Source organism: Arvicanthis niloticus, chromosome 12, assembly GCF_011762505.2.
Source record: "Arvicanthis niloticus isolate mArvNil1 chromosome 12, mArvNil1.pat.X, whole genome shotgun sequence".
Classification (NCBI taxonomy): Eukaryota; Metazoa; Chordata; class Mammalia; order Rodentia; family Muridae; genus Arvicanthis; species Arvicanthis niloticus.
In genome coordinates, this window is record NC_047669.1 from 30,868,312 (window position 1) to 31,012,490 (window position 144,179).

The window sequence follows — 144,179 nt, forward strand, 5'->3', positions numbered from 1 at the left end:
TTGACCATGTCTTGGACTTAATCTAAAGACCAGTGAGAACCACGGAGCAACACTGATAACTGATCTCAGCTGTTTCATGTGATTACAATGTATCTTATAGTCTATGACATTTAAATCAATATAATTTGGCTGAGTCACATAAAGCTGCTAATATGAAACAATCTTGGAACCAAAAAGTTCAATTTTACATGTAATACTCTAAAGGAAAAATGAGAAATTGGGTTATTTGCTGGGTATATGTACTACAGTTGTATTTTCAGTAAATCCAGAATGTTATTTATCCAACCACAGAGTAGTAGCAGAAGGTCAAAGCATGAGTAATTACAAGTCAAGGAAAAAGTGAGACTGCAATCTATCAGGTTTTCCTAGGGAGTATCAAACACACACACACACACACACACATACACACACGCACACGGACTTGAGAATGGTGGTAGTGGTGCCCCACACATGCCCAGCAATTGTTATATCACTCCCCTATAACTCTACTAGGCTAAACTATACAGTCATCCTTTGGACTGTTTTCCCCCTTCTTGTGTACTTGGGTGACCTGGGTGACCGATGATCTCTCATTTCCTTTTCCAAAGAAGATAATATTCCCTTCAGTTTAACTTCTGCTAAAACTGAAGGGAATACATGATTTCACAAAATGATGTGTACGATACTAAGTCAGGAATACTATGACTTCATAGCCAGCTTGATAAATGTTCAGTCATTTTTATACCAATCCCTTGATGCATCACAACAGTGTCCCTAACACTTCACAGGACTCCTGCAAATCCCAGGAATTTCATATTTTGAGAAACTGACAAATGTGGCTGACAAGGTGCATGGCTCTGTTCACATGAAACTTTTCTGCTTCAGTTTAGTGGTTTCTGACATTTTTTGAAAAATAAATTATAGTAATTGGGTTCCTCACTTTTCACAAAAAGGAACCTTAAGTCTTAGTTTATCTGGAAGTATTACAAAGCAAAATTTATGTGGTTACTAACCTATCAACCTGCATTTTAGTGTGGCTCAATTTTATCCTAGTTGGGGAGGAAAAAAAAATAGTGAGATATCCCTAAAGTAAAATTTTAAAGGTAATTTTTGAATTTTATTTTTATTTAATGTGCATTGGTATTTTGCTTGCATGAATGTCTGTGTGAGAGTGTCCGGATGCCTGAAACTGGAGTTATAAGCTTTCATATGGTGCTGGGAATTGAACTAGGGTTCCCTGGAAGAACAGCTACTGCACTTAACTACTAAGCTATCTTTCCAGCCCAGATTTCTTTTTTCTTTTATTTAAGAATATAAAAATTCTACTGTGTGTGCTGTGCTGGAATCTTCTACACTCTTTGAACCTTTTTGTTTTGCAAAATTTCTGCTGCAGAAATTTTGGTTGCATGGGCTGCTGTTCAGAGCTAATAGGACAAATGTTTGTATTGCCATAAAAACATCATGGATGTAAAGGCATCAAAGAACCCTAAATGAACAGCTTAAAAAACTGTGACTGTAGCTTTAAAAGCTCAGGTTGTAGGGATGGCTCTGGCGTGCATAAGAGCACATGCTCTGGGCTGGAGAGATGGCTCAGTGGTTTAAGAGCACTGGCTGCCCTTCCAGAGGTCCTGAGTTCAATTCCCAGCAACCACATGGTGGCTCACAACCACCTCATATAAAATCTGATGCCCCCCTCTGGTATGCAGGTGTATACAAATATACATTGAATAAATAAAACTTAAAAAAAAAAATAAGCACATTCTCCTTCATAGAATCTGAGTAGTTCAGTTTTCATCACACCCCATGGGTGGCTCACAACCTCCTCTAACTCCAGCTTCAGAGGAATCTGTTGCCTCTTTTGGCCTTCAAAGATATCCCCATACAGGAGGCATACACATATACACATGTACACACACACACTCCATACATTTAAAAGCTTAAAACTGAAAGAAGAAAAAATGAAAGTGTCACAGAACTTCTGTGTGTGTGTGTGATGTATGCTTGTGTGTATAAGTGTGTGCATGTGTGTGTACACGTGCACTTGTGTCAGCCTGTGGAGGCCAGAGGAGGACACGTGTCTATTCTATCACTTGCCTTTTTCCTTTGCGCCTGGGCCTCTCACTGAACCTGGAGCTAAGTTGGTAGCCAGCAAGCCGAGTAGTCTTCTTGTCTCTGACCTCTATAGCACCATGGTTATGGGCATGTACGTGGTCACACAGTTCTTTATCCGGGTGCTAAGGATTAGAGCTTACATCCTCATGCTTGTATAGCAAGCATTCTTACCCATGGACGCATCTCCCCTGCCACTCCTTTACCTTCTGAGGAAATACCTGCTCATTACTAACAAGTATATTTGCATATTCAAATGTACTCCAAACTGCGATTTCTAACTGCCACCATGAGTCTAACGAAGCACTTACCACATAAGGCAATGCAAATTCTTCACACATTTCTATGGCAATATTGTCTAAGTTGGTAATTCCGACAGCACTATCCACTAATAAAAATGTTCTCTTCAAACTGTAAGAACAGAAAGAACGTTAATGGCAATATAGGATATACTCATTCATCTGTCTCTCACTCTAGGAGCTTCATCCTGGAGTCTAACAGGACTCACTGCAGCTTACTGGACTTCAAAAACTAAGTTTCAAATACCAGTTTACTTCAATAAGAACATATTAAGCTGACTGAGACTTGACACAGATATAAATGAGATCCCCTCCTGTAAGACCTTAAAGTCTAATGGAAAAAGGAGACAAAAATCAAATTATTATCATTTTTTAAAAAAGATTTATTTTATTTATGAGTACACTGTAGCTGTCTTCAGACATACCAGAAGGGGGCATCAGATCCCATTACAGATGGCTCTGAGCCACCATGTGGTTGCTGGGAATTGAACTCAGGACCTCTGGAAGAACAGTCAGCGCTCCTAACCGCTGAGCCACATCTCCAGTCCAAATTATTGTAATTTTAAATATTAGTTTAATTTTGCATCATTTATATGTAAAGCTGTAAGAAATAAAATGCTTATATATAGATACACGCATATATATGTTTATATATACATATTTTTTTTTTCAAATTTGTGATCCTGAGTTCAAATCCAGAGCCTTTTAACAAGTTAGGCAAATGGTCTATTACTGAGCTACATCCTTAGTACTTTCTTTATGATTACTTTTTTACATTTCAGAAGCCTAACATTATTTTCCTCTAGACTGTGTGATTCTTGAAACATATTATTGCTTGGTTACATATGGAGACCAAAGAATATACATAACATTCTCAGAGTCTGTGATGACTGCGTAGACAGAGTTTACTGAATTTTATTTAAATCAATTAGCTAACAATTTTCATTTTCAAAATTAGCCAGCCAAGAGCTTGGTTTAAAAAAGAAATGGATGAACTAGCTGTTAAATACTCTCTATAGTTTCAGCTTGATAAAATAAATAAAGTTAAGACTTCCCTGAGGTAGGCAGAAGGTAAACAGGCAGTGTATACCCTGGTTCTCAATATTGTAGAGTTATATAAGGATAAAGTGCACCTACAAGTAAGTAGTATCTGAAGTATCTGTCATGTATAGAATCCCCTTGATTTTAAAAAGTGCTTTGGGGCTAAATGTATAACAACTTTAAGAAAAAAAATGTCCTTACTTATTTCGTTCTTTTAGATAAGCCTCTACCATGTCAACAAAGTCTTCAGGTGCTCTATAGCCATACCCTGGCATGTCCACCAATGTAAAATGTTTTCCAACTTTGAAAAAATTCATTTTCTTTGTGTGCCCCTGATAAAACAAATGAAAAAAAAAAGCTGACTTAAAAATATATCCTTTATTTCATGCCTAGAAATGTTCACCAGCATAAGTATTCAATCAACAAATACTTATTAAAAGTTGAAGTATATATTCTGAACTACTGTGGATACAAAGAGAAAAAAGGTGGAGAGAAGTGGCCACCAATAATTAAATCATAATGAAATCTTTTCAATTTTCAAAAAAAATAGGCTTAGCTTAAAAACTTTACATATTAGAAATACATGGACAAAATATTTTAGGACCTTTCCTGTTTTGCCGTCTATGAATATCACCCAGATTTCGGCTGTGTTTGCCGTTAGCCAACTCTCTGATGAACAATATATACAGAGGAATGACTTACAGTGCTGATCAAACATTCATCCTATCACAGATTCTTCTAACACCCAGATCTGAACGAAGTCTGACATTCATCATCTGCAGACCAGTGTTTTCAAAAACCAAGATGTTTTGCATGTCCAGTTTAGTATCCTCATAATTTTTAAAAGAATGTACAACCCCACTACTACAACAATGAAATTAAAATTGATGCAAAGATAATATGGCTACTTGCAATTTTGCATTCATGAAACACTTAGGAATCAGAAAAGGGAAGATAAACTAAAGTCAATTGTTTGAAAAGATACTATCAAAGGAGATGACTTTTTATAAATGATGACTAAGTTCTTGGTTAGCGTGTCTATCTGTTAGAAAGTGTTTTTAGAATTGTGTATTTGAGAATGAAAAGAATACACCTTCTCTACCATTCTCTTATACAAAAATGAAATTCATCCTATCTAGAATTCACCGTTTAGCTGGCTTATGTGGTAAGGAAGAAGAGGGGTGGAATGGAATCGCTAGTGATGAAGCCAGAGGCTCTACCACATCAAGCGGGGAGCAAAAAGCTAGCTTCAGAAAGGGCTTAAACTTTCATGGGATGAACCAGTGAGAATCACAGCTGGGGGAAGTGCTTTGTCTACACTCAGGTAAGTGGGGCCAGAGGTGAGTTTTGAGAAAGGGTTCTTTTAGGTACCAGTTGACTGCATCATTGAAAAGGAAGCTGCAGGAAGGAGAAGATAGCAGAAGGCCAGTAGAACAGTGTTATCTGTGAAGAAAGGCACAGTGTGGCCTTGGGTAAAAAGTACTCACATCTGGAATATACACAAAAATGTATGAGTGTAGGAACAGAGAAAATATACAAGATTATAGCAGACAAAGCAACTTAAACCCCCTTTGTCCTACAACCACTGTAGAACTAGACACTCATTATTATAGACAGAAGCAGAAAATAGCAATAAAATACTTAACTTAGCAACTAAGAAAAAATTTAGACAAAGGATGTTATCCTTTAGATATTGGCAAGACTATTAAAATCAATTCAGCTATACTCCTTTTTTTTTTTTCAGAAAATACACGGGCACTAATGACATCTTACCTTTTTAAAAAATCTTTTCTCTAGGAACTTAGCGATTATGATCTCCTGCACCTGCTAATACCTAGGTCTCATTTTATAAATTCAAGAGATATCCAGCATACCGGTTTTTTTGAGATCCTGACTTCTACATCAGGGGCCAGAGAAAATAAGGCTTTTATTAAAGAGGATTTTCCAACATTGCTTCGGCCTATGAAACACACCTAGAGGGAGGAAAGGAGAATGGAGTACTTAGTATTCTCGAAACTGAATAGTGGTTTATTTATTAAATGTACTTTCGGGGTTGGAAAGATGGCGCAATGGTTAGGTGCACTTGCTGCCAGAGGATTGGAGTTCAAGTTCCAGCCTACATGGCTGCTCACAACTGCCTGAAACTCCTGTTCCAGCGTGCTCTGACGTTCTCTTCTGGTCTCTGAAGGCATCAGACAAGCATGTGGTGCACAGAGATACAGGCAGGCAAAACACACATAAACTTAAATAAAAATAAAAAAGCACGGGCTGCTCTTCCAGAACCCCAGAGTTCGAGTCCCAGCACCCACGCTGCGGCTCACTGCGGTCCTCAACGGGCACCGCACACAAGTGGTGCATCCACACTGAGTGTTTTTTTTTTTCTTTTTTCTTTTTAAAAGCTTTCTCGTTGGGTGACAGGAAATGAGCACAGGCGGACTCATGCTCTCGCACGACAGTAGACAGGGCGGCCAACCTCACCTCCGGCTGCTGCAAACTCGGGGCGTGGTCTAGGCGGACCGCGGAGCTGAGGTACTCGATGCGGTTCCGGGCTGTGGCCGCGAAGATGCTCTCCGCCCTCCCAATGTCCTCAAAGCTCGGGTCGAAGAGTTTCCGTTCGATAAGGCCAGCCCTGGAGTCCGCGACGAGGTACTGCTCCAGTTCCCGCAGCGGGTACACTACCTTCGTTAGCTGTTTCTGTGGCAGCCTTAGCACGTCAGCGAAGGCAGGGGACGTGCTGTAAATCCGGGGCCAAGGTCCCAGTGCTGGCGCTATCTCAAGGAACCTTCCCATTCTATGCCTCAACTTAGCAGCTGCCATTTTTCTCTCCCAGAATCCTCGCGACTGGATTTTATTTGTAGGGTCTGGACAGCGCAAGAGAGTACGCTCACTGCCGCGGCGCCTGCTGGGAATTGTAGTTTTCTTGGGCCTTCTCGCCTGCTCAGATTCTCACCATCTCCAGACAGAAAGGGGAAAACCCACTGATTTTTTTTTTTTTTTTTTTTTAACACCTTGGCTTTACCAACTATGTATCAGATTTGTGTGTTCTGGTCTTCAGCGGTTTCCAGATGCGAAAAACCTACCTTGTCCTGTGATCTTTGAGTCTCAAGGGAAGGAGCCATAGTGACAAACTCTAGTGGATTCCAAGTCCGTTTTTTTGGTCTAGTTTCCGGTCGTTTTATCGCTGATTGACATTTATCATAGGTTCACATCACCGAGAAAAACACGTTTGCAAAATTAAATGAGCTGGTGAGAAATGTGGTTGGAATAGCAACTCGTTTTCAGAGAAGGGACTGTGTCTCTCTGGCAGGCACAGCATTGGTGCTGCAGTTGAGAACTGACAAAGATTCATAAACCAGAAATAGAGAGAATTGGGAACAACAGGAGGCCTTTGAAGCCGCAAAATGCACGACCGACCCCCCCCCCCCAACACAGCCACACCTTCAAATCCTACAAGGCTCCACCTTCCAATCTTTTCCAAACAGTTCCCCAAACTGGGGAGCAAGTATTCAAATATATGGGCTCATGTGGACCATTCTCATTCAAACCACTACAACCATTTAATCATTCCAGGCTCTGTCACTCCATTATTTTTTTAAAAAACACCTGCGTCTGCCAGACGCATAAACTTTAGAGTCAACATGTGCTGTGTTTTCCATAGACACTTGTGATCAAACTCTTCCCTAATCTCTAGTGTAGGCAGAAGATCAAAGATGAGACATGTATAACAGACCTACTAAGTGAAAGGGTAGAAAACTAGACTGGTGGGTTAAGAGAACTAACCCCCTTAGAGTTGCCACAGGAGTTATAAAGAGTGCAGATAATTGTGAAAATTCAGGAACATCACGCCAAAAGTCAGTATTGGAGAGGATCACATTTGGTAAATGAGATCTTGCAATAGGGTTTCAGTTACAGCTCTAAACCTGGCTGACATCATCTTGGTTCCTGGTGTTTTGTCACCATGAGGGAGATATTAGGATTCAGAATCTAGCTTCCGACATCAGAAGTTTGTCTGGGCTAAGAATGAGAGCAGGTTTAGCCCCATTGAGGAAACACAATATAAACTAGAAAGACATAGGGTGTATGCACAATGTAACAATGTCCAAAATGGAGTTCCTAATGTCTGTCCTTCCCTGTTTGTTGTGGTTGCATTCATTCCCATCACAGTAAATAACAACTGTACCCTTTCAGTGGGTCCAGTCAAATTTTCTAGACTTTCTTGAGGGCAAATCTTGATTTCTTTCTGTATATCCCACACTTAATCCGTTAGCCATCTTGCTTATTTAAATCTTCAACTCACCCTAAATTTATGACATATCCACTGTTAGTGAAAGGACTGAGTTAGCCAGAGCCAGGCTAATTCCATGACAGGCTGTAAACTGGCAGTTTGGGAGACTGTTTCTTTTGGGAAACTGTTTCTGTTTCCCAGAAATGAGAACCCAGATCTAGTAACCCGTGGTCATCCAACCACAGCTGCAGACAGGCAATCCAAGGATTCCTTACCACCCTGGAAAGTTCCCAGAGCCAACCAATCATAAAGGACTCATATTCCTGGAGATACAGCCAACAAATCAAGAAAAAAAAAGATAAAAGACACTCTCACCTTAACAGGCTGCAGAGCACACTGTGTAGAGCACACACTGGGGTCCCCATTCTTAAATGGGGAGACTCTTGCATGTTGAATTCTGCTGAATAAATGCTCTTTGCTGTTGCATATTATTTGAGTCTGGGGTATCATTCTTTGGCGATTTTCAGACCCTAACATTAACATCGTGTCCCCACTATCTCTAACCTAGATAATTTCTATAGCTTTCAATATCTTGTGTATCATTGCTTGTTAGTACTTTAGGTATATCCCCAACATGATAACAAACATGTTAAATTATCCTATTAAAATGTAAGTGAAAATCTCCAGCACTTTTTAGTCTCCAAGAATAGTCAAAGTTCTTCCACTAGTGCAAGAAGCATATGTACCCCTGCGTTGCTGCGTATGCTTGTTTGTACTGCTTCCTTCCAGATATTACATGCCTTGTTTCTTTACTAGCTGGATGGTTTGTGGTTATCCTTCAGAAAAAGTGGCTTTGATTTTTGAGAACTGAAGAAGTAGTTCACCACAGAGTTAACACATAAAAATTTTGTGTGAGGTAGGCAGGTATTACATACTTTGCATATAATCCTTAGAGGTATTTGCTTGTTTGGTTTGGTTTGCTCTTGAGACAGAGTCTATTGCACAGGTCAGACCGGCCTCAAATTTGTGATCATCCTGTCCCAGCCTTCTGAGTGATGGATGTACCACCACACCCACATTTAATGCTAAGATTTTTTACTAAGAGTCAAGTGACTGAACTGCTGTGACTACATTCTGCCAGGCTTGGCTGTTAAGGACAGGAAGAAGGTTGGCAGATCAGTGAAGAGATTTTTACTTTCTTACAGATCATCACAGTTAGTTTTCTATTGTTGTCTGTCTCTGAAATGACTGGCTGTTTGGTTCCAAGTGATCCTGAGCATGTAAATCCAGTGGGTATCAAGTTTAGGGATTCCATCTAATCCAAGAAGAAGGAAAGCACTGTAAGGCTGAGGCAGAAACACAGGATCATGTATATCAGAGTCCGTAAGTTCAGAACTCACAGAGATCAACTTTTTTTCTTTTCTTTTTATAGTATAGAATAGAGTTTATTCAGGACATGGGAAATAGGGAGGAGAGTTTAGAGGGTAGTAGAGATAGAGATAGAGATGAGAGAGAGAGAGAGAGAGAGAGAGAGAGAGAGAGAGAGAGAGGAAGTAGAGGTAGAGGTTGGCCATGAGCATGTGGAGAGAGGGGTGGAGGGGGAGGGGAATGGGGACAGAGGAGAGAAAGAGTGAGAGGACAGAGCTGGAGCAAGGGAGCAAGAAGGCAAGAGCAAGAGAGCACAGAGATCAACTCTTATCTAGTTTAGACATGACATACTTTGAATACCTGGATAGAAGTCAGGTTAGAGACACTGGGAAAACTTGCTTTTGGATATTGGGAAAGGTAATGGATTAGTATTCAATGTTTGTTTTTACAAAAGATCCTTTCTTATCTTCACTTTCCCCTTCTTTACAACAGTAATTACAATGTACTTGTGAAAACACTAAGCATGGTGCTGGTATACGGAATGGTAGCATTTGGGAGGTGGAGGGAGGAGGACTAGAACTTAGAGGCCATTTTTACCTTGAGACCAGCCTGGAATAAATAGAGCCTGTTTTAAAAACATTATTGAATGCTTTCTAGAAAAGGAGATGATTTGAGTACCAAGGATCACTTATGAAAAAGGCTTGGTCATATTAAAATTAAGATGGCTTGCATTGGGAAGGTAATAGTGGGGTTGAAGAGGGTATTATATGGGGAGTGACATGGAGAAACTCCCATACACAAATTACCTGAATAGTAATAACAACTGTCAGAATAAATTAAGTTTTAAATTTATCTTTATTTTTGCATGAGTGTGTGTGTGTGTGTGTGATGTACATATGGATCTCAGCAGAGATCAGAAGAGAGTATTGGGTCCTCTGGAATTGGAGTTATAGAAAATTGTGGATGTCTTAACTTGGGTGCTGAGAACCAAATCCAGGTTCTTTGGATGTCCAGCAAGTGCTCTTTAACCACTGGGCTCTCTCTCCAGGGCAATAAAATTTTCTTTACTTATATTTTAAATTCTTTGTGCTACTCTCCTATTAAACAATTATGTTAGCTATAGCTCCCATTGACACAGGTTTGTGACTCCAATACCTGCAACATGTTGCATGACTTACTACCTAACCTATTCAATGGGTACAGGTTATTATATGTGAGAGTCGCTATATTCTCATCTTGAAGAAATAACAGACTTATTTTCCATGACCGTCTTGGGTAGTTCATCAAATCATTGAATTTCATTTATATTTATCTATATGTATCTATTAACTTCATGTAGCTCAGTAATGTTTCTTTAGAGAATGTCTCCAAAGAATTGTGTGTTGTTTTTGTTGTTCTTTATTCTCTCTACGAAGTCTTTTTGAGCTTCCTTTAAGATGGTATCTGCCATGCTGACAAATTTCTCTAAAGAGATCTGGAGATTAAATATTAAACACTAGGTGTGTAGGAGGTGAGTTCTTAGAATGATTTGGGTTATGGAAAAAATAAAAATTAGTTTCCATCAAGATTTTTTTTTCAATCAATAGAGGACAAGGTGCTTTAGATAATATTTTCCCATTGTTAATTGTGTATATTCATTCTAATAGTCTTTGCTTTTGTATCAGTAAAAGGCGTGTGTGTGTGTGGTTGAAAAAAATTCCTGTTCCAAGTAATGAATTCCTTAACATTCTAAACTGTATTACACTTTAGGCAAAGGTTTTTTTGGTGGACAATCCTTGGCAATAGACTTCTGTAGAGGTTTGAATGAGAATGGCACCCACAGGCTCAGATATTTGAGTACTTGGTCCCCAGTTGGTGGAACTCTTTGGGAAGGATTAGGAGGTATGGCATTGTTGGAGGAGTGCCACAGTGGGTGGACTATGAGGTTTCAAAAGCCAATGCAATTCCCAGTTATCTTTCTGTGTCACACTATTGCTCCAATGCCATATCTGTCTGCCTGCTGCCATGCTGTCTGCCATGATGGCTATAGACTCCAACTTCTGAAATTGTAAGTCTGCAATACATTCTTTCTTCTCTAAGTCACTTTGGCCATGGTGTCTCATCACAACAACAGAAAAGTAATAGAATCTCTAAACCACATTTCATTGCTTTACTGATATGAACAGCACATTCTTTGACACACTGAAGAAACGGAGCAACATACCACAGGCAGATATACATGTTCCAGTTTTAAAGTCATTCACAGGTTTTTGTCAGGTATCTCTAAGCCTAGCCTCCACATTTGCTGATGTAATAGGAAGATTCACAAAACTCAGTATATAGTTGTCTTTGTGGCTAGATTGTGTCACAGTCAGAGGATGCAAATGAAAGGAACAGAGGCAGGTTGAAGCTTTGAGAAAGTAGGCTCAAGCTTCTCAGCATTCTCTCCCATAGCACAGGCTGCATTCACGTCTACCAGCAATGAATTATAATGTGCGATTGCTGAGCACATGGAGAGCTTGCAGCAGCCTGGGACTCTGGGGTTTGTACTTAGGGCTGGCCATGTATCTATCTTATAGTTGTGCAACTTACTATATTTTCTTAAGTTTCAGGTCCTCGGAAGATAATCAGGTATCCAGTATTACTATTGTTGTTGTCTTGTTTTTGAGATCATAGTATCACTATTTAATCCCAGTTGTCCTGGAACTCACTATGTAGACTATGTTGGCTTCAAACAGAGATCTACTTGTCTCTGCCTCCTAAATGTTAGGATTTAAGGCATGCACCACCACGCCCCACTCAGTATTGCTATAGTTTTTATCTTAGCGGCTCCCAAAAGACTCGGGTAAAAGACTTGGCCAGTCTCTTAAAAAGTCATACTATTGCTGTTAATTGGTTCCGAAAACTTTAAGAGGCAAAGTTTTGTGGGAAGTCTCTCAGAGGTTCTCAACCTGTGTGCCATGACCCCTTTAGGTCATAGGGGTCACCTAAGACCATCAGAAAACACAGATATTTATATTACAATTTATAACAGTAGCAAAATTGCAGTTATGAAGTAGTAATAAAATAATTTTATGGTTGGGGGTCAACACAACACGAGAAACTGTATTAAAGGGTTGTAGCAAATGGAAGGCTGAGAGCCACTGACCTAGATCACTGGGTATATAAACCCTCAGAAGGGATGTTGGAAGTTTAATCTCATCATCTCTCTCTTTAGTTTCCCATGAGGTGGGCAGTTTTTCCCCTACCAGCCCCTCCTGCCAGAGACATGCTGCCTCACCACAAGCTCAAACACAATAGGACTGACTGAAGGCTCCAAAACTATCACTTGCTGTGATTACAGAAAGATTTCTATAGTCCACACTGTACAGACAGAGCAAGTACAGAAAGCCACTTAAAGTGAGGGGCATGTTCTCCAGTCCAGCAATCAGAAGCAGTTCAGGGCCAGTCTTACAATAAACTGGCCTCCGGCTTCTGCCCAACTAGGTTGGCTTTGTTGGTCTTCCAGCATCCCTGTGGCCAGCTCTAGGGGCTTGGTGACAATGGAACCAACAAACATCTCCATGGTGAGCTTCAAGGGACCAATGACAACAGAATTTGTCATCACTAGCTGCCAGAGACAACAGACACAATCCTATTGTCGCCTCTCTCATGTCCTCCTGCGCATGCATCATAGCCCTTATACAAGGCCTCTTTTCTCCCACTCCCTTTCCCCTTCATCCACCCAGAGGCAGCCTCTGTGGCCCCTTACCCTCTGTGACCCCTTACCCTCTGTGACCCCTTACCCTCTGTGGCCCCTTACCCTCTGTGACCCCTTACCCCTCACTCTTAATAAATGTCCCATGGGAGACTTGTTGCATGATGTGATTTTGTTGGATGTCGCCGTTTAGTTCCATCACACTTCTTTCTACACACAGACCTAAAAGAAAAACATCGAGAAGTGAAAAGTGATAATTTTCTCATTTGTATTTATGCCATATATATTTACATATTATATGCTTATATTATAGGTTCTGCTTTAAATACAAACAATTTCTTTGGAAATGTTTGAGAAAAACTGGATAGACTTGCCCTATCATTTTAATAAAATGCATGAAATCCAGAATTCTACGTGTCTAGGAAATTCTGATCAAAGTCATTGTCTCAGGCTAGGGAGTGGTACAGTGGCAGAGTGCTTGCCTAACTAGTCAGATGGCCCCAGGTTCTGTTCTCACTCCCTCCCTGTTCCTGGCTCCCCCACACTCTATACAGCTCCTGTTTAGCAGATCCTTGGCTGATTATGTCTTAAGCTGGAATCGGATGCTGCTGGGTTACGGAGCATTCCCATTTCCTTTGACTTTCTTACCCTCTTCCATGAGCTGAACCATCAGTTACTAAAGGGAGAGAGGGAGGGAAGGAGTGAGGGAGGGAGGGGGAAATATGCTTACTCTAAAAGGCATAATGTGTGTGCTAGGGATGCTAGGGGATTTCCTGATAGTATGATAGCATATGCAACCACAAGGGTATGGGTTTCTTCATTTATTCTATCAACTCTTATACTAACCACTTTCAGAAACATTCTTACATGCACACCAATAACTAATATTTTTACTGTCATCTGGGCATCCCCAGCCCAGTCAAAGTGTCACGCAAAATCAGCCAACGCATACACAACAATCAGAGACAAGCTTAGGGAAGACCAGTAGTCAAGGTGACCGAAGTGAACACTTTATAGCATAATCTTTTTTTGAAGGCTCATGAATCACATGCTTTAGGATTCTTCCAAACATAGAGGAGCCATCAAGATATTACCCAGACATTTAATAGCAACATCTTTGATGTTTATCCTAAGACTTAGTCTTATAATAGATTTGCTTAAAAAATGAAAGTTATACATGATAAAAGGGGTGGGACATATTTAAACATTTTGAATTAACTTATTTGTTTATAGTGTGTGTTTGGCATGTGCATGTATGTTTGTACCTTGGCCCACATGTAGAGGTTCGAGGACACCTTTTGGGAGTCACTTCTTCTACCACAAGGGCTGAGGGGATCCAATTTAGGTTTGTAAGCATTAGCTAACAGCAAGCACCTTCAACCTCTGAGACATCTTGCAACCCAAAACAAATTTTATTTAACAAATTATCATTCTTATTTGTAACTTTAAAACACCTAGATACGTTATATGTGGGTATACATCTACAGTTTCACTAGAGTCTCGGGAGTATAAAGCCCAGGCCTGGTAAGGACAGAGAGATAATGAAGAGAATACCATAGAAGCATATACACGTTAGTATGTAAACACTATTACATACTAATTAGTGAGAGCCAATTACAATGACTCTTGGAAAAAGTTAACAGGTTACAGAGATAAGTTAGGTTCTGGGGTACTAGACTGGTTACCACAGAATGAGCTGTCATAAAATAAGTTCAGCTTTTTAAAACTCTTTCTTCTTTGTCTTTCTACCTTTCTGGCCAAAAGACCTGTCTCTCTAGCATGCTACGGGCTCTGAGGCTCTCCACAAAAGCTAAGCTCAGTGACAAGTTTTGGTGCTTGGGAACTGTGAGCTAAACCCATACTTCTTCTTCCAAAAGTATTTACCAAGGCACTCTATGCACCAGGAGATGCTAGTTTTAAGAAAGCGGTAATTTATAGAACCATAGAGGTTAGGTAATAAGGGACTGGGTGGGGGCTGACAGATCTCCCTAGAAAATGGAAATAGAATAGTTATGGATGGATGAGGGGGAGCTGGAATGGGAGGATTAAATGAGGAGCAGAGGGATGAAGGAGGAAGAAGAGGAGGGAATACTGGGAGAGACGGCTAAATTTAAGGGCTGTTTGTGGGGTAGTATAGAAACCTAATACAGCAGAAGTTTCTTAAAATATATACATGTATGAAAGTAAACTAAATGAAATTGCCAATAACAGGGGACAGAGCCCCAACTGGACAACTCTTGTCACCAAATGAAGTTTCAGTACCACGAACGGGTTACATTTAATTGAGTTGCTGGCCAAAGGGGCCCCATGGGAACTCCAAACAAAGATGTTGTCAAGACTATAGATTGCTCTCCACAAACTGACAGCAAGGGCCCACTGCTGAAGACAATATCCACACAACTCATCGAACATGGACGAGTTAAGTTAGTGCCTACGTACAGCCTATACCAGTACATGCTAGCATCTTTGGTACAGGGAGGCACTCTGCATTCTGCCAAAAGCACAGGAACATAAGCACCAAATCCAGCCATGAACTTTTTTTTTTAAATTTATTTTTATTGAATATTTTATTTACAGTTCAGATGCCATCCCCTTTCCCCATTTCCCCTCCATAGAAAACCCCTATCCCATACCCCCTTCTCCTTTTTGTTTTTATACAATTTTTAAAATGTTAACCAATGGCTTTATAAATTTGGTAATGCTCAATATCAATCAGAAGTGTAACCTAATACCCAACCTAGATATATCAACTATCTTTGACTGGTGGAGACATGTGAACATCTGCCTCCATGTCTGGCCCCCCTCTCTCTTTCTCTTTCATCACCTAGCTCCTCCTCTCCTTCACCTCCTCCTCTCCATACTCCTCCCACCTTAGCTCCTTCTACATATCACCCTTCCTGTTAAAATAAAACTTTTCTCTCAAAATACAGTTAGAGCATAACTATACCAATTTATGTCAGTATGGTGCAAGATAGACCTAATATCCAGTTCATCATTTTGTTGACTAAGCAGAACCTCTGTCATTTCTCCTAAATAAAAGACTTAGTTCTCAACCTGGCTTTTTTTTCTTGGTTTTAGAATGAATGGCAGCTGAAAACCATCCTCTCAAATCTTTTCTCTCAAAGTAAATAGCAAGGATTGGCTATGAGACTATAAGTTTTCAACCCCGTCAGAAATCCAGAATGACTTAATTAACTGAAATTATGGGAAGCACAAAGCATAGCTTCTAAAACATAGCCAATTTATAGAGACCAGTGAACACCTGGACAGTCCCTATACTACAGAACTTTGGAGCAACCGATCTTCAGCCTTCTGGCCCAGAATCATCTGACAGACCTAGTGATGCAGAATTATTAAGGGCTGATTACTCTGTCTTGGCAGATATAATTAGTCAACTATTCTGCAAGTGTGTTCTTTTCTGGACAGTAATTTGTCTGTAGATGGAAAGAGGCAATTCTTGTCTAGTGGCTGTCTCACCACAATTGGAATAACTCCAAAGATGCTCAATTTTTTCTTAGAATCCAAGACAGGAAGCTGTCAGGAGCAGACAGGTCTCTAATCAAAATGAACACTAATACAGAAATGTTTGTAACGTCAATTCTGTTGATTCCTGATGTTTTGAAAACCAACTATTTATGTAAGGCAATCTGGACTGTTGTCTGTTAACTCCTCTCAGCTATTTCTAAAGAAAATATAGAAAACACCCTAACAATAAACTCAAAGCCATGAATTTGCTACAGGCCCTTAACTCACAGTCTAACCATCTCAAATAAGTTAAAAAAAGTTAAAGAAGGACTGGGTCTATGTTGGGGGCCGACTTTTAGCAGAAAGCGGCTATCAGCTTTGCAGCTATTTTGAGCCATATACCCTGACATGAGACTTGAATCACAATAGCCTACAACAGCTGAGAACACTCCGATAATCTTGGTTTACATACCTTGAGATTAAAGGTGCTTGAGATTAAAGGTGTGTGACTTAGAAGTATAGAGATCAGAGTTAGAGACAAGACCTAAGGGCATGATTGAAGGTGTAACTTAGAGGCATGGCTTAGAAGTAAGACATATAAAATGCAGAGGCAGACAGTAGGATTCAGACATTAGGGAGACTATAGAAGACAACCAGACATCAGACTAGAGAGAGAGATTCATACACATCAGACATTAGGTAGAATCTGCCCTCACCCTCGCTCTTGCTGAAACCCGACCTGCAGACCGAAGCAGCAGCTTGGGCCGGGATACAGTGGCCGCCCAAACGTGGGTCGGCCCAGGCCTCAACATTTTGCCTGGGCTGCAACATTTATTTTGGCCGCCCCAACTTGGGGCTAGTGCGGTCCCCAACAGGTCTAAGCCTTGTATTCCTAAATGTGTTATACTGGCACAATGCTTATGATAGTAACAATATTCATCTTACTTTTATATTAATAAGAAGCTCATACCAATGAAAATCTTAAATTTGAAATCAAAGTAAATTTTATACCATTTAAGAAATTATAACTTCATCTTAATAACAATTATACATATTTCTACCAGTAGGTTATGGCTATGCAGTAAGTCCTAGCTAATCCTCCCTGTTCCAACAAAACCACTACTTTTCCCTAGAAAGACAGCCCAATATTAACCACCTCAGTCTCCAAGCCCAGGGAATAGGGGCACCAACTCTTCATTAACTTCTTCAAGCTGATTATGGGTGTTGAGATATTAGAAGAGGGGTTGGGGGAAGAGTAAATTGATAAGCCTCTGACACTGTGTCTTCACTGAATCCAGCTGGAATTCCAGGACATCAGAGGTTCAAGCAGGTCTGCTCAGCTTGCCTGATGAGTAGATATATGAAGGCTATCTATTCTGCAATATACAATTCTCAAAACAAATTTTAGTATCAAGATAATTGTTTGTTTGAATTCTGGAATCTAGTCTTCTGGTGGCCTGCCTCTATCATGTCTAATCCATGTAATTCTGGGAGTTTCTATGAGGGTGTACTCTCACCATCCTCCTATTTTCACCTTCCTGCTCTCAAATTCCCCAACATCAGGGAATCCAAACTTTCAGGCACCTAGGCCCTCCACTTCCACTGATGCCTAACCCCTTACCCCATTCCCCCCTCCAATTACTATGAGGGTGTGCTCCCACCATCCTCTCATTCCCGCCTCCCTGCTCTTGCAATTCCCCAACACTAGGGAATCCAAACTTTCAGGTACCAACAGCCACAAACTTTTTAATGTACAATTTATCCTGCTTGCAAGATATTCTGGGGCAATGATGGCACAAAGCTGTGGGAGTAGCCGACCAATATCAGATTTGACATAGGGCCCACTGCATGAGATGGGACACCAAGAAAACAGGGCTCTCTAAATCTCAATCAACATGATCGATGCACATTTGAATTAAAAGAGACAGAGCAGCATGCACGGGGCCTATATGGGGCCCTAGACTTGAAAAGAGAATGGACACAACTCCACTCCTAATCCAGAAGCTTTCTCCAATTGATAACCCTTTGCAAATGAAAATAGTTTTTTTTTTTTCCCAAGGGATTCTCACTGGGGAAACAAAGTACCCTTAAGGGTCGGGTAGGCTACATGTCCAGCAGTACATGGGCAATGGAAAATGAACTCAATGGCATTTCTTGGAGGTTCTTTGTCTCATGATGTTATCTCAAGACACTTCTTCCTTTCTTTGTTTTGAAAAAAAAGCATATTGTGGAGAGACTTTAGGATGTTGGACTAGAAGAGTCATTGAGTGGTAGGGGCTCAGTGGGATGGTCTGTAGGAGCTTGGAAGATAAGATTGTTGAGAGCAGTGCAGAAGATGGAAGCCTGGCTTGAGAAGTTTCAGAGGGAAGATAAAAGAGTCTTTTAGGGCCATTGCTATTTTGATTTAAGATTCTGTGGTTCTTGTTTGCTGGGGCTGATGAATCGGCTGTGATTAACAAGATACCAGAACTACTAAAGTGAAACTTTCAGATTACTGGAACAATTGATGCTTGTTAGCTGGAGCTAAGAAATTATGATGATTAATCCTGACTATTTACTTTGAGAGAAAAGATTTGAGTGGATGGTCGTCAGCTGACATTCATTCTAAAGCCAGGTTCAGAACTAAATGTTTCAGTTAGGATAGACGACAGAGGTGCTGGTTAGTCAACAAAAGGATGGACTGAGTATTAAGACTATCTTGTACCTCACTGGTACAAATTGGCATAATTATGCTCTAATTGTATTTTGAGAGAAAAGTTTCATTTTAACAGGAAGGGTGATATGTAGGAGGATCTAAGGTGGGAGGAGTACTGAGAGGAAGAGATGGAGTAAGAAGAGGAGGAGAAGGATAGGAGAAGCTAGGTGATGAAAGAGAGAAAGAGGGGGGAGACAGGGAGGCAGATATTCATGTATCTCCACCAGTCAAAGATAGTGGTTATATCTAAGTTGGGTACTGGGTTACACCTCTGATTGAACAATAACAAACTTATAAAGCCTATGATTAACATTTTTAAAAATGTATAAATGCAAAAAGGAAAAGGGGGCATGGGATAGGGGTTTTCTAAGAGGGGGGGATGGGGAAAGGGGATGGCATCTGAAGTGTAAATAAAATATCTAATAAAAAAAAACTTTAAACCTTAAAAAAAGAAATTACGGTGATTAAGAAAAGGCCAGCATCACTTAGGTAAAAATCTTCCAGAAAGTGTTTTTTGAGAGCACAAAGAAGCTGTGTTCCAGAGACAGTTTACCTTGTGTTGGCAGCTGGACTTGGCACTGTGTAAGAGTCACACAGATGGCACTGATTTTGAGGACATGAAGGGATCATGGAGACCAGCTGACGTTTGACATTCTGAGAGGCCAGGAGAGACCATTAGTGAAGATGCAGCCTCAGTGGCAGTTGAAGACCCAGGACTCAAGAGGTCATGCAGAGAAATTGATCCTATGAGATCCTATAAAGAGATCCTATGAGAAGCTATTTGTGAAAGTGCAGCCTGGTTGCAGCGGAAGACCCCAGCATTTTGGAGATGCCAGTATTATTGGATGACCACCAAAAACAGCAGTAGCAGTGGAGTGGAGGCAGCTAGATCTTAGAAGACAACCATGTTACAGAGGGCAGGGCTGGAGAAGTGACCCAAGCCTTTTGGAGGAGTTCAGAAGATTATGAATGGATTCCAAAAATTGGGCGGTTGGAGTTTGATTTTACTTTGACTTAATTGTGACAGTGCCCTGATTTTTTTCCCTCTTGAAGTAAGAAAATATTTTACCGAGACCCACAGTTAAGAGACTTGGAATTATAAAAGATTTTGGATATTTTAAAGGGCCTGAAATTTTAATATGTTTGAAATTGTAAAGACTATGGGACTTTAAAAGTTATTTAGATACTGGGGATGAATAAGAAAGAAAGGGTTGTGACTTTGTTTTGTGGTGTGTGTGTGTGTATGTGTGTGTGTGAAATTGATAAGGGTTCAGTTGTACTGGCTGGTTTTGTGTGTAAACTTGACACAAACTAGAGTCTCCACAGAGAAAGGAGCCTCCCTTAAGGAAACACCTCCATGAGATCAGGCTGTACAGCATTTTCTCAATTTGTGATCGGCGAGGAAGGGCCCAGCCCCTTTTGGTGGTGCCATCCCTGGGATAGTAGTCCTGGGTTCTATAAGAAGTCAGGCTGAGCAAGACAGGGGAAGGAAGCTAGTAAGCAACATTCCTCCCTGGCCTCCACATCAGCTCCTACTTCTGGATTCTAGCCCCGCTTGGGCTCCTGTTCTGACTTCCTCCAATGATAGATTATAAAGTATAAGCTAAATAAACCCTTTCCTCCCTAACTTGCTTTTGGTCATGGTGTTTCATCACAGCAATAGAAGCCCTAATTAAGACAAGGCCCTTTGTGTACACATCATGATTTCCAGTTTAGTGTTTCTATGGGATTCCTGAACATGTGAATGACTTGATCTCTGTTCTCTATCTGTTTCTTGTGCCTTTTCTTTGGCTATTTTTTTTTTTTTTTTTTTTTTTTTTGCTTATTTTGTTCTATTCCAGTATGGTAGTTTTGGTTTTGTCTTATTATATTATATTTTATTATTGTCCTTTAGAAGCCTGCTTGTGTTCTAATGAGAGACAGAAATGGGATGGATCTGGATGGAAGGGGAGTTGGGGAGGAATTGGGAGGAATAGATAGAAGGAAAATCATAATTATGATATATATTATGTGAGGAAAAATATCTTCAATAAAAGGGGAAGAAAACCCAGGCAGTGGTGGCACACGTCTTTAATCCCAGCACTTGGGAGGCAGAGGCAGGTGGATTTCTGAGTTTGAGGCCAGCCTAGTCTACAGAGTGAGTTCCAGGACAGCCAGGACTACACAGAGAAACCCTGTCTCAAAAACCAAAACAAACAAACAAACAAACAAAAAAAAAAAACCACCAAAAAACAAAAAACAAAAAAACCCCAAACCAAACCAAAAACAAAACAAACAAACAAAAAAAGGGGTGGAGGTGGGGAAGTAAAGCAAAAAGGAAAAGCAAAAAAGAAAGTGACTTTCCTGCCTCAACACAGCCTGAACAAGAGAGGGGGGAAAGCCTAGGAGGCCTCAACCGTAGACAGAGAATTTCAGGCCGCTGAGGAATTCTGAGTGTGGGAGAAATAGTCTTTTCTAAAGAAGAGCACACTAGTTGATTATCCAATACCAACTGGTCAGCCCTGAAAATCTACATACAAATATATTATACAGACTGAGAATTATATATATATATATATATATATATATATATATATATATATATATATAAAATGTGTGTGTACATATATATGTTTTATGTATGTTAAATATTTGTTATGTGTATACACATATACAATAATAAAGAGCAAGAGGCTATGGATTTGAAAGAGTGGCAGAGAGAATGGGCGAGGTTAGAGCACCAGTTCTTAACCTGTAGGTCATGACCTCTTTGGGGGTTGAATGTTCCTTTCACAACATCCCTAAGACCATTGACAACCATGGATATTTACATTATAATTCATAACTTTAGCAAAATTACAGTTATGAAGTAGCAAGAAAAAAGAATCCATGGTTGGCAGTTGCCCTGATTTGAGGAACTGTATTAAAAGGTTGCAACATTAGGAAGGTTGAGAACCACTGGGTTAGAGAGCAGAAAGGAAGGGGAGAATGATGTAATTATACTATACTCTCAAAAAAATAAAAGCAACATATAATAAAAGAGTGACTTCCATTTGAAGACGGCACAGCTGCTTGTGGTTCCTCTGCCACTGCTTCTGATGTTCTGAAGTTTCTAGGTCCACCATGGTTCTACCTCATTCTAGGTCCATTCTCACCAAAGTTGCTATCGCCTCCATCATGAGCTCAGTTACAAGTGTTCTGTTTACTCTCAGGAAAAAATGGGTAGAAGCAGGACATTAGTTCTCATGGGTTTAGTTGTATTACGTTCAGCCAAGTAAAATATAGCAACACTGGTTTGAAAAAGATCTTATCTACTTCCTTTTCTTGATAGGGAACATTTAAAACTCGAAACATTTGCCACGACCCTTACTTCTTCTTTTTGCAAAGCCTAGATAATCATAACAGTATTTTTAATTAAAACTCCCTTAGATACACTTTTGAATCATATTAAACCAGCCCAAAACTATTATCAATGCTATCCATTAAATTCAAAGTGAATTGAAGCATGCAATGAGGATCATTAGTAGAAAAACAGTCACAGAAATGAAACTTAGATGTTAATGTAACAAACTATTTTAAGGAAAAACATCTACATGTAGAACACCAGGCTTGTAAAACTCTAATATTTCATGTATGGAATGCCTTTATAGTTTGTTAATGTTAATACCCAATACAAATGACCAAAGCAGGTGCGTATCGGTAATAGACCACACTGGAGAAGCTTGTGCTGAAGCAGGGCAGCTGTGAAATGAAACGGATTCTTGAAGGTGTGCTATCTTTTCTTTGTTTTATTTAGCTGAAGTCTGCAAGTTAAATGGCACAGATTTTGTTTTTCAAAAACCATGCTTTTGAATGCAGAACTTTATCTCCATTTTCCTAATATAGCTCAAAGGAGATTGGATGAAACAGTCAAGTTCAAGGAATGTGCTAAAGAAGAAATGGAGGTGACTTGCTGTTGCATGATGTAAGGATGAGGGAAAGTAAGGAATCAAGGAAAGAGACTTCTGTGTGACGGCTGTGGTAGATCTGCCCTTCCAATGAAGAGAAGTAGAAATGTTGGACATCATGATAGTAATAAGATATGCTGGCAGGTAAGAGAGCTACGCAAGTAATGACAAATTCCCTGGGTAAAGTCTATAAGAATAAAGGAAGGAAAAGAAAGAAAGAAAGAAAGAAAGAAAGAAAGAAAGAAAGAAGAAAGGAGGAAAGAAAGAAGAGAGAGAAAGAAGAAAGAAAAGAAAAAAGAAAAAGAGAAAAAGAAAGAAAAAGAAAGAGAGAAAAGGAAGGAAGGAAGGAAAGAAAGAGAAAGAAAGAAAAACAAGCTTGACATGGTAACTTTTTACCTGGTGATGCTTGTTTAGTGATCTACAAGAGCTGATTGGAAAATTAACCATGTTTCCAGCAGCCCCTTGAATTTGGCAGAATAGGATTGGGTAGGGCTGAGTGGACGAAAAACCCTCTCCCTAAGCACAAGCTTCTCCAGTGTGGTCTATTGCCGATACGCACCTGCTTTGGTCATTTGTATTGGGTATTAACATTAACAAACTATAAAGGCATTCCATACATGAAATATTAGAGTTTTACAAGCCTGGTGTTCTACATGTAGATGTTTTTCCTTAAAATAGTTTGTTACATTAACATCTAAGTTTCATTTCTGTGACTGTTTTTCTACTAATGATCCTCATTGCATGCTTCAATTCACTTTGAATTGAACCCTAGACTTGATCTTGCTTTGAGTCATAGGATATCACCCTCTACTTTCAGCCATATCCCAGGAAGAAGATTCCTGGAAGAAGTACATGAAAATTATTTCCAGAAGATAAAAATCACACAGAGGCTTGAATTACCTCTAAATTTTCCACAAGAATGTCTACAAAACAGAAACAGTGCCAGATACTAGAGACAAAACTTTATTTATCTATTTATTTATTTATTTATTTATTTATTTATTTATTTATTTGACAGGGTTTCTTCATGTAGCCCTATCTTGGAACTTGCTCTGTAGACCAGGCTGGCCTTGAACTCACAGAGATCCACCTGCCTCTTCCTACTGAGTAATATTAAAGGCATGCACTATCATTCCTCAGCTTGACAAGATTTAAAAGAAAAAAAAAAGAACAAATAGACATTCTATACCAGAAAACAATTAAGTGACAGAATTGAAGGTTGAACTAAGGAATTTTGATGTTAGCAATGTTAGCAGTACAGTTTTAACGACCACTTCAAAAAAAGGGGGAAGCTCATGATTTTCTTAAGTTCTACATTTAACACATTGGATTCTAGCCATTTAAAACTGTCACTTATTCACTAAAAACATTATATTATTACAAAATACGGTATGATTAGCAATATATAGTTTGAAGACAACATTCTTAACCTACTGGGAGACTAAAACCACAATAGTTCCCTTGAATATTAATCATTCCCTTGAGAAATCTTGAGCCAATGAAATTCAAATGAATTGCAGGGAAATACCAGTTTTTGTGACTGCCGTGGTTTTCATGTTTTATATTATTTCACTAGAAGTCCACATGGAATTTATTTATTAATTGAATACTATCTAAGACATTTAAGATAATTTCCCTTGGAATATTCTGTTTCAACTTTTCTTTCTTAGTAATTTTTGGAGGTCAGATGATCATTGTCTGTTTGCCTTCAGAATGTTTTGCTAATCTTGTTAGTTTTTAGCTATGATATGTGACAGCAATTTTCTTCCTTTTTTTTTTTTCCGTTTGACTTCTGTATTTTTCTGGACTTCCCAATTGGCACCCATAAGTAAAAACTGCTTTAACTAGGAGATAATGCAGAATAATACCTCAAGATTGTATCTTCTTTCTTTTTAAAAAAAAATTATTTATTTATTCACTTCACATCCCCGTGTCACTCCCCACAGTACCTCCCCTCCCCCAACAGGCAGGCAACAGAATCAAGAACAGCCCCCACTCCAGTTGTTGGGGGACCTACATGAAAACCAAGCTGTACATCTGCTACATTTGTGTGTGGGGCTTTGGTCCATCCCATGATTGCTCTTCAGTTGGTGGTTTGGCCTTTTGGAGACCCCAAGTTCCAGCTTAGTTGACTCTCTTGGTCTTCCTGTGAAGTTCCTGTTCTATTTGGTTCCCTCAATCTTTTTCCCAACTCTTCTGCAAGACTCCCCAAGCTCCATCTAATGTTTGGCTGTGAATCTCTGAATTTGTTTCCATTGGTTACTGGTTGGATCTTCTCAGAGAATAGTTATGCTAGGCTTCTGTCTGCAAGCATAACAGAATATCATTAATAGTGTCAGGGACTGGTTCTTGCCTATGGGATGGGTCTCAAGTTGGGCCAGTCATTGGTTGGCCATTACTTCTGTCTTGCTTCCATCTTTGTCTCTGCACATTCAATATTGTATTTTCAATAAGATTTCTCATTTGTTTGGCTTCTGGGGGCACAAATATAGTTAGTAGCACTGAAATCATTGTTCCTGAGTCCAGAATGGGATCTGATTATTTTCCAGTATTTATCAACATGGCTGACACTGCAAGGTACCATGTTAGTCCTTTCAGTAAAGGGCTTTGCTATTTCAGTTTTAATGGTATTGCTCACAGTTTAGGCTTTTTTGTGAACTGTCTCACCCAAGTCTTCCTGTAGCCATGTCTTGTGATTGATGGGTGTGCAGCTTTAAAAGTGGTCATTCATGGCCAATAAAAGACATTCTAAAGGATGACTTATGCTCTGGAATTCTGTATGGGATTACCTGAGTCTTGCTTAGTGATTCTTGTCGATCTGTTCCACTATTTTCCTTTATTCTTTCATTACTACAAATGATGGCCTGCAGTTTCTCCTCACACGAAACTTCATCTCTGAGTTTCCTTTGCTTAGTACTCAACAAAGCAGTCTTCAGCTTTTCTAAAGAAGACACAAGGGGGTCTCTTACGTATCAATTTCTTTATATGGTTTGTACTACATCTGCCCAGCAACTCGGAAGATTCATTATTTCTCTTTTAAATGACACATCTTCTGGCCATGACAACCACACTATCCATTAAGTAATTATTTGTAATTTTTTGTTGTTTTTTTTTTTAAGACAAGTGTCAAGGCCTCTCTAGGTAGTCCTGGCTGTCTTGAGCTTGCTATGTAGATCAGGCTGGCTTCAGACTCATAGAGATCTACCTGCCTCTGCCTCCCAAATTCTGGGGATTAAAGACATGGACCACACCATGCCTGGCCCCGTAATTTAAAATAAATTCATAGACGATATTAATTAAGTGTGCAAGTGCTTAGTAGATTAGCATACATTGGGCTCAGAATCTCAAAGTGAAACAGTTAACAGAACTTAACAAATACAGGTTTGAAAGCATTTATATTGATTTCACAAACTTGTCTGCAGTGGGCAGCAGAGAGCAACATTAATATAAACTAGGCACATGGCTGGTTTATTAAAGAACCACACACAAAACAATAACAAAGACAATAACACAACTCAGCAAAACAGTAAGTGTGTGAAACTGAAAGAGAAATATAAATGGCAGATGACTACTCAGTGCAAGAGGTACTGAAGACCAGACAGAGCATTATGAAGGGGACAGAAAAGGACAGTCTAACTGGCCAGGGTCTAACTACAAATAAAGTTTCTTGGTCTCGTTCTTGCTTTTGTCATGTGTCACATGTGTGTCTTTGGAAATTTTAACAAGTTTTTTTTTCTTGTCTAAGAAAGGGAAAATGTAAAATGGGAATAATAAAGATCTTATTCTACACAGGGCTATGGAGAGAATTAAATAGAGAATACCTGGGAAGTGTTTAGTACTCCACTTTGGTTGTTAAGCATAGGGGCTTAGCAAGTGTTACTTACCATGAACGTGACCAGTAAGATCTAGAGCTGATTCTTAGCAACAAATAAAGCATCACTAAAGTTTCTTTATGTATGTGAAATACGCTACCACACTAATTAGGGCACATGCTGCTTGTTTGATATTATTCATACTTTGTTTTGATACATTCATGTCTATTTTTTGCATAGTTTGTAAATTTATGACAAATGGTTAGCTCTTATATGATATACATGTAAATATATTGTATATAAATGTACATATACATACACACAAATTATATATATGTATGAATATAAAATGAAGATAATTTTGATGCTGATAACAGTGTCAGTAGAAGTGAAAATTTTCAAGATAAATATCAGCATAATGCTAGGATGTGAAGGTAGACACATATAGTGCATCAGCTGCATTCTTTTTTTTGGGCTAGGGACTGAACATGCTGGGCAGACACTTGACACTGAACTACATCCTGGGCCCTTTGAGACTTAGGGATACCCCTGAGCAGAAGACATTCACTCGAATAGCATTTGAAGACAGATACATAATTTTTTAAGCAAACCAAAGGTACAAGTTTGTGGTTGTCATGGCTTAAAGGGGCTCTAACTAACTTGCTACACCTTTAGCTTTTGGCTGCCACACCACTGATGTCGGTCTATGCTACTCCATTCTGGTTTGTGTTTTCAAATCGACATCACACCATTTTGTGTTTTTTTTTTTTCTTTCTTCCACAAATTTCCCCATTCTTAACAGATAACAGTGAAAGGAGGGTTTGTGTTTCTTCTTGAGCAATTTCTTTCTCTTGATCTTTCTGTATTCCTTTGTCCTTTGTTTTCTGGGATTGGGTGCTAAAAAGTACACTCAGGAACAAACTAGGGCCTTGAGATTTTACAAGATGCACACATACCTCTTGTATAATGGTAATGTGCATTGTACATCTTCAGAGAGAATTGAAGTGGTGATAAACTTCTGGTGACTTAATGTTAAATGTGTGTTCTTAAGAAGAGAAGGTGGGGCTTGGGAAAGTTGGGGTGTGGGACTTGAGGGCAGAAGATGTGAAGGAGTAGAGAGAAAAAGTAGATTCTTTGCAAACCTACTTTGTGAATTCCATGGTGTGGAAGTTACTGAGTCAACTTTTACACAGTTGGTTAAAGACTGTGATTTGTTCTCAGATAAGCACAGAAGGAGAGTGTCTGTGAAAATCACTGCCTAAAAATCTCACGCTGGTTGGGTGGGGCTCTGGGGGTGAGAGCTGAGCCTGAAGAACTCAGCTGGGCCACTGGCAAGCATGAAATCTTTTGCTTTGTTCAGTCACTAGGTCTCCTCGACACTTTAGAAGGTCTCTGGAGCTTAGTTTTGATTTTATCATCAAGCAAGCATTAACACAAATGAAAGTAACTTAAAACAAATAAAAGTAATTTAAAAATTTTGAAGACTGTGAATGTGGCTTAGTTTATAATGTGCTTGCCGAGTATGCGGGAACCCATGGATTCATCCCCAGTACCACATAAACCAGCTGTGGTAGCACATACCATAGGATAATCTAAGTATTGGGGAGGTGAAGACAGGAGAATCAGTTCCCAGTTATCCATGGATACATGTGGATACACAGAAAGTTTGAGTCCATCCCATCTCAAAAATAAATAATGAAGAGAATAAAAAAAGGAAAAACAAAATTAAAGAATTTGTTCTCTCTCTCTCTCTCTCTCTCTCTCTCTCTCTCTCTCTCTCTCTCATGTGTGTATGTGTGCACGTACATGCCATTATATATATGTGATGATTGGCTATGTTATCTCACTCTACTTTGGTGTAGTTGCTTTGGATTGTAATCAGGTCTTCATGCGTGTGTGGCAAACACCTTTACCTACTAAACCATTCTGCTCCCCTGATCCACAAGAATATTTGATGACGCGGACAAAAGCTCATGTCGTTATAATATCAAGTAGAAAATAAAAAAAACCAATACAGGCACAGATAAGAATTAGCCGGTTTCATCGAGATTGCTTGGCAGAGAATTAAGCACTGTTCAGGTTGTCGTCAGAGCCTACAGTGTCAACAGCTTCTTGTGATGGAAAAACAGTGTTTCAATTTAAATGACATTTCTTCACTCTTTTTTTTTTTTTTGTAAGGCATCTAATGAATCATCAAACGGAAGAGAGGATTGCTACTGGTCACTCTTTGTCATAGCTCAGGTCTTCAAGTCTTTCTTACTCTCAAGGATCTTATGTCATTGTCGGAATCAGATTTACTCACTGAGGAAGGTTGAGAGGTGGAGGAGGGTAATATATAAATAGAGTTTAGTGTTTGGCAAGAGGGAAGATGGAATTGCTAACTTTGAAAGGAAATGCATGCTGTTTTTTTCTTTTTCCTGTTTGCAACATTTTCTTCCCCTTCCTGGAGCATTTTGCTCTGGGGTAGGAAATTTTTACCACAAAGGTTCTCTCTCTCTCTCTCTCTCTCTCTCTCTCTCTCTCTCTCTCTCTCTCTCTCTCTTCTTTCTTCCTCTCAACTGTAATCTAAGTATATATTAACTAGTAACATTACACAGAATTTTTCTGGAAAGTTAGACTCTCAGATGTGTGACAGCTCAAAGGTGGTTTTCGGTGATTACAACCACCTAACTCTTCGAAAGTCAGAAAGAATGGAAATTTAGTACTGAGCCTCCCACAGAGGTCTGTGACTGAACGTTCACTGCTGTGGCAAAAGGAACTCTGTGAATGTAATTAAATTAAGGATCTTCAGATGGATAGACAATGCTGATCACCTTCGCAGGACAAATTAATCACAAAGGACCTTGTAAGAGGAAGGCAGGAGAATCATCATTAGGCTATCAGCTATGTCCATGGAGCAAAGGCCAGAATGATGTCCACTGTCCAGAGAGCAGAGATATCTAAATGTTGGAAAAGGTTGTGTCTCCAGAAGAAACAAAGCCCTGGCCATGCCTTGATTTTAGCCTCATACAGTGCCGTTCAGACTTTTGACTCCCAGACAAAACTCTGGGAGTATTTGTATTGTATTAAGCCACTCATTTTGGGATTGTTAGGATAATAACAGAGAAAGTGGTATTCATCTGATGCTCCCAGCATTATGTATGGGCTTCCAGACTAAACAGTAATTTTAGCAGAACATTTTCAAGCAGAAATATTTATTCTATATTTAAAGAATGAGGAAGGCTGTATACATTTAAAAAAAATGGAGAACTTTCCAGAAGTTCATTGCGGTTAGGCAATTTACAAGCATGGGCTGAAAATCGATCAGTAACCCTCTTCAGTTTTGAATGGAGGTCTAGACACATCCATCTGTCTTGGGCATGTTCAGAGCCTTACTGTACAGTTTATCTGTGAGCAGCAGGAGAAGAGAAAGAACCAATGGGCTGAAAGTAACCCACTCAGTCAGCTTCCTCTGTCTTTGCTTCAGGGCTTTGCACAGGAAATCTATTGCTGTGTCGCGTCCCAGAGAAGTTTTCTTCTCTTCCAAGTTAGTCAGACTAAAGCAAGCCGAATGGAAGGAGAGGACAGAGAGGACAGGACTGCTCCCTGCTGATGGGTTAAGAGGTGCGCTACCACACAGAAGCCAACCCGAGAGCAGAGGGATCCTGGTCATGGTCACTGCTGCTCCCCTACCTGTGAGGAGAAAAAGTACTGAGTGAGCGGCAGAAAACCAGAAAACCGAAATGTTCTGCTTTTGGAGAACTTCTGACCTAGCAGTGCTCTTGATATGGGGGGTCTTTGCTGCTGGTGAGTCTGATTTTTTTTTTGGGGGGGGGGAGAATGACTAAGGGAGGAAAGACCTGTTCTGCAGCATTTAAGTCTTGTCCTTTTTTGCTGGGCAACGCAAGCCAATTTCTGTTGTAACTGAGATGAGGGGTCCTCCTGATATGGATTATCTCATCACCCCTATTTTCTGCTTTGTCTGATTTATTTTTGCTTCGAGTTCTATAATTTCCTTCACTGCCGCCCTCTCATCTCCCCTCCCCCTTTAGGACAAGGCAGAATAAACTAAACACATATTCACAGCAATGAAAATGACATGAGTTCTCTGTATCTTCTTGGAATAAAACAACCAACTATCATCTCTGATATCCCATCCCATAGGTCTCCTTTGCCAATTTGGGAATGTATCTTTTTTTTTTTTTTAATTTTTTTTTTTAATTTTCTAAATTTCCTGTTGCTTTCCGTGACTTTGGGTTTTATGCGTACAGTTACACTGGTGTATCTGTGATGTATGTTTGCCTTTATCTTGAAGATATGTGGGCTACAGGAGACACTTTCTGAATCAGGAGGTGCACTCCTCATTGTCTGCAGTTTGGTAGGAGTTCAATAGAATTTGGGGCTACTGTGGTGGTTGTCCTGATTTCACTGTAGAAGGTTGGTGGGAGTTGGTGTAGGAGGCTTTTTCGTGTTTCGCTTTTAGTAGCTGCAGCAGCTGCAAGGGGAACAACACGCTTAGCTCTAAAATGGATAGTTTAACAATGTAAAGGAGACACGGTACTTCTTTCCTTTCATCAGAATTCTTTTACAATCACATTTTTGTCTCTCTTCCAGAAAAAGAATATCACATGATAATCTTACTGGTGAGAACACATAAGCTAACTATGATCTACCACCACACCCTTCTGCTGAGAATTTTCAGTCATCTGTTTTCTTTGATGTGCATAGCAAGCCACTGAGGTAGGGATGGAAGAAAGCTCTATTTTACAGAGATACAACCTGAAGGTTAGGGAGGCGACATGATTTGTCCACAGGAATGAAGGACTAGCAGCATACGTGCTTCCATAAGCACCACAAAACATTCAAGTGAGCAGTTTACCCATATTGTTTTCACTAAGGAGAACTACCCATTGCCTCACAGCTGAAAATGCTAAGCTAATATTTGGTTATAATTTGAATGGGGGGGAGAAAGAGTGTCCGGAGTCTTTCAGTAGTTGGGTTTCTCTAGAAAGCTCTACAAGTCCGTGCAGGATCAGTTTGACAGGGAAAGCCAGACAGGTTGTGCCAGTTTGATATTAACTTGGTGGACCAGACAGAAAAGCAACAAAATGGAAACATAACAGAATTTAAATTTTGAAGGCTGAAAGGTTCATTTTTTTAAAAAAGCTGCGTCAGAACATAAATTGGAGACACTACGTTCACTAAGTCTCTGAGATCCAAGCTGGCATCAGAAAATCATCAAGCATTTAGAATGCAAATTAGTAAATTGCTTTATACACATGCTTTGGCACGACAAGTTTACCAAGAAATGACTTGGAATGGTGAGCTGAGACTTTATAGCTTTGCTCATTGCTGCCACAGGAGCAGCTCACTCTTTGTTAAGATCCATTCACACAGGAGAGAGCATAGAGCACCAAGGTGAATGATGGGATGCTCTTGTTTTGCCTACTTTTAAATTTTACTTTAAACTGCAAGCCATGTGGTATTTATTTGATAAAGTACTCGAGGGGAAGTTAACAAGAATCTAAGCTCCCATCTCATGCGTGGCTGTCTGTCCTCCACTTTCACAGACTGTGACATTTCTTTCCCCTTATTTTGCCCCATTGTCTTCTAAATTGTTACATTCAAACTATAGTTTCAGGTCCTGACTGAGACCATCCCACCTTCTATTGAAGTTGCTGATTTTGCCAATATGAGTTGCTAAAAAGAAAAGGGAGCCAACCCTCTACTGTTTTCTTCCCTTTCAGAATTTTTACTCATTTTCTTTGCCTTCCACTAGGGGGCAGGTACCAACAGGAGGAGACACATTAAGCCCTATAGAGATTAAAGGCAACATCAGAAAAGCAAAGAACAGGCCTCTGTAACTTAGCCCTCTCCTCCTTTTTAAAGTTTATGCTTGCTCTAAGTTTGCCAGTTAACCTAACACATAGGTGTGTTTTCCTTTGGACGTTAGTGCTCAAGATTCTGGTGAAAAGGAATACTAAGAGGTGTGTGTGTGTGTGTGTGTGTGTGTGTGTGTGTGTGTGTGTCATGTGCAAGAATGCTGACTGAAAGTTTCCAGCAATCTAAATGAGGGAGTTGAAAATAAAATCAAATCCCCAAGGACCATGGAAAGTCAGTAAATACTGAAGTAATTGAATATTGAACTGCGATGAATAGTAAAACCATAGTGTGCTGATAGTGTTACGGAAGAGTAACCCGGACTCACAGGTTTGGGCAGATAGATAAAGAAGATAGATAGGCAAGGAAACTGGGAGGCAGGGTATGTAACAGAACAAGACCGGAAGGTTCTGGGAGATAATAAGATCTAGCTTGCAGGAAGAGTGTGTTATATAATGAAAGAGTAAGTCTGCTTTCTGAGGATCTTTAACAGAGATAATCTGAATATTGTAAGTTGATGGTGAGGTCTTCTGTTTGCTTGTAAAGAGAATCAATAATCTCAGTGAATGGCAGTGATACTTTGTAAAGGGTTCCCTTTGAAGCCCGGATCAGGAGTGTCCTCACAGGAGCTCCTACAAGAGAAGGAACTGTGCATTGGTGGCTGAGAAGGGAGCTGTAGAGAAAGGACATGAAGGATGGGCATGCCTATCCATACTGGGAGAATAGAAAAATCCAGCGTTTGTGAACCACTTATGGAGCAGATGTTACCTCAAAGCCAATACAGACCGGCAAATGAGAGACGAAGCACTAGAAATGCTTATATTCAGGTCTGGGGAGCCGTAACTATCTCTGTGTAAGAGAGCAAGCTCTGAGAAGAGATGGGAAAGGAGACAATGCCACCTACAGACTGTGCGCTTAGCCTTAGCCAGGAGGAAAGAAATGCTCTGAACTTGAGAAATGAATTGATACAGATGCTAGATACTGGAAGGCCAGCTCGAAATGGCTAGAACAAGGTGGGGGTCAATGAAGGGACTCACGGTGATAAACTATTTCTCAATATGACCAGGTGAATTTCAGCTGAAGACACTACCCAACAAAGCCATCCAGCGGTCGTCTGGCTTCATATTGTGTCTGAAGAATTAATCTATGCAGTCATTGAAATGTTATCAGTGACAACGAGCTTTTGCGTCCTCTCCCTTGATGTTGCTGACTCCCATTTGCTGGCTCCTGACTGGGTCTAGAAAGCAGGGCAGAGGGTGTTATGTAGCCTTGGACTCAGTGATGCTAAGACTCCCTAAGAAGCAGTCACCATCCATTACGTTAAGAAATGATAAACATCACAAATACATGAAATTTTTATGAGAGTTGACTATAATCTACTCGTTTCATTCTCCCCCAAGAACTGATGTCATTCATGCATTAATACTAAGCAAAGATTTCAAGGTTTTCATACCTAGAATTTAGATGCCTTGCATGTCTGAAAACCTAGGCTCTGTTCATTCTGAGAACACAATCTTGTTTGTGTTTAAGGGAAGTGCCCCAGAGAGGTGCCAGCACGGAGGCACATTTAGTTCTTCCATTTAGAAAGAAGGAATTTTCTTTAAGCATCTCCACGGCTCTAAACCATTGATGTGGGCTGGGTTTTCCTGGAGTCAGACTTAGATGGGGTTTTGTGTACAGACATTCCTGTGTCTCAGTCACCACTCTTACTGGGCACAGTGGGGATGAGCTGGCTGGGTTTTTAAAAGCTTCCACACTGATTAGAACACTGGTCATTTATATCTCCACCTTATTCAGTTGTTAGGTGGGCTTCCCTGGGATGGGCTTGATTTTGAGCAAAGAAACCAAACCATCCTTTGAAGTGTCTGAAAACTGAAGGCTGTCTACTTACTGCTCTCAGTCGTAGGAGCAAGGGCTATCCCCAGAGGGATTCTGGGTGGCACATTCTAGATATGTACTGTAGCTGTTGCCTTCTATGCTCTTCATTACTTCATAAAATTCTGAGCCTCTATCTGGTGTTATTCTTTAAATAAATTTTATAGCTTTAATTTTTATTTCACTTTTGGCTGTTAAGTTCTCTCAGTTTTCTTTTATGTGAAGTTAACTATTTTATGTCTGAAATATTTATTTTACTTTTGTTATCCAAGCATATATTTGCTGGAGATGTGTAGAATTGTGGGTTGAGATTGATCTCTCCTCCCTTTTAGAACCTACAAAACTCTAACGGGGAGTCAGCCTGCCTCTCACATAATTTCTCTGAATTTAATCTCCAATCTTCTAGGGCTATTTTCAACATTTTGTCCTTATTGCTGGGGTATTGCCATATTTAATCTGTCTAACTGTGGTATTTTCACCTATAAGAAATTGCTTAACTTTTTTTAGACACAATTTCCTCACTTATGAAACAAACAGCTATGGCAATATTAGGAGATTCAAAATTATTAGACATGAGAGACTCAAGGCATCTCTGTGTTAAATTCTCCCATCTTATGTGGGCCAATAAAGACTAGCCATGTTCAAGGAACTGCTGATAATGTCGCCTCACCTTTCAGTGGATGAATCAGGTTGGAACAGCTCTGCAGGACCAACAATAGAAGGGAAAGAGCTGAGGCAAGAGTCCCTGTGTGTATGGGAATCTGGTTTTAGATGTGATGCACTGGAAGTGAGAGTCACATTTAAGAGAGAAACAAGAGCAATTAGAAGCTTGAGATTCCTGTTTAGGAAAAATAAGTCACAGCCAAAATGAGGCTTGGTCACTTGGTCAGCCAGTAAGCAAGGGAGTGTTTGACCATGTGTCTCAGGACTGTGCTTTGTGCTGGTGATACTTGATAAAGAAAAATGTAGCCGGCTGAGGATGTAGTCCAGTGGCAGAACATTGGTCTACTGTGTACAAGGGTTTAAATTAAACCCAGAACTTCAAAAAGACAGCCATAGACCCTACTTTCTTGGAGCTTAGAATCGGGTAGGGAAGATAGATGTTATACAAATTCTTGCAAATAACTCAAGAACATAAAATATGTAGGGAAATTACAGGATGACATTAAAATGTAGCCAGCGAGATTGATCTTGTCTGGATGTCAGGGAGGCTACTAGAGAAAGCGACAGATAGGTAGAGACTGCAGAGAAAGGACTGTGAGATGAGCTGTCTGGGCTGGTGGAACGATCTGCATGATACATGCAGAGAGCTCAGGTACTACGGGGAGCGAGGGAACCAACAGTGTGGAGATTTAGCAGAAATTCTGGAAGATGGGAAGGTTCATGGGAGAAGATGCAGAAAAGAGTAGTTTCCAAAAGACCTATGGATGGTGGTGCATACCTTCAGTCTCTGTATTTATGTTGGTGAGTCAGGTGGTATGATCTACCTAGGCTGCATACTTAGAGCCTGTCTCAAATGGGCAAGCAAATAAACAAAACGTTTTAAAAATAGAGGTGGCTGGGTGGTGGTGGTACATGCCTTTAATCTTAGCACTCAGGAGGCAGAGGCATGCAGATTTCTGAGTTTGAGGCCAGCCTGGTCTACAAAGTGAGTTCTAGGACAGCGAGAGCTGTGCTATCTCAAAAAACAAAAACAAATCAAACCAACAAACTAACCAACCAACCAACCAACCAAGAACTAACTAACTAACTAACTAACTAACTAACTAACTAACTAACTAACTAACTAACATAAAGGAACCCTGACTTTTGGGAGAATACTCATGCTAAGGTGCCCAATGAGAAAGGTGGCTTACAGAGTCGGCAGGGAAGGAGACAGAGAAGAAACGTGTAGGTGTTGTGGTGGAGGTGAAGAAAGGGGCTTTGGAAGGAGAAAGTGACCATGTGTGTTGTTAACTCAGAGAGCAAACAGAGAGAGATGCCCCAAAGATGAGTAAATATATTTAGGAGTTGCCCCACCCTGGCAGTACGTGTCATAGTCAACTACGTGCGTATTCAAAGAGGTTTCAGCAAAGGAACTTTTTAAAAGTGGAAAGAGAAGGATTATACAGAATGTTTTCAAACTATCCTCATTGCCTGCAAGGATTCATGACATGAGTGGGCTCTGTTCATATTTTCCGATAGTTAATGGGCAACTGTCTTGTTTTCTGTGTAAGGTAGCAGTGACCTTTATGCACCGTTTTACAGAGTCATGACAGTTCTTTTTTTTTTTTTTTTATCACGAATGAGCATGAGATTCCTGCCCATCCTATCTTCTAGCTTTATTTTATTTGATTTTTAAAAGGAAATAATTAATACAAATAATTCTATTTTAATTCTAACTTCCCCAATCTAAAAACCCAGCCAGGCAACCTAGGTGCACAGATACTGCCTCGAAGACCTTATTTGCCTATAAAGATGCTGGTGACCTCGAGATTGCAGTTTGAGTAGAAGGCGGGGGAGCAGTCAGATTGCTGCTACTGCTGGGGAAGTAAGTGGGAGGAAAATCGATGCTGAGAGCCCCAGCCACTCATTTTAAAAGTTAGACAGCAAAGGAAGGGGAAGAGAACTGTAGCAAGAGGGAAAGCAGAATCCACCCCCACACCCAACCTCCATCTATAGTGGTAAACCTGGGAGTGTATTCAGGATACTTATCTGAGACGATGTGGTGACTCAGTAAAAAAAAATATATATATATATTTTGATCTGTGTGTGTTCATGCAGTTTCAAGGTATTTAGTAACTACCTTTATTTATTTATTTATTTTCTTACTTTATCATGAAATATCTCTTGTCTGTCCAACTTATCCATCACACCCTACGGGAACCTTTACTTCCATGATCCTTTCTAAGGTGTTAACCAAAAAGTTGAAGTGGCAAGTACTGGCAGATTCCAAATGATTAAGTCTAGCTAGTTTTATTCCCAAAGCAGACCTTAACTGGTTCCTTCTTAGCTGTTGTCCAGGTACTATTGTAATCCAGTACTTTTAAGCCCTGACACACAGAACCAGGTGGTGGGGGCACATGGCTTTAATCCTAGCATTCAGGAAGCAGAGGCAGGCAGATCTCTGAGTTCAAGGCTAGCCTAGTCTACAGAGTGAGTTCCAGGACAGCCAGGGCTACACAGGTAAACCCTGTCTCAAGCAAACAAACAAACAAACACAGTCAACAACAACAACAACAACAACAACAACAACAACAACAACAACAACAAGATGTGCCACAATGAGTCTCCTATGAAGTTGCTAGAGACACTCAGGCTTTCAAAGGTCCAGGCATCTGGCCTTTCATGAACCTCGGTATGTGATTATGGATAGAGCTGTGGTTAAAAGTACTGCCTTAGGTGTTTTTTTAAGTCTCTATGCTACCTGGATTATCCCTGTTATTATACCACAGTCAAAGGATAGTGGCTCATTTCTGATGGACTTCTCTTCAGTGTGGACTTTAACCTCCCAGTGGTAAGGCATCGGAGACCTGGGTCCATGCCGAGGACCATGCCAGCTACCGGACACTAAGCTACTTACCTGTTGCTTGCCTTGAACATCCTTAGTACCTCATGCATCTGTAAGCACGCCTTCTTCGGTCTTTTCAAAAGGAAATCATTTTACTGTTTGCCTCTCACTTCTTCAGCACCTCTAGGATCCTGTTTTCCCAGGATTTAACTTCTATCTCTTTCTATCTCCAAGCACACTTTGTCTTCCCCCGTCCTTAGACACTTCCTCAATCCTCAAGCAAGCCCCCAGCTGTTGCTCTCTCTCTATCCAAGTTTGCTATGAACAGGAAACAAAGCCAAGTCTCAGGGCTCCCATCTTATCTAGGGCAGAATTCTTGGTCTAAGCCTCCATTTTTGTGTCTTCAATCATCTCTGCTCTCTAGGTCCCTTTCAGGCTGGTTTCCACCCCTACATCTCTACTAAGATGGCTTCCCGTACAGATCTCAAGGGCCATCACTGAAATGCTTGTTGCCAAGTAATAAAGTTCTTACTTTAAAAATTTCCCCTATGTAACTTGATCTGCATCCTTTATATCACAAGATCTTACTTCTGGACTTCTCGACATCACACTTGCTTTCTGCTCTGCTGCACTGTTTCCGTCAAGTTCATAACCTCTAACAGAGCCCTAGGTGCATGCTTTTAAAGGTCTGAGTTTGACCTTTTCTCTAGTTTCCACACCACAGCTAGACACTTGGTGGATGATAGGCTTGAGCTAGCTTGCAGTCACTCTTGGTTAGTTCCTATCATATTTTTAAAACGTTAAACTAGCTGCTAGTTAATAGGAAACTCAGATTTTGCTGCAAATCCTCAATTTAGTTTCTAGAGTTCTTAGGAGGATTAGGTCCAATAAAGTAACTGACGTTTTTAGCATTGTATTCATAAACATTTAAAAATGATTATTTTATAGTTTTCAAAGACTTTTCACATGTATTGTGAAAATGTAGTTAGTTTAGCTCTTCACAGATTGACATTTTGGCTATTTTCAGTTTCTTGAGAAATAAGAACCAAGACTTGATTTAACATTTTATTATATGTCTTTGCATATCTATTTAATATGTATCCACTGGCTATTATCCCTTGTGGCTGTGGCTTATAGATACACATCTATATTATTTGTCTGATGTCAGGGAACAAGTTTCTCTCCCTGATTATTGGATTTGATTATTTGGCTATTAGAGGCTTCTTCTTTCTTTCTCTCTTTCTTTTTCAGATAAAGTCTTTATTAGCAGTTGACACAAGTAGCTGACACAAATGGCTACTTTGTTGTGGAAACTAGAATAAGATTTATTATTTACCACAATTATTGCTTGCTTTCTAAATTTTTATCTATTCATTGAATTTGTTGTTTGAATTATTTTCTTCTTCTTCTTCTTCTTCTTCTTCTTCTTCTTCTTCTTCTTCTTCTTCTTCTTCTTCTTCTTCTTCTCCTTCTCCTTCTCCTTCTCCTTCTCCTTCTCCTTCTCCTTCTCCTTCTCCTTCTCCTTCTCCTTCTCCTTCTCCTTCTCCTTCTCCTTCTCCTTCTCCTTCTCCTTCTCCTTTTCTCTCTCTCTCTCTCTCTCTCTCTTTAGACAGGGTTTCTCTGTGTAGTCCTGGCTGTCCTGGAACTCACTCTGTAGACCAGGCTTGCCTGGAACTCAGAAATCCGCCTGCCTCTGCCTTCCAAGTGCTGGGATCAAAGGCGTGCGCCACCACTGCCCGGCGTTTGAATTCTTGTGTCTTAAGATTTGTTTCTGTAATCATTTCTTCATGTCTTGGTTTTGGAAACTACCTGCGTGTTTTATTTGATCTCCATGCTCCATTAGGTCAGTAAAATTGTTCTAACATGTTGTTAAATCTTTTGTCAAGACATTCACGACTTTGTTTTCTTTCATTCAGCTTCTCCATTGTTTTCAAATTGGTTGTATGCTTTCTATATATTTTCTGAGAAAAATTAGCCTTCATTAGTCATAAATGTTGTGGATAGTCTATAATTTTGCTTAGCAATCTTTTCGGGGTTTTTTTTTTATTATAGAAATGATATAAGTTCTAGAGCTAAATATTTTGGTATTTTTATTTATGGTTTCAGCTTTCTATGGAGATTAGAAAAATTTCTGGTTAAAGTCAACTGCCCCATTTTACCTGGAACTTTCTTCTTGGTTTCAGTACTTAAACTCTGGCACCCCCAGGAAGCTTTGCGGTTCCAGCAACATAGGATCTTATCCATTATCAGCCCAGTTTAAGATTAAAAACCACAAACTACTCACCTTTTCTTTCAAGGCTTTAAAAAAATTACATTTGAATATTCCTTTGTCTGAGGAGTGAGATAGGAACCTGATTTATTTTTTCCATGTGGCTAGCTATTTTTTAATTACATTCACTAATAATGTGACTAATCACCCTTACCTATCGAAGCTCCAGTGCCACTAATAATAGCTTCTCAGTTCTCACATGTGTAATTAAGCAACTGAGCTTCTCAGAAACCTGTGTAAGATTACAGGGATAATGAATGAAAAGTTAGTATATTGATTGGTGTTATGACTCGGATTTTGATATCTTCTTTCCTCTGTTTTGGGCTTCTACTCAAAATGTTGTTATTTAACACCTAGATAAGTGTTGTCTGCTACTAAGTTGGTATTGCTAATAAGAAAAGACAGTTCCATAAAGTCTAAGACTAAATTCCATATTAGTTGTGCCAGTTAATCTAAGAATATTAAAAACAAAACCAATTTGTATTTTTAAATTTATTTGCAATTATTTAAATTTTCTCCCATGTTAATGTATACTATGCTTTATAAAATATGACATTTGTAAACATAAAGGGATAATTATGTATTAAGGACCTAAGTAAATGAAAAAGTAGCCTATTGTGAGCCTCCCCCTGACGTCTGTTCTGACAGAAACATATTCTTCTGAGGAAATCACTCCCTTTGACAAGCGTTGTTTCCTTAATTGTTTTCTTCATCATCACAGATAGGTACCGATCTGAATAATATAATATCTTTTACTTTTTTGTGTGTTGTGCCTAATAGGAATATTGAATATTCTATTTTATAATGGCCTTCAATTGCTCGGTGCAGATGAATCATCTCAGTTTACTTTTCTTCTGGATTGAGAACTAACATTTCTGCATCCCAGGAAACCCCCTAAGCCTAGCAAAGTAAGATCCTACTCATCATATATGCCGTTCGAGATTCAAAAACCAAAATCATGTCCCTTTGCCTCCCCCCCCCTTTTTTTTTTTTTTTTTTTTGCTATTTTTGTTCTTCATGTTTAAACCCTCTGATTTATTTTCATGTAAGCAATGAGAGTAATCCATGGTTTTTTTGTATGTATGTGGTTTATGTACATGTGTATATTTGTGAATGCAGTGTGTTTGTGTGTGTGTGTGTGTGTGTGTGTGTGTGTGTGTTGGATCTTCTGGCTAGCTATCACAGACTTTCACCATTTTCCTATCATAGTGCTAAAACCATTGCATCAGAGTAGAATACAGTGAAGTCATTTGGAAGATAATCATCTTAGTCTGAGAACCTCTGGAAATTTAATTCCACAATTCAATGGAGTTTTCATCTCATTCCTTCATTACTCAAAGAAATCTTGGAAGAAGGACACTTTTCTAACCCATAGCTACAACATGTATGTAGCATGTAGCTACAACATGAATGTAGCAAAGCACTCACTAAGTCACAATTAAAGTTGCCACATTAGACTTAACTTAGGCCAGCAGTTCTCCACACCACAGTGACCGTCTTATACCCGTGGGTAGCTGAAGTCACCCTGAAGCAGGGCTTAATAAAGGTCTTAGTGTAGCTAAAAGGGTGTCTGCCAAGGCCCTCTGAATTTCCGGATCTTTTATGATGAAGATGTGAGTCCTAAAGTTGCATTCATTTAAAATAAAACCTTGAGCCTGGTGTTCTGACAAACACCTCTAACCCCAGTACTTGGGAGGCAGAGGCAGGTGGATCTCTGTGAGTCTCGTCTATGTAGCAAGCTCCTGGGCAGCTAAAATTACAAAGATAGGCTTAGAATAAATAAATAAATGAAACATAATGAAACCTCGATTCTTCAGGAGAAATGTGTGTGTGATTACAACAGATTTAGTACCTCAGGCTGCAATGTGCTTTTAGGCTATACTTATTCCTTGTCTGTAAAATAAATGACAACATCCTATGTTTTTTAGAAGGGAAAGCACTGCGCCACAATCCATCTAATTATATAAAACATTCAAAAGAAAAGGAAGACACAAAACTCCCATCTCTCAGATTCTCTAGCCTTTAGACATAGCTTCCTGCTCCATGCCCCACATGCTCAGCTCCGAGTGTGTTAGATTAGCTTTGAAGGGTGGAAAGAAAAGAGTTACGGAGCTTGAAATGAATCTCCAAAGACAGAAATGCTATAGCTTGGTTTTCCTTAGCTAGTTCCACCAATTCCAACAGATATTTTTTGTGTTAAATAACAAATGAAGATGACAGGTTTTGAATTTATTTATTTAGTTTTTGCGGTGATACAGTTACGATTTGTACATTCATTTGTTTTAAAACCTAGTTTGGGGCTGATTTGAAAAAGTTTAATATAAAGCTTGTTTATTAGATATTTTTCTTGTTGTTGTTGTTGCTTCATTTTGCGAGACAGTTGTTTGTGCCGCTCTGGGTGTTCTGGAAGTCACTTGTAGATCAGGCTGGCCTCGAACTCAGGGATTCACCAGGCTCTGCTTCCCTAATGCTGGGATTAAAGGCATGTGTCACCACGCCTGGCCATTTATTAGATCTTTAACCACAAGTTTGCATTCCTCTAAAAGACTTGGTAAGGAATGAAAAGGAAGGAAATCTTAATTTATTTGTTTCTTATTTTTATGCCCTTGGAATACTAAATGACTGTTAACAGCCGCTTACTTATGGCGCGCTCTGTGCTGCATCTGAGCTGACGATGGCTCCCGACCAGGGGCTGTTAATGCCGAGGTTTCAGAAATGCCTTTCTTCAGGGTTTTTTATTTTTTTATTTTTTAATTTTGTTTTGTTTTGTTTTTTTGAGCTTGCCCTAAAAAAATGCAGCATTTTTGCAACGGATGAAAATTGTTTAATCTCACAAGGAAGTCATGTGCTGTTTCTGAAGGCCTTTTCCTGTCACTGAGGAAGCTTCTCTCCAGCTCCGGGTTTGCACAGTCATGCCTTTAGCAGTGTGTCCCGTGTGTGGGTGGTATTTGCTTGCTCAGGCAAATGACAAAGATGATTTGGGAAAGGAAACTTCTGCTGCTCAGAGTTACTAAGAAGTTTCGCTAACAGTAAAACCAAAAGGCATTCTCCTTTGACGATTTTAACTTAGGTGGAAAAGTTTTCTTCCCTCCGTATTTAAACGCTACTTTCGTTCCTCACCAAGGTCTTTGTTTTGGGCTTATTCGTATAGCTGTAGATGGTGATAGTACAGGTGTTAAAACTTAGGTGTTTCTTATCTTTTCTTTTCTATTTCCTTTTTTTTTGAAACGATGTTTTATTTTTAAATTAGTTTACAGACCACCAAATTTCCAGATAGGATTTTTTAATATATACATATTTCATTTCGGTTTAATAACCCCCTGCTCCTCACTTATCTGCCTCCACCAGTCTTAACCTTCCACTTTATTCTGTAGGAATAAAGAAACGTTATTTCCCACCCCTTTCCTTAAAGCTCCCCCCCACTGCACCCTGCCCCTACCATGCCCCCCACCCCCACCCCCCCAGCCTGATTGCTCCTTTGTAGTTTTCTTTACCCATATTTATATATAAATGTAGAGGCTAGCGCCACATATGATAGAGGTCAGATGACATTTGTCTTTCTGAGCCTGGGTAATCTTGCTAACTATGTTTTCTAGTTCCATCCATTTTCCTTTGGCTTCCATTCTTTTCCATACAGCTGAACAAAGTCTTATGTGTCTTATATGTACAAAGTCTTACACTGCATTTCAAACAGCTATCCCTCCGGGCTGCTTCCAGTTCCTTCCTATGGTGAAGAGAGTAGTGACAAGCATCATGTGGCGAGTCCTTTGGGTGCATGCTCAGAAGTGATGTAGCTGGCCCATATGGTAGATCCATTTTCAGCTTCTCAAGAAGCTTCCACGTTGATTTCCACAGTGGCTGTCCTCGTTTTTATTTATCAAGAATGGGTAATGGCACCTCTTTCCTTACATCTTTGAGACGTTTGTGGTCTTTTGCTTTCTTGATGGTGGTCATTCTGACTGGGCTGAGGTGGAGTTTCCTGGAATGCGTGGTAGAATCCTAGAACTGTGGAGGCCATGCCAAGTGGATCTCTGTGAGTTTGAGGCCAGACTGGTCTACATAGTGAGTTCCAGGACAGCCAGGGCTACATAGACAAAAATTTGCCTCAGAAACAAAATGAAAGAGAACAAATATAGTTAAAAATCATTTTTTTTGTTTTTATGTGTGTTTGTATGTTCCATGTGTTAAAGTATCTATGGAGGCCCCAAGAGAACATTGGATCCCCAGGAGCTGACTGGGAACTGAACTTAAATTGTCTGGAAGAGTAAGAAGTACTCTTAACTAGAGAGTTATAGCTTCAGCTTCTAATTTTTTGAAACTATATTTATTCCTGTGTGCACACATGAGCATAAGTGTGTGTGTGTGTGTGTGTATGTGTGTGTGTGTGTCAAGTATGCAGGTAGAGGTGAGAGGTTAACTCATGAAGAGTTATTTGTCTCCTTTCTCCATTTGAATCCCAGGATGGGACTCAGGATTGGACTCAAATCTATCTTGCTACTCAGCTGCACCACTCCTGGGTCTATTTCTACAGGAATCTAAGTCAGTGTATCACACAGATGCTTGCATGGCCATGTTCATTGCTACACTATCCATCATAGCCTGTATGTGGAAGAACAGAAAAGAAACCAAAACCAAAAATCATTGAGTCTAATTAGTGCTGCCTGTATGCACATGGGTGTAGGATTGTCCATCGAAGCATGGTCAACCTACCCAGGCACTGCACGCCTAAAGGAAGCACCCTGTCTCTCCCTCCTCTAGTAGCTGCCCACTGTCAATAGCCTCAGCTAGGTGTGGGGACTTCTGTGTTCTTCCCCGTCCCACACTGGGGTTTATTTTTATTTTCTTAATATTTCATATAATTTTTCTTGTTTTACTGATTTCTGATCAAAGATGATGATGATAATGATGATGATGATTATTACTATTATTTATTTTGTTTTCAGGTTTTTTGAATTTTAAGATAAAAAAACCCTAGTATTTAATGTTTTTAAATTTTTTGTAAGTACTGAGTTAGTTGCTCATCCCACATTTTCTTGTATTTCTGCTTTCATCTAGTCAATCATTTCTAATTTCATTAGGGATTCCTTCTTTAACAGAGTCATGCATTACGGTGTGTGATGTTTTCCTAAATAGGTGATGGTTTCCTAAATGTCTCATTCTCACTGATTTCCAATTTAATTAGGTGGTGATTGGAGGTCATTCTGTATGATTTGAAGTTTTAAAACCTTTTTTTGTGCACTTGAACGTGTGCTATGATGATGATGTGCTAGCTCTAAAAATACTATTAGTTCAGTGCTACATTGTTTTCTTTGCTGCCGTGCAATGTCTGATCTCAACACTTGGCAGCAGATAGAAAATATGTGCAGTGAAATACATCAGGAGTTGACAGTGATACTTTTTGTTCTACGTGGAATTTAAGCTTATTCATTTCATATCTGCATCTGGCTCTCTTTAAGTTGTACCAAAGACTGGCCCCTAGGTGTTGTGCGTGTTAAACCTGTTCTCTACCGCTGTGCCTCACCACCAGCCCTTTGTCTGTCTTACTAAAAAAATGAACAATATCGACCTAAATCCTTTGATTTTTATTTTTAACTTAAGAGTTTTTATTTTTGGATGAAGAAGTATACACATTTTGAGATAAAACATGATGTTTTGACTCAGGTATAAGTTGGTCATTCATTTTAGTTAATTAGCATATTACATTAAATTATATACTTTTCATAAGCTGAATGCATTCAAATCCTTTCTTCCAACAATTATTTTAGATACTCAGTTACATTGATTATATTTCCTGTTGCCATTCTAGAGAACACTATGGTATACTCCTATTTCTAACATTGTACCTATTGGCCAAGCTTTCTTTTTCTTCTTTTTCTCAGACTCCGGTTGTCACCATCTACTCTCAGCTTTTCTAAATAGCTCATCTGATTTGTCTTATAGCAAATATACTCATAGTTTATGAGCACTGTCATCACTATGACTTTAAATTATTTTGATTTTGAAGTTATTGTTATCAAGTTACTAAATTCTGCAGGAGCCACAAGGTCAAATCTTATTTTTAAAGTTATTTGGGAGGGTTTCTCTACATGTGCTTATTCACTAAACATCAGACACACTTAGATTTATTTGTTTTATTTAACTTGTAGTTTTAGGTCTTAGAAATAATTTAAGAATCATTTAAGTGTTTTGTAATTGTGTAAAACGGTTATATCTTTTTACAATCAGACCTATGAAAAACAATTTATTCATAAATACTGATTTCTAACTGCACTCATTTTATCTTCTCATTCTTGAAATTCTAAGCAAGAAAAGACAAAAATATACACACCTACTATTCCTTTCATCATATGGTAGATTATAATAGAATGTTAGATATTATTTTACATACTATATTTTTCTATTAAATAATATATTTGGTTATTTAATAGAAATGTATAGAACCATTCCTCACTATTTAAAAAGGTTTTCATTGTACATCAAAAACTGTCAACTGATCTCCTATGGATGGATATTTGGGTTTCTAAAGACTTGCTATTGTATACAATATTGCTAGGAACAGCCTTGTGCAAATATTTTTTCTTACTATTATTTATTTATCTTTGAGATAGATCTCTAGAAGTAGAATCTATAGGTCAAGAGAAGAATGCAAGAGTAACTTTGTTGTATTTTGTTAAATTTCCTACTCTCAATGTTGTGAAATTTCATTCACCTCCCCAGGATATATTCTCAAATGATTATATTTTGTCTGTCTCAGAGATCAGAAATGGTATTTCAATATAGCCCTAATTTGCATTTCCTTCATGTGAATGATGTTAAGTATCTTCCCATGCGACTAAGAAACATTGTAAATTTTCCTCATAAACTGATCATGCTTTCAGACCAGCTTGCTATAAAGCTGTATTAATTGCTAATATCCATTCTTTTAGCAGAAATTACTGGCAAAGTAAAAAGGTTATTACAAATTTTAATTAATAAATAAATATTTTTAGCCCTAGTTCAGGCATCCATACACCTAGTCCGTAAGCCACTGTTCTACATAATAAACATGCAGAAGAAGCCCTATTCTCTTGGACCTCACAACATGGTGAGGGAGTATTGTACTGGATCCTTGATGTTTTAGGATTATCTTAAATCTGCCTCCCTGACCCACCTGTGTCCATTTACACTTAGAATTAAAGCTATCATTTCCCAGCTTTGACTCCAGATATTTGTCTGTTTTTGTTTTTTGTCAACACTGACTATCCGTAGCTCTTTAAAACACCTATTTGTTTCATGCTTCCCTTTAAAGTCATTATTTTTTTCTTTGCAATTTCTTTTCTCAGAAGTTCCACACCCTAGGAATTTCAAGTCCCAACTCACATCTCATCTCTGATTTGGAAGCTTCCCCATTCTTTGGTCCTCATAGTACTCACTCCTGCCCCAAAATACACTAAATACCTCTGATCCTGGAAAAAGAAATAGTTATTGGTTATAAAAAAGGAGAGTGGAGAGGGAAGCAGAACTGCTGGACACTGCAACATACTTTTATAATCAGACTAAAATTTTGCATTCTACTTTTGATATATCTGTTTAGTTTCTGGGACCTTACAGTTTGAGGAGAAGGAATATTTATTAAATATTTATTAAAATTTTAATGACCCTTTTATTTTGCCAGTAATTTCTGTTAAAAAATGGATACTACCAATCAGCACTTAGAAATTATCTCACAAAATGTTAAACTGTAAATCATCTATGTGCTATGATTTCAACCAAGGAAAATCTCTGGCTTGTTGTTCTTGTATCATGGTAATAACCAATCAACACATTACAACCATACTGGAAATGCTTTAGCAGACTTTTAAGAACATTTTTTACACTTGGAGATAACACTAAATACCTCTGATCCTGGAAGAAGAAGTAGTTATTGGTTATAAGAAAGGACAGTAGGGAGGGAAGCAGACGTGTCAAACAAGGAAGACCAAGTCAGAAGTTGATGCTAGGGCAAACAGTTCAGCTGTGGAAATGCATGTATGCATTAGAATTAGCATTGGCACTACCAATCTGAAAAGGCCTGAAGAACATAGCAAAAGGTGTTAAGTTCAGCAATGAAAGATCTTATTTCTCCACGGTGCTGAGGGGCTCTACTGCAGCAAATGTTGTAATAAGCACAATATGTCCTATTTTAAAAAAATAATACAAGATTTTTCTGTGTAGCCTTGGCTGTCCTGGAACTAACTTTGTAAGTTCAGGGCTAGCCTGAACCTCACAGATATCCACCTATCTCTGTATCCCAAGATCTGGGATTAAGTATGCTACTACAGCTTGGCTTGATGCCCATTCTTCAACAATAATCATAACAAGACAGTGCTTGGTCTTCAGAGAATGTTTGGATTGTAGGCTGTCAAATTACTTTATGTGCAGTTAATGTTTATGGACTATTTTCTATGATTACACCAGCCTGTACTTGCCTGATCTTGTCTGATTTTTTAAGGTAAGCAGGGCCATCCTGGTCAGTACTTGGATCAGCCACTTTTCATGTTTATTGTCCATTTGCATTCCTTTTTTTTCTTTTTGAGAATTGTCAGTTCATTTCAGCTCATTTATAATTAGGTCAGTTGATTTTTTTGTTAACTTTTTTGAATTCTAAAAATATTCTGTGTATCATTCCTCTATTAGATATATAATTATCAAAGAGGCCTCTCCCATTCTGTAGGCTTTTTGCTTAATTATTTCCTTTGTTGTACAGAAACTTCTTAATTTAATGAAATCTCTTTAGTCTATAGTTGGCTTTATTTTCTGAGTGACTAAAGCTTTGTTTATTGCTATATTTTGGATGTTTATTCTACTCTTCCTTTTAACAGCACCAGAGTTTTAGTTCACATATTAATGTCTTTGATCTAGTTAGAGTTGATTCCTGTATGAGATAAGAGATAGAAACATGCTTTTATTCATCCACATATGGACATCCAATTTTCACAGAGTGATTTGTTGTCAAGGTTACCTTCCTCCCATGTGTACTTTTGGCATCTTTGTTAAAATCAAGGTGGCTGTATTGGCAATGTTGGTTTGTCTCCACAAAATGATGGTCAGGCTTTATGGCTAAAAACAACACCTATCTTGTACATGGAACATGGAGAAGTTGGCTGCTGCCCACCTAGAAACTTCATCTCTACTATTGTTTATGGTACTGGAAGGTACTCTGCATCCTATCATAGGAAAAAGGTAACACTCCTAAATGGGATGTCTTTATTAAATCCTTCCTTCCAAGGCTCAGGGAACTCTACTGAAGAAGGGGCAAAAAAAAAATAGTGAGAGGCAGTGGGGATGGAATATAGAGAGGAAACAAGGCCTTCTAGGCACAGAAGAACTGACACACATATGAGCTGACAGACTGTGGCAACATTCACAGGGCCTGCACAAGTCTAAGCCAGTTGGAGTCAGAGTGGAGAGAGGGGAACTAGACAGAGGCCCAACCCTAACCCAGAAGCTACCTCCAATTGATAACTGCTCACAAGGAAAACTGCTTTTCTCCAAGTGAGTCTCACTGAGTATCTAAACTACACTTAAGAGTACCATGCTCAGCAGTAGATGGCCAATACAGAATGGACTCCATGGTACTTTTGGAGACTTTTTGTATCATAATGCTTTGTCTGGGTATTTCCCCCCTTACAGATGTTTTAGTTACATATTATGCTTTCTGGCTTTGTGTTTTTTTTACGGGGTTTCTGCGTGTGAGACCGTGTGTGTCTACATGTGTTCCTGGTGCTTTTACTTTAGCTCCATTTTCCCTGTTTTGTTTGGCTTATTGGTTTTTTTTTTTGTTTTTTATTTTATCTTATTTTATTACTATTTTTATATTTTAGATGTCTACTATTTGCTTTCTAATGAAAGAGAACAAGAAACGGTGTGGATTTGGGTAGGTGTGGAGGATCTAGGAGGAGTCAGGGAAAGGGAACCACAATTATAATCTATTTTATGAAAGAGTCTATTTTCAAATCAAGTGACTGTAGCTTTGTGGTTTATAATGTACCCTCTATTCTGAAGAAAGGAAAGAAAGAAGAAATGTCTTCTTCCATCATCAGCCCCTCTCCTTGCCCACACTCTTTCCAGTCCACCCTAATCCCACTTCTGCTTTCAGGTCTTGAATTCACTTTGCTTTCATATGCAATACCGTGGGTCACTCACCTTACTGTACCTGGCTTATTCTGATTTACAGCAAGTCTTCTGATTCCACCCTGCTTCCAGCTAATGACAGATTTTTGTTGTTGTTTTATCCTTTTATGTTCTTAATTGAAGATTTTCTGTACTTTCCTTGTCTCCTCTGATATTTAGCATAGGCACTCTTGCTTTTGTTTGAAATGTACATTTATAATTAGTCCAATTTCACTATTAAAAAACACACTAGCACTTCATAGTAGTGTAGGTATTTTAGGATACCCAACAAGTCTACCTTTTCTTTCCTGTGTCTTTAATTGTTGCCTGGAAAGCATGGGAATATTATAGGTCAATGATTCAGAAGCTGATTATGACTAGTTTTTTTTTCTTATAAAGCAGGGCATGTAGTCCAGGCTGGCCTCAAATTCAAAGTGTGGTCAGCTGCTCTGACATCATGATTCTCCTGTCTCCCTCTCTTTGCAACCAATCCCGGTTTCAGACCATTATAATTGTGAACAATTCCTCAGAACTCAAGGAAGGAATGGGAAGAGGAAAGGCTCTCATCCTTCTCCTACCCTGTTCTGCTTCATTTCTGCTGTTCAGTCACAAGGTAGAACAGCTGGAAGGAAGTGAGAGGATGAACTCTTTGTGATTCTGTTTCTATAGTTTTTGGACAATGACTGTTTCTTCATCTGTGAGAAGTGTTCATTATTGGTCCAAATGGTTTTTGTTTTAAAATTAATTAATTAATTTATTAATATTACATCTCTGTTATTTATTCTCTTTAATCCCAACACAAGCCCCTTCATCCCAGTCCCCCTTATTTCAGCTCATCCCCCAAACACCCTTCTCTTTTTCTCTAAGAAGGAGGAGCCCCCTGGGTATCACCCCCTGCTCCTGCACATCAGTCACTGAGGGCCTAGGTGCATCCTCTCTCACTGATGCCAGTCAAGGCAGCCAAGTTAGGGAACCTGGATCCACAGGCAGGCAACAAATTCGGGAACAGCTCTGCTCCAGTTGTTGAGGGACCTGTGTGAAGATTAAGCTGCAAATCTACTACATATGTGCAGAGTGCTTAGGATCATGTGGCTTTAATTAGGGGCTGACATCTGAAGAAAGTTTAATGCAGTCAGCTTATGTGGTATGCCTACACCGGACCTGGCAAGGGGCTGAAAGAAGGAAGGCAGGGCTACTGTAAATTATTTGGCAAAATAAAGTTACTCATGAATGGGAAACAACTGATTAATATCTTATAAATGCAATTTTCAAGATGTTGACATATCAGTGATGATAAATCTTTGAATATCTGCTTACAATCATTTAAATATTTAAGCACTTGTATTTAAATATTTTCTAGAGTCCAGTTGTGCTGATAGGAATCAAACAACACAGAACAATTCATCAGCTGTGGCAGAAGGTAATATTCTTACTCATCTTGTGGGAATGGAGAGTCGACCTTGCTCAGAAACAGTAACTAAGGCCTTGGCTGCTGGACAGATTTAGGATGAGTAGCAGAGTCTGGTGATGTAGTGTTATGGTGTGAGGGAAGCTGAATGCCTGACTCTATAACTTTGCCATCTTAGAGAGAGTGATGGGAAGACTGTGGCATTAGCACCCTCCTAGATCTGTGTTGAAGAATTTCTTTCTTCATCTGATTAGGTGACCTTTATTTGAATGTGACTTGTGAGGACTTGAGTTCCCCAAAGAGGCAAGTGACATTGAAATAGGACAGTGAAGATGTTAATATAATGTCTATCATAAGCATGGCTTGTTCCCATCAATTTCTACTCCTGTTAAAGCAATGGTGTTACTTTATGGTAAAAGCAATGGTATTTGTCACAAGTGACTGTGACAGATAATTTTGTTGAGTCATTACCACTCAGCAAACTTGTATTCATCATGGACAATTTACATCAGTGTACAAGCAATGTGAGGATTTATGGTGCAAGTTGGAGGTAGCCCACATGCCTGAACCTTTACTTCAGAAGATGAATAATGTATTTAATTCCAATAGATTAAACATAGGAAAGTGAGAAAAAATCTATTGTTGGAATACATTCATGAGTCAAGCAGTGTTCTAGTGTAACTTCATATAAGTTATGGTGGACAGACCTAACTCACAAGGTTTCCTTTTCTCTCTCTCTCTCTCTCTCTCTCTCTCTCTCTCTCTCTCTCTCTCTCTCTTCTTTTTCCCTCCCTCCCCGCTCTCTCTCTGTATCCAGTTACCACTACAGTGTCTGTACAGATGGGTACAAAGGCTCTGCTCTGCTGCTCTTCTGTTCCACTGACAAAAGCACTATTAATAACATGGATAATAAGCCCTAAAGGCCAGTCCTCCTGCATAATATCCTATAAAGTAGAAACAAGGGAGACCAATGAAACCACCTGTAGGAACAGGAGCATCACCTGGGCCTCCACACCTGACCACAGTCCTGACCTTCAGATCAGTGCAGTGGCCCTCCAGCATGAGGGGAATTACTCATGTGAGATAGTATCACCTGAAGGGAATTTCCAAAAAGTCTCTGACCTCCAAGTGCTGGGTAAGTGACAATGTTACATATTGTGCTATTTCAGGTCACCAATTTTAGTTAGAAAAAATGTCCTTGTGATTTGTGAGAAGACTGAATCTTTATTTCTTTTCCATCTCTCCAGTGCCCCCTGAAGTAACCCACTTTCGAGGGAAAAATAGAACTACAGTTTGTGAGGCAATTGCAGGCAAGCCTGCTGCACAGATCTCTTGGACTCCAGATGGGGATTGTGTCACTAAGAATGAGTCACACAGCAATGGCACTGTGACTGTCAGGAGCACATGCCACTGGGAACAGAACAATGTGTCTAATGTGTCCTGCTTTGTCTCTCATTCAACTGGCAACCAGACTCTGTTCTTCATAGAACAGAGTAGAGGTGGTGAGTACCTTCTTTAATTTTTTTGCCTTTAGCTTGTATGTATGTATGTATGTATGTATGTATGTATGTATGTATATTTGTATACATGTATATATGCATCTATGCATGTGCCATAGTAAATATGTAGGGTCCAGAGAACAACATGTCCTTCTACCATATAGAATAGAAATTTGAAAAAAAGAAGAAAGGAAAAATTGAAACCCTGTCTCAAAAAAAAAAAAAAAAAAAAAAAAAAGATATTTGGTCCTCAGGCTTGACAGCATGTACTTTTACCTGATGAGCTATCCATAAGCCTATCTACCTGTTCCTTCTCTCTGATTTTTTAAGTCTTTATCTCCTTCCTCCTTCTCCTCCTCCTCTTCCCCCTCCTCTTCCTCTTCCCCCCTTCTCACCCTCCTCCTCCATCTTCTTCTTCATAGCCTTGACTTTGTGGTCTGCCTGAGTGGTGGGATTACCGAGCAGTTGTTCCTTCCTTGAGAGGGAACTAGTATTTAACTTATTCTTCAGTAGTAGATAATGAATAACTCAGAACAGGGAAGAGGATATGAACAGCTTATTTGGATATTGCTCTAAAGCTTGGAAATCCACTGCTGTGCCTGAGAAGTATTCTGTAACTTTGTATCAAGTGAAAAAAAAAACCTGCCAGTACTAAATAATTCTAATCTGTCCTTCTCTAAATGCCCTTTTAAAAGGACCATCATAAAATATTTTCATACTTCAGTGATGTGTAGACTTTAACTCTCAGATTATTGATAGAATTCATCAATACTTTTATATGTTTTATGCTTACTGAGTAAACAACCAAGAGTGGTGATTCTTCTCTTCCTGATTTTCTTGCTGTTGTTCAAAGTGAGCACCAGGTTTACCTGTTCATTCCATCTTGTCTCTGAAGCCAATATTTATTGGAAATTATTTATATATTTGAAGCTCATGATACAATGATAAAAATGAGAACATCCCTAGCTTTATATAGGGTTTCAGGATACAAAATGGCAGTTATGAGTAATGCCTTTGAACAACATGGCTTCTTATTTACAGTTGTACAAATCTGAATATATGTATATGTACACACACACACACACACACACACACACACACACACACACACACTACTGGGTACTCTGCCAGTCCTTTCTCTTTCTTTCTGAGGAAATAGGGTTCTTAGTACTCTGCAAAGAGAGCAAGCAACAGAAGAACTTTCTGCATCATTTTTTTCTTTTCCTGAAGAGATCTCTTGTTTTCTTTCCTTTTTTTGAATAAAGATGTTTAGTTAGTCTCTGAAAGTTCTGAGACAGATTTTAATGTTTTTATCCTAAAATTTTTACACACACACACACACACACACACACACACACGCCTTTGATAACATTTCTCCTATTATTCTCTCTTATCTCCTTCCATTGAACTTCTCAACATGCTCCCTCCTACTTCTTCATGTGCATGTGTGTGTTATGTGTAGATGCGCATGTTGTGGATGTTGTGTGGTTGTCATTGTTGGTGCGTGTGTGTGTCACATTGTATTTAACTCAGGTTGCTTGCATGAGTATGTTTGGGGAATTATGTAATTGAACAAGGCAACATATGATCCATTTCCCTCATTAATGGTGGAATGTTGACAGGTCCAGTCTTGTACACATCTTGTACCTGTAGCCCCTGCTGCTTTGAGTTCAACACCTATTTTATTCCTGGAAGACAGGGTTTTACAACAATCCTTCTAATCCTCTGGCCATTACATTCTTTTTACCACTCTTCCTCCATGTTCCTTGAAACTAGGTGGGGTGGTACAGATACAATGTTTAAGACTGAACAGTCTATTCAACAACCATCCATCCTCAGAACCTTGAGCAATTATGAGTCTCTGCATTAACCATCAGTCACTAAAGATTTAAAGCATCATTAATATATGAGTATAAAATAAATGTTTAGAAGACAGTGGGGCAGTGTGTCCATTTAGCAAAGCAACAGTAGAAGGCCCCCACCCCCTTCCCCTGGAGCTCATGATGTTTTTGGACACCTGATTTTGAGCATGTTTTAGTAGCAGATATGAACTCCTGCTTCACCTTATCAATGAAAAGTGTACTATTATCTGGACTTACCACCTTTGAATCATAAAATTTTCTGTCTGTCATTACAGGTAACCAATTAGTAGGATCATATATTCTGTACATCATCGCATCTATTATTATTTTGATCATCATAGGATGTATTTGCATTCTGAAAAGCAGTGGCTTCAGGTATTAACTGATGAAATTTTTCTTCAATCTTATTGGATTAGAAAAGGGTGAGAAGTATGGGACTGACTGACTGACTGTTACAGTAGGGAGGAACAACACTGTTCTTGTAAGTGTTAGAATAGAATTACCTTGCATGATGGCAGTGTTTAGTGAATTGCTCAGATGGCCAAGCATGGTGAATTAAGCCAATTAGGGCTGAGAATTAGGACATTCTAGTATCTTTAACTTGAGAAAATACCTGCAATATTTCTTTTTATATAACAAAGAGATGCATCACATACATTTTATTGCATGAAGTGCCTATCTCAATGTTTTGCATTTTTGCTTAAATACCAAAATTCTTTGTTATAATACCTGCAAATCGGTGTGTTTCATTCATTTCTGGTAGTTCATTTCTGATTTACTGAGACTTGCATATTAATTATTAGAAAAACTTTGATACTATAACTGTTTGTTCTAAACAATAATGTTGTCTGCAGTGACTTCAGATTGTTTTGTTTTATTTATTTTTTTTAGAAAATGTAAATTGCCAAAATCGGAAGCTACTCCAGCTGTTGAGGAGGTAAGAGAAATTAATGAGTATTTGCAAACTTTAAAACCACCTGGGTCTTAAATCTAGTAGAATAATCTGTAATTTGCATTAGTATTCATATTTTTTTGAACAAACCAATTCTGATTTTGCAGTTAGTAGTCAGACATACTTATTTTGCTAAATACCTATCATATATCTAAAATATATATTATAAACAGTTACAAAAATGTTCTGATAATTAATATGTAAGTCTCAATAGATCAGAAATTAATTACCAGAAATGAATGGAGAACACTGATTTGCAATTACTATTACAAAGGAGAAAAATTCTGGATCTATCTATCTATCTATCTATCTATCTATCTATCTATCTATCTATCTACCTACCTATCTTCCAACCTACTTTTTCATCTGATAAACTGTATCTTAATGATTTTGTCCTATTTGGATTGTAATCTCTGGAAATCAAAGTAGATGTTCCCTTCTCCATGAAACCGTGTCTAATTCTCTACTTTTCTGTTTTAAGCACCACTATAGTTTTTCTCTTATCTAAGCTTAAAACATGTTCGTTGTCTCCTATGACCATCTTCTTATTTTCTTTGACTCATTCTTTTGAATTACTTATGTCACCACATTCCTCTACATGTCTACATTCACTCAACAACCATCTCACACAAAATATAAATAATTAGCAAATGTTTTAATAGGTTATTAGAACAAAGCTTTGATCTTCTGCTCATATGAGAAGCACATATAAACATTATTAGTAGATGCTCACATGGTAGAAACATGAGTAAATTTGGTAATGATTTCTCGCTTTTTAAAATGGATTTTAACTTTGAACTTTTTCCCAGGATGAAATGCAGCCTTATGCTAGCTACACAGAGAAGAGCAATCCACTCTATGATACTGTGACCAAGGTGGAGTCATTTCCAGTGTCACAAGGTGAAGCCAATGGCACAGACTGGCTTACTTTGTCAGCCATTGGGATCTAGAACCAAGAAAAAGAAGTCAAGAGACATCATAATTACTGCTTTGCTTTCTTTAAAATTCAACAATGGAAAGACTACTTAGAAATTAGCACTTCCAAAGCTCTTAGAAGGCACAAATGTTCTAGTGGATTTGCATTTAAGTTCTTCTATCGTTGGAAGTTTGGAATTTTTGCTGCTACCTGTTAATTTTAGGAAGAACTGATTTAATTACTACAAAGAAAGCACATTGTTATGGTAAAATATTAAATTGTGCAATACAGTATGATGAAAACTGAGTTTTCAAGAAATAACTGCAGAAAGAACAATCATCACTAAAGAATTTTATGTGAGTTCTTCCAAAAAATATTCCTGTGCATACGACATGACTGTGGTATGTGTGTGCAATTATATGTTTATTTACAAATATGTATATATGCACACATCTGCTTGTCAAGACATTTCCTTGTCAAAAACACACTGGAGTTTGGGATTTATAAAAGCTAATAAAGTGAGTATTGGAGATATTTTTTATATCAACATAAGTAAAACTACCTCATTTTTTTAATGGCTACATAGAATTCCCCTGTATGATTACATTGTAATTTAATTAATCATGGCCCTTGGATGGGCATTTAGATTTGTGTTATGTGTGGTATTAAACAATACTATATGGAATGTTTCTTGTGGTGAATCTTTGCATTGAGTACATTTCCAGTTTTCATTTTTAATTGACCAGTTGGGTGATATGCCTTAAGGTTATGATATTAACTCTTATTATTTAATAGAATTAGATTCATATCTTTGTTATGGCAGAGAGAGAGAGAGAGAGAGAGAGAGAGAGAGAGAGAGAGAGAAAGCAAGAGAGAGAGAAAGAGAGAGAACATTTGTAATGACAGTCTTTTCAACTCCTCGTATTGCTACAAAAGTGCTGTAATCTCATGCACAACAGTTTTATGGATGTTATGAATTGTGTATTTTTAACATTCTATTCTGATGTACTTATCAAAGAGCAACTGTCTTTGAACTATATATGTAGGTGGGAGAACTTGCAGTACTTTACATGCTAAAAGGATGATAATGGGATGACATAACATTTTCCTCCATTTTTCTTTGGAGGGAAATATTGGAAATAAATATATTGATAATTTTTGGCATATATTTTTAATTGTTAAAAATAAGCCTGTTCCATTTATATCAGGAAAACTATTAAAAATGAATTTTTGTCTTTTTTTTTTACTTTGTTATTTTGAAATGAGGCCTTAATGATTTCTATGGTAGTTCCCCAACTCACTGTAAAGCCCAGGCTGGCCTCCCAATGGCTGTGATTACAAATGTATGGGAGCGTACTTGCAAAAGTATTTTCATTATGATGTAGTGATAGAAATTAAAACAAGACCCATTCACTCTTTACATATCCCAACTGAGACATTTAAGGTAATTATCTTTTCTATTAAAATATTTTTCTTTCCACTTGGGAAAATTACCTCTCTTTTTCTTCTTCCTCTTCCTCCCACTCTACCTCCCTACTTTTAAAATTATGCATTATAACATATATGCATTAGATTTTTTGTATGTAGCTAGGTTTTTGTGGTGGATTGAATAGGTTTGGCCCCCATGTGTTTCAATGCTTGGCCATAGGGAGTGACATTATTAGGAGGTGTGGCCATGTAGCAGTAGATGTGGCTTTGTTGGAGGAAGTACATCACTATGGGGGTGGGCTTTGAGGGTCCTATTCTTAGGTTCCACCCAATTTGTGGATGCTAGTTCCTTCCTAGGTGCCTTCAGACGGCAGTTTCCTCTTGGCTGCCTTTGGATCAAGATGTAGAACTTTCAGCTCCTCCAGCACCATGTCTGCCTGCACTCAGCCATACCTCCCTTCATGTTGATAAAGGACTGAATCTCTGAAACTGTAAGCCAGTCCCAACTACATGCTTGCCTTTATCAGATTTACCTTGGTCATGTTATCCCTTTACAACAATGAAACTCTATGTGGTGGTTTGAACATGCTTGGCCCATAGGAAGTGGCTCTATTAGGAGGTGACCTTGTTGGAGGAAGTGCATCACTGTGGGGGTGGGCATTGAGGCTCTGCCCAATGTGGAAGAGTCAGTCTGCCCTGTCTGCAGTTAGACCAAGTTGCAGCACTCTCAGCTCCTCTAGCTCAATGTCTGCCTGCAGGTTACCATGCTTCCTGCCAAGGTGATATTGGACTGAACCTCTGAACCTGTAAGCCAGCCCCAATTAAGTGTTTGCCTTTATAAGAGTTGCCTTGGTCACAGTGTCTCTCCACAGCAATGGAAACCCTAATTGATACTCTAAGACAGTCTAATTTATAAACATCCAAAAATAGTGATATGAGGTATAATTGAAATCCCCAAAGTTTATTTGATAAAATTAGGCTTTATCTTTGCATGACTCAGGATTTTCTAGTGGAACAGAACCAATAGGAGGAATACATATTAAAAAGGGATTAGGTGGTTATTCCTACACAGGAGAAGCAGAGACTCTAATAATGGTTCAATCCACGAGACAGGGTGTCTCAGCAGTCCAAGCAGTTGCTCATGGCCTGGAATATTCCAGGAGAGGTATGTCCTTCCCAGCCTTAAACAGGTTTTTTTCCAGTTTTGAGCAGGCTGAATAGACCTTGAGTGCTTGCCACAAGGGATCTTAAAGACCTAGGTGAAGCCATCTGCCTTGGTTGCATGTGCAACTTCCTACAGGAACTTAGAAGAACAGACTGCCTGACTGCTGAGCTTGCTTTGCAACATAATCCAGCTGAAGCAAAGGATGGGTTTGGGTGGCTTCCCGTATATAAACGCAGTGCTGAATATTAAACTTGGAGCCTTGATCAGAACCTTGTCTTGGTTTCATGCTTCTCTCATGCTGGCAACGCCCCCCCCCCCAACCCCAGTTCATACATAGCTGCTGGACAGCTACAGAGAGGCACTAGTGTTCAGTCCACATTGGAGAGCTGAGTTCTGATGTCAGTGAAGATGGAAACAGCAGAGGCAGCAGCTGCACAGGGTCAGCTACAGAAGTATTGACCTATATTCAGACATTCCTAGGCCATTCTGGCCATGGACTAAGAGTGTCCCATTCCTTCATGATCTGGCAACAGACCTGGTGTTTTCCAGATAACCCTGGTTATACAGATGGACAGAACTCAAGAGTTGTGAATGCTGCCACTCATATTAAAAAAAAAAAAAAAAAAAAAGCTTGGGCGGCATCTATCTTCATCAAGAATATTGGCTTATAGTTTTTCTTTTTTATGTCTTTAGTTTTAGTATTAGTGTGAAATGGAAATACAACTCTATGGGTTTGTGGCAGGCTTGGTACTTGCTATTATTTAAGTGCTAGAAATTTCCAGTAAAGGCATCATTTCCTGAACTCTTTTTATTTTTTCAATTGGGAGTTACATCCTACTGGTTTAGTCTTATAACTTGTTGGGTTTGTTCAGATCTTTCATTTACTCATAATGCTTCCTTGTGGGCAGTATGTTTCTAAGATTCTCTACTTCTTTTCAGTTATCTGGTTTGTTGGTTAGAAAATATTTATGGCAGTCTCTAATGCTATTTTAATTTCAATTTAATTACTACTTGTTATTATTATAAATATCTGTAGCAGGACAAGAGACATGTGTATCACTATGTTATCCTAGTAACCATGTGCTGGGATCACAGATGTGAACAACTGCTCTTGGCTTTCTTATGATATTTTTGTTTCTAGGATGGCAGTTGTAATGTTTTCCCTTTAATTCTGGCATGGCATTATCTATGTGTATCGTCTCCTTTTTTGATAAATCTACTGGTATGAATTTTGTTTATATATATATTTATATATATATAAATAAATATATATTTAAATATCCAAATTTGAGTTCATTATTTTTCTATTATTTTCTGTTCTCTCTTTTATTTCCTTTCTGCCTTCTTTCCTTCCTACCTCCATGCCTTCCTTCTTTTATTTCCCCCATCATGTTTACTCTCCCATTCCTTTTTTTCTTTTTTTTCACACAATGGAGAAAGTTAATCTCCCTAACAAACTGTGTTGGAGATACTGTATATCCTACATCAGAAGTCAAATCTGACTTCTGTGTTATCTTGTATGGAAAAGTTAATTCAAAACCGAGGTTTTGAGGAAAATAAGACACACATATATTGACCAAACAATGTTACTTTGACCACCAAAGCCTTCAAGAAGTATCTATCTTGTGGCAGGGATCAGACCTTACTGATAATCTATCATCTGGAGAATTAAGTGAATATACCATATTGACTTTTCATAACAAGATATCATCAGTTGCTCCTTTTGACTAACCAAGGTAGAATCAGTGCTAGCCATGGGAGTTCTAGCGCACTGCAAAATAAACTCAAAGGACGGGCTACTTCCTACTTAGAAAACTGAAAGAGAATGCTCACACAGAAACATCATTCCATTAGCAAATGTCCCCAATCTTTTTTTTTTTTTTTTTTTTTTTTTTTTTTTTTTTTTTTTTTTTTTTTGGTTTTTTTTCGAGACAGGGTTTCTCTGTGTAGTCCTGGCTGTCCTGGAACTCACTCTGTAGACCAGGCTGTCCTTGAACTCAGAAATCCGCCTGCCTCTGCCTCCCAAGTGCTGGGATTAAAGGCGTGCGCCACTACCACCCGGTGAAATGTCCCCAATCTTAATCTTTACACTCCACAAATAAAGGCTGTTTGTGGCAGGAGATAGCATATATAAATTGCTATAGACCCAAACACACAGAATTGAGGAAAAAAGTGAGTAGAAAGTACGAAGAAGCTAATGTTGACATCTGAGTGGATAATTATTCTATTGCAGTCTTCTAATAGGTTATTCACCCACAATGTGTCAGTCCTAAACACATGTACTTATAAACAACATTAAATGGACTCAGGTGTGTGTGTGTGTGTGTGTGTGTGTAATAATAATACTTAAAGAAGAAGAGATCATGAAATTAAGATGGAGTGAGAAGGCATGGAAAGAGTTGGAGGGGAGCAAGTGGGCTGGCAATAATGTAAATTTAAATTTTCACTAGTTTACAAAACAGCAGGCTTCCATGCAGGATTTTCGTGGCTACTTCATTTTGTTTGATTCTGCCATATTCCGTTTCCTTGCTGTACCCTTTTGTCCCCAGTGTTCCCCTTCCTTCCCATGAAGCTGTTTGGTGGCACTGGCCCTATGTCATCACAGAACTGGAATGTCTGCAGTCATCTGCTCTATCTGGAGATGTCCTTGCATCTCTCATGCCCTTAACATGTCTAGTCTTAATTAATTACCTAATTAATGCCCTTCCCTTGGATAGTAGCAAGAGACTTGCAGTCCACATCTCTACATCTAGTCTCTTTTCAAGAGTCATCTTTCAGAATGCAGCCATGTATCCTCACAAAGTATCCCATCAACACCCTGTCTCCCAGACTCTTCAACAGCAGCCAGCTCTGTATTCGTTTTGTGTACTGGAAGTGTGTATTTCTTAGCATTCCCCCCACTCCTGTTACCACATGTGCTTTTCTCATCCAGCCCCATGGAATTGCTCTCCTAGTCTTAGTTCAAACTTGATTTCTGTGTAAGATTGTACCAAAAACCACTCCAATCGTCTCAAAATACTGCTACCTCAAAGATTCTACTCTAAAGCTATGTTTATCTTGAACAACCCAGACTAGGTCATTTATGTTCTACCTATGAGAGATGGTACTGCTGCTTCTTTAGGCAAAATGACATCAAAAGCAAATATGTTTTATTACTCAACAATTGGCTGACAATATGAGTAGAACAGAGATCTTTGACTTAGTTGAATGCTTTACTTATGTGGATGTTTACAATGAGAGCCATAGTGTTTACTTCAAGTAGATCAATGAAGAATATTGCTTGATATTTATTTTTATGAATTTTTACATTTGATGTGTTTGTGTGTATTCATGTATATATATATATATATATATATATATATATATATATATATATATATATAACTTTACATCCCCCTCCTGGAACTGCTTCTGAAATCTGTCCCTTCATCCCCCCTTCTCCTTTGAGCTGGTGGGTGCACCCTTGAGTATCCCCCACTTTGGCGCATTAAATCTTTGTGAAGCTAGGTGGGTCGTCTCCCATTGAGACCATACTAGGCAGGCCAGCTAGAAGAACATATTCCATGTACAGGCAACAGGTTTTGGGATAGCCCCCACTCCAGTTGTTCTGGACCCACATGAAGACCAAGCTGCACTCCTGCTACATGTGGGAAGGCCTAGGTCCAGCCTGTGTATGTTCTTTGGTTGGTAGTTCAGTTTCTGGGAACTCCAAGGGTCCAGGTTAGTTGACTTTGTTGGTCTTCCTATGGAGTTCCTATGTCCTTAGAGGCCACAATCCTTTCTCCTGTTCTTCCATAAGAGTCTCCAAGCTCCATCCACTGTTTGGCTGTGGGTGTCTGCATCTGTCTGAGTCAGCTGCTGGGTAGAGCCTCTCAGAGGTCAGCCATGCTAGACTCCTGTATGCAAGCATGACATAGTATCACTAATAGTGTCAGGGACGGGTGCTTGCTCATGGGATGCATCTCAGGTTGGGCTAGTTATTGGTCGGCCATTCCCTCAGTCTCTGCTCTATCCCTACATCCCTTAATTTCTTGTAGACAGGATAAATTCTGGGTTGAAAATTTTGTGGGTGGTTTGTCTCTCTATTGTTCCATTGGGGTTCCTGGGTAGCCATGGGAGGTGGTCTCTTTACGTTCCATACCCCCAATGCTGTAATAGCTAAGGACACTCCCATTGATCTTTGGGTACCTTCCTTATTCCAGGTCTCTCATCGGGAGATGACTCTCTACCTCTCCTCCCCTGTCAGTTGCAGATTTCCATTCATTCTCCTGTCCATCTGGCAATCACTCCTGTTCCTGTTCTTAGTGTGTTTTTAGTATAAGGTTTCTCACAGAACCTGAAGCTTACTTTTGGGATAGATGGGCTGGCCAGCAAGCTATAGGGACCCCTTCATCCCTACTTCTCCTGTATTGTAATTACAAGTGTATAAAACTTAATTTATTTATTTGAAACCTGGTTGTTGAGAATCTTAACTCAGGTCTTTATGCGTCCATGGTAAACATTTTACCAATGAAGCCATCTCCTTATTCCCCATTTTTATCCTTTTAACATGTTTTAGGTAAAAATATGTTTGAAGTGTGTTCCTAATATAGATGATGCCTGGAAATTGTTAATCATTACTTCTGTCCTGTGTCCAGTTAACATTTCTTAATTCGAACCAGTAGCTATTGGTCACACTGTCTTACCCTTCTGTCTCATGAAAAGATTGATTCTAAAGACATGGGAAACAAGCTTTAGAGAGAAGTTTTATATTACAAAGGTCTACAGAAGATAGAAATGAGACAATAGGAATGAACTTCACTGACTATTGAATGATATGGACCTCCAGACTAGCTCTTCAAGTTACTCAAGGTATTACATGTATATTCTTGTAATGCTTGCTAGATTTTCCAATATAGAAATCACCTTCCTATATTAGGTGAAGCACTTCCCTAGAAAAGTTCTACATTAATCCAGGTTCAGGATTAAAAACAAAATTTTTCCAAGATTCTTTGAAGAATCCTTTGTTTTTCCTCAATTTTCTATAATCCACACCACCCATCACAACACTTTAAAAATACAAATGTTTATGTTTACAGAACACTTACTACATGTTAGAAGCTGTGTGTTCTACATGTGTTAATTTATTTAGACTCCATATTAAGAAAAACAACTAGTCTCAATTTACAGAAAGAGAACTGTGTGTAAATGTCATTTCTTATGTCTAAGATGCACTGTCTTAGGGTTTCATTGCTGTGAAGAGGCTCCATGACCACAGCAACTCTTATAAATAAAAACATTTAGTTGGAGCTGGCTTACAGTTTCAGAGAATTAGTCCATTTATCATCACAGGAAGTGTGCGCAGTGTATAGGCAGACATGGCGTCAGAGGAGCCTACAGCTCTATATCTTGATCCACAGGTAGCAGGAGACTATGTATCATAATGGGTATAGTGTGAGCATATATAAGACTTCAAAGGCTGCCTCATATCATGTTTAGCAAACCTTGCTTTTATCTACAAAGATTTTTCATGTACAGTACAGACAGTTTAATCCTCTGCTATTGAGTTAGTTAAAGAACCCTTTAAAAAAGGTTCTGAAAAGAACCACCATTTGGAATGCCTGATTAACCAGCTCTGATGGTTACACCTGAAACTACATCTGAACACCACTCAAAATCGATTACTACAAAAAAGATATAGACAGTTATAGTTAACCCTGGGTAGGAGAAATAAAATTTAAGGGTATCAACAGTAGCATTCAGTTGTATCATTGCAATGAAATTTAAATGCACACATTCAAGAAAATATTTCAGAATACTACTGTTGAGAACCTTAATTCAAAAAAGGAGAAAATCTCCTTAGAATATATATATTTTAAAGAGAAGAAGAACTATATTCTTCATTAAGATACTAAGTGAGACGTTACAAAGAATTTTTGTTGGAACACATTTGGAAAACAGAGTAGCTCTAGTTTACTACTTGCACTGCAGAGAAAATTGTTAAAGAAATTCATATCAAAGTACAAGTATTAGTTCAATGTCCCATATTTGATCATGGTTTTTATAGAAAATCTTCTGCAATAGATAAGCTCCTACACAGTCAAGATATTTAAGATTGCTTGATTTTCCTTCCCACTACTCCACTGCATTACTTGTGTAACGCCACATAGCAAGTCAGTCAGTCTTCATGGTAGCAGGTTAGGACTGACCTTGACCCCCTTTCCTCCTTATTTTTTTTTGGTTAGGCACCTCCTGCATTATGAATGCCTCTTGCTGCTCCAGAGACTCCCCTCTGTGAATAACTGGCTCTACCATGGGGAGGAGAAGCCCCAATAACCTCTGGATGGAGCAGCACCCTTTGTTCCTCTATGACCCCTTCCTGTAGCTCCAACTTAAAACTCTTCATAATCATAGTATAGATCTTCATATCCTCCATGATAGTGACAATTTTTGACAATTTGGTTTCTTTAAAATACCTAGATATATTATAAGAATATGTTTTCATTTTAATTCAAGATGTGGGATATGGAGCTGCTTCAGACTGTCCATAAGAGCTATCTATAATTTGACTTGTGCTCTAGCAGGAGTGTGATTTTTGCCAGCAACATGTATTATTATTATTATTATTATTATTATTATTTGATGTTCAGAATTTGGGGAGTTTTCAGAGGACATAAAAATGCTAGGGACTTTAGAGTCAGGGTGGGTTTTTGGTTGTTGGTTGGCTACTGTTGGTTTCTGTTGGTCTTGGCTTATTTATTATGTAGTAATGCTCAAAGAAGAAAGAAGAGGAAATTAGATACCCTGATGGTGAAGATCCAACTTGCCCCAAGAAACTTGACGATCCTAATAAGCAGGAAGTAGTCTAAAGATAACATTGACCACTTTCTGACCTCTTATTTTATTCAGGGACCTTTTCCACTTCCTCTCTATCTGTTTTATCTTCTATCTAGTGTTAGGGGTTTGAATCAGTGGAGAATGTTGGAAAAAATAAGAACCTATTCAGTACAAGTGATGCCAAAACATGGGGCTAAGTAGAATGGGAAATTTAACTTCAAATGCCATAGAGAAAACAGCAAGGGATGAAGGGATAGATATTGTTTTTCAAGACACCAGCAAAAAGTTTGTTGTTCCTACTACTACTGGGATATCCCTTGCTTTGCTCCCAGAAGGGATTTTTTCTGTTTTCTTCTTCTTATATTCTGTTTTTAAAAACATTGGGAAACTGTCTGTGCAACTAAAAAAAATGTGGGTAGAAATGGAGGGATCTAAGAAACAAAAACTGGTTGGAATGGGAAAACAAAAGGGTTCACTCTGCTTTTTGTTTTCTGTAAAGTTTACAGAGTTGACTGTGCTACTGGAAAAACTGCAGGTAGATGTGGAAGTGCTGGGGAGATGAGGAGCACAAGAAAAAGGAGAATAAACAGTTTCAATCTTAGTGACTGAGAAATAAAGCAGGAGTTTCCCACAGGAGGAAAGGGAGAAACAAACAGTGCTGGAGGGGAGTTAGGTCAGAGGAAAGCTCAAAGGGTGGGAGGATGTTTTGAGAGAGAGGGTTAATTTCAAACCAACCATGCTGCCTGACTGGGAGGAGGGATGGTCTAGGATTATGGCATCACCACTATCAGATTTCCTAGTATATTCCTGCTAATGATGGGGAACAAGGTTATGATGAGATAGGATGGTGTCCTATAGAAATGATAGATCTAAGTTTTTTTTTTTTTTTTTTTTTTTTTTTTTTTTTTTTTTTTTTTTGTAAAAGTTGCCATGGTCATGGTGTCTCTTCACCCCAAATGAAACCCTAACTAAGACAGCAGCTATGATTACCTGGACAAGACCTATACAAGACTGTTAATATCAGTACTCTGTTCTTGAAGGGTTAGGGGGACATAAGGTTCTATGTAAGGATGTAAAGGCAGATAATGGCTGCTGGGGGGAGAAACAATATTTTCTTTTTTTTTTTTTTAAAAAGTTTATTTTTGGTATATCTATCATATACATGTCATATATGTCAGTATATGTAAAAGGTATATGTATGTGTGTGCAGTGCTCATGTGTAGATTATCTACAGGTATCTTCCTCAACTGCTCTTCACTGTTCTTCACTGTTTTGCTTTTTTTTTTTTTTTTTTTAGTGAGGGGTGGGAGTAAAGGGTCTTGACTGACCAGGAACCCTGGGGATCTTCTTTTCTCTCACCATGACATCCCTGCTCCAGTGCCCACCTGAGTTGATCATAGTAGTGACATTCAATGTGACATCTCAACAGGATCACTATTATGACCCCACTTTCTTCCTACCTGTTGACTTACCTACATTTACTGTCAGTTTTCTGCCAGTGCTGCTAATGAATCTACTTCAGAGTCACAGGAAAGGGCTGGGAAGTGGGTCTAGCCATACAAATGAGAATTCCAGCACAAGATGTACCTTATGAGAAATACCATGTCATGGGAAATTAGCAAAGTTTTTTTTCAGTCCCTTCTCTACATAGCTATTATGTTAAAAATCATCTATATTGCTCAAGTCACAGTTTAGGGAAAAGCTGTGGTAGAGGTTGAAGCCAGATGTTTTACCCCAGAGTCTAAGCCCTTTAGTTCAGGTTCACTAATTATCCTTAGTTACTATTCAGTAGCTCCTTTGCTTTTCTAAAAAAACTTAAGCTGGAAGCAATTTTCTTTCCTTGTTTATGACACCTTTCTGAGGGCTGGGCAGCATTGAGTATATACAAATAGCATATGGAAACCAACTGTGTAGCTCTAGACCACGGGAGGAAATTGTAACACTGATTAAAGCCACAGGATGTGACTGCAAAGAGCACACATAGCCAGACAGATCTGCTCTGCTGGTCATTTGTTTGGAGCAAGAGTCTGATGACCGGTAAGTAGACTGGAATTTATGGATCTAGTTATTAAAACTTCTTCCCTCACTGAATTATCTTTTCCAAAATCCAAACTGACATAGACTAGTCTTTTGCTCTTCTTTCCATGTATTTCAGTCCCTTTTTTTATGTTTCTTTTCTGATGTTGCACTGAGATTGGCCTCAGATCAGTCTTCCTCTTACTTTCTGTCTTCTTATATTCCTAAATAGATTCATTAAAGACTTGGAGTGTGGTGTATAGTGCAGTGAATGCCATCAGTTGACTTATGCCTTTTGATAGGAATTAAATTTATTCCTTTAGAAAAATGGCAATCTTATCCACTATGTCTTTGCATTTATTTCTAAATACCCAAAGGCACACAAAGTTATTTCCATTTAATGCTAATAATGTATTTCTTTCTATTGTCTCCAGACTATTGTTATCACTGAGAATTAACTTTCATAACTCTGTTTCTAAAAAACAAAATAGATATTTTATTGTTCTTCCTTTGAATCATTAAAACCATATATTACTTTAGGGTGGCTTTTTTTTTAACCTCTTCTGTTATTTTTAATTACACTTTTGAACATATCTCTTGTGACCTGATATAGTAAATTTGTAGACTTATAGACATAGTGCCTAATATATGGTTATGTGTCTGTGTGTTGTGTGTATATGGGGGAGGGGATCTAGAGAGTGCTTTGGGAAGTCTGTTATGAACTTCAGGCTTTAATTCTGATATGGTAACAAGAGGGCATTATAAATTATGGTGCTTACAAAAGAAGAGGCATAGAATTATGAAGTTTCTTGTGAGCTGTAGAAGAAATATAGTGAGAGTCAACATGAGTAGAGCAGAGGACTGAGGAGCTTTAGGAATGAGTGCTCCCCAAATGATTTCACGGAGCCATTGTCTTTGGTATAAACACATTGCTACTTTTAACATTAACTGAGTAGTATACTTTTTCTACCTATTATACATATTACTTTAGCTCACAAAAATGAAATGTTTTCTGGGTTTTTCTCTTGGGGTTTCAAGTTACTCATTGATTTTATTTCTTCTTTTTTCTTATTGATTTTCAAAATACTTTCATTTTCATCTTGGCTGGATTTAGTATTGATATTGAGGTATCTGTGAGGTATTTTCTAGATTAATTGATAGGAAAGACTCATACTGACTGATTACAGGTGGCATCACAGCATTGGCTGAATAAAAGACACATGTACAAGCAAGTAGCATGCTAGCATTTCCCCTTCCTCCACTTTCTGACCCACTGTGGTCCTTGGTGGTGGCATTGTGTCATGGAGAGTCTTCACATCATGGCAGAGATGAAGAAGTGGGAGTCAGAACTCAGAACATGGATCTACTTATACCCTTCAAAGTTCTGCCCCTACTGGGCTGGTTCTTCCAAGTAGGCATTGGCTCCTAAAAGCCCTTAGACTCCAAAATAGTTCCCCAGTTGGGGTATAAAGCATCCAAACATGAGCTTGCAGAGGAAATTTTAGATTTAAGCCACAGCATCCCCTAAGCTGTCATGTACTACTTTGAGAATAGGAGACTCTGCTAGATAGTCATAATGAGCATTCGCCTTTACTGTAGAAGCATTTACCAGTGGGCCTTTAGGCACTTATGTTTCTTGTTTTTTAAATTTAATTTTTTCAACTTATTTGATTTGCATCCCACTCATACCCCCTCCCAGTCACCCCTCCACAATCTTTTCCCCTTCCTCCCCTTCACCTCTGAGTGGGTGGGATCCCTGTGTATCTCCCCTCCCTGGCACTTTAAACCTCTGCAAGGCTAGGTGCTTCTTTTTCCACTGAGGCCCAGCTAGAAGAATCAGATCCCATATACAGGCAACAGATTTGGGATAGTTGTTCAGGACCTGTTCTAGTTGTTCAGGACCCACACAAAGACCAAGCTGCACAAATGCCACATATGTGCATAGAGGCCTAGGTCCGGGCAGTGTATCCTCTTTGGTTGGTGGGTCAGACTCTGTAATTTTCTTATTTTTAAATGACATTTTATTTTTGAGAAAATGAGACATACTTTTTACATGAACTTCAAGGATACATAAAAAGACAAGTGCCTTAAGTTTTATTGGTCACATACACTGTTAGTATTAGCTGAATGCTTTTCTGTGATTATACATGTAGGTATATATTTTGCAGTAAAAAAAAAAAGAGTTAATAAATACTTTCACCATACCTGGAGAGAGAGAGAGAGAGAGAGAGAGAGAGAGAGAGAGAGAGAGAGAGAGAGAGAGAGAGAGAGAGCTCAGTGGTTAAGAGTAATAGTTGCTTTTTTTAGAGGATCTGGGATCTGTTCATGGCACCCACAAAATGGCTCACAACTCCAGTTCCAGGGGATCTAACACCTTTTCTGGTCTTTACAGGCACTGTACACAGGTGCAGTGCAAAAACATGTGTGTTGCAAAAACATACATGCAAGCAAAATACACTCAGACACACATAAAATAAAAAATAGTTTCATCTAAAAATTTAATTTTAAATAAAATATCACTTTTATTTCTGTTTTAAACTAGAACAAGAAACTGAAGTTATTTCTGAATTTGAGATTAAAAATACCTTTATCATATGCAGACTAAGTGGACACAGTATGAATTAAAGACTGGATGATAATCAACCATAAGGGTAGGTTTGTCAGCTATAAAAAAAATGTACCACACCACTGGTGTTATGTGGTCATCTGGTTATTTTTTCTGGGAAAGCAAAGAATCAATGAAGAGGCACACATAGTTATACAGAAACTTATTAAGCAAAGCATAGCAAGCACTGCAAAAGAGGTTAGAATGGATTTTCTTAAAGAAGGTGGGTGTAGAAACATTCTGAGTCCCATGCTTTATGTTTCAAAAAAGTTTTATTAATATTCATTGGGTGAATATTAATATTGAATATTCACTGATTCTTGTGGTGGATAGCCCTAGCCTCTTGTTGTCATGGTAACTCCACTCCTGGGAGGGGCTGCGAAGGAGGAGTGAATCTTGTAAACCTTCTGTCCAATCAAATTTGTTAAATAAAGGCTACAGCCAGTGATTGGGCAGTAGAAGAGGAGTGGGAGAAGCCAGAGGCAGGAAAAGGGGAGGAGAGGAGGAGAGAGAAGAAGAGAAGGCAGCGTGAGGGGAGTTGGGAGTTGGTCGAAGCTAGAGGGCAGTTGTTGGAGAGAGAGAAGACGAAGAAGGCCTTGACCTAGGAAACTGCAAGTTGTTAAGAGCTCTCATAGCCCGGGAATAGTGTAGTTTAATGGTAAATCTGCCCAATCTAGGCATGCAGCATTCATTGGATACTTATTGACTTGTGTCGTTATTCTCTGGACTCCCTATGGGCAAAAGATTTACCGCAACAGATTCTTCTGAACCATGATGCACCAAATAGATGTACCTTTCAGATATTTCTTACCATAGTCCTAAAAACCTAAAACTTTAAAATTGTTGTTTTACCATTAAGCTGAGGCTGAGGTTTTGTTAGAGGTTGTCAGGCAGTTCAGCAATGTCTGAGGCTTGGGCTGTCTTATATGATCTGCTTCCCCCAGCTGCACAAAACACATCTGTGTTCCCATGAATAATAAGGAATGTGGATGATGGGGGAGTCTACGGTTGTGTAGAGGGCAGAGGTATTAGAAATGCTTTGTGCTTTCCATTTCATTTTACTGTAAACTTAAAACTAAAATATAATTGCTTCCTAGTCCCTGCTTCTCTATAATAGACTTCATTTTAGCAGAAATTTTCTGGCCTACCATAATATGTAAGATACTTGACAAATTTAAAAGAACCATAATAAACAAAGAGACATCTACACAAAACACTTATTTAAATGAGCCTGGAGTACTTCCCTCCATATTTTCTTAAGAGTTATTAAAAAATTTCATTAAATGTATGCATGTGTGTCTGTGTGGGTGTATGTGCACATGAATGCAATTGTATGTAGAGGTCAAAAGAGGGCTTCAGATCCCCTGGAGCTGGAGTTATAGGAGGTTACAGGCTGCCTGATTGGTGCAGGGAAGTGAACTCAGGTCTTCTGAATGAACAGTGCATGCTGCTAACTGCTGACCCACTCTCCAGCTCCTATCATTTTTAAAAAGAAAAACATACCTTTATTACATTGTAAGGTGCTAAAGGAATTCTTTAAAACACAAAAATAAGAGAGTGAGCCATATTCAATAACTGTCATTTTTGCCACTAAAAAGGAACATTTGTAAAACTGTTTTCACCTTTATACTGTGTCCATTGACCTCATTTCTTTACAGATAAGAAGTTATTCTATTACTTTATGTGCATGTGTATTTTGCCCGCATGTATGCATGTGCACCATGTGTATGTACCTGCAGAAGCCACAATAGGCTACCAGACCCTTTGGCACTGGAGTTGCAGATGGTTGAAAGCCATCTGATGTGGGTGCTGGGAATCAGACTCAGTTTCCTTGGGAAAACACTACAGGCTCTTAAATGTTGAGCCAACATTTTTCCTATTTATTTATTTATTTATTTATTTGTTTGTTTATTTTAGATCTGTAAACTTTGTTATAGATCTTCAGGTAGGATAAAGTAAATCCCATGACTGCTCACTTTGGTTCACAGTGTCTGTTTCTTTTGTGATGCTATTTATTAAAATGTGGTGAGATCAGACAAAGCAAAGTCACCAGGACTAGTGCTCATTCTGAGTGACAGAAGCAAAATAGATCCAACCCTCAGGAACAAACCAAATTCTGACTGATTATCAAAACCGTTTGGAGGTGTTAATAGGTTGAACATTATGTTTGTCAAAGGTCAGGAAGACATAGCACCTGCGAGCCTTTGAGCAAATTAGCATGTGGGTCAGATGAGAATTGAACAAAGAGCTCAAGAGATCTCAAAGTACGAAATGATTACATGCTTTACACGTATGTGTGGTCTTTTTACTCATGCAATTAATGCTATTACACGAAATGGTTTATTTGTGGTGAAAATATCTGTGAAAACATCAGCCCAAACAGGAAATCCATGTGGTTAAGTATTTAAATGTTGTATGGGGCCCTGTAGAGAAGCAGGTGAGGAAGGGCTAAAGGGCTGTCCAGAGCAGTGGGGGATGGTGATACAGGTAGTCTGTGAAGGAGGGCAGAGACCAGAGAACCTGACATGTTCCAGAAGAAGAAGATGGCAAAGGCACTTGTGGTGAAAGGCTGTCACCTTGAAAATGAACAGATGTTCTGTGTAGGAGATAGTTTATCTGTCTTCAATAAAAACAAGCAGAGTTTAGCTTCTGAGGTCAGCAGGGCTTCAGGGATTGGGGTACAAATGCAAGTTGTCAGAAACTGCAGTATAGAAATGGCTCCAAACCATTTCAAAGCAAATCTACTGGGTCATATCAGTAAAAAGTGGCAGGCTCATAGCTCTGGAGCACTGCTCTTCCACCCAGGCAATAACTAAGCTGCCCCCAGTGTACATATTGAGAACTCTGAGACTGATTATGACAATGAGAGGAGAGCTGCTGAACTTCAGGAAGAGAAGGGTTGGCATCTTAACTCACTTGCCTACCACTCCCCTCCTAGCTGGCTAGTGACCATTGGACTGGAAGGAAACTCAACAGCCCTTTTCCTGAAGAACTGTCTTTTGTTTTTTTAGCCATCAGAGAAATGCAAATCCAAACCACTTTGAGGCTCCATCTCATCCCAGCCAGAATAGCTGGGATCAAGTAAACAAATTACAAACACTGATGTGGATGTGGGAAAGAGGAAACTTTTAAATTTATTTTTATTTTTTATACTAGACATTTAATTGGAAATTCATACATATTATTTAATAGAAAAATAAGTTAGAAGGAAGAAGAGACTTGTCCAGAGGTCACTAAGGTAATAGGTACATGCAGATACAAATTCACGTCAAAAGAGGAAACTTTATTCACTCACTGCTGGTGAGAGTGTAAACTGGTGTCCTCACTATCAAGTGGAGCTACCATGTAACTCAGCTATATCACTGCAATGTATAGGCCCAAATGACTCAATATTTTAGCACAGTTATTTGTGCACATCTATGTTTATTGCTGTATTAGTCATAATAGCAAGAAACGAAAAGGGTCTACATTCTATTAACAGATTAAGGCAGTAAAAATGTGGTGTTATACTTACTTCAGAGCACTGTCCTGTCAGCTTACAATAATCATTCTATTAGGTGCTTGCCATGATGGAAGCCCCCCTCTCCCAATTTGCCTCCATTTTCTATAAAACCTTGTTCCAATGAGACTTCAGGGCTGCTTTACCAAACTGTCTGGTGGGTCTGCAGTGAGCAAGCCCAAACTCGAGTTTTTAATAATGAGAGCCCAATGTGGTTACTTCAGATATGGCTCCTCGGTGGTCTTTTGGGATTCACGACTGCTTCCTGGCACAATAGGAGACCATGAGTGGAGAACAGGAAGTAGTGAGAATGTGAGTAGGATGTCACATGTGACTTGGGAGTGGAAGGTGGACTATATCCTGGGGATAGGACCGTGAAAGGGAGGGTGAGCAAAAGGTGTGTGGGGAGGAAAACAACAAGACACATTTTTGCTTGAAAACAGCCATGCTTAAACATAATTCTTTGTATGATAATAAAAATAAGTAATTGTATTTTTGTATGTAACCTGTCTGGTGGTTTTCAGGTACCTGCTTTTGTTGCTACTACTTTAGAACCATTGGAGGCCTGAAGTAGACTCTTGAGTGGATTTGTAAAACCCCACTTACAGACAGCTATCTTAGTGAGGAATTGAAACCTAGGATAAGCAGGTGGGAGACCAAAAACAGGGAAGGGAAGAAGCTGAAGACTGAAATGCAGCAAGGTTTTGAGGTGGCTATGAATTCTGAAAACTTCCCATATAGGCAGGGGTTTTGAAACTCTATCAAAAAAAAAAAAAAGTAAGAAAAGAAAAGAAAAGAAAAGAAAAGAAAAGAAAAGAAAAGAAAAAGTAACTATCTACATACCTAAGCCTGGATACATGTTCTGAAAAGAGCTGAGAAGGCCCTGCGTGGTCCCCTATGTCTTACATTCAGGCAAGCAGGGAATGTAGTATTAAGTAGATGTACAAATGCCCTAAGAGATACACAGGGAGCACCTGAAAAGTAGAAAACACTTTTTGACATATAGTTTTCCAAGGAAATCATTCTCAAATCTGTAGCAGATTACCAAGCTAACAGAAATGTCAGCAGGCCTAAATAATGAGGACTATAAACCTTAAAAAATAATTTAGAAAATTCAGTAGACAACAGAGAAGAAGTGACCACCATCAGCAAAAACCCTAAGAGAGAGGAGACAGAAAGAGAGAGAGAGAGAGAGAGAGAGAGAGAGAGAGAGAGAGAGAGAGAGAGGAGAGAAAAGGGGAGAGAGAGACAGGGTGAAAGGGAGGGGAGAGAGAGGAAGAAGAAGAAGAAGAAGAAGAAGAAGAAGAAGAAGAAGAAGAAGAAGAAGAAGAAGAAGAAGAAGAAGAAGAAGCTAAACTCTAGTTAGCTACATTATGATATAATATGCAAACGTTTATTTTTACCAATTAAAAATGAGGAATTCAAAGAAACAGGGAATCCTGGCCTACACACAGGGAAGTATAAAATGTCTCTTCAGAAACACAGATAACTTACCTAATTATTGACAAGATTAATTTAAGCATTTTGAGTCTGTTCAAAGAGATGAAGAAAACCACAGGCAGAGAAACAAAAGCAGAGGAGTGCAATTTCCACCAAATAAAAGATCAAGTGTGAGAGAGACTAATAGAAATTCTGGAGCTGCAGAGAACAGTAACTAAGCTAAAAGACTCTCGAGAGATGCTGCACAGAGAATCTGAATATGCCAAGGAAGTGGAGTGCATGTCGTGGGGCAGGCTTGAGCTGAAGAAAAAAAGGTAGGCGGGGCTTCAGTCTGTTGGGGTTGTATTCTGAGCATAGATGATGAGCAGAGAGCAGAGAGGTGAAAAGAGAGGAGAAGCCACCATGGGGTAAGTGAGTCATGAGAACATGGCCTTGAGGGTTGGCCAAGTGGATAAGAGTGGGCCAGACAGAACATGGTTATCTCGGGGTTATTAACAGGGAAGTAGACAAAATAGCACAGAGGGTTGATATCTGCCCAGGGCTTTAGGCTATTATAAATATAGAGCTTTTAGTGTCTTTTATATGGGAACTGAATGTTCCAAGGAGGGGTAGAAACCTCTGGATAATTTTAGCACAAACAGAAAAAGAATTTCTCTCTCTCTCTCTCTCTCTCTCTCTCTCTCTCTCTCTCTCTCTTGTCTCTCTCTCTGTCTCTCTCTCCCTGTCTCTCATCCCTAATCTCTCACCTATCTCTCACCTATCTATCTATCTATCTATCTATCTATCTATCTATCTATCTATCTATCATCTAAATATCTATTTATCTACCAATCTTCTATCCATCATCTATCTATTGTCTGTTTATTGATTTGTTTAGTTATGTGTTGTTTATTTTGGGTTCTTCAAAACAGGGTTTGTCTGTATAGCCCTAGTTATCATGGAACTCCCTCTGTAGACCAGGCTGGCCTCAAACTCAGAGGTTCATCTGATTATTTCTCCTGAATGCTAGAATGTAAGGCATGTGCCATCACCACCTGGCAAAGAGTCTGTTTTTAATGAAAAGGATAAAAGTATCATCGTGCAGATAATCATGTCTTGTGAGCCATGCCTCATGTAACAAGTGGGGTTATTAAAACTATACAGTCCCAGAGGCTTCCCCGCCCTGCCTTGCTTTGCACACAGTGCTGTCCTCCACAGCTTCAGCTTGCTGTACCCTGTTGTTGGGTGCAAGGCTGTGTGACCCTGCACAGCAGGTTTCTCTGTCTTTGAGCTGACAGTGAAAGTTCTGTCTTTCAGCTCTTCCACTGTCTTTCTGATGTGTTTTGTCATTGCAAGAGTCTCTACATTTTTAAATACAGGAATAAAGAAGCTGGTCCTTTAAAACTGTCTAGCTTCTGGACATCTCTCTTGATTCTTACATAAGAAGAACATCCTTGTCTTTGCTTTTGTCTTCCTATGAATGTTTATCTAATGAATGGCAACACCCATACTTCTTTTCATTTGGGTACCAGTTACACTGGACTATGGCCCAACACTGTATATTTTCACTTTAACTAATTGCAGAGGAAATGATTTTTTTTTTTTAAAGGCTACATTCTTCAGTATTGGGACAATGTTTTAAAATAAAAAGGAAATGTCAGGCAGGCAAGTTAACTTTGTATAGGAAGTATTTATTTAAAGCCTCACACTATTCCTTTATTTGTAGATATTTAGCCAAGAAAATGGGTGCAGATAGACACTAAAATGTATGTGCAAATAAATAATTATCATAGAAGCTTCATATATGTTAGTAACTAAATAGATCAATTCAAATTCACAGAGAAACTGATGAGTAAGTTACCATATATTCTTTGGTAAGTCCAAGCCAGCACACAGGGATGAACTCAGTGAAGCATTTCATTTATGTGAAGCTCATTAACCAACAAAATGAGCAAATGCCATAGGTGTTAGAGCTGTGTTTGCTTCTTGAGAAGCAATACCAAGGAAAGGCATGTTGGGAGCTGTGAGTCACAAAACCACTATCTTAGTTTGGAAATTTTGGAAATGCATGTCCAGGTTCATGTAGATGTACAGATTCATCAGCTGTACACAGAAGGCTTGCTCATTTTCTAGTATATGATTTACCCTTTAAAAACTACTGCCTTAAAAGGGAATTGCCATAAACTGTATTTTAATGTTTTAATAACTCAAGAGAATGAATGAGCTATGCCTTGGCTTCTTTCTTTATCTTTCAGCAAACATCACTGCCATTTTCTCCTGTGCAGGCTTAGTCATCCAACTAGCAGCAGACTGGAGATGAAGATAAAAATAGAAGAAATGAGAAAGAAAAATTACTCTTAAATCCATGAGCTGTGTAAACAAGTTGATGAAGCTGTAATCACTGAGTCCACCCACGAGGTTACGATTTGTGTTTAACTAGATTCCATCCCAGATGCATGCCTTGGGAAGGACTCCTGCTTTGACCTTGCTGATCTTTACTGATATTTTGATGTCTGGTAAGTCTGACATCCTGAAATTTTAGGAAATGAAATTGTCTTTGATTTTAACACTGGACTATAATAATCCTCCTGCCTCAGCCTCTCCTGATTGCTCGAATTACATGAATACACCTTTGTTGCAAGCTGATAGGACCAATATATTTATTTTTTTCTTCTTTTTATTTCTTTTAAATACATTTCAGATTTTATCCCCTCACCCCATTCCCCCTACCACCCAGAACCCCCCTATCCCATCCCCCCTCCTGCCTCCACAGGGTGTGCCCCAACTACCCCCCACTCCCCTCCCCACCCACCAATTCCTCCCCCCTCGGTGTTCAGCCTTCATGGGACCAGGGATCTCCTCTCCCTCCCATGCTGGACAAGGCCATCCTTCCCTAGGTATACAACTGAAGTCATGGGTGCCTCCCTTTGTGTTCCCGGGCTGGTGGTTTAGACCCTGGGGAGCTCTGGTTGGCTGGCTCTGTTGCTCTCCTCTTGGGGCCACCAACCCTTTCAGCTTCTTCAGTCCTCTAACTTCTTCATTGGGAGCCCTTGATCAGATCAATGGGTAGCTGCGAGCATCCTCCTCTGGATATGTCAGACTCTGGCAGACCTTCCAGGAGGCAGCTGCATCAGGCTCCTGTCAACATGCATTTCCTGACATCCATATAGGCATCTACCTTTGGTGACTGCACATGGGATGGATATCAAGATAGAGTGGTCTCCCGATGGCCCCTCCTTGACTTTCTGTCTCTCACGTTGTCACCTTATTTGCTCTGTTGAGCATTCTGTCACTCCTTCCAAGAAGGACTGAGGCATCCACATTTCGTCTTCCTTCTTCATGAGCTTCATGTAGTCAGTTAGTTGAATTTTGGCTATTTCAAGCTTTTGGGCTAACATCTGCTTATCAGTGAGTAAATACCATGTGTGTACTTTTGTGATTGGGTTACCTCACTCAGGATGATATTTTCCAATTCCATCCATTTACCTAAGAATTTCTCAAATTCATTATTTTTAATAGCTGAGTAGTACTCCATTGTGTAAATGTACCACATTGTTTTGTATCCATTCCTCTGTTGAAGGACATCTGGGTCTTTTCCAGCTTCTGGCTATTATAAATAAGGCTGCTATGAACATAGTGGAGCATATGTCCTTGTTATATGTTGGAGCATCTTCTGAGTATATACCCAGGAGTGGTATAGCTGGGTCCTCAGGTAGTGTTATGTCCAGTTTTCTGAGGAACCGCCAGACTGATTTCCAGAGTGGTTGTACCAGCTTACGTTCTCACAAACAATGGAGGAGTGTTCCTCTTTCTCCACATCCTCGCCAGCTTCTACCATCACTTGAATTTCTTATCTTAACCATTTTGACTGGTGTGAGGTGGTATCTCAGGGTTGTTTTAATTTGCATTTCCCTGATGACTAAGGATGTTGAGCATTTCTTAAGTTGCTTCTCGGCCATTTGAATTTCCTCAGTTGAGAATTCTTTGTTTAGCTCTGTACCCCATTTTTAATAGGGTTATTTGGTTGTTTGGAGTCTAATTTTTTGAGTTCTTTGTATATCTTGGATATTAGCCCTCTATCAGATCTGGGATTGGTAATGCTCTTTTCCCAATCTGTTGGTTGCTGTTTTGTCTTGTTGACAGTATCTTTTGCCTTACAGAAGCTTTGCAATTTGATGACGTCCCATTTGTCAATTCTTGATCTTAGAGCATAAGCCATTGGTGTTCTGTTCAGGAAATTTCCCCCTGTGCCTAAGTATTTGAGGGTCTTCCCCACCTTCTCTTCTATTAGTTTCAGTGTATCTGGTTTTATGTGAAGGGATAGGACCAATTTAACACTCTATCATTTACATTTAAGTTGATTATTCTTGACAAACAGGTTTTCAACAAAAATTTTCTACAAATATCAAAGAGATTATTCTATTAATCATTGTCATGCATTTCAAGATGTGTGACTGCCTGAAAAATAAATGATTTACTAGATTTCTGGCTTCATCTTTATTTTTTTGTCTTTTATATATTTGTTTATTTATTGGATATTTTATTTACATTTCGGATGCCATCCCCTTTCCCCATTTCCCCTCCCTAGAAAACCCCTATCTCATACCCACTTCTCCTTTTGCTTTCATACAATTTTCTTAATGTTAACCAATGGCTTTATAAATTTGGTAATGCTCAATATCAATCAGAAGTGTAACCTAATACCCAACCTAGATATATCAACTATCTTTGACTGGCGGAGACATGTGAACATCTGCCTCCATGTCTGACACCCCTCTCTCTTTCTCTCTCATCACCTAGTTCCTCCTCTCCTTCTCCTCCCACCTTAGCTCCTCCTACATATCACCCTTCCTGTTAAAATAAAACTTTTCTCTCAAAATACAGTTAGAGCATAACTATACCAATTTATGTCAGTAAGGTGCAAGATAGACCTAATACCCAGTCCATCATTTTGTTGACTAATCAGAACCTCTGTTATCTCTCCTAAATAAAAGACTTAGTTCTGAACCTGGCTTTTTTTTTTCTTGGTTTTAGTATGAATGTCAGCTGAAAACCATCCTCTCAAATCTTTTGTCTCAAAGGAAATAGTAAGGATTGGCTATGAGACTATAAGTTTTCAACCCCATTAGAAATCCAGAATGACTGAGTTAACTGAAATTATGGGAAGCACAAAGCATAGCTTCTAAAACATAGCCAATTTATAGAGATCGCTGAACACCTGGACACTCCCTATACTACAGAACGTTGGAGCATCTGATCTTCATCCTTCTGGCCCAGGATCATCTGACAGACCTAGTGATGCAGAATTATTAAGGGCTGATTACTCTGTCTTAGCAGATATAATCAGTCGACTATTCTGCAAGTGTGTCCTTTTCTGGACAGTGATTTGTCTGTAGATGGAAAGAGGCAATTCTTGCCTAGTGGCTGACTCACCACAATTATAACTCCAAAGATGCTCAATTTTTTCTTAGAATCCAAGACAGGAAGCTGTCAGGAGCAGACAGGTCTCTAATCAAAATGAACACTAATACAGAAATGTTTGTAACATCAATTCTGTGGATTTCTGATGTTTTGAAAACCAACTATTTATGTAAGGCAATCTTGACTGTTGTCTGTTAACTCCTCTCAGCTATTTCTAAAGAAAATATAGAAAACACCCTAACAATAAACTCAAAGCCATGAATTTTCTATAAACCCTTAACTCACTGGCTAACCATCTCAAATAAGTTAAAAAAGTTAAAGAAGGACTGGGTCTAAGCCTTGTACTCCTGAGTGTGTTATACAGGTCCCATGCCTATGATAGTAACAATATTCATCTCACTTTTATATTAATAAGAAACTCATACCAATGAAAACCTTAAATTTGAAATCAAAGTAAATTTTGTACCATTTAAGAAATTATAACTTTATCTTAATAACAATTATACATATTTCTACCAGTAGGTTATGGCTATGTAATAAATCCTAGTTAATCCTCCCTGTTCCACCAAAACCACTACTTTCCCCCAGAAAGACAGCCCAATATTAACCACTTCAGTCCCCAAGCCCAGGGAATAGGGGCGCCAACTCTTCATTAACTTCTTCAAGCTGATTATGGGTGTTGAGATATTAGAAGAGGGGTTGGAGGAAGAGTAAATTGATAAGCCTCTGATGTCTGTGTCTTCACTGAATCCAGCTGGAATTCCAGGACATCAGAGGTTCAAGCAGGTCTGCTCAGCTTGCCTGATGAGTAGATACACCAAGGCTATGTATTCTGTAATATACAATTCTCAAAACAAATTTTAGTATCAAGATAATTGTTTGTTTGAATTCTGGAATCTAGTCTTCTGGCGGCCTGTCTCTCTCATGTCTAATTCATATAATTCTGGGAGTTTCTATGAGGGTGTGCTCCCACCATCCTCCCATTTTTGCCTTTCTGCTCTCAAATTTCCCAACATCAGGAAATCCAAACTTTCAGGCACCTAGGCCCTCCACTTCCACTGATGCCTAACCCCTTACCCCATTCCCCCACTCCAATTACTATGAGGGTGTACTCCCACCATCCTCTCATTCCCGCCTCCCTGCTCTTGCAATTCCTCAACACTAGGGAATCGAAACTTTCAGGTACCAAGGCTGTCCACTTCCACTGATGCCTGGCAAGGCCACCCTCAACTACCTATACAGGTGGAGCCATGAGTTCCCCCCTCCTTGTGTTCTTGGGCTGGAGATTTTAGAATGGCTACTCCAGCTTGTTTCTTAGGACCATTTGCTTGAAAAATTATTTTCCAGCTTTTTACTCTAAGGTAGAGTCTGTCTTTGCACTGAGGTGGGTTTCCTGTATGCAGCAAAATGCTGGGTCCCATTTATGTATCCAGTCCATTAGCCTATGTCTTTTAATTGGGGAACTGAGTCCATTGATGTTGCATTTTCTTTGACAGTTGTGTTGATATTGTCTATGGTATCTTCTGCACCTGAGATTCCCTCTTCTATCTCTTGTATTCTGTTGGTGATGCTTGTGTCTATGACTCCTGATCTCTTTCCTAGGTTTTCTATCTCCAGCATAGTCTCCCTTTGTGATTTCTTGATTGTTTCTACTTCCATTTTCATGTCCTGGATGGTTTTGTTCAATTCCTTCACCTGTTTGGTTGTGTTCTCTTGTAATTCTTTAAGGGATTTTTGTGTTTCCTCTTTAAGGGCTTCTACCTGTTTACCTGTGTTCTCCTCAAATTCTTTGAGAGTGTTATTTATGTCCTTCTTAAAGTCCTCTATCATCATCATTAGAAGTGGGTTTAAATCTGAATCTTGCATTCCTGTTGATATGGGGAATCCAGGACTTTCTAGTGTGGGAGAACTAGGTTCTAATGATGCCAAGTACCTTGGGTTACTGATGCTTATGTTCTTGCGCTTGCCTTTTGCTATCTGTATCTCCTTAGTGCTACCTGCTCTGTCCCTGACTGGAACCTGTCTTTCCTATTATCTTGGTTATATTAGAACTTTGTGGGGTAAGCGCTGGGGCCCAAAATCTGCTCAGTGCTCAAGAGCAGACAGGATGCTGCCCAGGTTAGAGATTTGGGGGCCCCGTTTCCTCTGGGTTCTTAGAGATTGTGGGCAGAGCTGCCGCCCAAGATCTGCTCAGTGCTCTGGTCCAGACCAAAGGGAACCAGTGCTCTGGACTGGGAGTGACTTCCTGGGTCCTTGTGGGTCCCAGTTACTCCCTGTTTGGAGTGAAAGTTGCTGTCTGCTTACCTAAGATACTGCCCGGGTTAGAGTTCCTGGGAGCCCAGCTTCTTCTGGGTTCTGTGTGGTTGGGGGCAGAGCTGTGTCTTGGACCTGCTCAGTTCCTGGGCCCAGACCAGAAGGAACCAGTGCTCTGGGCTGGGAGTAACTTCCTGGGTCCTTGTGGGTCCAAGTTACTCCCTGTTTGGGGCGGGCCTTGCTGTCTGTTTACTGAAGATACTGCCTGAGTTAGAGCACCTGGGATCCCCGCTTCCTTTGGGTTCTTCGAGATTGGGGGCAGAGCTGCCGCCCAAGATCTGCTCAGTGCTCTGGCCCAGCCTGGAAAGAAAAAGTGCTCAGGGCCGGGAGTGACTTTCTGGGTCCTTGTGGGTCCCAGTTACTCCCTGTTTGGGATGAACGGTGCTGTCTGCTTACCTAAGATACTGCCTGGGTTAGAGTTCCTGGGAGCCCCGCTTCCTCTGGATTGTGTGTTATTGGAGGCAGAGCTGCCGTCTTGTATCTGCTCAGTTCCTGGGCCCAGACAGGAAGGGCGAAGATTGTTGTTTTAATAAAGATTTTTCTTCCTCTGGTTGATAACTCTATGGCTCTCACTAGCAATTTTATTTCTTAGCTAAAAGTGCTAGTGTGCAGTCCAACTAACCCAACAATGGGCAGCTGTGAATGGGAAGTCAAAAAATCTAGTTTTTTGACTAGTTGCTCAGTCACATGAGGCTAGTTGTTTCAGCTGGTCTTCTTATAAGCTGGAATTCTGAAGAAGTAGATTCCAACAAAGGTCCTGGCAAGTACAGAGCAGACGAAGAAGAGCCTGGCTTCATCTTTACAGTTTACTTGTATTGAGAGAGAAATGGGGAGGGCGGTGGTGGATCTGAGAAGGGAAGCATCCAGAGTAAATTGGAGCTTAGCTAGGAGGGGGCAGTCCTCCTCCACTATAAGGGAAAGAGAGATGACATGGACTGGATGCAGGCAGTTTGTGCACTGGTGTCTGAGATTATGGAGTCTTTCTTAAAGCTTTTGAAGTAAAAGTGTTGGAAGTTACTAGTAGGAGGGGGAAGCAGAGTCTGAAATAATCCTTATGAACAGGACAGCTGAGCCTACCGTGTACAGTGCTAGAGCTCTCTGCCTTAGCTCTGTCTCTCCAGAGCCAGAGTTCCTAAACAGACTGATCAATGTAAACCAAACTCACTTTTCTTCAAATACAAAAATGCCATGTCCTTCTACTTCAAGGTGTGTAAAGTAAGTCTGAGTTCAAGTATATCATTAACAAGCCTTTTTCAACAATTAATAAAGCACGAGAGATATTTGCATGAAATTAATTTAACCTCCTCCCTCTCCTTTGTTTTAGAAACTATATATGTATGTATTCAGTGTGTGTGTGTGTGTGTGTGTGTGTGTGTGTGTGTGTGTGTGATGCACCTGTGACGCAGCATTTGTGTGGGGTCAGAAGTCAACTGTAGTAGCTGTTCTCTTTTTCTACATGGCTCCTAGGGTTCAGAATCAGGTCCTCAGGATTTGCCACATGTACCTTGGCTGCACTCCCTCTGAGCCATCTTACTGGCTCCCTAATCTTCTTAAATGTAGAGGTTTGTTTTGTGATTCAGCACATAACAAACTTTGATAAATGTACGTAGGATACTTGAAAAAATACATATCATTTACTTTAAAACTGTTTTCATAAATGCCTGTTTGGTCATTATAATTATCATTTGGTCATGATTATCATTATTAATATATACTGTCTATAATGCTTTTTTTAATAAAAAATTGTATTTACTTAGAAGCATTCAGAATGTCAACAAAACAGCCGCAATTTTTTTTTTTTTTGCAATTACAGAGTGGTATTCAGTTAACAGAACAACAATTATCTTCGTATAAGCTGCATCAGAGACAACTGAAGATGGAAAAAAAAAACCCAAAAATAAAACCAAAAGAAAAGAAAAACAAAAACCAAACAACTGTCCCCATATATAACTAATTTGTGCTGTGCACCAACAAGAACCTGCTTTGAATTTCCATGCCAATTTACAACCCCCAGACTGTACCAGGCAAGGTTAGTGGCTATGGAAAATACCACCAGGACAGGGCTATCTAAAGACACATTCGGTAGTGTGTTAACTATACAAAAAAAGACACTACAGTTTAAAAACAAATCTTACACAGCCTTACATTTCAATTTTTCTTTAAAAGGAGTGAGTTGTGTACAGGGGGGTTAAATGCTTTATAGACAAAAAAAAAAAAAACTGTGCTAGAACCAACTTATTCATCATCTTCTTCTTCATCTTCCTCTTCTTCATCCTCTTCCTCATCCTCTTCATCCTCCTCATCATCTTCCTCTTCCTTCTTTTTCTTGCTCTTTTCAGCCTTGACTACCCTCTTTTTCACTGCATCAGGTTTTCCTTTAGCTCTGTGGGCAGCAATATCCTTTTCATACTTCTCCTTCAGCTTAGCAGCCTTCTTCTTGTAGGGCTGCTTGTCATCCGCTGCAGTGTTGTTCTCTCCTAGTTTCTTTGCAACATCACCAATGGATAAGCCAGGATGCTCGCCTTTGATTTTTGGGCGGTACTCAGAACAGAACAGGAAGAAGGCCAAAGGAGGCCTCTTGGGTGCATTGGGGTCCTTGAAATTCTTTTTGGTCACCCCTTTGGGAGGGATGTAGGTTTTCATCTCTCTTTCATAACGAGCCTTGTCAGCCTTTGCCATACCTTCAAATTTCCCCTTTTCTTTAGCAGACATAGTCTTCCACCTCTCTGAGCACTTCTTGGAGAACTCTGAGAAGTTAACAGAAGCATCTGGGTGCCTCTTCTTATGCTCCTCCCGGCAGGTTTGCACAAAGAATGCATATGAGGACATTTTGCCTCTCGACTTCTTAGGATCTCCTTTGCCCATGTTTAGTTGGTTTTCCTCCGCGAGGCACAGAGTCGCCCAGTGCCCGTCCGGCTCTCGCTTGCCCCGGCGCTGTCTCTATGGAGCTCAATGTACTGCAATGGCTGTGTATAATGCTTTTTAAAGTTTTGATTGCTGTATTCTTTTCTGAGGAAGATGCACTGAAACCCCCATCAATGCTTGTGAAACAGTCCACATGTCTCTGTAATTTAGGTAAATTTTGCTTCATGTAGTTTGAAGCTTCATTACTATGTATATATTTAATCATGGAAACTAACATTGTACACTTTTTGAAATTACTAGTAACATTTTTGTTTTTCTGTTTTTAATGAGACTCTAGTTTCTTTCTTCCTCTTTCCTCTCATCTCCTTCCTTCCACTCTCTCCTGTTCTATGCAGATAATATTTTGTCTCAAAATTTTTGGTGTAGTTATGTGGTATCTTACATTACTACTGCAGTGGATCTGTAGATTGCTTTGGTAAGATGGCCATTTTCAATTTGTTAATCCTACCTACCCATGAGCATGGGAGATCTTTTCATCTTCTGAGATCTTCAGTTTCCTTCTTCAGGGACTTGAAGTTCTCATCATACAGATCTTTCAGTTTCTTGGTTAGAGTTATGCCAAGACATTTTATATTATTCTTGGCTATTGTAAAAGGTTCTGCTTTCCTAATTTTTTATTTGTCCCTTTTATCATTTGTATGAAGGAATTCCTTTGAGTTAATTGTATAACCCTCAAGTTTTCACTTCCATCTTCTTCATGATGCTCAAGCTGCTCCTCTCCTCTTTCTCACCTGTCCGACCACCACATTGTGATACTTGCACATTGTGATGGCTCCCACTGAAGGCTGACAGAGCCCTGGGTGACATTTTCCATCCATGCTGCCTGGCATGGCAGCAAGCAGGTGGGTGTCCATGGTATGCCTGTGCTGTGTGCTGGAAGACAGGTGTGTGGGTGGCATTTTGGTCCACACTACTCTGTCTGTCATTATCCTCCTGTGCTGTGATGCTTGGATTTGTTTTGATTTGATTTTTATGAGTGCTAGGCATAAGACAACATTAGTCACCAAGCCAGGCATCAACCTAGGACGAACAAAGGACTGCCATCAACTCTGCCCCTGACTGGTATAAGAATAACACCACCAAAAGGTGTCTCTTTGCCCTTTGGAGTGGGGAGGGAGATAATTTACATCCTTCGTAGGAGTGTGTGAGGGCACTCATTTCTATATCATTATTTACATGTATTGTGATTATGATACTTTCCATTTTTCTTAATTAATTTTTTATTTGATTAAAATATTGTCAAATTATTTCACTCTACCTCTCCTATCTCCAGCCAGTAATTGTTCCTGAGTATTGTGAGATTTAATCTCACTATATTTTTAATTTGCATTTATCTGGTGGCTAATAATACCAAATATTCTTATATGTTTATTATTCATTTGTATTCTTTTTTGAGAACTGTCTAATTATTTTATTAACTTATTCATTAATTGAGCTGTTTGATTTTTTTGTTACTTTATTGGATCTTTTGTATATTCTATTTATTTGTCTGCTATGAGATATAGGTAGTAAAGACTTCTCTCTTATTCTGTAGGCTGTCTTTTATCTCACTTGTTTCTTTTGCTGTACAGAAACTTCTTGACTTAATGAAATCTCTTGTCAATTGTTGGCCTTATTTCCTGAGTGACTATCACATTTGTCATTGCTATATCTTGAATGAATGTTTCCTAAGTTACTAAAGTCTTGTTTACTGCTGTATCTTGAATGTTTCTTCCACTTTTACCTCTAACAGCATCAGGAGGTTTAGGTCTCATATTAATGTCTTTGGTCCATTTGGAATTTATTCCTATATGAATGAGAGATAGAAATCTGTTCTTGTTCATCTACATGTGTATATCCGATTTTCACAGCATGGTTTGGTAAGTTTACCTTCCTCCGATGCATATATTTTAGAGTCTTTGTTAAAAATCAGGTGGTTCATCTCCACAAAATGATGGTCAGGCTCTATTGTTAGAGATTAAAACTATGTTATTCATTGAGCATGGAGAAGTTGGGCTGCTGCCTACCCAGAAACTTCATTCCTACTGACTATTGTTCATGATTCTGGAAGGTACTCTGCATGCTACCATAGGAAAAAGAGGACACCCCTAAATGGTATGTCTCTGTCAAATCCCTCCTTCCAATGCTCAGGGAAGTCTGCTGAAGAGAGGGCAGAAAAATAGCAAGAGCCAGTGGACATGGAAGATTCCAAGGATACAAGGCCTTCTAGGCATGGGTTGAAGCCAGATGGGTCCGAGTGGTGAGAGGGGAGCTGGACAAAGGCTCAACCCTAACCCAGAAGCTATCACCGAGTGATAACTGCTCACAAAGGAAAGGAGTCTCACTGAGTATGTAACTACACTTAAGGGCAGGCACCATGTCCCGCAACAGATGGTCAACACAACATGGAATCAATGGCATTTTTGGAGGCATTTTGTGTCATAATGCTTTGTCTGTGCATTTTGTCCCTTACAGGCCTTTTATTTATATATTATGCTTCCTGGTTTGCTGTTTTTATGGGATTTCTGTGCATAAGAATGTTTGTCTTTGTGTCTACTTATGTTCCTTGTGTTTTTTATATCCTTTTGTCCCCCATTTGTTTTTAGTTTATCTTATTATTATTATTTAGATGTCTGCTATTTGTTTTCTAATGAGAGAGAGCAAGAAAGGGTATGGATTTGGGTAGGTGTGGAGGATATAGGAGGAGCTAGGGAAGGGGAACCACAATTTTAATCTATTTTATGAAAGAATTTATTTTCAATTAAAATCAATCGATTGTAGCTTTGTGGTTTATAATACACCTCTTATTATTAAGAAAGGAAAGAAAGAAAAAATATGTAATTCCATCATCAGCCTCTCCCCTTGCCCACATTCTTCTCAGTCCACCCTAATCCCACTTCTGCTTTCATGTCTTGGATTCATTTTGCTTTCACATGCAACACCATCGGTCACTCACTTGGCTTATTCTTCTTAATAGCATGTCTCCTGATTGCACCTTCTTTCTATCTAATGACCGATTGTTGTTATTGTTGTTGTTGTATCCTTTTGTGTTCTTGATTGTTTGTTTTTTTCGAGACAGGGTTTCTCTGTGTAGCCCTGGCTGTCCTGGAACTCACTCTGTAGACCAGGCTGGCCTCGAACTCAGAAGTGCTAGGATTAAAGGCGTGTGCCACCACTACCCGGTTACCTTTTGTGTTCTTAGTTGAAGATTTTCTGTACTTTCATGGTCTCCTCTGATATTTACCTAGGTATTCTTTTGTTTTGTTTGAAATATACATTTATAATTAGTGCAATTTTACTATTAAAAAACATACTAGCACTTCATAGCAGTGTAGGTATTTTAGGATAACCAACAAGTCTACTTTTTCTTTCCTGTGTCTTTAATTGTTGCCTGGAAAGCATGGAAGTGTCATAGGTCAATGATTCAGAAGCTGATTATGACTTTTTTTCTTATAAAGCAGTGTATGTAGTCCAGGCTGACCTCAAATTCACAATATGGCCAGCTGCTCAGACATGATTCTCCTGTCTCTCCCTCTGTGCAACCAATCCTGGTTTTGGACCATTCTAATTGTGAACAATTCTATAGAACTCAAGGAAGATATAAAAAGAGGAAAGAGCTCTTATCCTTCTTCTAACTGTTTTGCATCATTTCTGCTGTTCAGTCACAACTACCTTGTGACTGAACAGCTGGAAGGAAGTGAGAAGATGAGCTCTTTGTGATTTTGTTTCTGTAGTTTTTTGACAATGACTGTTTTTCATCTGTGGGAAGTGTTTATTATTGGTCCAAAAAGCTTTACTTAGGGGATTAGATCTGGAGAAAGGAGTTTAATCAAGTCAGTTTATGTGGTATGACTACACTGGACCTGGCAAGGGGCTGAAAGAAGGAAGGCAGGGCTACTGTACACTATTCGGCAAAATAAAGTTACTCATGAATGAGAAACAATTGATTAATAGCTTATGAGTGCAGTTTTCAAGATATTGACATATCAGTGGTGACAAAACTTCAAGTAACTATCTTATAACCACATAAATATTTAAACACTCAAATGTAAGTATTTTCCAGGGTCAAGTTGTGTGGATCGGAATCAAACAATGCAGAAATATTCATCACCTATGGCAGAAGGTAATATTCTTGCTCATCTTATGGGAATGGAGAGTTGACCTTGCTCAGAAACAGTAAGTAATGCCTTGGTTGCTGACAGATTTAGGATGAGTAGTGGAGTTTGGTGATTTTGTGTTATGATGTGAGGGACCCTGAAAACTTGCTTCTAAACCTTTACCATTTTAGAGTGAGTGATGGGAAGACTGTGGCATTAGTACCCTCCCAGGTCATTGTAAAGAATTTCTTTGTTCATCTGATTAGGTGATCTTTATTTGAATGTGACTTGTGAGGTCCTGAGTTCCCTAAAGAAGCAAGTGATATCGAAATAGGACAGTGGAGATACTAATGCAATGTTTATCATAACCAAGCTTTATTTGCAGCAAGGTCTGTTCCTGCTAAAGAGATGATATTACTGACTTTTGTCATAAGTGATTCTGACAGATAAGTTTGTTGAGTAGTCACTGCTCAGCAAACTTGTATCCATCATAGACTCTTTACACCAGTATATAAACAATGTGAGGATTTATGGTGCAAGTTGAGCATAGCCCACATGCCTGAGGCTTTACTTCAGAAGATGAATAATGTATTCAATTCTGATAGATTAAAATAGGAAAGTGAGAAAAAATCTATTGTTGGAATACATTCATTAGTCAAGCAGTGTTCTAGTGTAACTTCACGTAAGTTACTGTGGTTATACCTAACTCACAAGGTTTCCTTTTCTCATTCTCTCTCTCTGTATCCAGTTACCACTACAGTGTCTGTACAGATAGGTACAAAGGCTCTGCTCTGCTGCCCTTCTGTTTCACTGACAAAAGCACTATTAATAACATGGATAATAACCCCCAAAGGCCAGTCCTCCTGCATAATATCCTATAAAGTGGAAACAAAGGAGACCATTAAAACCATCTGCTTGGACAGAAGCATCACCTGGGCCTCCTCACCTGACCACAGTCCTGACCTTCAGATCAGTGCAGTGGCCCTCCAGCATGAGGGGAATTACTCATGTGAGATAGTAATACCTACAGGGAATTACAGAAAAGTCTATGACTTACAAGTGCTGGGTAAGTGACAATGTTACATATTGTGCTATTTCAGGTCACCAATTTTCTTTTCTTTTCTTTTTTTTTCTTATTTTTTTATTGGGTATTATTGGATTTCTTTCTTCAGAGACTTGAATTTCTTGTCATACAGATCTTTCACTTGCTTGGTTAGATTCACACCAAGATATTTTATATTATTTGTGACTATTGTGAAGGGTGTCATTTCTCTAATTTCTTTTTCAGCCTGTTTATCTTTCGAGTAGAGGAAGGCTACTGATTTGTTTGAGTTGATTTTTATATCCAGCCACTTTGCTGAAGTTGTTTATCAGGTTTAGGAGTTCTCTGGTGGAAGTTTTAGGGTCACTTAAGTATACTATCATATCATCTGTAAATAGTGAAATTTTGACTTCTTCCTTTCACATTTGTATCCCGCTGACTTCCTCTTGTTGTCTAATTGCTCTGGCTAGGACTTCCAGTACCATATTGAATAGGTAGGGTGAGAGTTGGCAGCCTTGTCTAGTCCCTGATCTTAGTGGGATTGCTTCAAGGTTCTCTCCATTTAGTTTGATGTTGGCTAAAGGCTTGCTGTATATTGCTTTTACTATGTTTAGGTATGTGCCTTGAATTCCTGTTCTTTCCAAGACTTTTAACATGAAGGGATATTGAATTTTGTCACATGCTTTCTCAGTATCTAGTAAGATGATCATATGGTTTCTTTCTTTGAGTTTGTTTATGTAGTGGATTACATTGATGGATTTCCAAATATTAAACCATCCCTGCATTCCTGGGGTAAAGCCTACTTCATCATGATGAATGATTGTTTTGATGTGTTCTTGGATTCAGTTTGCAAGAATTTTATTTTTGTATTTTTGCATCAATATTCATAAGAGAGATTGGTCTGAAGTTCTCTTTCTTTGTTGGGTCTTTGTGAGGTTTAGGTATGAGCATAATTGTAGCTTCATAGAACAAATTGGGTAGTGTTCCTTCTGTTTCTGTTCTGTGGAATAGTGTGAATAGAATTGGTATTAGGTCTTCCTTGAAGGTCTGATAGAATTCTGTACTAAAACCATCTGGTCCCAGACTTTTTTTGGTGGGGAGACTTTTAATGACTGCTTCTATTTCTTTAGAGGTTATGGGACTGTTTAGATGGTTTGTCTGCTCCTGATTTAACTTTGGTATCTGGTATCTGTCTAGAAAATTGTCCATTTCATCCAGATTTTCCAATTTTGTTGAATATAGGCCTTTGTAGTAGAATCTGATGATTTTTTAAATTTCCTCTGTTTCTGTTATGTCTCCCTTTTCAGTTCTGATTTTATTAATTTGGATACTGTCTCTGTGCCCTTTGGTTAGTCTGGCTAAGGGTTTATCTATTTTGTTGATTTTCTCAAAGAACCAGCTCCTGGTTTTGTTGATATTTTATATAGGTCTTTTTGTTTCAGCTTGGTTGATTTCAGCCCTGAGTTTGATTATTTTCTGCTATCTACTCCTCTTAGATTTATTTGCTTCCTTTTGTTCTAAAGCTTTCAGGTGTGCTGTCAAGTTGTTAGTGTATGCTCTCTCCAGTTCCTTTTTGTAAGGCACTTAGAGCTATGAGTTTTCCTGTTAGTACTGCTTTCATGGAGTCCCACAAATTTTGGTATGATGTATCCTCATTTTCATTAAATTCTAAAAAGTCTATAATTTCTTTCTTTATTTCATCTTTGACCAAGTCATCATTGAGTATAGCATTGTTCATTTTCCACGTGTATGTGGGTTTTCCATTGTTTTTGTCATTATTAAAGACCAGCCTTAGTACATGGTGATATGATAGGGTACAAGGGATTATTTCAATCTTTTTGCATCTGTTGAGGCCTGTTTTGTGACCAATTATATGATCTATTTTGAAGAAGGTATCATGAAGTGCTGAGAAAAAGGTATATTCTTTTGTTTTAGGATGAAGTGTTTTATATATATATATATATATATATATATATATATATATATATATATACATATATATATATATCAGTTAAATTCATTTGGTTTATAACTTCTTTTAATTTTATTGTATCTCTGTTTAGTTTCTGTTTTTATGATCTGTCCATTCCTGAGGGTAGGGTGTTGAAATCCCTCACTATTACTGTGTGGGTGCCCTTGCATTTGTGGTGTAGATGTTCAGAATTGAGAGTTCATCTTGGTAGATTTTTCCTTTGATGACTATGGCATGTCCTGTTTTATCTTTTTTGATTACTTTTGGTTGAAAGTCGATTTTATTTGATATTATAATTGTTTCTCCAGCTTGTTTCTTGGGACCATTTGCTTGGAAGATTGTTTTCCATCCTTTTACTCTGAGGTAGTGTCTGTCTTTTTCACTGAGGTGCGTTTCTTGTATGCAGCAAAATTCTGGGTTGTGTTTATGTATCTAGTCTGATAGTCTATGTCTTTTTATTGGAGAACTGAGTCCATTGATATCAAGAGATATTAAGGAAAAATGATTGTTGCTTCCTGTTATTTTTGTTATTAGAGGTGGAATTATGTTTGTGTAGCTATCTTCTTTTGGGGTTGTTGGAAGATTACTTCCTTGTTTTTTCTAGATTGAAGGTTCCCTCCTTGTGTTGGAGTTTTCCATCAATTATCCTTTGAAGTGCCGAATTTGTGGGAATATATTGTGTAAATTTGATTTTGTCATGGAATATCTTGGTTTCTCCATCAATAGTGATTGAGTGTTTTGCTGGGTATAGTAGTCTGGGCTGGCATGTGTGTTCTCTTAGGGTCTGTATGATGTCAGTCTAGGATCTTCTGGCTTTTATAGTCTCTGGTGAGAAGTCTGGTGTAATTCTTATAGGTCTGCCTTTATATGTTACTTTACCTTTTTCTCTTACTGCTTTTAGTATTTTTCTTTGTTTTGTACATTTGATGTTTTGATGATTATATGACAGGTAGTATTTCTTTTCTGGTCTAGTCTATTTGGCTTTCTGTTGGCTTCTTGTACATTCATGGACCTCTCTTTCTTTAGGTTAGGGAAGTTTTTCTCTATAATTTTGTTGAAGATACTTACTGGCCCTTTAAGTTGGGAATCTTCACTCTCAGCTATATCTATTATCCTTAGGTTTGGGCTTCTCATTGTGTCCTGGATTTCCTGGATGTTTTGGGTTAGGCGTTTTTTGCATTTTGCATTTTCTTTGACAGTTGTGTCAATGTTTTCCATGGTATCTTCTGCACATGAGATTCTCTCTTCTATCTCTTGTATTTTGCTGGTGATGCTTGAGTCTATGACTCCTGCTTTCTTTCCTAGGTTTTCTATCTCCAGGGTAGTCTCCCTTTTAGATTTCTTTATTGTTTCTACTTCCATTTTTATGTCCTGGTCTGTTTTGTTTAATTCCTTCACCTGTTTGGTTGTGGTTTCTTGCAATTCTTTAAGGGATTTTTGTGTTTCCTCTTTAAGATACCTGTGTATGTGTGTTCTCCTGTACATCTTTACGGGAGTTACTTATATCCTTCTAAAGTCCTCTGTCATCATCATGAGAAGTGATTTTAATTCTGAATCCTGCTTTTCCAGTGTGATGGGGTGTCCAGGGTTTGCTATGGTGGGAGAACTGGCTTCTGATGATGCCAAGTAACTTTGGTTTCTTGTTGCTTATGTTCTTGGGCTTGCGTTTGCCATCTGGTTAACTTTAGCTACCTTCACTCACTGTCTCTGACTGGAGCTTGTCTTTCCAATTATCTTGCTTGTGTCAGAACTCCTTAGGCTCCAGATGTCTCTGTGATCCTGTGATCTTGAGCTCCAGCTGCTCTGAGTGCAGTGTCTCCTCTAGGATGTCTCAGGATAAGGTGTCTCCATGGTAGCAGACCGGCTAGGTGTCCACTGCTCTGGATGCAGTGTCTCCTCTAGGATGTCTGAGAATATGGTGTTTTCATGGGAGCAGACCAACTAGGTGTCCACTGCCCTGAGTGCAGTGGCTCCTTTAGGATGTCTCAGGATATGGTGTCTTCAGGGGAGCAGACCCACTAGGTGTCTGCCCCAGCCACAGGGATCAGGTGAGGGACAGAAGGGGAGCTGTATTCTGCAGGGCCAGGGTTTGCGTGCCTCCTCATGGGTCCTGAGCGCCCCTTGTTCCCAGTTGTAGCTCTGGGGCATAGGGTAGTGGGTGAATGTTCTTACCCTCTGCTCTGAGTGCAGTGGCTCCTCTAGGATGTCTCAGAATATGGTGTCTTTATGAGAGCAGACCAGCTAGGTTTCTGCCCCAGCCACAAGGTCATACATGAATTTCTATTTTTATTTTTAGTATTTTTGATATATTGTCTCTATATATAGTCCTGGCTATCTTACAACTTGTACATAGATTCGGATTATCATACATCTGATCTCCATATTTCCCTTTTAGTGTTCCAAACAGGGTGTAGATTAATTTATTCTCAGACATTTTTTAAAGTTTCTCCATTCCCCTGAAAAATCCTGTTCCCCTAACCTCTTTCATATAGTAGGCCATCGAGGTACTATCCTAAACCCACATCTCCCTGACTTGCAGTTAGTGTTGAGTAGCCATTCTGATTCTTCAGATTTTTTAGAGCATTTCATCCTCCCTTAGCATCGTCTGATGGCTTGTAAGTTATCGCAAACAACCCTGACAACAAAACATCACTGGAAGTGTAATCAGATACAATTTTAAGTTGTATTATGGAGGCAAAGCAGCAAAACCAGAATGGTGTTAGTACAAATACAGACTATTGATCAATTCAGCAAGATCAAGGACCCTCATAAAAGTCCATGCACATGTAGTAACCCAATTTTTCCATTAGGTTTCTGAAAATATTCACTGAAGAATAGATAGCATTTGAAAAAGATAGTGTCTGGAAATTGGATATTGACATGTAGAAGAATGAAATTTGATTTTTCTCTTTGCATGGAAATAAATTCCAAAGTGATTAAAGATTTCAATGTTAGATCTGTAACTCTAAAGCTTCCACAAGAAAGAGTCCCATGTATACTGAATACTCTGAAGATTATAGGCTTAGGTAAGAACTTTCTGAATAGGACTCTAGTGACTCAGGAAATAAGATAACTCAGCAAGTGGAACTTCATGAGATTACAAAGTTTTTATACTGTAAAGGAAAAGTATTAACTGACTGAATAGGCAGCCTATAGATTGGAGAAAAAAAATCTTTACTACCTACAGATCTGACAGAGGATTAATATTTAGAATATTCATGGTATTACAAAAGCCTAAAGAACCAATTTGAAAGATGAGCAATGTAACTGAATAGAGGGTACTCAGAAGAATGCAAATGACCAAGAAATATTTGAAAAAACTTTCTGCCATCCTTAACCATCAGAGTAGTGCAAATTTAATACTGCTTTGAGATTTTCAACCTTAATCAAGGCAGAATGGCCAATATTAAGAAAATAAAAGCCAATGGATGTGGGCAGTGGGGAACCTTTATGCACAATTTATGGAAGAACAATTGGTGCAGCTGCTGTGGAGACCTATGTAGAGGTTCATCAGAATACAAGAAATAGATGTCATATATTACCACACAGATAATGTGCCCATCTTCATTCATAGATGCTCTAGTCCTAATAACTAGATCATGGACATAGCTAATATGTCCATGAGTAATGCCCATGGGTCCACTAATGGCCTGAACATTGTAAACATTGCTAATTACTTCTACATGGATTTAAAGCCACCCGGTATACTAAGTGTGTCCAGAATGGGGAACTCACTGTCTATTGTTCTACAAAATGGACATAGAATAAAACCACCCTCTCAATTTGCATGTCTATACCCATATTAGTGCAACTCTTATATCTCTTTAGAAAAAAGTTTTTCTTTCAGTGAAAAGTGGTTAAAGCAGAAAGTCTCAACTAGTCAAAAGAAAAAAGCAGAAAGATTGTAAAAGTCACAAATCAGGGAAGATCAGTTAAAAAAGCATCTGGACATGGCAGGATCTCTGAATTCACAAACTCATAGCAATGGAGTTTTCTGTACAGGACCCAAACAAGACCAAGCCAGTCAATATTCCAACACAGAATGGAAAGGAACTCATGAGTCCCGCTCTGCCAACTGAGGTGCTATGGACAGTTAATAGTTTCTTGAGGAGAGAGAGTCAGTTATCTCTAAGGTTATTATTCCTGTTAGGCTCCAACCAAAGACAACATAAACTGAAGCCATTAGGCTATTAAAAAATAGACACAGAGTTTGTGTGGTAACAAAGTGGGGCATGGATCTGGCCGGAGTTAAAGGAGGACTTAGACATGAATATGATCATAATACTTTGTGTGAAATATTTACTCTTTTTTAAATGAAAAAAATTATTTGTTTCAAAAGAACAGAAGTGTTTTTTTTAAATAAAAGATGCATCATAGATATACTTCAGACAGAGAACTTAGAGGATCTTAGCTGATTTAACATGAAAACATCTTTCCAAAGGAGTAACTTTCCCAGTCATGAAAGAGTGTGTATAAGCAGACCAAAGTAGGAAGCATCAGGTAGTACCACGTAGCTGTGAAGTTTATGAATCACAGCAATGACCAGCAAGGTTGGTCCCTAAGGTGTGATGATAGTGGTAATCATACCTTGGCAGCAACCAATAATTGTTCAATTATGTTTAAGGCACACTCAAGAGGAGGAAAATCATGTTGGTAGTGGAGAGCTAGCTAACACCTCAAAATGTTAGTGAGAGCATTGATGTCAGAGAGGACTCTGCCACAGCCCTCCTCTAATCCACCATAATGCCTATGTAAGTTCTAAATACTCTGTACTCACCAATAAGTATGGCTTTTAACCCTTACCAAAGAAGCTTCTATTTACAATAGAAAACATAACAAACCCCACAAATGTTCAAAATGCAGAGAACACAGATCATAGGATGTCTACCCTCTATGGATACATGCACAACACAGTTGCTACATTTAATGCTCAGGGGATATTGTAGAATAGGGGACAGAAACAGTGTAAGAGCTAGAGAAACAGGAAATCTGTGGGAAGATTGTGTCTCCTAGAAATGTCAGAAAAGCTTCAGCCATGAAACCTCAATAATATGGCTGCCTAAACAAGACCTAAACAATAGATATGCAAACATGGAAGGGGAAATCTCACTGGGTCTCACCTTTAGATGAAGAACCACAGTTAACTAAGGGCAATAACAGTGGGAGAAGCAGTCTTCTTACAGGGATGGCCCCCTAATTGGTATTTTCATATCATGTATTAATATGCAACAGTAACAATTTAGAAAGATGAGGCTAGAAATTTGAGAGGGAACATTGGTAGGTGGTGGGACCTGGGGGAGGGTGGGGAAAGAAGAGGACAGGATAGAATGATATCATTATATTTTCATGAGAATGAAATAAAATTTTTATGTTTTCTCTATTTAATTGTATGTTTTAACAATATTTAGTGTGTATTTCTTCATTTTAAAAGAGGCTAATGCCTATCAAGAACAAAAGCTAGTCTTGATTCCTAAACTTGATCATGAAATAATGGTATGAGTTGTATCTGAATTATACTTCATAAGGTTTTCTGATTTTAATATTCTCTAAAAGTTTAGGACTATTTTAAAAAGACTTTAAAGCTGTTCACCTTTAATTTCTTGCTTAGAACTATTATTGAGCTATCCTGATATTTTACCGTTGTTGTCTGTATTTAAAGGTACGACCAGCACTCCACCTTCTTTGCTGACCATTCTCTATGAGAAAATGGTCCTTTTGGGGATTATTCTTCTTATCGTAGGATTTGTTTTCTTCCAGAAGAGAAATTATACCAGGTAGGACTGAAAACTAATGTGTTAAGACTCATTAGAAAGAAAACATTGTTATCAGTTGGATTCACAGTGGACTGGGAAAATATGGTATGTGCCTCTACCATGGGTGCTCTCTCAGTCCTTCTTCTGCAGCAAATCTTCGTGAACAACAGAGCCCAAGCACAGGTGCTCACAGCTCTGGTGAGAGATTCTGCCTTGCTGCAGTTCTGACCTAGGAGGGAATTACCCTGGTCCCATCATTGAGGATTCCGTAGCAGAATTGAATTTGTTGAATCTTTATAAGTGTTTGTTTACAAGTTTATTGACTTCTGTTTTTTTCTGGGTAATTGTTACATATGTAATTTGTTTTTGTTTTTGTGTATTTCTAGAGCATGAATATCCATATTTCTGGAAGTCCATTAGTCTGAGGACACAATACAAGAAAACAGCAATTTGAGATCAACTTTCTTGTTGAAATCCAGATTACCTGTCTCTGCTGTCTTCATGTTTGTTCGAATTCATTGTACAGTTGACAATCACTCAGTATGACCATGTAGGCAAAAGCTTGGTGCTTACAATAAGATATGCTGTCCTTCACTTCTCAGGTCAAAGGAAAAAATGGGTTAGGAAAAGTTGAACAAGAGTGCTGGGTGGTTTTTCTTCACCTAAGTCCCCCAGGAGTGGCTTCCATCAACTTCTTGTTCCCAGGGTCATTTTACATGATTATAAAAGTTGCATTGTCAGTACCATGACAAGCAACATTTTCAAGTCAGCCACTAGCTGCTGGCCTTCTCTCCTTGCTTTCTTGCTATCAAGTAATATAACCATTGCCTTTTGTATTAATCATTGAATACATGACTAAGATCCATTTTCAAAAATCAGTATCTCTGTACTTTAGGAAATGTTAACAGTTTTATCCCAGAGAAGTCACTGTCTGTATCTGGAGGTAACACTGAGACTCTGCTTACTATGTAAAGTCCTAGTGTTTAAATTCCCTTTGCAGTCTACATTCTGCCTTATAGGGGGTGGGATGAAATCAGTGAGTGTAAGACACTGGTGAACTGTAACAACTGTAAATGAGACCTTGTCTTCACTGGATACACATAGTATTGCTATAATAAGAGTATGTTTTTAGTTAAAAGAATATATTTTAAGTAAAGTGGCAAACTGATTTGGGCTACTTTATTTTTAGTAAAAGTCTATGGAGAAAATGAGTGCCCGATACTAGAAGAGACCAGGATGGTAGCTACTGGTTGTAATTAAAAGGTTAATTCAGCTCATGTCATACTCTAATGTAGTGAATGGTGCCAGGGAAGTGGATAAAACTGTGTTGCTCTAAGCCACTCTTCTATTCTATGACCCTGTTCTCAGAGCAGTTTCTCTTCAGGAGGTGACTAGGGAGAGTAGAGGATTGTATGTGGGATACGTATGGATCAGGCCTGGAGTAGTAAACATATCTGCTCAGATTCAACTGACTAATACTTAGTCATATGACCACACTAGTCAGCTTTTCCTTAGACACTTGAGCAAGCTCAATCAAGGTCATCAGACAAGAGTCTGTGCTGATCCTTTTCAAATGAACAGTGTTTGGAGCCTCCTGGCCTGCAGTGTGTTGAAATGAGACAGAGTAGGATTCTGGTGTGGCCTTAAGACCAATGGTCTCTGGATGTTCTAGCTTTCTAACTATACTGAATACTGATGGTAACTTCTAATAAGTCCTAAAAATTTTCCTGCTCATTCTGTGGGTTAAAAGCTGCTGGCTTCATCTAAGGTCCCTCCCTTTGAGTCCTGATAGTCTCTCACCTCCCAGGTGTCTGGTATTTTCTATAGGGTTCCACAAGTCCTACCCCTTGAGGTTGCCTGTTGATATTCTTTCTGCTGGCTGTCAGTGCTTCAGTCCTGTTTCCTCCACCCCAGAATACCTGATCATGTTCCCCTTGTCTCCTCCCTCTTCCTTCTCCTACTCAGGTCCGTCCCTCCTTTTGCCTACCATGATTGCTTTCTTCTTTCTCCCAAGTGAGATTAAAACATCCTCACTTGGGTCCTTCAGTTTGTTAACCTTCTTGAGTTTTGTGGATTATATCCTCCATATTCTGTACTTTTTTGGCTAATATACACTTATTAGTGAGCACATACAATGAATGTCCTTTTGTGTCTGATTTACCTAACTCAGAATGATATTATCTAGTTCCATTCATTTGTTTGCTCATGATCTTCTCTATTTTAATAGCTGAGTAGTATTCCATTGTGTAAATGAACCACATTTTCTTTATCCATTCTTCTGTTGTGGAACAACTGGGTTATTTCCAGCTTCTGACCATCAGGAATAAGGCAACTATGAACATTTACATACATCATATCATATAAAGCATATACTACACCTGTTGTGTTATGTATTTTTTAGTGAGACCTTGAAAGTTAAGACTTTAAGTTAAAATTAAAATAACTTAAAGTTAACACTTGCTCATTCACACCAAGAAGACATGAAAGGACTAAGTTACAGTAACTCAATTTCTCATGGCTCATTTTTAGTATATGTTTTTAGATGATGGATTAATTTTTAATATAGTAAACAAATGTATAACTTGAGTCATTGCAAAAGAACACAAAATGAACCATTTAATTCTTAGTTCCTCTAGAAGCTAAACATTTGCACCCAGTTTTTTATGCCAGTGTGTTTTTTATGTTTTTATTTCCATATTCCAAAGATATTGTGTAAAAATATATCAGAGGAACAGAAGGAAGGTGAGAGACTTTTTCACTCCCTATAATATTTCTTTTGTACCTTCAGTACACTTGAATACTGCAGTTTTGACAGCAAAACCAAATATAACTGTTTACTTCCTCCCCCTCCCCCCTAATAAGATGCTAGCTTAGGAAATTAACACCTGTAGCCTAACAGCTGGGGAATTAATAATGTAGCCTTTGTTGTATTTCCACAGGAATTGCAAGACTCTAACTCAGCCTTCTAGTTGAAGTAGTGGGAAGAAGAAGGGACACTTTGAAAAGTGAATTTAGTGTTTATTTCTAAGTTGTAAAGTTACCTATTAAAGTTCTGTGAGAAAACTGGGGAAAGCAGAATGATCCTAAGCAGGACAAGGAAAAATTCACATACCTCTCTTTGTCCTCAGCACTTATACATCTATCAGAATTTATGATCACATGGTAGAAAGTTCATCAAAGGTTTACACATAAATTCAAATCATAAATCGAATAATAACTGTACAACAGAGATTGTTTACATGCATATCCATTAGGAATAATTATCTGGCTAAACATTCATCACATGCTACAGCTCCACAGGTTCATGGAGAGTTAAGAATCATAACTAAGTTACTAGTAAAGTTTTGTATAGATAAATCCATCAGTATTTTATCTTCTGCTCTAGCTCCTGTAATAAACCATCAGTTCCTTTTCTATGACCTTTGGTTAATGGTTTTACAACCTCTTGGAATGTGTTCTGAGTAGTAGAATGTTTGGTTATTATCTAGAAGCAATTACATGGTGACCAGTGGGAGACTGGCTAAGTTCTCATTTCAGTTTCCTATCAGAAGGACCTAATAGCAGTCCTACTATAAAAAGCTTAATAAATACTGATACAAAGCTTAATAAATACTGATACAATTTTACGAATTCTTATATGATCATCATTAAGAATTAAGAAGTCATCTATTTGTTTATTCAACATCACTACAAAACAGTATATCTTTGTTGTTCTACAGAGATCTTCTCAAAAAGGTGGGCTAATACCTACTGATTTTTATATATGTTTAACAATACATAAAAGCATATTAATAACAGGAATTTTTCCTAAACTGATTTTCTCCTGGGCCCTGCCTATGGAAGCAAATCTGTCATGGATTATTTATTAATCCCAAGCAGACTCATCTCAGGAAGATCACCTGTTAGCTATTAGCTTGTCCTGTGATGTTTCCTGACAGAACAGTCAGTGTCATATGTTTCCTCTGTTTGCTTAACATGTAGCACATTTGTAGCATTAAGTAAGTCATACATTGCTCAATAACCTTTCTCCAATTTTGTAAGACTGGATGCAGACAGTAGCCTATTTCAATTTACCTTGCATCTGACCCTGAGATCATTTGCTCTGGCAAATGAGATGTGTGATATTTTTAGGACAACCCTCTAAAGGAAAGGTAGTTTTTTTCTTTTGCTTTCTAACTTATCTGTGGAACTGCAGTACTGATGTGGTGCCTGGCATTCTCAGACTTATCCTGAGCCATAGATGGCACTGAAGATGGCAGCTCCTAATTGAAATGAAAAAGAGGAGCAATGGAATGCCTTCGGCCTGATGACCATAGAGTTGCCCAACCAGCTGTAGACCATCTATTATCTGTTGTCTTAATGTGATAGACAATAAACTATGTTTTTCTCACCACTGCTGCTTTGGGTTTTACTTTGCACATAGTCAAGGTTAATTATAATGGAAACCAATACTTAGTTGGTCAATTGGAAGGTTTACTATCACAAACTGGGTTGTTTTCTACTGGTGCACATGTTATGGATTACTCTTATTCTTCCCTTAAAGATAATGAAATAAATTCAGGAGATTGCAGTAAAGGATGACAGAATCTTTCACAGGCTCCAGTGTATGTTCTTTATATAACTACATTCAAATTGACTGAGTTACTATGAAATCTATTACTGTCATAAAATAAGTGAAGAATGAAGATAAGTTTGTGTGAATTTTTCTTACTTACTCAATTTTGTATTACAGTTCTGGTGGCCAAGGATGTCTAAGGAATCTCTCTCTCTCTCTCTCTCTCTCTCTCTCTCTCTCTCTCTCTCTCTCTCTCTCTCTCTCAGAGAACCCACCTTTATGATGTAATCAATTTCCTAATGCTTTCCTCCTAATATTATTAATTTGGGGGGTAAAGATTTTAACATATGGCTGGGGCGAGGTGTGGCTCATTCCTTTAATCCCAATAACTGTGAAGTAAAGGTAGATGAATCTTTGTGAGTCCGAGGCTAGCCTGAACTATAGTTCTGAGCTCCAGAACAGTCAGGGCTACAAAGAAGCTATGTTGAAAAGAAAATTCAACATATGAATTTAGGGACAGCAAGGTTTACAGTACATATCTCTTTGGGTTTAAATGAGTACTGGTGAATCTGATATGGGAAGAAAGAAAAATGAAGGAAAGAAAGAAAATGTTTCCAAATCTTCAGTCTCTCAATGGGCATAGACAATGGATATCAGTTGCAGTGGCAGGCAGACTTGTTTTCTAGTCCAACAATGTTAGGAAAATTTTGAGATTAAACATATGCAAAGATTTCAGCACTTCATGTCAACTATCAAACTAGAAGTGTTCCTAATGGTAAAACGGTATACTAGTGTGTCCTGTGAAATTTCCTAATGGTTACAGAGTACAAGGAGATACTCTTGAACAAAGGGAAGAATGAATTAGCTGTAGTGTACATCAGCCACTTGCTGCAAGGTACTTTTTTTTTAGTGTTAGAAACCCTCCTTTTTTATTTTATATTTTATTTACATTTCAGATGCCATCCCCTTTCCCCATTTCCCCTTCCTAGAAAACCCCTATCCCATGCCCCCTTTTCCTTTTTGCTTTTATACAATTTTTTAAAAATGTTAATCAAAGGCTTTATCAGTTTGGTAATGCTCAATCAAAAGTGTAACCCACTACCCAACCTAGATATATCAACTATCTTTGACTGGTGGAGACATGTGAACATCTGCCTCCATGCCCCCCCTCTTTCTCTCTTTTTTTCTTTCTCATCACCTAGTTTCTCCTCTCCTTCATCTTCTCCTCTCCTTACTCCATTTCTTCCTCTTGGTACTCCTTCCCCCTTAGCTCCTCCTATATATCACCCTTCCTGTTAAAATAAAACTTTTCTCTCAAAATACAATTAGAGCATAATTATTCCTAATTGTACCAGTGAGGTACAAGATAGTCCTAATACCCAGTCCATCATTTTGTTGACCAACCAGAACCTCTGTCATCTCTCCTAACTAAAACACTTAGTTTTGAACCTGGCTTTTTTCTTGGCTTTAGAATGAATGTCAGCTGAAAACCATCCACCCAGATCTTTTCTCTCAAAGTAAATAGCCAGGATTGGCTATGAGACTATAGGTCTTCAACCCTGTCAGAAATCCAGAATGACTGAGTCACCCCTCCACAATCTTTTCCCCTCCCCCTCCCCCTCCCCCTCCCGCTCCCCCTCTCCTTTGAGTGGGTGATGGTTTCCTGTGTATCCCCCTCCCTGGCACTTTAAACTTCTGTAGGGCTACTTGCTTCTTTTTCCACTGAGGTCAGACAGGGTAGCCCAGCTAGAAGAATCAGATCCCACATACAGGCAACAGGTTTTGGGATAGCCCCTGTTCCAGTTGTTCAGATCCCACACAAAGACCAAAGTGCACAAATTCCACATATGTGCATAGAGGCCTAGGTCCAGCCAGTGTATGTTTTTTGGTTGGTGGGTCAGACTCTGTAATTTTCTTATTTTTAAATGACATTTTATTTTTGAGAAAATGAGACATACTTTTTACATGAACTTAAATACATAAAAACACAAGTGCATAAATTTTTACTGGTCATATACACTGTTAGTATTAGTTGAATGCTTTTCTGTGATTATACATGTAGGTATATATTTTGCATTAAAAAAAAAAACAGTTAAAAATGTTTTCACGAGACCTGGAGAGAGAGAGAGAGAGCTCAGTGGTTAAGAGTACTAGTTGCTTTGTGAGAGGACCTGGGATCTGTTCACAGCACCCACGTAATGGCTCACAATTCCAGTTCCAGGGGATCTAACACCTCTTCTGGTCTTTACGGGCACTGTACACATGTGTGGTGCAAAATCATACATGTAGGCATAATACACCCATACACGCATAAAATAAAAAATAGTTTCATCTAAAAATTTGATTTTAAATAAAAACATCACTTTTATTATTTCTGTTTTAAACTAGAACAAGAAACTGAAGCAATTTCTGAATTTGAGATTAAAAATATCTTTATCATATGCACCCTGAGTGGAAACAGTATGAATTAAAATGTTTGAATGGTAGTCACCATAAGGGTAGATTTGTCGGCTACAACAAATGTACCACACTAGTGGTGTTACGGGGTCACCTGGCTATTTTCTCTGGTAAAGCAAAAATTCAATGAAGAGGCACACATAGTTATACAGAAATTTATTTAGCAAAGCAGAGCAAGCACTTTAAAAGAGGTTAGAATGGATTGTCCCAAAGGTGGGCATACAAGCATCCTGAGTTGCATGCTTTGTGTTTCAAAGGAGTTTTATTAATATTCATTGGGTGAATATTAATATTGAATATTTACTGATTTTTCTGAACCATGATGTACCAGATAGATGTACCTTTTAGATATTTGTTACTTTAGTCCTCTAGAAAATCCTACAACGGGGGAAGTGTCAAAACCACAATATAAAAGACATAATAATGAAGTAGAAGTCCTTTGAATATTCAGATACTTTCTTAGTACACATGTGTGGAAAATTGTCCTGGAGCCTTAGGTTATGAGTCAATGGAAACAATCTATCTGTAGTTTCAAGTAAGTTTATTCTGGCTGTCAAGACACACAGATAGCAAAATATAGGGGTACTATTTCATTACCTCATATCTAGCTTCTTGAAACAGAGCAAGGTCTCATGGTTGATTTGTACTTAATGACTATTGATTGACGAATTTGCTACCTTGAGTTACAATATTCTGTCATTTTAAAAATTGTTGTTTTCTCATTAAGCAGAGGCTGAGGTTTTGTTAGAGATTGTCAGACTGTGCAGCAAGGACTGAGGCTTGGGTTGTCTTACATGATCTGCTTCCCCCAACTCCACAAATCACATCTGTGTTCCCATGAATAGTAAGGAATGTGGATGATGGGGGAGTCTATGGTTGTGAAGAGGGCAGAGGTATTAGAAATGCTTTGTGCTTTCCACTTCATTTTACTATAAACTTAAAACTAAAATATCATTACTTCATCTCCCCCAATTCTCTGTAATGGAATTCATTTTAGCAGAAATTTTTTGGCCTACCATAATATATAAGATATTTGACAAATTTAAAAGAACCATAATAAACAAAGAGAGACATCTACATAAAACAGCTATTTTAATGAGCCTGGAGTACTTCCCTCCATATTTTCTTAAGACTTAACAAAAATTTTAATTATGTGTATGTATGTGTGTATGTGTGGGTGTATGTGCACATGAATTCAGTTGCCTGTAGAGGCCAAAAGAGGGCTTCAGATCCCCTGGATCTGGAGTTATAGGAGGTTACAGGCTGCCTGATTGGTGCAGGGAAGTGAACTCAGGTCTTCTGCATGAACAGTGCATGCTGCTAACTGCTGACCCACTCTCCAGCTCCTATCATTTTTAAAAAGAAAAGCACAACTTTATTACATTGGAAGGTGCTAAAGGAATTCTGTAAAACACAAAAATAAGAGAGTGAGCCATATTCAATAACTGTCATTTTTGCCACTAAAAAGGAACATTTGTAAAACTATGTCTTCACCTTTATACTGTGTCCATTGACCTCATTTCTTTTCAGATAAGAAGTTACTCTATTACTTAATGTGCATGTGTATTTTGCCCGCATGTATGCATGTGCACCATGTGTACGTACCTGCAGAAGCCACACTAGGCTACCAGACCCTTTGGCACTGGAGTTGCAGATGGTTGAAAGCCATCTGATGTGGGTGTTGGGAATCAAACTCAGGTCCTCTGTGAAATCACTCCATGCTCTTAAGTGTTGAGCCTCTAATTTTTAACTATTTATTTATTTACTTATTTGTTTGTTTGTCTGTTTATTTTAGATCTGTACACTTTGTTATAGATCTTCAGGTAGGATAAAGTAAATGCCATCATTGTTCACTTTGGTTCACAGTGTCTGTTTCTTTTGTGATGCTATTTATTAAAATGTGGTGAGATCAGATAAAGCAGAGTCACCAGGACTAGTGCTCATTCTGAGTGACAGAAACAAAATAGGCCCAACCCTCAGGAAAAACCAAATTCTAACTGATTATCAAAACTGTTTGGAGGTGTTAATAGGTTGAACATTATGTTTGTCAAAGGTCAGGAAGACATAGCACCTGTGAGCCTTTGAGCAAATTTGCATGAGGATCAGATGAGAATTGAACAAAGAGCTCAAGAGATCTCAAAGTACGAAATGATTATATGCTTTACACATATGTGTGGTCTTTTTGCTCATGCAGTTAATGCTATTACACGAAATGGTTTATTTGTGGTGAAAATATCTGTGATAACATCAGCCCAAACAGGAAATCCATGTGGTGTTTAAATGTTGAATGGGCCCTGTAGAGAAGCAGGTGAGGAAGGGCTAAAGGGCTGTCCAGAGCAGTGGGGGATGGTGATACAGGTTGTCTGTGAAGGAGGGCAGAGACCAGAGAACCTGACATGTTCCAGAAGAAGAAGATGGCAAAGGCACTTGTGGTGAAAGGCTGTCACTTGAAAATGAACAGATGTTCTGTGTAGGAGATAGGTTATCTGTCTTCAATAAAAACACGCAGAGTTTAGCTTCTGAGGTCAGCAGGGCTTTGGGGATTAGGGTAGAAATGCAAATCGTTGTCAGAACCTGTAGTATAGAAATGGCTCCAAACCATTTCAAAGCAAATCTACTGGGTCATATCAGTAAAAAGTGGCAGGGTCATAGCTCTGGAGAACTGTTCTTCCACCCAGGCAATAACTAAGCCGCCCCCAGTGTACATATTGAGAACTCTGAGACTGATTATGAGAATGAGAGGAGAGCTGCTGAACTTCAGGAAGAGAAGGGTTGGCATCTTACCTCACTTGCCTACCACCCCCTTCCTAGCTGGCTAGTGACCACTGGACTGGAAGCAAACTCAACAGCCCTTTTCCTGAAGAACTGTCTTTCCTTTTTTTAGCCATCAGAGAAATGCAAATCCAAACCACTTTGCGGCCCCATCTCATCCCAGTCACAATAGCTGTGATCAAGTGAACAAATTTCAAACACTGATGTGGATGTGGAAGAGAGGAAACTTTATTCACTCACTGCTGGTGAGAGTGTAAACTGGTGTGCTTACTATGGAAATTAATATGGAAGTGGAGCTACCATGTGACTCAGCTATATCACTGTGAGGCATGTGCCCAAAGGACTCAATATCCTAACACAGTTATTTGTGCGCAGCTATGTTTATTGCTGGATTATTCATAATAATAAGGAATGAAAGGGGTCTAGATTCTATTAACAGATTAAGGTAATAAATATGTGGTGTTATACTTGCTTCAGAGCACTCGCCTGTCGGCTTACAATAATCATTCAATTAGATGCTTTGCCAGGATAGAAACCCCCCCCCAACGATTTTCTTTCATTTTTTGTAAACCTTGTTCCAATGAGACTTCAGGGCTGCTTTACCAAACAGTCTGGTGGTTCAGCAGTGGGTAAGCCAAAACTTGAATTTGTAATAAACGGACCCTAGTGTGATTACTTCAGAAATGGCTCCTTGGTAGTCTTTTGGGGTTCATAACTGCTTCCTGGCACAACAATAGGAGACCATGAGTGGGGAACAGGAAGTACTGAGAATGTGAGTAGGATGTCACATGTGGCATGGGAGTGGAAAGAGGACTATATGCTGGGGAAAGGGAGGACGAGCAAGAGGCATGTGGGGAGGACAACAACAAGACACATTTTTGTTTGAAAACAGCCATGCTTAAATATAATTCTTTGTATGATAATAAAAACAAGTAATTGTATTTTTGTATTTGGCCTGTCTGGTGGTTTTCAGCGACCTGCTTTTGTTGCTTCTACTTTAGAACCATCAGAGGGCTGAAGCAGCCTCCTGAGTGGATTTGTAAAAAACACACTTACAGGCAGCTATCTGGATGAAGAATCGAAATCTAGGATAAGCAGGAGGGAGACCAAAAACAAGGAAGGGAAGAAGTTGTGGATTGGGATACAGCAGGGTTGTGGGGTGGCTATAAATTATGAAATACTTCCCATACATGTAGGGGCTTTGAAACTCTATCAAAAAAAGAAGAAAGAAAAAAAAAACTATCTCCATACCTAAGCTGGACACATGCTCTGAAAAGAGCTGAGAAGGCCCTGAATGGTCCTCTATGGCTTACATTCAGGCAAGCAGAAAATGAAGTATTAGTTAGATGTACTAACTCCCTAAGAGATAAACAGGTCTCATCTGAAAAGTGGAAAATGCTTTTTTTTGAGTTACAGTTGTGTATCGCAAAATAATCAGTAGCAGATTACCAAGCTAACAGAAATGTCAGCAGGCCCAAATAATGAGGACTATGAATCGTAAATAAAAATTTAGAAAATTCATTAGACAACAGAGAAGTGACCAGCAGCAACAAAATCCTATAAGAGAGGAGAGAGGAAGAGAGAGAGAGAGAGAGAGAGAGAGAGAGAGAGAGAGAGAGAGGACAGAAGGGGAGAGAGAGGGGGAGAGAGACAGGGTGAGAGGGAGGGGAGAGAGAGGAGGAGGAGGAGGAGGAGGAAGAAGAAGAAGAAGAAGAAGAAGAAGAAGAAGAAGAAGAAGAAGAAGAAGAAGAAGAAGAAGAAGAAGAGGAGGAGGAGGAGGAGGAGGAGGAGGAGGGGGGGGGGAGGAGGAGGAATACGAACATGAATCTAAACTCTTGTCAGCTATAATATGATATAATAGGCAAATGTTTTTGTGACCATTAAACATGAGGAAGACATAGAAACAGGAAATCCTGGCCTACACACAGGGAAGTATAAAATGTTTCTACAGAAACACAGATAACTTACCTAATCATTGAAAAGATTAATTTAAACATTTTGAGTCTGTTCAAAGAGATGAAGAAAACCACAGGTAGAGAAACAAAAGCAGAGGAGTGCAAGTTCCACCAAATAAAAGATCAGGTGTTTGAGAACCTAGTAGAAATTCTGGAGCTGCAGAGAACAGCAACTAAGCTAAAAGACTCTCGAGAGATGCTGCACAGAGAATCTGAATATGCCAAGGAAGTGGAGAGCATGGCGAGGGGCAGGCTTGAGCTGAAGAAAAATGAAAGCACCCTGGATGCTGTGGTAAAGCATCTGGAGAACCATGATGTGCAATGGTCAGTCAAAAGGAATGGACAAAGAGAAAACAGCGGAAAGAAATTTGAAGAAAAGAAAACTAAATTCAAGCGTGTGCAAGACACAATTTCACACTTGAGGAATTCAAGGACCTCCACATATTATAAGCACAACTAAATCCACACCATGTTACATTATAACCAAATTGTCCAAAGACAGAGGGACTCTTAGAAGCTGTTGCAGAGGGAAGCTCATCACATACAAGGTACTTTTATATAATAAACATGAGCCATGAAGGCAGAAAGGCAGCAGGATGATGAATGTAGACAGCTGTAGGGAACAAACCATAAACCCATTCCACACCTGGAAAATACTCTTCCAGATGAAGAAGAAATAAAGACATTTCCAGAAAAACACTCCCCACTGATTGTTATTCATACATCAAAGAAGAAATAGCAATACTGGTGAAGACAGCAAGCATATAAAAGTACCAATTAAGATGATAATTATGCAAAGAACTAGCAGTAAGTCTATCTTAATTTGGTGAACATGTAAAAAGTTATTAGTGGGTAGGAACCTTTGGACAATTTCACCACAAACAGAAAAAGAATTTTCTCCCTCTCCCCCTCCCCTCCCCCTCCCCTCCCCTCCCCCTCCCCTCCCCTCCCCTCCCCCTCCCCTCCCCTCCCCCTCCCCCTCCTGTTCTCCCTCTCCCTCTCCCTCTCCCTCTCCCTCTCTCTCTCTCTCTCTCTCTCTCTCTCTCTCTCTCTCTCGTTCTCCCATTCCCCTCCCTCTCCCCCTCTCTCATCTCTCATCTATCTCTCATCTTTTATCTATGTCTCATCTATCTATCTCTTATCTCTCATCAATCTCTCATTTATCTCTCATCTATCTATCTATCTATCTATCTATCTATCTATCTATCTATCTATCTATCTACCAATCATCTATCTATAATCTATCTATTGTCTGGTTATTTATTTGTTTATTTATGTTTTATTTATTTATGGTTCTTCAAAACAGGGTTTGTCTGTATAGCCCTAGTTATCATGGAACTCCCTCAGTAGACCATGCTGGCCTCAAACTCATCTGAGATTCATCTGATTCTTTCTCCTGAGTGCTAGAATCCAAGGCATGTGCCACCACCACCTGGGAAAGAGTTTGTTTTTAATAAAAAGGAGAAAAGTATCATCCTACTGAACACCATGTCTTGTGAGCCAGGCCTCATGTAACATGTGGGGTTATTTAAACTATACAGTCCTGGAGGCCAACCTGCCCTGCCTTGCTTTGCACACAGGTCCAGCTTGCTGTTTCCCTGTTGTTGGGTGCAAGGCTGTGTGACTCTGCACAGTATATTTCTCCTTTTTTGAGCTGTAAGTGGAAGTTCTGTCTTTCAGCTCTCCCAGTGTCTTTCTGCTGTGGTCATTTGCTTTGTCATTGCAAAAGTCTCTAAATTTTTTTTAATACAGGAAAGAAGAAGCTGATCCTTGAAAATTTCTAGCTTCTAGGTATTTTTGTTGTTTCTTAACTTGCAGAAGAAGCACACACCTGTCTTTGCCTTTGTCTTGCAATGAATGTTCTTATAGATGCATGGCAATGCCCACTCTTTTTTTCATACATTTGCCAGTAACACTGGAGTAGCGCCAAGCCTGTTCCAACACTGTATAGTTTCATTTTAACTATCTGCAGAGGAAATGACTTTATGTTTTTAAAAAGGCCACATTCTTTCCTATTGGAACAATGTTTTAAAATAAAAAGGAGATGGCAGGCAGCAAGTTAACCCTCAACAGGAAATATTTATTTAAAGACTCATACTATCCTTTTACTTGTAGACATGTAGCCAAGAAAATGGGTGCATATAGACACCAAAAGGTATGTGCAAATCCATAAATATCATAGAAGCTTCATATATTTTAGTCACCACATAGAGCAATTCAAATTCACATTGAAACTGATGAGAAAGTTACCATATATTCTTTGGTAAGTCCAAGCCAGCGCACAGGGATGAACTCAGTAAAGCATTTCATTTATGTGAAGCTCATTAACCAACAATGTGAGCAAGTGCCTTAGGAGTTGGGCTGTGTTCACTTCTTGAGAAGCAATACCAAGGAAAGGCATGTGGGAGCTGTGAGTCACAAAACCACTACCGTGGTTTGGAAATTTTGGAAATGCTTGTCCAGGTTCATGTAGCTGTACAGATTCATCAGCTGTACACAGAAGGTTTGCTCATTCCCAGTATATGATTTACCCTTTAAAAACTACTGCCTTAAAAGGAAATTGTTGCGAGGCAGTGGTGGCACACAGCTTTAATCCCAGCACTTGGGTGGCAGAGGCAGGTGGATTTCTGAGTTCCAGGCCAGCCTGGTCTACAGAGTGACTTCTAGGACAGCCGGGGCTACACAGAGAAACTCTGCCTCAAAAAACCAAAAAAAAAAAAAAAAGGGGGGGGGGTTGTCATAAATTGTATCTTAATGTTTTAATACCGCAAGAGAACACATGAGTCATGCTTTGGCTTCTTTCTTTATCTTTCAGCTAATATCACTGCCATTTTCCCCTGTCCAGCTTAGTCATCCAACTATCGGCAGACTGGAGATGAAGATAAAGATAAAGATAAAAGAAATGAGGAAGACAAGTCACTCTTAAATTGGTGAACTCTGTAAACAAGTTTACCAAGCTGTAGTCACTGAGTCCACCCAGGAGGTTAAGATTTGTGTTTAGCAAGATTTTATCCCAGATGCGTGCTTTGGGGAGGACTCCTGCTTTGACCTTGTTGATTTCTATCCATATTTTGATGTCTGGTAAGTCTGACATTTTAAGAATTTTAGAAAATGAAATTGTCCTTGAGTTTAACTTTGGACTATGATAATCCTCCTGCCTCAGCCTCTTGAATTACAGGCATACATCTTTGTTGCAGGCTAATAGGACCAATTTAGCACTCTACTATTTACTTTTAAGTTGATTATTCTTGATAAATAGGTTTTCAACAAGAATTTTCTACAAATACCAAAGGATTATTCTATTAGTCATTGTCATGCATTTCAAGATGTGTGACTGCCTGAAAAATAAATGCTTTACTAGATTTCTTGCTTCATCCTTACAGTTGACTTGTATTGAGAAAGAAAAGGGGAGGGCAGAGGGGGATCTGAGAAGGGAAGCATTCAGCATAAAGTGGAGGCTCTGAGCTTAGCTAGGAGGGGGGCATCTTCCTCCACTATAACGGAAAGGGGGATGACCTGGTATGGATGCAGGTCAGTTTGTGCACTGGTGCCACAGATTATGGACTTTTTCTTAAAGCATTTGAAGTAAAAATGTTGGAAGTTACTAATAGGAGGGGGAAGCAGAGTCTGAAATAACCCTTATGAGGACAGGACAGCCGAGCCCACCAGCTACAGTGCTAGAGCTCTCTGCCTTAGCTCTGTCTCTCCAGAACCACAGTTTGCAAGCAGGCTAATCAATGTAAAAGCAAACTGACTTTTTTCAAATACAAAAATGCCAGCTGTTTCCTTCTTCTTTAATATGTATAAAGTATGTCTGAATTCAGGTACACCATTAACAAGCCTTTTTCAACAATTAAGAAAGCATGAGAGACCTTTGCATGAAATTAATTTAACCTTCATCTCCTTTGTTTTAGAAACTATATATACATGTATTTAGTGTGTGTGAATGTATGTCTGTATGTGGGGAGGGGAATGCACCTGTGACACAGCATTTGTGTGGGAGTCAGAAGTCAACTGTAGGAATTATTCTCTTTTTCACATGGCCCCTAGGGTTCAAAATCAGGTCCTCAGGTTTTGCCACATGTACCTTGGCTGCATTTCCTCTGAGCCATCTTACTGGCTCCCTAACCTTCTTAAATGTAGAGAATTGTTTTGTGACCCAGCACATAACAAATTTTGATAAATGTACGTAGGATACTTGAAAAAAAACATATTATTTATTTGGAACTGTTTTCATAAATGCCTCTTTGGTCATTATAATTATCATTTGGTTGTTAATTATATTATATTAATTATATTTATTATATCATGTCATTACCAAATTATTAATTATAATTAATCATATTTAAGTATATAATTAATTTATTAATTATATACAATTATATTATTATAATTAATTAATAAATATTAATAATATAATAAAGTTATTAATTATATTCATTAATATAATATAATATAATATAATATAATGCTTTTTAAAGTTTTGATTGCTCTATTCTCCGAGGAAGATGCACTGAAACCCCCATTAATGATTGTGAAACAATCCACATGTCTCTGTAATTTAGGTAAATTTTCCTTCATGTAGTTTGAAGGTTCATTACTAGGTATATATTTAATCATGGAAAGTAACATTGTACAATTTTTGAAATTACTAGTAATATTTTTGTTTTTCTGTTTTTAATGAGACTCTAGTTTCTTCCTTCCTCTTTCCTCTCATCTCCTTCCTTTCACTCTCCCCTGTTCTATGCAGGTAATATTTTGTCTCAATAATTTTTGGTGTAGTTATGTGGTATCTTACATTACTACTAGTAATGACCTGTGGGAACAGTATCAATAGAATGACATATGAAGTTGAGATTGCTCTTTCAAGTTCTATACAAATTGTGTTGGAATTTTGATAAAGATTGCAATGATCTCAAATCAGTTGAGATTTGTATAGAACTTGAAAGAGCAAAGACCTGTATGATTAGAATTTCAAGTCCCTGAAGAAGGAAACTGAAGGAGATATCAGAAGATGAAAAAATCTCCCATGCTCATGAATAGGTAGGATTAACAAAGTGAAAATGGCCATCTTACCAAAAACAATCTACAGATTCATTGCAATCTTTATCAAAATTCCAACACAATTTTATAGACTTTGAAAGAAACTAGTCTCATTATGGTTTCAGCTGACATTCATTCTAAAGCCAAGAAAAAAGCCAGGTCCAGAACTAAGTGTTTTAGTTAGGAGAGATGACAGAGGTTCTGGTTAGTCAACAAAATGATAGACTGGGTATTAGGTCTATCTTGCACCTTACTGACACAAATTGGTATAGTTATGCTCTAATTGTATTTTGAGAGAAAAGTTTTATTTTAACAGGAAGGGTGATATGTAGGAGGAGCTAAGGTGGGAAGGGTACCAAGAGGAAGAGAAGGAGTAAGGAGAAGAGGAGAAGAAGGAGAGAAGAAGCTAGGTGATGAGAGAGAGAAAGAGAGAGAAAGAGAGGGGGGATATGGAGGCAGTTGTTCACACGTCTTCACCAGCCAAAGATAGTTGATATATCTAGACTGGGTATTAGGTTACACTTCTGATTGAGCATTACCAAACCTATAAAGCCTTTGAGTAATATTTTTAAAAAAGTGTAGAAAAGCAAAACGAAAAAGAGGGCATGGGATAGGGGTTTCCTGGGGGGGGCACGAAGAGGAAAGGGGATGGCATCTGAAATGTAAATAAAATATCCAATAAAAATAAAAAAAAGATTGCAATGAATCTGTAGATTGCTTTTGGTAAGATGGCCATTTTCACTTTGTTAAGCCTACCTATCCATGAGCATGGGAGATCTTTTAATCTTCTGATATCTTCTTCAGTCATTGTAAAGGGTTCTGTTTTCCTAATTTCTTTCTTGGCCCTTTTATCATTAGTATAAGGGAATTCCTTTGAGTTAATTGTATAACCCTCAAGTTTTCAGTTCCATCTTCTTCATGATGCTCAAGCTGCTCCTCTCCTCTTTCTCACCTGTCTGATCACCACATTGTGATATTTGCACAATGTGATGGCTCCCACTAAAGGCTGGCAGGGCCCTGCGTGACAGTCTCCATCTATGCTGCCTGGCATGGCAGCAAGCAGGTGGGTGTCCATGCTCTGCTTGTGCTGTGTGATGGAAGGCAGGGCTGTAGGTGGCATTTTGGTCCACACTACTCTGTCTGTCATTATCCTCCTGTGCTGTGATGCTTAGATTTGTTTTGATATGATTTTTATGAGTGCTAGGCATAAGACAACATTAGTCACCAAGCCAGGCATCAACCTAGGATGAACAAAGGACTGCCATCAACTCTGCCCCGACTGATACAAGAACAACACTACATAGAAGATGTCTCTTGCCCTTTGCATGGGGAGAGGACAGGCTAATTTACATTCTGCTCAGCAGTATGTGAGGGCATCCATTTCTATATAATTATTTATATGTATTGTAATTGTTTTACTTTTCTTTTTGTTTCATTAAAATTTTTATTTAATTAAAATATTATTACATTATTTCTTTCTACCTCTTGTACCTTCAGCCTCTAATTGTTTTCTGAGTAACGTTATATCTGAGTGGATGTTTTTTAGCTGACATTCATTCTCACTATGTTTTAAATTTGCATTTCTCTGATGGCTAGTAATACTGAACATTTTTGTGTGCTTATTGTTCATTTGTATTCATTTTTGAGAACTGTCTACTCATTTCATTAACTTATTTGCTAATTGGGATATTTGATTTTTTTGTTACTTTATTGAATCCTTTGTATATTCTGTGTATTTGTCTGCTATCAGATACATAGTTAGTAAAGATTTCTCTCCCATTCTTTAGGCTATCTTTTAACTCAGTTGTTTCCCTTGTTGTACAGAAACTTCTTGACTTAAGTGAAATCTCTTGCCAATTGTTGGCCTTATTTCCTGAGTGCCTACCACATTTGACTATTGATGTATCTTGAACACATATTTCCTAAGTTACCAAAATTTTGTTTACTGCTATAGCTTGAATGTTTCTTTTACTTTTACCTCTAGCAGCACCAGGAGGTTTAGGTCTCATATTAATGTCTTTGGTCCACTTGGTCATTCATATATTGCTATATGAATGAGAGATAGGAGTCTGTTTTCATTCATCTACATAGGGACATCCAGTTTTCACAGTATGGTTTGTTTTCAAGGTTATGTTCCTCCCATGCATATATTTTAGCATCTTTGTTGAAAATCAAGTGGCTATATTGGCAATGCTGTTGATTAATCTCCACAAAAATGATTCTGGCTCTATTGCTAAAGAAAAAACCTATGTAACTCATGGAACATGGAGAAATCGGGCTGCTGCCTATCTAGAACCTACAACTCTACTGGCTATTGTTCATGGTACTGGAAGGTACTCTGCATGCTATCATAGGGAAAAGGTAACACTCCTAAATGGGATGTCTTCATCAAGTTTCTCCTTCCAAGGCTGCAGGAAGTCTGCTAAAGAGCAGACAGAAAAATAGCAAGAGCCAGTGGGGATGGAAGATTCCAAGGTAAATAAGGCCTTCTAGGCATGAGTTTAAACCAGATGGAGTCAGAGTGGTGAGAGGGGAGCTGGACAGAGGATCAACCCTAACCCAGAAGCTATCACCATGTGATAACTGCTCACAAAGGAAAAGAGTCTCACTGAGTATGTAACTACACTTAAGGGCAGGAACCATGTCCCACAACAGATGGTCAACACAACACAGAATCAATGGTAGTTTTGGAAGCATTTTGTATCATAATGCTTTGTCTGGTCATTTTGCCCTTATAGGTCTTTTATTTGTACATTATGCTTTCAGGTTTGGTCATTTTATGGGATTTCTGTGCATGACAATTTGAGTCTCTGTGTCTACATGAGTTCCTTGTGGTTTTTTTTTTTTTTTTTTGCTCTTTTTATCCAGTTTGTTTTTAGTTTACCTCATTTAATCATTATTTTTTAGATGTCTGCTGTTTGTGTTCTACTGAGAGTAAGAAAGGGTGTGGATTTGTGTAGGTTTGGAGGATCTAGGAGGAGTTAGAGAAGGGGAATAATAATTCTAATATATTTTATGAAAGAATTTATTTTCAATGAAAATCAAGTGGCTGTAGCTTTGTGGTTTATAATGTACCCTCTATTCTGAAGAAAGGAAAGAAAGAAGAAATGTATTCTTCCATCAACTGTCAGCCCTCTGCTTGCCCACACCCTTCCCAATCCACCACTTTCACTTTTTGTTTTAGGTTTTGGATTCATTTTGCTTTCACACACAATACCTTGGGTCACTCACCTTGTTGTACCTGGCTTATTCTGCTTAATAGCATGTCTTCTGATTCCACCCTTTTTTCAGCTGAATACGAATTTTTGTTGCTGTTTAACCCTTTTGTGCTCTTAATTGCAGAGTACCTGTACTTCCCTTGTCTCCTCTGATATTTAGCATAGGCACTCTTTGCTTTTGTTTGAAATGCACATTTATAATTAGTCAAATTTTACTATTAAAAACACACTAGCACTTCATAATAGTGTAGGTATCTTAGGATAACAAGAAAGTCTACTTTTTCTTTCCCGTGTCTTTAATTATTGCATAGAAAGCATGGAACTATCATAGGTCAATGATTCAGGAGCTGAATATGACATTTTTTTTTCTTATACAGCAGTGTATGTAGTCCAGGCTGGCCTCAAATTCACGATATGGCCAGCTGCTCTAACATCATGATTCTCTTATCTGCCCCTCTGTGCAATCAATCCTGGTTTTAGACCATTCTAATTGTGAACAATTCTATAGAACTCAAGGAAGATATAGAATGAGGAAAGAGCTCTTATCCTTCTCCTACCTGTTCTGCTTCATTTCTGCTGTTCAGTCACAAGGTAGAACAGCTGGAAGGAAGTGAAAGGATGAACTCTTTGTGATTCTGTTTCTAAAGTTTTTGGACAATGACTCTGTTTCTTCATCTGTGGGAAGTATTCATTATTGGTACAAAAAGCTTTACTTAGGGGATGAGATCTGGAGAAAGGAGTTTAATCAAGTCAGGTTATGTGGTATGACTACACTGGACCTAAACAGGGGCTGGAAGAAAAAAGGCAGGGCTACTGTAAATTATTTGGCAAAATAAAGTTACTCATGAATAGGAAACAACTGATTAAAATCTTATAGATGCAGTTTTCAAGATGTTGACATATCAGTGATGATAAAACTTTGAATTCCTGCTTACAATCATTTAAATATTTAAGCACTTGTATTTATATATTTTCTAGAGTCAAGTTGTACCGATAAGAATCAAATAACACAGAACAGTTCATCACCTATGGCAAAAGGTAATATTCTTACTCATCTTGTGGGAATGGAGATTCAGAAACAGTAACTAAGGCCTTGGCTGCTGGACAGATTTAGGATGAGTAGCAGAGTCTGGTGATGTAGTGTTATGGTGTGCGGGAACCTGAATGCCTGACTCTATAACTTTGCCATCTTAGAGTGAGTGACAGGAAGACTGTGGCATTAGCACCCTCCTAGATCTGAGTTGAAAAATTTCTTTCTTCATGTGATTAGGTGACCTTTATTTAACTGTGACTTATGAGGACTTGAGTACCCTAAAAAGGCAAGTGGCATTGATATAGGACAGTGGAGATGTTAATGTAATGTTTATTATAAGCAAGTCTTACTTGTAACAAGGTCTGTTCCTATTAAAATGGTGACATTACTGACTTTTGTCACAAGTGATCGTGACAGTAAATTTTGTTGAGTAATTACCACTCAGCAAAATTGTATCCACCATGGACTCTTTAAGTAAGTATAAAAGCAATGTAATGATTTATGGTGCAAGATGAGCGTAGCCCACATGCCTGAACCTTTACTTTATTTATTTATTTTTTTTATTTTTAAACATTTTATTTATTTTATATATATGATGAATACACTGTAGCTGTCTTCAGACACACCAGAAGAGGGCACCAGATCCCATTACAGATGGCTGTGAGCCACTATGTGGTTGCTGGGAATTGAACTCAGGACCTCTGGAAGAACAAGCAGTGCTCTTAGCCGCTGAGCCATCTCTCCATCCCCTGAACTTTTACTTTAGAAGATGAAAAATGTATTTAATTTTGATAGATTGAAGTACAGAAACAACGAAATGTGAGAAAAATCTACTATTGCTCTTATACTTCCATTAGTCAAGCATTGTTCTAGTGTAATTTCATATAGGTTACTGTGGATAGACCTAACTCACAAGGTTTCAAGGTTTGTTTTTCTCATTCTCTGTCTGTCTCTGTCTCTGTCTTCGTCTCTGTCTCTCTCTCTGTATCCAGTTACCACTACAGTGTCTGTACAGATGGGTACAAATGCTCTTCTCTGCTGCCCTTCTATTCCACTGACAAAAGCAGTATTAATAATATGGTTAATAAGACCCAAGGGCCAGCTTTCCTGCATAATGTACTACATAGTAGAAATAAGGGAGACCGATGAAACCAACTGTAGGAACAAGAGCATCGACTGGACCTTCACACCTGACCACAGTTCTGACCTCCAGATCAGTGCAGTGGCCCTCCAGCATGAAGGGAATTACTCATGTGAAATAACAACACCTCAAGGGAATTTCCTAAAAGGCTATGACCTCCAAGTGCTGGGTAAGGGACAATGTCACATATTGTGCTATTTCAGGACATCAATTTTAGTCAGAAAAAATGTTTTTGTAGCTTGTGACAAGGCTGAGTTTTTATTTCCTTTCCATCTCTACAGTGCCCCCTGAAGTAACCCACTTTCCAGGGAAAAATAGAACTGCAGTTTGTGAGGCAATTGCAGGCAAGCCTGCTGCACAGATCTCTTGGACTCCAGATGGGGATTGTGTCACTGAGAATGAATCACACAGCAATGGCACTGTGACTGTCAGGAGCACATGCCACTGGGAGCAGAACAATGTGTCTGCTGTGTCCTGCTGGGTCTCTCATTTGACTGGTAACCAGACTCTGTTCATAGAACTGAATCAAGGTGAGCATCTTTTTTTTAAAAAGGAGAAATAATTGATATTTAATTTATTCTTCCATGAAAGATAAATGTTTTAACTTTATTTTGTTTGTGACAAATAAAGTAGCTAAAACCTGTTTATGGAAAAAAGAGTAAAATCAGGATAACAACCAAAGCAGAAAACATGAAGCTGTTTGCTAGGTCCTCAGACCCGCCCTAACCTATCTCACCTGGAGAGAGGTTGGTGCGGCCCATAGTGTGTTGGCCTCTAGGGTTAGTCTAGGCTGTGTCAAGTTGACAGAGTTAACTAGGACAACAAACACACTTTAGACACTAATAGCAAGTTTTTGTCATTGCCTGCACTTCTTATCAAGTATCTATAAATTCTGGATGTTTTCATAATTCACTTAACAGGTTCAGTGATTTGCTAAAATGGTTCACAAAACTGAAGAAGGCACCTTGTTTACTATACTGGTTTAATATAAAGACTTCAATACAGAGATAGTCATATTGGAGAGATCCATAGGATCCTTTATGGAGGAGGGAATATAGAGCTTCATGCCATCTCAGTGATTGCTGTGCTCCCAGGTCCTAGATGTATCCCCATACAGAAGCTGCTCAAACTGTCCTATTTAGGATTTATATTAAGATTTTGTTACATAGTCATGAGGGTTAATCCTTGATCATTGGCGATTAACTCAATCTCCAGCCATTCTTTCTACACAAGAGGTTAAGTGGTTATGACTGTGGTAGTAAAGGGCTCCAAGTCCTAACTGTCTAATTACAATTTAGTCTTTCTTGTGATTGCCCCTAACCATGAAACTCTATAAGAGTTTCTAGACACCAGTCATTTTCTTGGCATACTAAAGTTATTTTTATTTTGTTGGCAATTATTTTAGGACCTATCTTTCAGTAGATGGAAAACAAAGACCATAGATGAATTTCATCTTTTAATTTTTAGTTTTTTAATATATTATCTCTATAAATAGTCCTGGTTGTCTTACAGCCTGTAAGTATGTTTTTATTATGAATTTGCCTTGCTGTCCCCATATTAGTGCAACTCTCATATCTCTTTAGAGAAAGTTGCTTTTTTCAGAGAAAAGTGGTTAAAGCAGAAACTCTCAATTTGTCAAGGAAGAAAAAAAGCAGAAATACTGTAAAAGTCACCAATCAGGTGAAAATCAGAGAAAAAAGCATTTGGACATGACAGGATCTCCAAATTTATAAAGTCATAGCAATGGAGTTTTTTGTAGAGGACCCAAACAAGACCAAGCCAGTCAATATTCCAACACAGAGTGGAAAGGGACTCATTAGTCCCGCTCTGCCAACTGAGAAGCTATGGACAGTTAATAGTTTCTTGAGGACAGAGAGTCAGTCAGTTGTCTCTAAGAGTATTGCTCCTGTTAGGCTCCAACCCAGGAATATATAGACAATATATACTGAAGCCACTGGGCTATTAAAAAATAGACACAAAATTTGTGAGGTAACAAAGTGGGGCATGGATCAGGCAGGAGTTAGCGGAGGAGTTAGATGTGAATATGATCACAGTACTTTGTGTGAAATTCTTACTTTTTTTAAATGAAAAGGAAATTATTTCTTTCAAAAGACATAATTTTTTTTTGTATAAAAGATGCATCATTCAGACAGAGGATTTAGAGGATCTTAGCTGATTTCACCTGAAAACATCTTCCCAAATGAGTTAACTTTCCTAGTCACCAAAGAGACTGTGGAAGGTGACTAAAGTGTGAAGCAACAGGTAGTACCACCTAACTAGCTGTGAAGCTTACAAACCATAGCAATGACCAGCAAGGTTGGTCCCTAAAATGTGATAGTGGCAATCAAATTGTGGCAGACACCAACAGCTGTCTAATTGTGTCTAAGGCTCACTCGAGAGGATGAAAATCATAGCTGGTACTGGAGACCCAGCTAGTGACTCAAAGTGTTAGTGACGGAATTGATGTCAGAGAGGAATCCGTCACAGCCCTCCTCTAATCCACCACAATGCCTATCTAAGTTCTACTGTATACTCACCAATAAGCACGGCTCTTAACTCTTACCAAAAAAGCTCCTATTTGCAATAGAAAACATCACAGAACACCACAAATGTTCAAAATGCACAGAACACAGATCATAGGCTGTTTAGCTCCATGGATACATGCACAACACAGTTCCTACCTTTAATGCTCAGGGAATATTTTAGAATAGGAAACACAAATACAATAAAAGCTAGAGAAGCAGGAAATCTGTGGGAAGATTGTGTCTCCTAGAAATGTCACGGAAGCTTCAGCCATGAAACCTCAATAGTATAGCTGCCCAAACAAGACCTGAACAATAGACATGCAAACATGGAAGGGGAAATCTTACTAGGCCTCACATTTAGATAAAGAACTACAGTTAACTAAGTGTGCTAAGAGTGGGAGAAGCAGTCTTTCCTCAGGGATGGCCCCGTAATTGGTATTTTCATATCATGTATAAATAGGCAACAGTAACACTTTAGAAGGATGAAGCCAGGAATTTGTGAGGGAGCATTGGTAGGTGGTGGGACCTGGGGGAGGGTGGAGGAAGGAAGAAGACAGAATGGATAATGTAATTATATTTTCCTGAAAATAAAATAAAATTTGCATGTTTTGTCTATTTAATTCTATGTATTAACAATATTTCGTGTGAATTTCATATATATATATATATATATATATATATATATATATATATATATATATATATATATATGTTTCAGATGTAATCCCCTTTTCCCCCACTCAGGAATCCTCTATCTCATCCCCTTCCTTTTGCTTCTATGAGGATAATCCTCCACCCAACCTCCCACTCTCACCTCCCCATGCATGTTTTCTTTTACATTGGGGCATCTAGCCTTCACTGGACCAAGAATTTCCTTACCCACCTATGCCTGACACTGTCATTCTCCCCTACATATACAGCTGGAGCCATAGGTCCCTCCCTATTTGCTCCCAGGATGGTGGTTTAGACCCTGTGAGCTCTGGTTGGATAGTATTGTTGCTTTCCTCATGGGGCCGAAAACCCTTTCAGCTCCTTTAACCTTCTCTCTTACTCCTTCATTGGGAACCCTATGATCAGCTCAATGATTAGCTGTGAGCTTCCACCTCTGTATATATCAGGCTCTGGGAGACCTCTAAGGAGACAGCTATATCAAGCTCCTGTCAGCATGTACTTCCTGACATCCACATCAGCGTCTACCTTTGGTGAATGCACAAGGGATGGATACTCCAGTGGAACAGTCTCTGGGTGGCCCCTCCTTCAGTTTCTGTCCCACGCTTTGTCTCCATATTGCTCCCATGAGTATTTTGTTACCCCTTCTAAGAAGGGCCAAAGCACCCACACTTTGGTCTTCCTTGTTCATGATCTTCATGTGGTTTGTGAGTTGTATCTTGGATATTTTGAGCTTTTGTGCTAATATCCAACTATCAGTGAGTACCTACCATGTGTGTTCTTTTGTGATTGGGTTACATCAGTCAGGATGATATTTTCTAGTTCCATCCATTTGCCTAAATATTTCTCAAATTCATTGTTTTAAATAGCTGAGTAATATTCCATTATGTAAATGTACCACATTTTTTGTATCCATTCCTCTGTTGAAGGACATCTGGGTTCTTTGTAGCTTCTGGCTATTATAAATAAGGCTGCTATGAACATAGTAGAGCATATGTCCTTGTTATATGTTGAAGCATCTTCTGGGTATATGCCCAGGAGTGGTATAGCTGGGTCCACAGGTAGTGCTATGTTCAATTTTCTGAGGAACCACCAGACTGATTTCCAGAGTGGTTGTACCAGTTTGCAACCCCACCAACAATGGAGGACTGTTCCTATTTCTCCACATCCTCGCCAACATCTGCGATCACCTGAGTTTTTGGTCTTGGCCATTGTGACTGGTGTAAGGTGGTATCTCAGGGTTGTTTTGATTTGCATTTTTCTGATGACTAAGGATATTGGACATTTTTTTTAGGTGCTTCTTGGCCATTCGAGTTTCCTCAGTTGAGAATTCTTTGTTTAGCTTTGTACCCCATTTTTAATAGTGTTAGGAGTCTAATTTCTTGAGTTCTTTGTATATATTGGATATTAGCCCTCTATCGAATGTAGGATTGGTAATGATCTTTTCCCAATTGTTGGGAAAATTGTTGGTTGCTGTTTTGTACTATTGACAGTGTCCTTTGCCTTACAGAAGCTTTGCAATTTTATGAGGTCTCATTTGTCAATTCTTGATCTTAGAGCATGAGCCATTGGTGTTCTGTTCAGGAACTTTCCCCCTGTACCTAGATATTCTAGGGTCTTCCCCACCTTCTCTTCTACTAGTTCTGTGTATCTGGTTTCATGTGAAGTTCCTTTATCCATGTGGACTTGAGCTTTGTACAAGGGGATAGGAATGGATTAATTTGCATTCTTCTACATGTTGTCCTCCAGTTGAACCAGCACCATTTGTTGAAAATGCTGTCCTGTTTCCACTGGACAGTTTTAGTTCCTTTGTCAAAGAACAAGTGATCATAGGTGTGTGGGTTCATTTCTGGATCTTCAATTCTATTCCATTGATCTTCCTGCCTATCTCTGTACCAATACTATGCATTTTTTTTTTTTTTTTTATCACTATTGCTCTGTAGTACAGCTTGAGGTCAGGGATGGTGATTCCTCCAGAAGTTCTTTTATTGTTGAGAATAGTTTTCAATATCCTGGTTTTTTTGTTATTCCAAAAAAAAAATTGCAAATTGCTCTTTCTATCTCTATGAAGAATTGATTTAGAATTTTGATAGAGAGTGCATCAAATCTGTAGATTGCTTTTGTCAAGATGGCTATTTTTACTATATTAATTCTGCTAATCCATGAGCATGGGAGATCTTTCCATGTTCTGAGATCTTCTTTGATCTCTTTCTTCAGAGACTTGAAGTTCTTGTCATACAGATCTTTCACTTGCTTGTTTAGATTCACACCGAGGTATTTTATATTATTTGCAACTATTGTGAAGCATGTCATTTCTCTTTATCCATTGAGTAGAGGAAGGCTACTGATTTGTTTAAGTTGATTTTATATCCAGCCACTTTGCTGAAGTTGTTTATCAGGTTTAGGAGTTCTCTGGTGGAAGTTTTAGGGTCACTTAAGTATACTATCATATCATCTGCAAATAGTGATATTTTGACTTCTTCCTTTTTTTCTTTTCTCTTTCTTTCTTTCTTTCTTTCTTTCTTTCTTTCTTTCTTTCTTTCTTTCTTTCTTTCTTTCTTTCTTTCTTTCTTTCTTTCTTTCTTTCTTTTGGTTTTTCGAGACAGGGTTTCTCTGTATAGCCTTGGCTGTCCTGGAACTCACTCGGTAGACCAGACTGGCCTCGAACTCGACTTCTTCCTTTCTTATTTGTATTCCTTTGACTTCCTTTTGTTGTCTAATTGCTCTGGCTAGGACTTCCTGTACTATATTGAGTAGGTAGGGAGAGAGTGGGCAGCCTATCTAGTACCTGATTTTAGTGGGAATGCTTCAAGTTTCTCTCTATTTAGTTTGATGTTGGCCCCTGGCTTGTATATTGCTTTTACTATATTTAGGTATGGTCCTTGAATTCCCAATCTTTCCAAGACTTTTACCATGATGGGATGTTGAATTCTGTAAAATGTTTTCTCAGCATCTAGTGAGATGATCATGTGATATTTTTTCTTTGAGTTTGCTTATGTAGTGATTTATGTTAATGAATTTCCGAATATTGAAGCATTCCTGCATTCCTGGGATAAAGCCTACTAGATCATGATGGATGACTGTTTTGATGTGTTATTGGATTAGGTTTACCAGAGTTTTATTGAGTATTTTTGTATCGATATTCATAAGGGAGATTGGTCTCATGCTCTCTTTCTTTGTTCTGTCTTTATGTGGTTTAGGTATGAGCGTGATTCTGGCTTCATGAAATGAATTGGGTAGTGTTCTTTCTGTTTCTATTTTGTGGAGTAGTTTGAAGAGAATTGGTATTAGGTCTTTCTTGAAGGTCTGATAGAATTCTGCACTAAAACCATCTGGTCCTGAGCTTTTTTGGTGGGGAGACTTTTAATGACTGCTCCTGTTTATTTAGGGGTTATGGGACTGTTTAGATGGTTCATCTTCTACTGTTTAACTTTGGTACCTGGTATCTGTGTAGAAAGTTATTCATTTCATCCAGATTTTCTAGTTTTGTTGAGTATAGGCTTTGTAGTAGGATCTGATGATTTTTTGAATTTCCTCAGTTTCTGTTGTTTTGTCTCCCTTTTCAGTTCTAATTTTATTAATTTGTATACTGTCTCTGTGCCCTCTGGTTTATCTGGCTAAGGGCTTATCTATCTTGTTGATTTTCTCAAAGAACCAGCTCCTGGTCTTATTGATTCTTTGTATAGTTCTTTTTGTTTCTACTTGGTTGATTTCAGCCCTGAGTTTGACTATTATCTGCTATCCATTCCTCTTGGGTGTTTTTGCCTCCTTTTATTCTAGAGCTTTCAGGTGAGCTGTCAAGTTGTTAGTGTATGCTCTCTCCAGTTCCTTTTTGTAAGCACCTAGAGCTATGAGTTTTTCTCTTAGCACTGCTTTTATGGAGTCACAAAATTTTGGTATAATGTATCCTCATTTTCATTAAAATCTAAAACGTCTTTAATTTCTTTCTTTATTTCTTGACGAAGTCATCATTGAGTAGAGCATTGTTCAGTTTCTATGTGTATGTGGGTTTTCCATTGTTTTTGTCATTATTGAAGACCAGCCTTAGTTCGTGGTGATCTGATTGGATGCAAAGGGTTATTTCAATCTTTTTGTACCTGTTGAGGCGTGTTTTGTGACCATTATATAATGTGTTATGGAGAAGGTACCATGAGGTGCTGAGAAAAAGGTATATTCTTTTGTTTTAGGATGAAATGTTCTATAGATATCTGTTAAATCCATTTGGTTCATAACTTCTGTTAATTTCATTGTGTCCCTGCTTAGTTTCTGTTTCCATGATCTGTCCATTGCTGTGAGTGGGGTGTTGATATCCTCCACTATTATTGTGTGAGGTGCAATGTGTGTTTTGATTGTTAATAAAGTTTTTTTTTAATGCATGGGTGCCCTTGCATTTGGAACATAGATGTTTAGAATTGAGAGTTCATCTTGGTACATTTTTTTTGATAAGTATGAAGTGTCCTTCTTTATCATTTTTGATTACTTTTGGTTAAAAGTTGATTTTACTTGATTTTAGAATGGTACTCCAGCTTGCTTCTTGGGACCATTTGCTTGGAAAATTTTATTCCATCCTTTTACTCTAAGGTAGTGTCTGTCTTTTTCACTGAGGTGCGTTTTTTGTATGCAGCAAAATTCTGGGTCCTGTTTATGTATCCAGTCTGTTAGTTTACGTCTTTTTATTGGAGAGTTGAGTCCATTGATATTAAGAGATATTAAGGAAAAATGATTGCTGCTTCATGTTATTTTTGTTATTAAAGGTGGAATTATGTTTGTGTAGCTTTCTTCTTTTAGGGTTGTTGGAAGATTACTTTCATGCTTTTTCTAGGTTGTAGTTTCCCTCCTTGTGTTGGAGTTTTCCATCAATTATTCTTTGTAGTGCTGGATTTTGGGAAGATATTGTGTAAATTTGATTTTGTCATGGAATATATTTGTTTCTCCATCTATGGTAATTGAGAGATTTGCTGGGTATAGTAGTCTGGGCTGGCATTTGTGATCTCTTAGGGTCTGCATGATATCTGTTCAGGATCTTTAGGCTTTTACAGTCTCTGGTGAGAAGTCTGGTGTAATTCTTATAGGTCTGCCTTTATATGTTACTTTACCTTTTTCCCTTACTGCTTTTAGTATTTTTTCTTTGTTTTGTGCATTTGATGTTTTGATTATTATGTGATGGCAGGGATTTCTTTTTTGGTCTAGTCTGTTTGGGGTTTTGTAGGCTTCTTGTATGTTCATGGACATTTCTTTCTTTAGGTTAAGGAAGTTTTCCTCTACAATTTTGTTGAAGATGTTTACTGGCCCTTTAAGTTGGGAATCTTCACTCTAATTTATACCTATTATCCTTAGGTTTGGTTTTCTCGTTGTGTCCTGGATTTCCTGGATTTTTGGGGTGAAGAGCTTTTTGCATTTTACATTTTCTTTGACAGTTGTGTCAATGTTTTCCATAGTATCTCTCTTTTATCTCTTGCATTCTATTGGTGATGCTTGCGTCTATGACTCCTGATTTCTTTTCTAGATTTTCAATCTCCAGGGTAGTCTCCCTTTGAGCTTTCTGTATTGCTTCTGCTTTCATTTTTAGATCCTAGATGGTTTTGTTTAATTCCCTCACCAGTTTGGTTGGATTTTCTTGCAGTTCTTTAAGGGATTTTTGTATTTCCTTTTAAAGGGCTTCTACCTGTTTACCTGTGTTCTCTTGTATTTCTTTAACAGAGTTGTTTTTGTCCTTCTTAAAGTCCTCTATCATCATCATGAGAAGTGATTTTAAATCTGAATCTTGCTTTTCTGGTGTGTGGCGTATCCAGGACTTACTATGCTGGTAGGACCCCATTCTGATTATGTCAGGTTTCATTGGTTTCTCTTGATTATGTTCATGGGCTTGCCTTTTGCCATCTGGTTAACTCTAGTGCTACCTTCACTTACTGTCTCTGACTGGAGCCTGTCTTTCCAGTTATCTTGCTTGTGTTAGATTTCCTTAGAGTCCAGATGTCTCTGTGATCCTTAGCTCCTTGGTGGAAGAACTTCTGTGACTCAGGATGCCTCTGCAATAATGAAATCCTGCTGTTCTGAGTTCAGTGGTTCCTCTAGGATGGCTCAGGATATGGTGTCCACTGCTCTGAGTGCAGTGGTTCCTCTAGAATGGATCTGGATATGGTGTGTTCCTGGGAACAGACCAGCAAGGTATGTGCCCCAGCCAAAAGGACCAAGTGATGGGCAGAAGCAATTTCTTTATTTTAAAATAGGCTAATGCCTATCAAGAACAAAAAGCTATATTTGATTTCTAAACTTGATTATGAAATAATGGTATGAGACATATCTGAATTATATACTTCATAAGGTTTTCTGAATTTAATATTCTTCTAAAAGTTTCAGACTATTTTAAAAGTGTTTTAAAGTTGCTAGCCTTTAGTTTCTTGCTTAGAGGTATTATTGAACTGACCTGACATTTTACGTTTGCCTGTATTTGAAGGTACCATCAGCACTGCAGCTTCCTTGCTTACCATTCTGTATGTGAAAATGGCCCTTTTGGGGATTATTCTTCTCATCGTAGGATTTACTTTCTTCCAGAAGAGACATTACACTAGGTAGGACTGAAAACTAATGTATTAAGACTCATTAAAAAGAAACATTTGTTATAAGTTTGAGTTCACAGTGGACTCGGAAATTATGTTTTGTGCCTCTGCTGTGGGTGCTCCTTCAGTCCTTCTTCTGCAGCAAGCCTTTGTAAACAACAGTGCCCAGGCATAGGTGTTTACATTTCTAGTGAGAGATTCTGCCTTGCTACAGTTCTGATCTAGGAGGGAATTATCCTGGTCCCATAGTTGAGGATTCTACAGCAGAACTGAAGTTGCTGAAACATTACAAGTGTTTGTTTAAAACTTTATTGACTTCTGTTCATTTTGGCTTAATTGTTACATGTGTAATTTGTTTTTTGTTTTTGTGTATTTCTAGAACATGAATATTCATATTTCTGGAAGTCCATTAGTCTGAGGATACAATACAAGAGAACAACCCTTTGAGATCAACTGTCTTGTTGAAATCCAGATTACCTGTCTCTATGTCTTCATGTTTGTTAGAATTCAAACTACAGTTGTCAATCGTGCAGTATGACCATGTAGGCAAAAGCATGGTGCTTACCATCAGATATGCTGTGAATGACTCAACTACACTCTCCCTTCTCCACTTCTCAGGACGATGGAAAAATGGCTTAGGAAAAGGAGAACAAGAGTGCTTGGTGGTTTTTCTTCACCTAAGTTCCTCAGGAGTGGCTTCCATCAACTTCTTGTTCCCAGGCTCATTTTACATGATTATAAAAGTTGCATTGTCAGTACCATGACAAGCAACATTTTCAAGTCAGCCACTCGCTGCTGGCCTTTGTTCCTTGATTGCTTGCTAGCAAGTAATATGACAGTTGTCTTTTGTATTAATCATTGAATACATGACTAAGATCCATTTTCAAAAATCAATATCTCTGTAATTTAGGAAATGTTAACAGTTTTATCCCAGAGAAGTCAATGTCTGTATCATGGGGATAACACTGATTCTCCACTTTACTGTTTAAAATCCTAGTGTCTAAATTCTCTTTGAAGTTTGCATTTTGCCTTATAGGGGGTGGGATGAAATCAGTGAGGCTTATACACTGGTGAACTGTAACAACTGTAAACCTAGACTTTGTCTTCACTGGATACACATAGTATGTGAACATAATTAGATTATGTTTTTAGTTAAAAGTATTATATCTTAGGTAAAGTAGCAAACTGATTTGGGCTACTTTATTTTTAGTAAAAGTTTATAGAGTAAACAAGTGCCCAATACTATAAGATACCAAGATGGTAGCTGCTGGTTTTAATTAAAAGGTTAATTCAGCTCATGTCATACTCTAATGCAGTGGATGATGTCAGGATCATTGATAAAAGTGTGTTGCTCTATGCTACTCTTTTATTCTATGACCCTGCTCTCAGAGCCGTTTCTATACAGAAGTTTACTTGGGAGAATAGAGGATTGTTGGATACATATGAACCAGGCCTGGAGTAGTAAACATATCTGTTCAGATTCAACTGAATAATAATACTTAGTCATATGCCACACTAGTCAGCTTTTCCGTAGACAGACAGCTGAGCAAGCTCAATCAAGGTCATCAGACAAGAGTCTGTGCTGATCCTTCTCAAGTGAACAGTGTTGGGAGCCTCCAGCCTTCAGTGTGTTTAAATGAGACAGAGTAGTACTCTGGTGTGGCCTTAAAGACCAATGGTCTCTAGATGTTCTAGCTTTCTAATTATACTGAATACTGAGGATAACTTCTAAAAAGTCCTAAAAATGTTCCTGCTCATTCTGAGGGTTAAAAGCTGTTGGCTTTATCTAAGGTCCTCCATTTGAGTTCTGAGGGTCTCTCACCTCCTAGGTGTCTGGAACATTCTACAGGGTCCCCCAACTCCTACCTCTTTTTTTTTTTTTTTTTTTTTAATTTTGTACCATTTAAGAATTTATAACTTCATCTTGATAATAATTATACAGATGTCTACCAGTAGGTTATGGCTATGCAGTAAGTCCTAGCTAATACCCCCTGTTCCAACAAAACCACTACTTGTCCCTAGAAAGACAGACCATTATTAACCACATTAGTCCCCAAGCTCAGGGAATAAGGGCGCTGACTCTTCTTTAACTTCTTCAAGCTGATTAAGGGCGTTGAGATTTTAGAAGAGGGGTTGGGGGGAGAGTAAGTTGATAAGCCTCTGATGCTGTGTCTTCACTGAATCCAGATGGAATTCCAGGACATCAGAGGTTTGGGCAGGTCTGCTCAGTATGCTTGATGAGTAGATACACCAAGGCTGTGTATTCTGCAATATACAATTCTCAGAACAAGTTTTAGTATCAAGAAAAAGAAAAATTCCCACCCCAGGGGGCTGACATTTTTTTTTTTTAAAGATGTTGGTTCTGAAGCCTTTTTTTCCCCCGCTTCTTAAAATTGGTTGTAGTATTTACGTTTCAGATTTTATCCCCTTAGCCTACTTCCTCCCACCACCCAGAAACCTATCCCATCCCCCTCCTCATGCTTCTATGAGGCAGTGACCACACCTACCCCTCACTATCCCCTCCCCGCCCTCACATCCCCCCCCCCCACTGTGTGTTCATTCATTCATTTTTCATTCATTTTTTTTTTTATGGGACCAAGAAACTCCTCTCCCACCTATGTCTGACAGGGCCATCCTCCCCTACATATACCTCTGGAGTCTTGGGTCCCTCCCTATGTGTTCCCAGGCTGGTGGTTTAGACCCTGGGGGGCTCTGGTTGTTTGGTATTGTTGCTTTCCACCTGGGGTCAATAACCCTTTCTGCTCCTTCAGTCCTCTCACTAAGTTCTCCATTGGGAAACCCCTGATCATATCAGTGGTTAATTGTGAACATTGTCCTCTGAGTGTTTTAGTCTTTGGCTGACCTCTAAGGAGACAGCTATATCATGTTCCTCACATTATGCACTTCCAGCCATCCACAACAGTGTTTAGATTAGGTGGCTGTACATGGGGTGAATACCCAGGTGGAAAGGTCTCCTGATGGCCCCTCCTTCAGTTTCTGTTCCATGTTTTGTTTCCCTATTTGCTCCCTTGAGCATTTTTATTTCTCGTTCTAAGTAGAACTGAGGCATCCCCTCTTGGTCTTCTTTCTTCATGAGCTTCATGTGGTCTATGGGTTGAGTCTTCGCTAATCCAAGCTTTTGGGCTAACATCCGTGGAGATATGTTTGTGTAACTATCTTCTTTTGGGGTTTTTGGAAGATTACTTTCTTGCTTTTTCTAGGTTGTAGTTTCCCTCCTTGTGTTGGAGTTTTCCACCAATTACTCTTTGAAGTGCTGGATTTGTGTTGAGATACTGTGTAAATTTGGATTTGTCATGGAATATTTTGGTTTCTCCATCAATAATGATTGAGAGTTTTGCTGGGTATAGTAGTCTGGGCTGGCATTTGTGTTCTCTTAGGGTCTGTATGATATCAGTCCAGGATCTTCTGGCTTTTATGGTCTCTGGTGAGAAGTCTGGTATAATTCTTATAGGTCTGCCTTTATATGTTACTTTGCCTTTTTCCCTTACTGCTTTTAGTATTTTTTCTTTGTTTTGTACATTTGATGTTTTGACTATTATATGGTGGGAAGTATTTCTTTTCTGGTCTAAACTATTTGGAGTTCTGTAAGTTTCTTGTATATTTATGGACATCTCTTTCTTTAGGTTAGGGAAGTTTTCCTCTATAATTTTGTTGAGGATATTTACTGGTCCTTTAAGTTGGGAGTCTTCCCCCTCATCTATACCTATTATCCTTAGGTTTGGCCTTCTCATTGTGTCTTGGATTTCTTGTATATTTTGGGTTAGTAGCTTTTTGTATTTTGCATTTTCTTTGACAGTTGTGTCAATATTTTCCATGGTATCTTCTGCACATGAGATTCTCTCTTCCATCTCTTGTATTCTGTTGGTGATACTTGTGTCTATGACTACTGATCCTTTTTTTAGGTTTTCTATCTCCAGGGTATTGTCCCTTTGTGATTTCTTTATTGTTTCTACTTCCATTTTTAGATCCTGTATGGTTCTGTTTAATTCCTTTTCCCGTTTGGTTGCATTTTCTTGAAATTCCTTAAGGGATTTTTGTGTTTCCTCTTTAAGGGTTTCTATCTGTCTACCAGTGCTCTCCTTAAGTTCTTTGAGAGTGTTATTTATGTCTTTCTTAAAGCCCTCTATCATCATCATGAGAAGTGATTTTAATTCTGATTCCTGCTTTTCTGGTGTGATGGGGTGTTCAGGGCTTGCTCTGATGGGGGAGCTGGGTTCTGATGATGCCATGTAACTTTGGTTTCTGTTGCTTACATTCTTGCTCTTGCCTTTTGCCATCTGGTTAACTCTAGTGCTGCCTGTACTTGCTGTCTCTGACTGAAGCCTGTCTTTCTAGTTATCTAGCTTGTGTCTGATCTCCTAGGGGTCCAGATGTCTCTGTGATCTTTTCCAGCTGCACTGATTACAGTGGTACCTCTAGGATGCCTCAGGGTATGGTGCCTCCAAGGTAGGAGTCCAGATAGGTGTCTGCTGTTCTGGGTGCAGTGTCTCCTCTAGAATATCTCAGGATATATTGTCTGAAGCTCTGAGTTCATTTGTTCCTCTGTGGATCTAGGATACTGCCTGAGTTCGAGTGCCTGGGATCCCTGCTTCCTCTGGGTTCTTGGATGTTGGGGGCAGAGCTGCCACCCAAGATCTGCTCAGTGTTCTGGCCCAGACCGGAAGGAACCCCAACTCCTACCTCTTGAGTTTGCCTGTTTCCAATCTTCCTCTGGCCCTCAGGGCTTCTGTCCTGCTTCCCCTCCCCCACCCCCAAATACATGATCATTTTCCTTATTTTCTCCCACTTGTCCCTTCTTCTACTCAGGTCCCTCTCTCCTTCTGCCTACTATGATTGCTTTCTTTTTTCTCCCAAGTGGGATTGAGGCATCCTCACTTGGGTCCTTCAGCTTGTTAACCTTCGTGAGTTCTCTGGATTATATCCTTGGTATTCTGTACTTTTGGGGGGGGGGGTAATACACATTTATTAGTGTGTTTATACCATGCATGTCCTTCTAAGATACCTCATTCAAAATGATATTTTCTAGTTCCATTTATTTACCTGCAAAACTCATGATGTTCTCATTTTTAATAGCTGAGTAGTATTCCATTGTGTAAATGAACCACATTTTCTTTATCCATTCTTCTGTTGTGGGACATCTGGGTTGTCTTCAGCTTCTGACCATCACAAATAAGGCTGCTATGAACATTTACATATATCATATCATATAAAGAATATACCATGCCTGTTGCATTATTAATTTTCTAGTGAAAACCTTGAAAGTTAAGACTTTAAGTTAAAGTTGAAATTAAGCTAAATTAAAGTTAACACTTGCTCAGTCACACCAAGAAGCCATGAAAGGACTAAGTTACAGTAACTCAATCTAAAAAAATATTACTATCATGACATATTTCTATTTTTTAGATAATGGATTAATTTTAATATAGTAAACAAATTTATAACTTGAGCTAAATTTTAAGATGACAGAAAATGAACCATGTAATTCTGTGCTTCTTTAGAAGCCAAACATTTGCACCCAGTTTTGTATGCCAGTGTATTTTTTATGTTTTTACTTCCATCTTTGAAAAAATACTGTGTAAAATATATCAGAGGAACAGAAGGAAGGTGAGAAGCAGTGATAACTTTTTAACTCCCTATAGTATTTCTTTTGTACCTTCAGTACACTTGAATACTGCGGTTTTGACAGCAAAAAACAAATACAACTGTTTACTTTCCACCCCCTCACACACCCCAATAAGCTGCTGTTTTAGGAAATTAACACTTGTAGCCTAACAGCTGAGGAATTAATAATGTGGCCTTTGTTCTATTTCTGCAGGATTGCAAGGCTCTAAATTTCAGCCTTCTAGTTGAAGTTGCTTTGAAAAGTGAATTTAATGTTTATTTTCAAGTTTTAAAAGTTACCTATGAAAGCTCTCTAAGAAAAAGGGGGAAAGCAAAATGATCTTAAGCAGGACAAGGAAAAATTCACATACCTCTTTTTGTCCTCAGCACTTACACACCTTTCAGAATTCATGATCTCATGGTAAAAAGTTCATCACAAGTTTACACATAAATTCAAATCATAAATCGAATAAGAAGTTTACAACAGAGAACGATTACATGCATATCCATTAGGAGTAATTATCTGGCTAAACATTCATCAGAGCTCCACAGATTCATGGAGAGTTAAAAACCATAACTAAGTTACTAGTAAAGTTTTGTATAGATATATCCATCAATGTCTTATCTTCTGCGCTAGCTATTATAATCAACCATCAGTTCCCTTTTTATGACCTTTGGTTGGCATGTGTTCTGAGTAGTAGAATGTTTGGTTATTATCAAGAAGCAATTACATGGTAACCTGTGGGAGACTGGCTAAGTTCTCATTCCAGTTTCCTATCAGAATGGACCTTATATCAGTCCTATTATAAAAGAGCTGAATAAATACTAATATCACTTCATGAATTCTTATAGGATCATCATTAAGAATTAAGAAGTCATCTATTTGTTTATTCAGCATCACTACAAAACAGTTCATCTTTGTTGTTCTAGAGAGATCTGCTCAAAAGGGTGGGATAATACCTACTGACTTTTATATACGTTTAACAATAACAGGAAAAACATATTAATAACATAATCTTTTCTAAACTGATTTTCCCATGGTCCTTGTCTATAGAAGCAAATCTGCCATGGATTATATATTAATCCCAAGCTGAATCATCTCAGGAAGATCACCTGTTAGCTATTAGCTTGTCCTATGATGTTTCCTGAGAGAACAGTCATTGTCATATGTTTCCTCTGTTTGCTTATTTGCACATTTGTGGCATTAAGTAACTCATACATTGTTCAATAACTTTTCTCCAATTTTCTAAGAATGGATGTAGATAGAAGCCTATTTCAATTTACCTTGAATCTGACCCTGATTATTTGCTCTGGCAAATGAGATGTGTGATATTTTTAGGACAACCCTCTAAAGGAAAGGTAGTTTTTTCTTTTGCTTTCCAACTTATCTGTAGAAATGAAGTATTGATGTGGTGCCTGGTGTCCCCAGAGTTATCCTAAGCCATGGGTGACACTGAAGACGGCAGCTCCATGAAAAAGAGGAACAATGGAAGGACTTGGGCTTGATGACCATAGATTTGTTCCCCCAGCTGTAGACCTTCTATTATCTGTTGTCTTGATGTGATAGACAATAAACTATATTTTTCTCATCACTGCTGCTTTGAATTTTACTTTGTACATAGCCAAGGTTAATTCTAATGGAAACCAGTACTTAGTTGGTCAATTGGAAGGTTTACTATCACAAAACTTGGTTATTTTCTATTGGTGCACATGGTATGGATTATTCTTATTCTTCCCATAAAGGTAATGAAACAACTTCAGAAGATAGCAGTAAAGAATGAGAGAATTATCTTTCACACTCTCAGGTGTATCTTCACATTTGTATTTTATGTAACTCCACTCAATTTGACTGATTCACTATTAAACCCCTAGTTATTACAAATGAAAAAGGTTTATTACAGTTCTGGTGGCCAAGGCTGTCTCAAGAATCTCTCTCTCTCTCTCTCTCTCTCTCTCTCTCTCTCTGTCTCTCTCTTATCTTTCTCTCTCTCTCTCTCCTCTGTGTCTTTCTTTATATCCCTGTCTCTCTCTCTGTACAAAGATCCACCTTTATGATGCAATAAATTTCCTAATGCTGTCTCCTAATATTATTTATTTTGGAGGTGGAATGTCTGGGGCAATGCGTGGCTTATTCCTTTAATCCCATCACTTGTGAGGAAAAGGTAGATGGATCTTTGTGAGTTCAAGGCTAGCTTGGACTATACTGTTGAGCTCCAAGATAGTCAGGGCTACACAGAAACTATCTTGAAAAGAAAATTCAACATATAAATTTAAAGACAACCCAGTCTACAGTACATATCTGTTTGGGTTTAAATAAGCTGTGTTGAATCTGATATGGGAAGAAAGAATGAAGGAAGGAAAGAAAGAAAATGCTTCCCAATCATCATCCTCTCATGGGCATCAATGGATATCAGTTGCAATGGAAGGCAGCCTTGTTTTCTAGTCCAAGGTTAGGAAAATGTATTGAGATTAAACATATACAAAAAAATTTAGCACTTCAAGTCAACTATCAAACTAGGAGTGTCCCTAATGCTAAAACAGGGTATACTAGAGATCCCTGTGAAATCTCCTGGTGGTTATAGAGTACAAGGAGATTTTCTTGAACAAAGGGAAGGATGAATTAACTGGAGTGTACATTAGCCACATACTGCAAGGTATTCTTGCTAGCTTGTGGAGTTTCTTATTAAATATTTGGACTAGTCTGGTTTTGCCTTATTTTTAAATCATTGGCATCTGGAAGTAGGACATGGGGGCAATAGTTACATCATGATGATAGCAGAGCTGTCTATCCATCTATCACAATAAAAGTGGCAGATAATCAACACATTATGTGAGACCTGAACCTTTCATGATGGGGACTCTCAGAGACAATTTCTAGTATGGTATAGAGTCACAGTAACCAGTTAGTACTAGCAATGATGGGGAAGTCTGAGCTGCTTCCAGAGTGTGTTAGGCCAAATTTGAATGCAGTGTTCTCAGAACAGAGAAAACTGGTCCAGTTAGACATTAGAGCCAAGGAAAGTCTTCCCAATTATGAAATGTGATCATAGACCAAAATTAGGTGGTCTATAACCCTCATTCCTTTAGAAAAATTACCATCTTTTCCATTTATGTCTTTGTATTTATTTCTAAATACCAAAAGACACACAGATTATGCTAACAATGTATTTCTTATCTATTGTCTCCAGCCATCAGTGTCTACTATTATCATTGAAATTTAGCTGTTTCTAAAAAGAAAATATGTATTTTATTGTTTTTCTTTTAAATCATTAAAATCATGTATTATTTTAGGGTGGCTTTTACCTCTTCTGTTATTTTTAATTACACTTTTGAACATATTTCTTGTGACCTGATATAGTAGATTTGTAGACTTATAGACAAAATCCCTAATATATGGTTGTGTGTGTGTGTGTGTGTGTGTGTGTGTATGGGGTGATCTAGAGAGTGCTTTGGTAAGTCTGTTATGAACTTCAGGCTTTAATTCTGATATGGTAACAAAAGAGCACTATAAATTATGGTGTTTACAAAGGAAGAGGCATAGAATTATGAAGTTTCTTGTGAGCTGCAGAAGACATACAGTGGGAGTCAACGTGAGTAGAGCAGAGGACTGAGGAGCTTTAGGAGTGAATGCTCCCCAGATGACTTCATGGAGGCATTGTATTTGGTATAAACACATTGCTACTTTTAGCATTAATTTAGTATTATAATTTCTACCTATTATACATATATACTTTATATACTTTAGTTCACAAAATGGAAATGTTTTCTGTGTTTTTCTCTTGGGGTTTCAAGTTTCTCATTGATTTCATTTTTTTCTTTTTTCTTACTCATTTTCAAGATTCTTTCATTTTCATCTTGGCTGGATTTAGTATTGAGATTGAGGTATCTGGGAGGGCTTTCCTGGATTAATAAATAGGAAAGACTCTTACTGTCTGATTACAGGTGGTATCACAGCATTAGCTGAATAAAAGACACATGCACAAGCAAATAGCATGCTGGCATTTCCTCTTCCTCCACTTTCTGATCCACTGTGGTCCTTGGTGGTGGGATTGTGTCATGGAGAGTCTTCACATCATAGCAGAGCAAGAAGAAGTGGGAGCAAGAACATGGATCTACTTATACCCTTCATAAGCCTGACCCTACTGGGCTGGTTCTTCCATGTAGGCTTTTTTTTTTTTTTTCCTAAAAGCCCTTAGACTCCAAAATAGTTCCACCAGCTGGGCTATAAAGCATCCAAACATGAGCTTGTTGAGGACATTTTAGATGTAAGCCACAGCATCCCCTAAGCTGACATGTTTTACTTTGAGAATAGGAGACTCTGCTAGATAGTTATAATGAGCATTCGCCTTTACTGTAGAAGTGTTTACCAGTAGGTTTTTAGGCACTTACATTTCTTATTTTTAAATTTTTTTTTTTACTTATTTGCTTTACATCCTCTTCATGCCCCCTCCCAGTTACCCCTCCACAATCTTTCCCCCTTCTTCCCCTTTACCTCTGAGTGGGTGGGATCCCTGTGTATCGCCCCTCCCTGGCACTTTAAACCTCTGCAAGGCTAGGTGTTTCTTTTTCCACTGACCCAGACAAGGCAGCCCAGCTAGAAGATACAGATCCCACATACAGGCAACAGATTTTGGGATAGCCCCTGTTCTAGTTGTTCAGGACTCACACAAAGACCAAGCTGCACAAATGTCACATATGTGCATAGAGGCCTAGGTCCAGACTGTGTTTGTACTTTGGTTGGTGGGCTATACTCTGTAATTTTCTTATTTTGAAATGACATTTTATTTTATAGAAAATGATACATACTTTTTACATAAACTTTAATAGTAATTGAAGTCCTACCTAGAACAATTAGACAAGAAAAAGAAGTCAAAGGGATAAAAATAGGAAAGGAAGAAGTCAAAATGTCACTATTTGCAGATGATATGATAGTATACTTAAGTGACCCCAAAACATCTTCACAGAACTCCTAACCATGATATACAACTTCAGCAAAGTAGCTGGTTATAAAATCAAGTCAAACAAATCAGTAGCCTTCCTCTACTCGAAAGATCAACAGGCTGAGAAAGAAATTAGGGAAATGACACCTTTCACAATAGTCACAAATAATATAAAATACCTTGGTGTGAATCTAAACAAGCAAGTGAAAGATCTGTATGACAAGAACTTCGAGTCTCTGAAGAAAGAAATCAAAGTTCTAGAAGATAGAAAGATCTCCCATGCTCATGGATTGGCAGGTTTAATATAGTAAAAATAGCCATCTTGCCAAAAGCAACCTACAGATTCAATGCAATCCTCATTAAAACTCAACTCAGTTCTTCACAGAGTTAGAAAGAGAAATTTGCAAATTCATTTGGAATAACAAAAATCCCAGTATATCAAGAACTATTCTCAACAATAAAAGAACTTCTGGAGGAATCACCATCGCTGACCTCAAGCTGTACTACAGAGCAATAGTGATAAAAACTGCATGGTATTGGTGCAAAGACAGGCAGGAAGATCAATGGAATAGAATTGAAGACCCAGAAATGAACCCACACGCCTATGGTCACTTGATCTTTGATAAAGGAACTAAAACTGTCCAGGACAGAATTTTCAACAAATGGTATTGGTTCAACTGGAGGACATGTAGAAGAATGCAAATTGATCCATTCTTATGTTCTTATACAAAGCTCAAGATCAAATGGATAAAGGGCCTTCACATAAAACCAGATATACTGTAACTAATAGGAGAGAAGGTGGGGAAGACCCTAGAATACCTTGGCACATGGAGAAAGTTCCTGAACAAAACACCGATGGCTTATGCTCTAAGATAAAGAATTGACAAATGGGATCTCATAAAATTGCAAAGTTTCTGTAAGGCAAAGGACACTGTCAATAGGAAAAAATATCAACCAACAGATTGCGAAAAGATATTTACCAATCTCACATCCTATATAGAGGGCTAATATCCAATATATACAAAGAACTCAAGAAATTATACTCCAGACAAACAAAAAACGCTATTAAAAAATGGAGCCGGGTGGTAGTGGTGCTCACCTTTAATCCCAGCACTTGGGAGGCAGAGGCAGGTGGATTTCTGAGTTCGAGGCCAGCCTGGTCTACAGAGTGAGTTCCAGGACAGCTATGGCTACACAGAGAAACCCTGTCTCGAAAAACCAAAAAAAAAAAAAAAAAAAAAAAAAAAAAAAAAAAAAAAAAGGGGGTGGTGGTGGTGTACAGAGCTAAACAAAGAATTATCAACTGAGAAAATTCAAATGGCCAAGAAGCACCTAAAGAAATGTCCAATATCCTTAGTCATCAGAAAAATGCAAATCAAAATAACCCTGAGATTCCACCTCACACCAGTCAGAATGGCTAAGATAAAAAACTCAGGTGATAGTAGATGCTGGAGAGGATGTGAAGAAAGAGGAACACTCCTCCATTGCTGGTGGGATTGTAAGCTGGTACAACCACTTTGGAACTCAGTCTGGTGGTTCCTCAGAAAATTGAACATAGCATTACTTGAGGACCCAGCTATGCCACTCCTGGGCATATACCCAGAAGATGCTCAAACATTGGAAGGTGCTAAAGGAATTCTGTAAAACACAAAAATAAGAGAGTGAGTCATATTTAAAAACTGTCATTTTTGCCACTAAAAAAGGAACATTTGTAAAACTATGTCTTCACCTTTATACTGTGTCCATAGACCTCATTTCTTTTCAGATAAGAAGTTACTCTATTACTTAATGTGAATGTGTATTTTGCCCGCACGTATGCATGTGCACCATGTGTATGTACCTGCAGAAGCCACAATAGGCTACCAGACCCTTTGGCACTGCAGTTGCAGATGGTTGAAAGCCATCTGATGTGGGTGCTGGGAATCAGACTCAGGTTCCTTGGGAAAACACTACAAGCTCTTAAATGTTGAGCCAACATTTTTTTCTATTTATTTATTTGTTTGTTTGTCTATTTTAGATCTGTAAACTTTGTTATAGATCTTCAGGTAAAATAAAGTAAATCCCATGACTGCTCACTTTGGTTCACAGTGTCTGTTTCTTTTGTGATGTTATTAATTAAAATGTGGTGAGATCAGATAAAGCAAAGTCACCAGGACTAGTGCTCATTCTGAGTGACAGAAGCAAAATAGGAACAAACCAAATTCTGACTGATTATCAAAACCGTTTGGAGGTGTTAATAGGTTGAACATTATGTTTGTCTAAGGTCAGGAAGACATAGCACCTTCGAGCCTTTGAGCAAATTTGCATGAGGATCAGATGAGAATTGAACAAAGAGCTCAAGAGATCTCAAAGTACGAAATGATTATATGCTTTACACGTATGT

General features: G+C 38.7%; 3 protein-coding genes, 1 long non-coding RNA gene and 1 pseudogene across 6 annotated transcripts in view; 3 read left to right on the top strand and 2 right to left on the bottom strand.

The window, feature by feature from the left end:
- Positions 1-6,275, bottom strand: part of Gtpbp8 (GTP binding protein 8) — a 9,797-nt gene extending 3,522 nt beyond the window's left edge. Inside the window, exons 1-4 of one of the 3 annotated variants that reach the window (XM_076942989.1) lie at positions 5,907-6,275; positions 5,303-5,401; positions 3,630-3,760; positions 2,400-2,499 (exon numbers count right to left, since the gene is read on the bottom strand). In XM_076942989.1, the coding sequence (XP_076799104.1) occupies positions 2,400-2,499; positions 3,630-3,760; positions 5,303-5,401; positions 5,907-6,245 (669 nt within the window). In that variant the 5' untranslated portion in view covers positions 6,246-6,275. The remainder of the gene's footprint in view (positions 1-2,399; positions 2,500-3,629; positions 3,761-5,302; positions 5,402-5,906) is intronic. The other 2 variants (XM_034515111.2, XM_034515110.2) reach the window with 2 other exon arrangements.
- Positions 6,276-30,040: 23,765 nt separating this feature from the next.
- Cd200r1 (CD200 receptor 1) lies at positions 30,041-57,541 on the top strand. Its single transcript, XM_034515320.2, has 7 exons — positions 30,041-30,381; positions 51,580-51,639; positions 52,445-52,762; positions 52,875-53,129; positions 55,264-55,363; positions 55,880-55,925; positions 56,750-57,541. The coding sequence occupies exons 1-7, from the start codon at positions 30,318-30,320 to the stop codon at positions 56,888-56,890; spliced, it is 984 nt and encodes a 327-aa protein (XP_034371211.1). The 5' UTR covers positions 30,041-30,317; the 3' UTR covers positions 56,891-57,541.
- Positions 57,542-78,234: 20,693 nt separating this feature from the next.
- LOC143444060 (uncharacterized) lies at positions 78,235-91,400 on the top strand. Its single transcript, XR_013113588.1, has 3 exons — positions 78,235-78,320; positions 90,506-90,618; positions 91,288-91,400. It is a non-coding gene; the product is annotated as an uncharacterized LOC143444060 (long non-coding RNA).
- LOC117717870 (high mobility group protein B1 pseudogene) lies at positions 85,282-86,528 on the bottom strand (annotated as a pseudogene).
- A 22,615-nt stretch (positions 91,401-114,015) lies between the features above and the next one.
- LOC117718171 (cell surface glycoprotein CD200 receptor 2-like) lies at positions 114,016-131,250 on the top strand. The gene is made up of 4 exons (XM_034515709.2): positions 114,016-114,126; positions 121,332-121,649; positions 121,762-122,010; positions 131,132-131,250. Exons 1-4 carry the CDS (start codon positions 114,063-114,065, stop codon positions 131,248-131,250), a joined length of 750 nt encoding a protein of 249 aa, XP_034371600.1. The 5' UTR covers positions 114,016-114,062.
- The last annotated feature ends 12,929 nt before the right edge of the window (positions 131,251-144,179 follow it).

Coding starts and splice junctions, on each gene's coding strand:
- Cd200r1 (XM_034515320.2), top strand. CDS start 30,318: ATGTTCTGCTTTTGGAGAACTTCTGACCTAGCAGTGCTCTTGATATGG. Junction 52,763..52,874: donor CTCTGACCTCCAAGTGCTGG/GTAAGTGACAAT, acceptor CCATCTCTCCAG/TGCCCCCTGAAGTAACCCAC. Junction 53,130..55,263: donor CATAGAACAGAGTAGAGGTG/GTGAGTACCTTC, acceptor CTGTCATTACAG/GTAACCAATTAGTAGGATCA.
- LOC117718171 (XM_034515709.2), top strand. CDS start 114,063: ATGCGTGCTTTGGGGAGGACTCCTGCTTTGACCTTGTTGATTTCTATC. Junction 121,650..121,761: donor CTATGACCTCCAAGTGCTGG/GTAAGGGACAAT, acceptor CCATCTCTACAG/TGCCCCCTGAAGTAACCCAC. Junction 122,011..131,131: donor GTTCATAGAACTGAATCAAG/GTGAGCATCTTT, acceptor CTGTATTTGAAG/GTACCATCAGCACTGCAGCT.